This window comes from Hoplias malabaricus, chromosome 1 (genome assembly GCF_029633855.1).
Source record: "Hoplias malabaricus isolate fHopMal1 chromosome 1, fHopMal1.hap1, whole genome shotgun sequence".
Classification (NCBI taxonomy): domain Eukaryota; kingdom Metazoa; phylum Chordata; class Actinopteri; order Characiformes; family Erythrinidae; genus Hoplias; species Hoplias malabaricus.
In genome coordinates, this window is record NC_089800.1 from 85,325,495 (window position 1) to 85,469,673 (window position 144,179).

Sequence of the window (144,179 nt, forward strand, 5' to 3'; positions counted from 1 at the left end):
CTGGATGACGGTCTGTGAGGAGTGTGGTGTGTTCTCCCTGTGTCTGTGTGGGTTTCCTCCGGGTGACTGTCTGTGAGGAGTGTGGTGTGTTCTCCCTGTGTCTTTGTGGGTTTCCTCCGGGTGCTCCAGTTTCCTCCCACAGTCCAAAAACACATATTGGTAGGTGGATTGGTGACTCAGAAAAAGCGTCCCTTGGTGTGAGTGTGAGTAAATGTGTGTGTGTGTGTCGCCCTGTGAAGGACGTCATGCTCCTTAAAGAAAACTGAGAAGAAACAAGACTTAAAAACAAAAAAATTTCAGGGAAAGCCAATGAAAGTATCCAAAAACATGAGGAAGGAGGAAGAGCCATTAAGCGGAGACAAGTCAGAGGAGTATAACCTGCCCACAACTGGACTGTGGGATACAGATACAGTGAAAATTATGGCACTGGATCTTAGCAAAAGTTCCTTTTGAGCTTATTGAAGAGATAGACCAATAACTGGTTCAATACTGTGAGAAGTTTATCAAACATCTGAAGAAATTGTTGCGTTGGCTATATTAAGGATATTAGCTATGAGAACACAGTTGGTAAGAAGCCGAATGTGAATGTAAAGCTGTACTACAACTTCAAGAAAAATGAGGAGTTCACGCAGAGGTTCCCAGCATACCAACATAACAGTGATAGGCTGCACTTGGCATTTTGATGATCTCGGATAGGGCTCTACATCATTTTTATACTCATAAACCATCCCGTGACCCCACAGGTGCCCTGTGGATGGGGATGGGAGCTCTTTCTGGCAGTGACTGCTTCTAAGAACTAAAATCTGTGGTTGACTATAGCTCCCATTTATAGTGAGTGATGTGTGTATCTGGGATGTCAGGAAAGCCTAGTGTGATTACTCGACTTGCAAATATTTTATGGGTGTCACAGGATTAAAATGTGATTGTTTGGTTGCCATGTTACTTCTTAAATATATTGATTAATCTGATGCGTTAGACCTTTGCTCTTGATCCTGAAGACGTAACCAGTGGCAGCCTTTATTTGGCCGTACATAGGGAGCATGGGGGACAGATTTTATCAGTTTCTCAAGAATGTAACCCTTCGATTCCCAACCTGTGAATAAAAATACAAGCTATACTACAACATTCATTCATTCATTGTCTGTAACCCTTATCCAGTTCAGGGTCAGGGTGGGTCCAGAGCCTACCTGGAATCACTAGGCGCAAGGGGGGAACACACCCTGGAGGGGGCGCCAGTTCTTCACAGGGCGATACACACTCACCTACAGACACTTTTGAGTCGCCAATCCACCTACTACAACATTCCCAAAATGTAAATGTTTTGTGCATGTTAAACATATAAAAAAAGGGAATCCTGAGTGACACAGCAGCCAAAGTGTTGATACGGTCATTGAGATGTTGCCAGTTTGAGCCCTGGTGGAGATTTGGATATCCAAGACAACACATTTGGCTTTGCGTTCTCTGGGTGAGTAAAACAACCCTCTCTCCTCTCATTCAGCACAATTCCAATGAGGAAATGTGAATGGTTAGTTTTTTCCCCTCAAGCATGTTTAACTGTCCAGTTGTGTATTAACAGCAACTAAAAAAAGAAGAGATGGCTTGTTTCACATGTCACAGAGAGAAGCACGTGCTTGTCTCAAGGACAAAAATATAGGTCAAAGAACTAAAAATGGCAAAAATATATTTGATCTAATAGGAATATGCAGGCCTCCTACAGTGTTCCCTACAACTAATCATATTAACCTATTTCTTATTATGTATATACTCTCAGATCATATCGAATAAAGCATTAATAGTGGGGGGGGGGGGGGTGTGGCGAGTTGGTAAATGAGGAATAAAATCACAATAAATGGTGTCCACTGTACTCCCGTCATTTGTTCAGAATAGAGCAGTGCGACACTGCCCTCTGCTGGTGGGAGACTGTTCCTCCAACCCCAGTGACGATGAAGACCATTACCACTTCTACACCAGTAGATGTCTTCATAACTTCACTCTTAAAACACGACTAAGCATTAAATAACAATAAAAATGCATACAATACAATCAAATAAAATACAATAAAAATATTTCAAATTTCATATTAATATATTTCTGTAGCGGGTTTAATAGTTAAAAACTAATATTTCAAAACATAGCCATTTCATAACTTTTTGTAATTAACTGAGTGTGAGGCAGTAATAAACTGGTGTGAGAACTCATAAGATTTGCACTACATCCCATGGCTGGAGTTTAAATTATTTTATTAAAATTGTCAAGTGATGTGCTTTGATTAAAAAAAATGGGAATTTAATAAAATTATTTTTTTTTCTTGGTGTATTGCTGTTTTCTCTAGGGGTACGAGTCTGTATTGTTGTGCAGCCTGTCAAAGACAAATTTTTTGAATCTGAATCTGTTTTCTTCAGTCTTCAAAACTTGAGGAACTGTATAACACTAAACCTAAACCAAGAAAACCTCTACAACATACAAAGAGAGTCAGTAAGGAACTGCAGGGGCCAGACTTTTGAGAGGACTCTGGCCCAAACAGTCTGGCATTACCTACGTGATCAAATGCTCAGCATATCAATGACCCTGTTCAAAGAGGAGATGGAGCTCACAGCACAAAGACATCCTTATTCAAATTAGGAGCCATCTGGTTAAATGTGGAAAGTCTCATTTTGCAAAACAGGCACATATATATATATTTACAGAAGGTAGCCACAGGCTCATTTGCAGCTGTTTCAGACACTACATGTCATGCTTTTCTAACTGTGCGTACACAGTTGAAAGTCGATGTCCATAAATTGCTGAATTAAAAGGCAGTTACACTATGGTTTTGTCATACGGTGTATCTGAATGTGCTTCTAGATTACAATTAAGTCATAGACGATGAAAAATTAAGCCAAGGCCCCAGCGAGGATCGAACTCGCGACCCCTGGTTTACAAGACCAGTGCTCTAACCACTGAGCTATGGAGCCATATCCCAGCGCTGAAAACGGCAGTATAGGAGCTGTAGAATGCGGAAACAGCATATTTTAATATGGTATCGATCGATATTTATATGTTTTTATGTTATAATATTTATGCGTGTATCGGATTCATCGAGTTGCCAACCTATGCTAATTGTTGATGCTAATCATTTCACCCAGTGAAACGCTGCCTAATAAATCGTAAATAAATACTTTTCTCTCAGGTTTAATAGTATTTTGAAACTACCTTTGGATATTACAATAATTTTTAAATTATTTTATAAAAATGAGTGCAAATTAAATCAAGGCTACTTCAAGTTGACTTCCGGGGTCAAATGCTAAGGCTGACTTGGAGACAAGAACGATGGGTGACACTTAAACTTTCGCCAAAAAGGGCAAGGCTGGGTTTCCAAAATGCATCTTAGAACAAAGAATATTCTTAAGTGATAGAGTGAGCATCACACTGAACACTCTCACTCCTTCTTAACATGATCATAACATCGGATAAGATGTTTATGGGAAACTGGGTTCAGATGGTTTGATCAAAGGAGACGATTAGAAACATTAGAATGGTTTTAGTACCTTGAACACTAGTTTCCTGTAAGACACCTATAGGTCATATTAGAAAACCACAAAATGCTTCAATACTCAGTCAGATGAACAGTTAACTCATTAGGATTAAGTGTTAATTCTTGCTTTTTCATAAACTATAATTAAAATTTAGTCTTTTTCTTCCTGTAAAATGCTTTACAATGTGCGATTGCATATGGAACAGACTAGCATTGGAACTTGTCAAAGAAGGCAAGGTGGACATGGCTCTTTTAGCTAAACACTCTTTATTCACGGTTACAACTGAACGCTCACCTTCCTAAAACATCACCATAGCCCCTGGTTCACATTTATAATGGTGTCACCCTCCGCTCCTTCAGTGACACACTCAGGCCGTGTACAGGCACACTTCCTACCACAGGCTCCAGCATGTGGCATTTTCAGGCCTTGAGTCCTAACTTCTTAAAACACCAGCCCATGTTGACTGTTATGCAGTCATGTAACCTGGACCTGCTTTGTGTTCAGGGTGAGCTGCTCCCTCTGACTCATGCAATGCTGGTTGACCACAAGGTGTTGAAGATTCCCTCCAAAACCAGCATACCTTGGCACTGGTTTCTGAGCCAGGACAAATTTACTTCATTATTCTGAACTCAACACTTAGTGCTATTAGCAGCTCTTAAAGAGGGAACTGGGAACTTCACAGTACATTCACTAGTCTGCTACCACTGTGTGGGCGCTGCTGAGCTCCCACATATACTTTAGATTGCTGCTGCCTTCAGCTAGCCGCAAACATTGTGGCCTCTGTCATGTATCATAGCAAAGTAATCTTCACATACACGTGTTGGCTAAAGGGTTCAGAAAATACACACCAAATCAGGTCAAGACAGTTATTGGATAGATCCATGCCAAATTAACTCTCTTAAATTTTTCATAGATTGTGTGACAACAAATATAAAGTTACTATTCTGATTTATTATTATTATTATTATTATTATTATTTGGAAAAAAGAATGAATACTTTGTTGTTATTCACATAATTATTTATTCCGAAATACAAAATAAGATCCAAGTATTCACATAGTTCATGAAATTTTATACAAAGGAAACTTCATAAATGAACTTTTTGATTGGCCACAATTAGCACATCAATTAAAGGTTAGAAACGTTTTTGTTTATCAATCGAATGGATGAGGTAGACCTATGTGCTACTCATGGTTAATGTCTTTCCCCTCTCTCCATATTCATTTTGCACAGAGGCCATTCTGATTTTCCTAATGCTCCACAGCGTCTGAGTTAACACAAACCACACCTGCATCTTCGTAATGGGCACAGTTGTGAATGCCCACGCCTGCATGCTGACAGTCCAAGAGAGTCTGCTCTGTGCCATCACACTGTACATCATCTAGAAGGATCCTCAAATCTTTGCCTTCTCCAAACTCAGCATGTTTGGAGGCCTTGAGTGCATCTTTGAAACCTAGCTGTTTGCAGACAACCACTGCGTTCTTGATGTTCCAGAGGTCATCACAAACTGTCCCCCATTCACCTTTGGCATATATCTCCACTCTTCCACGGTCCAGTCGACCATATTCATCTCCAGTCAGTCTCACAGCGCCACTGTATATGCCACCCTCAGATTTCTGCTTGCCTTTTCTGCGTCTCCCTTTGCGCTGGCGAGCCTGCCTCGGGGCCTTGGTGGTTGTAGTAGTTGGAAATGGTGTGGTCATCACTTTTTCTTCCTCCCTCAGGATATCGAGTAGCTCCTGGAGCCAGTCTCTGGTCGTGACTTGAGGAGGATTTGTTGCATGGACTTTGACAGGGTCCACTTTTGGTCTGCTTGTTGGTGCATCCACACCAATTAATGCTGTGGAAGAGATTGCTGAGTCAGTTAAAATGGCTGAGTCGTTTACAGGTCATAGTATTACCTGTTTCCTGAAATTACCTGTTATGTTAATATTAAAGTAAAATTGACATCAAGACAATTACGATTAAAAAAGTAAGTACAATATTCATTCATTCATTATCTGTAACCCTTATCCAGTTCAGGGTCGCGGTGGGTCCAGAGCCTACCTGGAATCATTGGGCGCAAGGTGGGAATACACCCTGGAGGGGGCGCCAGTCCTTCACAGGGCAACACACACACACTCACACATTCACAGACATTTTTGAGTCGCCAATCCACCTACCAACGTGTGTTTTTGGACCCGGAGGAAACCCACGCAGACACAGGGAGAACACACTACACTCCTCACAGACAGTCACCCGGAGCGGGACTTGAACCCACAACCTCCAGGTCCCTGGAGCTGTGTGACTGTGACACTACCTGCTGCACCACAGTGCCACCCAGATACAATATTTATCATTATTATTATCATCCATGTAATTATCACTATTAATATCAGTGTCATAGAACAGTGCAAGGTATACGTTAAAATAATTTAGTAAAGTGAGATAACTAGCACTACATTTATTAGCCTTCTAACATCTGAAACACAGTCTTAACACATGCTGTTGGTAAATAAAATACAACTTTAAAGTTAGTGGCTTGATGTGAAATGCTCTGTTCTAGAGAAACAAACTGAAATGTCGCCTGATGTCAGAGATATTGTTTTACGACTGTTTTAAGATGAGCTTTTAGCCTAAAGAACAGTTTTCAATGCCTTCCATAATAAAGTGGAATATGCGTGGTATTGTAAGAAAAAACAGTACCAGAAGAAAGTGTATTTGTTTCAATCAGTTATTTAACTTCATGAGAATTTTATTTAAAATATTCCACTTTAAAGTAAAACTAATCTTTTAAAGTACAACATTCTTGCTTTTTAATAAACTATAACTAAAATGTAGTGTCTTTTTCGTCCTGTAAAATGCTTTACGACGTGCGATTACATACGGAACAGACTTCCAATTAATCAATAATACCACAATTTTGAAATGATTTCTTTTCAAAATTCAGTCAAATCACAGTTAATATAATCATGTCCCTCTCAAATGTCCTGTTTCACTTGGATATAAACCATGTTAAGGAAGTAAAATATGATCTTATTTTCTATGCATGATGATATTAAGATTAAATGTAAATAAATAAATAAAAATTAACAAAATCTACAGGCTGCAGTGCATTTTATAAGAACAATGACTTTGCAATGAAGCCTTTGTTAGGCCCAAAAACTTACTTTCCTTTGGCTCAAATCTGATGAGTTTGCTTTTAACTCGAACTGGAATGGGGCTGTAATGACACTTTCTCGGTGCAGCGCGTCTGTAATAAATTGCACAATGGTCTTTATTATGTACCTCTGCAAAACAAGACCTTAAGCAATTATTGATCTCAGCTTCAAAACAAGACAAACAGAAAGAAACCGCAGAATAAAGAAAAAGGATAAAGGAAATTCTTGACTAAATATTTGTGCTGAAGTGAAAAATGAGAACAGAAATCACATTACAGCTGTGTGGAACTTGGCTAGTCCATGTAATCCATGGCAGGGAGGGGGAGATTTAGATGACAGGAGTAAAATCTGCTGCCAAGAGGGGCTTTTCACTTAGCACAGAGTAATATATGCTGCTATTGTTTAATGCAATATTAAGACTCACCTCCAAAGTACATTGAAAATAGCATTAAAAAACTATTATGTTTTCAATTGACTGATTATGCAACTTAATAATAAGCAGATGTACATTCACTTGCGATGCTACTTCTGGAGAAGAGAAAGTGCTGACACTGCACATTCTGAACTGTAGTTGTGGTCTGCATTCAGAGTAAATGCAAAGTCCTTACCGAGAGGGATCCACAATCTTATAAACAACACCAGTTTCTGACGTTGCACTCGGAATTCCAGTGGACATGAAATACAGTTCACCTTAACAGAACAAACAGAACAACAGCCTCGATTACAACATTACCTTTGTGTCATTACAAAACCTCCTATCTCACGAACGCTAGATTTATAGAAGTAGAAAAAACTTTACTTATGTATTGCTTATGTATATTTTTTAAAATAGTTTTTAGTGGAAAATCAACATTAATTTGACAATTAAACTGCTCAGTCCATATATGAACACTAAGCTGCAAAAACAGCTACATTGGAATTGTTCATTCATTATCTGTAACTCTTATCCAGTTCAGGATTGCAGTTGGCCCAGAGCCTACCTGGAATCATTGGGGGCAAGGCGGGAATACACTCTGGAGGGGGCGCCAGTCCTTCACAGGGCAACGCACACTCACACATACGGACACTTTTGAGTCACCAATCCACCTACCAACGTGTGTTTTTGGACTGTGGGAGGAAACCGGAGCACCCGGAGGAAACCCACGCGGACACAGGGAGAACACACCACACTCCTCACAGACAGTCACCCAGAGGAAACCCACGCAGACACGGGGAGAACACACCACACTCCTCACAGACAGTCACCCGGAGGAAACCCACGCAGACACAATGAGAACACACCACACTCCTCACAGACAGTCACCCGGAGGAAACCCACACGAACACGGGGAGAACACAGCAAATCCTCACAGACAGTTACCCGGAGGAAACCCACGCAGACACAGGGAGAACACACCACACTCCTCACAGACAGTCACTCGGAGCAGGACTCGAACCCACAACCTCCAGGTCTCTGGAGCTGTGTGACTGCAACACTAACCTGCTGCGCCACCGTGCCGCCCCTATATTGGAATTAGCTGTTTTTAATTAGCTGTAATAATAAAGTACTATAACATATACACCTTAAGTTATGTCTAAAGCAGTCCATCCCCACCTACTCATGCTATTGTTTTATCTGACAGATTATTTAGCCTCAAAGGGCAGCCGGTGGTTAGGGACCTTGGCTTGTAACTGGAAGGTTGCTGATTCGATCCCCAGAGCTGCCAGGTCATGACTGAAGCCCCTTTGAGCAAGGCACATAACCCCCAACTGCTTCCCGGGCGCCATGGCTAGAGGCATGGGTGCTCACTGGTTGAATGGGGAGAACAATTTCCCAATAAAGTGATTCTAATTCTAAAGGCCCAACCCAGTAAGCACAGGCAGACCAGAGATGTCTAAAAGCATTCATTATGGGATCAACCTGGACTGATTTAAATTATTCCTCAGACTGACGTTGATCCACTTTCCTTATAAACCTTTTTTTCAGGCATCTTTCCAACCTCCATTAAAGGTGTATTTTCAGAAACCATAAACGGAGGATACCACATTCAAAAGAAGTATCTTCTATAAGCCACCAATTCATCTTAAAAAACACATTACAAATTTAACGTTGCCTGCAGTTTATAGAAATGAATGAGGAAATGAAATACCATTATTTTAAATGTAAAAATTAGCTTAGCATAGCAATATTAGGTTCCATACAGTTTTAAACCATTTATATCGTTCCACTATTCATAACCCAAGTGGTTTAAATCAGTGTTAATAAAACAGCTTTTAACCAGACATCTGTTAACTATAAACGAGCTATGGCAAAGTGTCAACAGCCTGTGAGAGAACTGCATGTGCTTTGGCTTCATACCTGCCTCGTCCTCTGCAAAAGAAATTATATACTGGTAGTAGTTATTGATGAGGCCTGGAAATGCACAGGTCTGGCCCATGCCCATGCAGATCTCACTGTAGTCCCATTGCCGCGTGTTCCTGTTCTCCTTTAGGCTCATCAAACGACTGCAGGAGATAAATGTTTAAGTTATTTTACTCAAATAATTTAACCTTCCTCATGTGTTAGCGTTCTGTTATGTTATGTATCTCTTATGTTAATGGTTAGGTTTTGACCCGTGTCTTAAATCAGCCGTAAGACCCCCTAAAAACAATTAAATATCAACCAATTTGTTTCTTTCCTCTTGTTGACCTTGTTATTCTTCTTTATCCATGAAAGGATTGGTTTTAATTGTTCATTGTTGCAGACTGTAAACTGGAGATGTACACGCTACAAAACACCAACTCTAAACTGACTGGGCCTTACGTGTCTGGACATGTCTGTCTTTCCTTGTTTTGTGAAACAGACAAAGATAGAAGCCCCTAACTGAAGCTCGAGTGGTTGTAGGAGGAGCCAGCTGTAAGCTGTTGGTGTAGAGTGTGTTTATGAGTCCAGATTTGGCACTTGCTATTGTTTTCTGATTTAAAATGATACCTGGGTTGAAATTGACCCCAACAACAGAAAAGCCATTTTAATAAAAGCATTTTATAATTTAGTAAAAAAATATATATTATTTTGTTGAAATCGAAGTTCCTGACAAAGTCAAAAAGTCTTGATGCAATTAACACATTTATGGAGCACTTGTGCGCATTTAAAACCTAAAAACGGGTCGCTCAGGACCCTAACACAAGAGGAAGGTTAAACTGGATGAAAGTTCAAATATGGACATGGAGGTAGGATCAACATTTTCAAGACTTTAAACTAGACCATAGAGTGTTGCTGTGAGGATTTGACTGAATTCAGAAATCAGGTACAGATTTTGGACGACTAGTTCAGGATCACAATCACCACGCCACTCCAGCACATGACAAATATACTGAATACAACTCCATCAGTGCTCCTTTCCAAAATGGCGCCGACGACAGTGGCAGCATCTCGAGGTCTTTCTCTTGCTCTTTCTATCTATCTATCTATCTATCTATCTATCTATCTATCTATCTATCTATCTATCTATCTATCTATCTCTCAGACTGGTTCTACCCATCTAACACGTTTAGCATGGTGATATTAAAGTTGTGTGCACTTACCCACTCATAAAGTCTCCAAATATGTACATTCCATTCAGATTGGGATATTCACAGCCTCTGTAGACATATCCTCCCGTTACTGATTTACCCTTTTTATGTGGATATGCATAAATTGGTAGAACATCATCTAAATAGAACAGGCATAATTTATATTGGTAAATCTGGAAATATTTATGAAAGTTCAGAAGCAGGAAAGAGTCCGTCTCTAAAACAGAAAACTAACATTTATTATTATGTATTAGTTATTTATTTGACTGTTTCTCAGTTCTTTTTTGTAACACAGGGTGCCCACCTAGGGAGCTGTTGGAACAGAGTTTCTTGTCATAACAAGAGAAGCCTTCTTTTGCTCTCCAGCCATAGTTCCTTCCTTTCTCCACTATGTCTACCTCTTCAAATTTATTCTGGCCCACATCTCCACAGAAGATGCGTCCCTTGCCCTGCTTTGTGAAAGGGTCTCCTCTGTCTACGGAGCATCTCCACATGTTTCTCACTCCATAGGCGTACACTTCCGGCCGAGCATCATGCTCATTAACAAATGGGTTATCGGGAGGGATTTTGTACAGAGGACCCTTTTCATTGTTGTCAACATCAATCCGAAGGACTTTACCCAAAAGAGCAGACCTAGAGATAAAAAAAACCCAGAAATATTACATTAGTGTAGTCTGAATGAGTATTTGTGGGACGCTGTGGGAAAACAAGACCTGCCTATCCATGGAGACCCCACCTCTGATTGTATAGGACTTAAAGGGTCTGATGCTAACATCTTGGTGCCAGATACCACTGTACAGCTTCAGAGGTCTTGGGGAGTATGTGCCTCAAAAGTCAGTCATCTGTACAATGTTGTGATGATATTAATTAAATAGAAATAATAATGGGCGGCACGGTGGCGCAGCAGGTATTGTCACACAGCTCCAGGGGCCTGGAGGTTGTGGGTTCGATTCCCACTCCGGGTGACTGTCTGTGAGGAGTGTGGTGTGTTCTCCCTGTGTCTCCGTGGGTTTCCTCCGGGTGACTGTCTGTGAGGAGTGTGGTGTGTTCTCCCTGTGTCTCCGTGGGTTTCGTCCGGGTGCTCCAGTTTCCTCTCATGGTCCAAAAACAAACGTTGGTAGGTGGACTGGCGACCCAAAAGTGTCCGTAGGTGTGAGTGAATGTGTGTGTCTGTGAAGGACTGGCGCCCACTCCAGAGTGTATTCCCACCTTGCGCCCAATGATTCCAGGTAGGCTCTGGACCCACCCTGAATTGGATAAGGGTTACAGATAATGGATGGATGAATGAATGTTCAAAGTGGTGGGTACAGGAACCAGATGGAAGCATTCTGTGCTTCTAAACATTCTTTTACACAAAGTTTAAGCAGAAACAGTTATTATTTCAAGTGACATTTGTTGTTTTTAAAGTTTCAAATGCATTTTTAAAGCCATTATGGCATTGTTGTGAGAAATAGTACTGACAGAGAATCAGACTCTTTGGATGTACATTTCTTACCATAAACATGTAGGCAACACTGAGCTTTATTCATTCATTCATTCATTATCTGTAACCCTTATCCAATTCAGGGTCGTGGTGGGTCCAGAGCCTACCTGGAATCATTGGTCGCAAGGCAGGAATACACCCTGGAGGGGGAGCCAGTCCTTCACAGGGCAACACACACACACACACACATATTCATTCACACCTATGGACACTTTGGAGTCACCAATCCACCTACCAACATGTGTTTTTGGACTGTGGGAGGAAACCGGAGCACCCGGAGGAAACCCACGCAGACACAGGGAGAACACACCACACTCCTCACAGACAGTCACCCGGAGGAAACCCACGCGGACACAGAGAGAACACACCACACTCCTCACAGACAGTCACCCAGAGCAGGAATTGAACCCACAACCTCTATTTTTGAAACACTGGTGGAGTTCTCTTTAAGTTGGTGATTGTTTAACGAGACTTACTTGTTCTGCGCATTTCCAAATTTCCCAAAAGGGTCTCCAGCCATGCCACCATCCCCAGTGAAGATGTACAAGTACCCGTCATCAGCAAAGAGAATCTGCCCTCCGTTATGGTTAGAGGCAGGTTCATCAATCTCTAAAATTACTCTGAGAAAGCAGCAAAACATTGTGAGTCATTGGTCAGTAAATAGCAGCTAGGAATAAACATCACAACATGTAACACAAATTATCCTAGAATTAGAAAAATGATATATCATACACAGGAGGTCCTCGGGTTACGTCAGTCCTGAGATACGATGTTTCGTGGTTACGACACATCTCCCATTTACTGTATAAAGCCTTGTTTCAACTTAAGTGGTTTTGCGTCGTAAACGTCGTAACGTGAACTTCGTGTTTGGTGTGCGCGGCGGAAGAATACACGGTTACGCGGCTCGGGACCGAGGAGGATAGGTGTTAGGATAGGATAAGTGCTCACAGTATGTTATTTACATACAGTATGTACGTATGTTCCGACTTACACCGAAAATCGGTTTACGACGCGACGTAGGAACGGATCAACGTCGTAAGTCGAGGACCCCCAGTATTAGTTTACTATATCATTGGAAAACAGCAGCTGTGTGAATATGTAATGATGCATGGAAAAATAGAAATGGTCCAAAACTACTTGGAATAAATAAAAGGCTTTAACATTGACTTCCATTAAAAGTTTAAAGACCTGAAGCTTATCCATAAATGTAAACAGAAGAAAGTGCTCATCAGAAAATCGCACCTTTCAGAACTATGGTCCACCACATTCATATCAGAAGTGGAGATCCGGAACTCAGAGATGCGGATTCTCTCATCAAAGCCCACCTCCACCGAGTAGTAGACATACAGTTTGCCATTGTACTTGAACTTGGGATGGAAGGTGAGTCCCAGGAAGCCTCGTTCATCCCCCTCCCATGGAGATGTCAGCACAGCCTTGGTGATGTTGAGGAACGGCGTCTCCAGCTTGGACCTGTCTGGAAGATACACCCAGACCAAACCGATTTGTTCTGCAACAAAAAACCTGTGGGTGCCATCGTTGGCATGGACCATGGCTAGAGGATTCCTGAGGCCGTTAGCCACTTCCTCCAAACACAGCTGGAGGCAGCCTGTTGAGTCTGCAGTCACTCTGCCCAGATTCTTGTTGAGCTGCTCATTGGTCAGAAGGTGAGGGTAGCAGTAGTCTGGATCATCCAGCTCTACATACCGACAGAACCTGCTACGGTCGTGCTGACGTTCCGACAGGTGAGGGTCGTCTGACAGTAGAGAAACAGTGGACCTGCATTTGGAGTAGAACTGAGAGCAGTAATCCGGGCAGAGTCCAGGAATGGTCCTCAGCGGGGTGCTGGGGTCTTCAGCATCAAAAAGGTGGGCCGCATACGGAGAACATTCCTGATGAGAAGAAACAGGAAGAGCGGGGAGGGGGGCTGAGTTTTGGCTGGGTTCAGTTCACTTCACTGCTCATGTTCTGCACGTCCACAGACTAGTGCACGGCTTAAGCTTTACACTCAGTCGTTTAAAAAGGAAGAACCATCCTGCTATTCGTCTTTAAAGTACTTAGTACTTATGATTTTATTTGTAAATTTGTATTTTACACTTTATATAGTACTTTCATATTGAAAGCAGTTTGTATTTTATTCAGTTGACTTGTAAAAACATTGGAGACGTAACTGAGAGAGGGTTGGATTTATTGGAAAATGGCTTACAGAGACTGAGTAGGAGCATAAACAGGTTACAGAGAATGTTTTCTCCCAAAAACAATCTTCCCCCTAAATCTTCAAGGTTATAAACCAGAGATAAACAGGCAGAGAAAAGACAAACAGCTCTGAGATGAGTCAGAGTGACCTTAGACGAAGTATAACACGGAATAAGTGTGAAATGAAAACATTAATATAACTTCTGCACGTCCACAGAGAAGCGCACCTTTGGACTCAAGCTTTTAAACAAAGTGAAGGTGTTCTGTCTGCTGTTTTACACTTAAGTACTTAGCATTTATGAAAAAAAAAACATGTATATATATTAAAATGACATAGTGATGTTTATATAATACTTTAATTTTTAAATGATTTAGTATTTATATTCTTAACAAACATAGCCTGCATATTATTGCCATATGAAACACCCGGGCTGTTGAAGTGCGCTCAGAAACAACAATAACAGACCAGCCATGAACCAGACACAAAGAGACTTCAGAGATGACGTTAATTACAACACACACTACTACTTTAATAATCATTCATTCATTCATTATCTGTAGCACTTATCCAGTTCAGGGTCGCGGTGGGTCCAGAGCCTACCTGGAATCATTGGGCGCAAGGCGGGAACACACCCTGGAGGGGGCGCCAGTCCTTCACAGGGCAACACACATAGTCACACATTCACTCACACACTCACACCTACGCACACTTTTGAGTCGCCAATCCATCTACCAACGTGTGTTTTTGGACTGTGGGAGGAAACCGGAGCACCTGGAGGAAACCCACGCAGACACAGGGAGAACACACCACACTCCTCACAGACAGTCATCCGGAGGAAACCCACGCAGACACAGGGAGAACACACCACACTCCTCACAGACAGTCACCTGGAGGAAACCCACGCAGACACAGGGAGAACACACCACACTCCTCACAGACAGTCATCCGGAGGAAACCCACGCGGACACAGGGAGAACACACCACACTCCTCACAGACAGTCATCCGGAGGAAACCCACGCGGACACAGGGAGAACACACCACACTCCTCACAGACAGTCACCCGGAGGAAACCCACGCGGACACAGGGAGAACACACCACACTCCTCCCAGACAGTCACCCGGAGGAAACCCACGCGGACACAGGGAGAACACACCACACTCCTCACAGACAGTCACCCGGAGGAAACCCACGCGGACACAGGGAGAACACACCACACTCCTCGCAGACAGTCACCCGGCGGAAACCCACGCGGACACAGGGAGAACACACCACACTCCTCGCAGACAGTCACCCGGAGGAAACCCACACAGACACAGAGAGAACACACCACACTCTTCACAGACAGTCACCCGGAGGAAACCCACGTGGACACAGGGCGAACACACCACACTCCTCACAGTCACCCGGAGGAAACCCACACAGACACAGGGAGAACACACCACACTCCTCACAGACAGTCACGCAGACACAGGGAGAACACACCACACTCCTCACAGACAATCACCCGGAGGAAACCCACGCAGACACAGGGAGAACACACCACACTCCTCACAGACAGTCACCTGGAGGAAACCCACACAGATACAGGAAGAACACACCACACTCCTCACAGACAGTCACGCGGACACAGGGAGAACACACCACACTCCTCAGAGACAGTCACCCGGAGGAAACCCACGCAGACACAGGGAGAACACACCACACTACTCACAGACAGTCACCCGGAGGAAACCCACGCAGACACAGGGAGAACACACCACACTTCTCACAGACAGTCACCCGGAGGAAACCCACGCGGACACAGAGAGAACACACCACACTCCTCACAGACAGTCACGCGGACACAGGGAGAACACACCAAACTCCTCACAGACAGTCACCCGGAGGAAACCCACGCAGACACAGGGAGAACACACCACACTCCTCACAGACAGTCACCCGGAGGAAACCCACGCAGACACAGGGAGAACACACCACACTCCTCACAGACAGTCACCCAGAGGAAACCCACACAGACACAGGAAGAACACACCACACTCCTCACAGACAGTCACGCGGACACAGGGAGAACACACCACACTCCTCACAGTCACCCGGAGGAAACCCACGCAGACACAGGGAGAACACACCACACTACTCACAGACAATCACCCGGAGGAAACCCACGCAGACACAGGGAGAACACACCACACTTCTCACAGACAGTCACCCGGAGGAAACCCACGCGGACACAGAGAGAACACACCACACTCCTCACAGACAGTCACGCGGACACAGGGAGAACACACCAAACTCCTCACAGACAGTCACTGGGAGGAAACCCACGCAGACACAGGGAGAACACACCACACTCCTCACAGACAGTCACCCGGAGGAAACCCACGCAGACACAGGGAGAACACACCACACTCCTCACAGACAGTCACCCGGAGGAAACCCACGCAGACACAGGGAGAACACACCACACTCCTCACAGACAGTCACCCGGAGGAAACCCACGCAGACAAAGGGAGAACACACCAAACTCCTCACAGACAGTCACCCGGACGAAACCCACGCAGACACAGGGAGAACACACCACACTCCTCACAGACAGTCACCCGGAGGAAACCCACACAGACACAGGAAGAACACACCACACTCCTCACAGACAGTCACGCGGACACAGGGAGAACACACCACACTCCTCACAGTCACCCGGAGGAAACCCACGCAGACACAGGGAGAACACACCACACTACTCACAGACAATCACCCGGAGGAAACCCACGCAGACACAGGGAGAACACACCACACTTCTCACAGACAGTCACCCGGAGGAAACCCACGCGGACACAGAGAGAACACACCACACTCCTCACAGACAGTCACGCGGACACAGGGAGAACACACCAAACTCCTCACAGACAGTCACTGGGAGGAAACCCACGCAGACACAGGGAGAACACACCACACTCCTCACAGACAGTCACCCGGAGGAAACCCACGCAGACACAGGGAGAACACACCACACTCCTCACAGACAGTCACCCGGAGGAAACCCACGCAGACAAAGGGAGAACACACCAAACTCCTCACAGACAGTCACCCGGAGGAAACCCACGCAGACACAGGGAGAACACACCACACTCCTCACAGACAGTCACCCGGAGGAAACCCACGCAGACAAAGGGAGAACACACCAAACTCCTCACAGACAGTCACCCGGAGGAAACCCACGCAGACACAGGGAGAACACACCACACTCCTCACAGACAGTCACCCGGACGAAACCCACGCAGACACAGGGAGAACACACCAAACTCCTCACAGATTTTAATAATCAATACTTTCAAATCTGTTCCTTTAAAGAGCTCGTATTCTGTATTTTAACATTTTCTAAAGAGCCCATAATCCACGTTTTTTTTATTTCATTTTGTTGCTGAGGTTGACATAGTCATGATTCACTTTCACATGACCATGTTCTAACCCTTCTTCAGACATTTGAAATAAATGGTTCCTGTTCCTGATTTTTGTTACTCTGCCCATAAGACTGAACTATATATGACCCGAGGGCTGTTCCACAAAACAGGATTTCTCTGTTTAACAGATGGCTTCAAGCTTCAAGTCAAAAGTGTCGAGTGTAGAAGGAGTTGAGGGACAAAACTCCTGGACAGTCCTCAACTCTGGGCTTAAGTTTTCTGGATAAATCCTGCTTTGTGGAACAACCCTTGGACATTGATTCCTTAAAAGATAAAAAAAGGCCAGGCTGTAACCTCTGTATGAATGGGCGGGGCTATGTTGCTGTCCATTCAATAGATGGAAGTATCCCATGTAAATACGCTGTTATTTGTGACGTCACAAAAACAGGGGATTCAAAACAAGCTGGTTTCGCGACTTCTTATCTACTGAAAATGAATGACACTGCTTTGGAATAATCTACGGCAGTCGGGATTTGACAGAGGTCCTTTAATTTGAGCTGTTACTGTCAGAAAAGACAAAAGAGCGCTAATAAGCACTCAGTCACGTCAACACTTTCACTGCAAGCAGGGCACTACTGACCTGGCAGATGAGGTCTTGGACGTACCCTGCACAATTGGCGTAGCCGTAGTAGTCGAAGTTGTCCATGATCTTGTAAAACTTGGTCATCAGCTCCTGATCTCTGGCGTAGTCGCAGCAGCCGAAGTGTTTGTACATGACACAGAACTGGAGCTCCTTCTGCGGCTGGAAAGGAGGCTTAAAGTCCAGGCACTGAGGATGCAGGAGCACCGGTGCTGCCCAAAACCCAAGGAAACCCAGCAGGACCAAAGGCAGGCGCACCGGAGCGCACAGGAATCCGCCACAGCAGCACATACCGCCTCGTTTAGTTCGAGCGCAGCTGCACATCCATGAACAAGAGCGCGCGTTACGCAACTGGGCACCAACCTCGGCGCGTCCTCGCTGCACTTTTGCACTTTGGCCGGATCAGTCAGCGGCCACAGAGCGAGACCCAGGCAAAGGTCACTGCGCTTTGTTTGCGTGTTGACGCGCAGCTCTGCTTTATCTCCCGCGCCATCTGTCTGTTTTCCTCCCTCTGACTCATCCCCCAATTTCTTTATTTGGTCTGCAACACATTTCTGACATCACGCTGGAACAGACCTCCCGCACGTGCCTCGTCTTCTGCACTCAGTTCCAGCGTCTCACTTTCTACGCTCTGCTTTCCTTGCGAAGGCTCCGTTTCCTCATGAACTCACCGTAGCTTCCTCGGCAGAATCTCGGGAGACTTATGTAACTACAGTTACACTTTCCCGACATCCACGCTTTCGCTTTCAGAGTCTCGCCTTGACGGTCACCTCCTCTTTTTCCCCGTCCTTCATTCCGCTGTGTGCTGCTCTGGAAAATCTTCAGCTCTGTCTGCTAAACTCAACACGACGAGACCGAACAGCTGCTTCTGCTTTAACACAAAACTCTCAGCAGACTCCATGGATAAAGTACCCACCCACCACTGATCCCAGTCATTTTACAATCTTTTTACCAGAATGACAGTTTTTTTTTTCCCAAGAAAAACAAATTCCCAAAATGCCTTGACAGGATTGGTCCCTTAGGTTTGTGATGTAAGAAGCCCTGGCTTTCTGAACCTATGTTTTTGTGACTGTGGTTGGACACTGCACGTTCAAAGTAGAAATGCCCAGCCATGGCATTGACTGCTGATTTTGAATATGTCTTATAAACACTACAGAGGCAACGATAACAGGGTTAAACCCTTGGTTTTCATTGGAGGGGGTTTTAAAAAAAAGTATCACTCTGTTCTACTTTAAACCAAGTTTAGTCTGTGGTGAAATGGAGTGTTCTTTTGAGGTAAACAGTAAAAAAACTGGCTCCCTAATTCAACTTTTGTTAAGCTCAGTGCACCCAAACATAACCAATAACATCCTTTTATATTATGTGTTCCTATAGATGAAAAATGATTTAATTCTCACTCATAATCTTGAGGATCCTTCTCTCCCACTGCTGGTGCTGTACAGGACTGATCTGCACTGTGGAGCTATTTTGATTTGCTTTGGATATAATCATTAAAGGCTAAGCACCACTTAATGGACCTCGATGAATATTTCACATTATTGTAGTTACTGACAGATATAAGTATGAATACAAATAAAAATAGCTGCTTAATTTGCTTTAAAACTGACAATTTTATTAAATTGACGGAAAAACCCGAGCTCGCTACGGAAATTCTTGAACGCAACCGTGACGTCACTGGTGGACAACAGCTGAACAACGCCGCGGTAAAAAACCGTTATGACTGACTGTTAAGACAGTATCTAGCTAAATAACCAACATTATGGACCAACGGTCTTTTAAACTTTATTCCTTGAATTAGTAAGAAATAACATGTTTTCTCACTATCAATAAACACAAGTTAGGAACTCAAATTCCACTGTATTTATTTCCCAGTAAACAAGGAACGTCCCTGGACGTTCAAAATAGGTCTAAAAGTAGTCTGTCCGTCAAGGACATATTTTAAACGTCAATGGAAAATTCATAAGTCCAAAATCCATCTTAATAAGTTAGTTAAGTGGTGACCAATCGATAACGTCAGTGGACGTCCAAAACGCGTTTAATACAAGTAATTTATTTCGGGACCAATTAATAACGTCAATGGACGTCCAAAATACGTCTAATAGTCGTCTTTTCAATGTCTGTGTTTGGACGTCTTTTTAACTTTCATTTTCAACCTTAAGAGAACGTTGAATAGACGGCAGTCATTACGTTATTTCAACGTTGAATCAACAGCTAAATGTTTGCTGGGTATGTTTGACACTTACATATAGTTTGTGCTTAGCCTTTAAATAATAATTAAGGTTGTTAATTATTGTTAGATTCAAATGCAGCTCAAAATGCTTCACAATGTAACAAAATTAAATGAGAGCACAGACAGAAAATTCAAGTTTGTTTTTAAAATATATTTTTGATAAGTTAAAAATGATCATAAATGGATTTAGGAACTTGACGTAGCATTTCCATTTTGAAACAGCGGTGTTCCTAACACTTTCTAAAACAGGGATACTGACGGCCATTTTTTATGACATCATAAACAGAACAAATCCTTTCAAATCTTTAATGCGGTTTAATGCAGTTGCATTAAAGACACTTTATATCCTTGTAAGCAATTTTTAAATCTGTCATTCCGATGATTAGTTTTAGTTTTATCCACAGCCAAAAATGTTCTCAACAGTTCTAAATTGATGTATACATTTTGCCCACTAGGTGGAGATATATTACCACATTACACTTAAAACAAACCGATCAAAATCTACAAATCAGACGCTGCAGAAATAAATACCAATTTTCTTATTGAAAATCTAAATATTTGACGTAATACATCCATTAATTTGTCACCGCTATTTATAAACGTCATATTTATTCACATCTGCATGGATTAAACCTGTCAAAAAAAGCACAAATTAATAACTAAATAAATGTTAATGACATCGTGTACGTCACTAAAATAATAATAAGAGGAGGTGTAGGCTCTTATGTTACTGACTGAATAATATTGATCCCATTCAGTTATAGCTGTTTCCCACTTGCTGCTAAATTGTGGCCACTGTCTCTTTAAGGGAGCTCAATCTGGCAGCTTCAGTGAACTGCATGGCTAAAGCCTGCCCACCTCTCGCCATCAGATCAGATCCTACCTGCTGCCTGAGCTCCGTGGAGCTGAGAGCCTCCTCTTGAACGTCCACAGCTCCAGGCACATGCTCGGATAAGAGAGAAAAAAGAGAAAACAGCCCAGAAAACAGGGAGGAATCTGGTTTTGGGCAGTGTTTATGAGTAGATGATTTTACAGTGTGTGAAGGTAACCGGGGCTGGTTGTTGTCAATTCCTGCGCGATGCTTGGAAAAAGTTTCTCAGCAATATTCCCCTTTTGGAGCCAAATTGTGGATTGTAGTTGAGTGTGTAAGTAACTGGTGTTTATTTGGGGGTCTGGGTGAATTCCCTGGGTTGTGAGGACGGTTTAACGCTGAGGATATTGAATGGTTTCGATGCGAACGCTGCTTGTACCTTCCCAATACCATCTGCTGATCCAGGGTCAGTCTACTGCACAGGAGCAGGGCTCATCTCCTCCCTGTTCCTCGTCTAAGCTCTGATCTGAAGTGGAACCAAACGAGAAGACGCTTGAAAGCTTATCATTTGCATCCAATTTTTCTTTATAACTGTATTTTTTGGGGACACAGTCATTATACCTTGAGATACAGCAAGCAGATTCTCTTTTTGAGGTTGTCTAGAGTTCTCTTTGCCTTCCCTAACTTGCTTTCTGGACCTGGATTCTCAACATCATGGATTTGTTTGTAGGTCTAGCTAGGCACCATTAGGTCTTTTATATTCATTGCCTAGATCACTATCAAAGGAGGTGAGAATATGGCAAAAAATGTCCAAGATGACCTGAGGGACGATTTAGGAAAGATAACCGACGAGGAGCTCTTTAGACTCAGCAAAGATGAGCTGGTCAGGAGGCTCCGAAAACTGGACGCCGAGAAGATGAACCTGATGGTGGAGCACGGGAACATGATCAAGGATGTCAACAGGAGGCTGCAGGTGCATCTCCACGAGATCCGCAGCTTGAAGGAAGTGAACCAGAAGCTGCAAGACGACAACCAAGAGCTCAGGGAGCTGTGCTGTTTCCTGGACGATGACCGGCAGAAAGGTAAAAAACTGTCTAGGGAATGGCAGAGGTTCGGCAGGTACACGGCCAGCGTCATGTGGAAGGAGGTTGGTGTCTACCAGCAGAAGCTGAAGGAGCTGGAGGCCAACCAGGACTCTATCATGCGTGAGAACTTGGAGCTGAAGGAGATCATCCTGATGCTGGAGGAGGAGAGGAATGGCGCCGGTTCCAGGAGCTCCATAGACAGTCAGTCCAGTTTGACCAACTTGAACGGAGGCTCTAGTAACGTGAGGGACGTGGGAGATGGAAGCAGCACTTCCAGTACAGGCAGCGCCGGCAGCCCAGATCACCATCACAGTCATGGTCATAAACCTGCTGAGAACAAGGTAGCGTCCATCAGGAGATCTATGGATGACCTCTCCACCAACCATCTTCACAGGAGCATCCCCAATGGACTGAACGGTGAGTAAACAGCTGTTTTCAGAAAGCTTTTAGTGAGAGTGCTGCTCTTCAATGATTTATTCCAAATAGACTTGCACTTCCATCCATTTTGTCTTTGTGGATGTTTTCTTCTACACTTTACGCAGTACATAACACAATGCAACTCAGATCTCCAGGGTCCTGGGGTTGTGGGTCTTCCCCTGTGTGTTCTCCCTGTGTCTGGGTGGGCTTCCTCCAGGTGTTCTGCTTTCCACCCACAGTTCCAAAACACATGTTATGTAAACTGGCTGTGCAATAGTGTACAAATTGTGTGTGTGTGTGTGTGTGTGAGTGAGAGAGAGACTGAGTAAGTGCCTGATGCCCTGTGACGTACTGACAGCCTATTCCGTGTGTTTATCTCAGTGTTTCTGTGTAGGCTCTGGACCCACCGCGACTCTAGACAAGATGAAGCAGTTACAGAAAATGAATGAATGACTTTATTGTGCATTTTATTCTATTTACATCTTCCAAAAAATGCCCAAATTTATTATAATTTTATACGTTAATGTCTCATTCAATAAACATCAGGAAAAGGGGTAAGATGTTGGGGTTTTCTGTGTGGCTAAAAAGCCCTAAACATATATATATCTTCAACAGTTTGTGGAGGCACTTGGCTAAAGAGGTGATGTGAGATGCCTTCAGTAATCTCCCTGGAGTAACCAAGGAAACGCGGCATCACCCATGGACTTGTGCCTTTGGGTTTACTTTGTATACAAGGCTGCATTTGCACATGGCCCTATGAGACGGCTTTTAAACTGAGCAGGCTGGCTGTACAGATGGCACCGCACTAATTACCTTGGCCTCTGAAGTCAGACCTAATGGGGATTTAACACTCTTGGTCGCTTTGGACCCATTTGTAAACTCAGTCAACAGGTCATCAGATACCTCACTGAGAAATGAGGGATGCCATTCTGAAAGTCTGAGGTGTGAAGATGATTGTTTGTGTAGTAAGTTTTTCAACCAAAGAAAAATCCCACTCCCTTGACCAGTGTTCTGCCCCTGAAGGAGACCCCGGGCATGTTTAGAGAGGCTGAATCAACAGCTCCATTTTTCATTTTGCCCAGAGTGTGGGTCAATGCATGAAGAGGAAATGTGGTCGCAAATGACCTCAATGCTATTGGAACACTTCAATAGATATTGCAGGAAAGTTTAATTCTGTGGCTACTGTGTTTCGAATGCGATTACAAACTGACCCTGTTTGCATGCGTTTTGTTTGCTGACCCGTCCCTGCGTGTGGGATTAGTTACTGATACGGTGCAGAGCAAACTGTTCCTGTGTGCTCAGTGATCAGGGAGGGTTATGTGATGCACCTGATGTGTTGTGTTTACCATCTTTATGGTCATTACCCACCAAAGCAGGCTATAAAACGTTAGATGTGGTTTGGGTTATTTGCTTTACTGCTGGGTGTTAGGCAAAACCGTTCTGTTAGAGTCTCGATGTGTCTTGTCACGTCACATTCGCCCTTTTAACCTTTAAAACCGGTGTGTACATTTTTTCAGAGCACATTCCTATAAATTAACCCTATGGCGGGGCTTTAAGTGACTCTTCGTCAACCGACTGCGCGGCAGACACACATCAAAAGAATATTTTTTCATTGATGTTATTGTTCTGTTCATATTTATAGACTTTGCTACGATCCAATGCAATCGGCTTCAGTCAGATTACAAGTATCTGTTAAGAGCAACATACCCAAGGACACTTATTTGTGAAGTGTGATGGACCCCTTATGTTATCCATGATGTTCTGGATTGGTTAAGTGCTTTAGTCAAAATACCACAAGGACCAAACACCCCGTCTAACCAGCCCTGTTCAGAGTGACGGCTCACCACCCCCTGCCCTGTCATTTATCTTCAACTTGTTTTTTACATTTTGATGTGATGTTGGACAAATAAATTATTTTTTAAAATATAATAAGAGAAAATATATGTTGTCTTTTTTTCAGATAATAGCCCATCACAGTGGATTGCATAACTACACTAACTGGCAGCTAACAGCATCCAAACTGCGCTCATTTTTTTGGATGATATACTTATGCTTTACAGAGCGCAGTGCTGAAAGGAACAGAGATGTCAACTGTTTCTCAATGTACCTCTAGTGTAACTCCATGTAGGTGTAAAGTGCTGTATCAGTATTTCAGCACAGTATAATGCCAGAATTTATTATTTTGTCAAAACTCATTGTATCCTGTGTTTTCTGGGTGGTCTTTTTAATGCGTGGGTGGTGTAGGCTCCAAATCCTCAAATTAATGTCCATTCCAAGAGGAATAGAAAATGAATGTACCTTTTAATCTGGGCACTTAGTGGATGATTCATCATGGATTCACACGAAATGCTGTGTTACTCCTGTAACAGGGAAATGGCCTTATCCTTTATCACTGCACCTGAAGGAGACAGTCTGTCTCTGAAGTCAAAACCAGAACATATCTTGCTTAAATGGAACTGCTGGTAGTCATGAAATTGATTGTGGAGTGCCAGGTATTGGCACAAATTATATTTATTATTTATTATTATTAGAAATCAAGTCACAAATCTTTGCTGTTACATGTGTCTTCCGCTTTCAGAAAATTTGAATTTGAATTCCCAGTAACACCTTTCACACTAGCGTTTAAAGTCCAGTCAGTTGTTGCAACAACAGCTGCCACACCCTCCAGGACTAAGTGTAGTAAACGTGGTTTAGTGGGTGGTGTTATTGCTCTTTGAAAAGCTATGTTATAATAAAAGTTGCCACACGTTTCCTGATCATAAGATTAAAGCCTGAGAATCAAGTTCACAGCTGAACTGAGGCTAAACATTCAAAGAATTCAAGGCTTGTCTCTTTTCTTTTGATTGTGAACAAAGATAACGTTGCACAGTTGTGCCATTGTTGTATAAAGCGTAGTGTTCGGCTGGTCTGAGTCCAGGGGACGACCTAGAGGCATTTATATTTTGCTGGGCATTGTAAATAGCGGTATAGGCCGGTGTGTGTTATATTTAGGTCTTCCTATAGGCAGACACTCAGATTAGGCTGGCTCGTGTGCGCCTGCATGTTCCTGACCCCCTGTTGAGTTAATTTGAGGGTCAGGTTGCTTTAATTCACGTCTACAAAACCCAGTAGGACATTAGCAGTGAAATAGGTCGTAAACATGGTGGTAATACCTTCTGGCTTTTGGAGGAGAGAACCTACCTCTACCTTCTGCTTCTCCCATTCAGGTTATTAACCCCTGTCCAGTGTCTGCTTTTCCCTTTGAATAATGTGAAGTGTCATTGGTTATTGTGTGTTTATCTGGTGTGTTACACAAGCAGTTGAACAAAGAAGTCAGAAAGTGTTAGGCACGTGAATAGGAATGTAATTAACATGTCGATAGAGTTCCTCTGATTAAACGTAACAGGGAGATGCTCTTACTGATCCAAAGCAAGCTCAGAATAAGGTCTTGCTCTCACTCTAGGAAAAGAAAACCAGTGCGTCCTGTAATAACACATTCATTCCTCTGTTGGCGGATTTAAACCTGAAAAAACTAATTGTGCCAGTTAATTTCCATCGTATCGGCGGGATGGACTCTAGGGAACCTGTGGAAAGAGGCAACTTCAGTCTGTATCAGTTCTGTAATCAGTTAAGCCAGTTAAACTGCAGGAATAGTACATTCTTACATCACAGTTTTCAACTTTCTGTGTCCAATCAGATGAAAGCAGATACATAAACATTGTCTTTGTGAATAGTTCATTCAAAGAAAGGTCTTGTATTAAACACTTGATATCTTCAGCGTGAATGGGTGGTGCTAAACTGCTCTAGGCTGTACGGGTGGAAGCAAGTGTGTGTTAGTTTTCATCAGATGACGGTGAATTCAAAATGGACCACTTACGTTATGCATTTTTTGTATTTACTTATTTATTGCTCCAGTGTGTTTGCTTAATAGAACTTTATTTATGTGTTGAAGGGTCTGGTATTTGTCCTTTTGAGATGCTAAAAGGCCTTCTCATTACGTTTGAGAAGATCCAGACCCCATGCTGGCCACCTATTTGGCCAAGTGAGTGACCAGGGTCATGGTGGGGTCCTATTACACAGTTCAGATAACTTTTGGGACTCTTCCCATGGCTCTGGTTGCCCTTTTAGGACCCTTCATCAGGTCTTAAGAGCCCCCTGCATCAGTCAAAGGTACAGATGCCTGACCTGTCCTTCAGTTTATTCCAATTTACGAGTGTGGGATGGGGGTCGTTCTCTTGAAATAGATGCTCCAGCAAAATCCTTTTAAAAGCCATTTAGAAGAGCCTGTTTTCTGCAACTTTACCTAAAGTGACTGCAGTCGGAGTTGAAGGTATGAGTAATGAGCTATAATTGGGACCTGGATAAATGTCTCATTGGTCTTTGCCCATGATTATGAGTATCCACAGCCATTCATCAAGTTTGACTGGGTAATCTCTCAGCCTTAAACGAGATAATGGTAATTGAAAATGTACCCTTGGGAACACTCTTAGTCGGGCAAGTGCAGGATAAGATAGCTCTGCACTTTTTAATTCCCCATGTCATTGCTTGTTTAGTCATGCTTTCTGTTCTTAACATGAAACAGCAAGAAACATCAAAGAGTTCATTTTGTGCCACTGTAAGAACATTCACTCAGACAATCTAAAGTCAACCGGAAAGAATAAGTGTGGTTGATATTTGCATAATATTTGCATCAGTATATTAATATTGCCCAAGGTTAACAGTGTGCCAAAACCGTTGCTGAATGATCTTTTAGTTGTGTTTACAAAAACATATAATTTAAGAAGGAACAACAGGAAAGATGATGGTACCAATTGGAGGTGTTGAAGTTAATAATCAGTGGGAACAAATATATACTGGACACACTGCTGTGTTATGGGTGAGGATCACAGTATAGCTAAGTCACTGCCCTTTTATTTATCTTCAACTTGTTTTTTTATGTTTTGATGTGATGTGTCTAATTTGGACAAATAAATGATTTTTTTAAAAATATAATAAGAGAAAATATACGTTGTCTTTTTTCAGATAATAGCCCATCACAGTGGATTGCATAACTACACTAACTGGCAGCTAACAGCATCCAAACTGCGCTCATTTTTTTTGGATACACTTACGCTTTACTGAGCGCAGTGCTGAAAGGAACAGAGATAGCAGCTGTTTCTCAATGTACCTCTAGTGTAACTCCATGTAGGTGTAAAGTGCTGTACCTTGTGCTTTCGCTAATTTAGTGACAGTATTAAATGCATTCTGATTAAGCTCTTTTTCATTAGTATGTCTGTAACTACATGCATATATTTTAAATAAGATATTCTATACTTTAATGTTTGTAAACAAATAAGCCAGAGGTCATTAATCAGTATTAATTACAAAAAGCATGTGATGCGATTGGGTATTTTTACGCAACATGCCACCCATAATTTAAATAAATTTTAAAAAATTACACAATATAAATCATAGGCTGATACCAGTAACAAAGGACATCTGAAAAACTGCAAATATCTGCCACTTCTGATATCATTATATGTTTCTGTAATTTTTGCAGTTGTTCAATGTCCCGTACGTAATCAGACAGTGGGCTATGTTTTCAAAATGATCACTTTGTGATTTATGATTCCCTCATTTTTTTTTCTTCTAATGGGCCACATGTGATCTGTGATGGGGGGTGGGCTCATTGTTCTCTAAAACTAACAGCAGTGGTGAAAACCTCCACCGAAAGCAAGGCTTTTAATTTTGCTGAATGTGTAGTTTAACAGAGTTATTGCTTGCACCCTGCTGCCAGCCCTGCCTTATAAAGAAAGTAATAATCTTACAAAGCAGTTCACTCCCTCAGAGGTAGTCTCGCCAGAGCTGTTTTTAAATGGGTCTGTAATTGGGCTGTCCCACTTCAGGCCTCTGGCCGTTACAAACAGCACTCCTGGGACATCCAGCCTAGAAACACTTGAGCCCAGGAATTAGAGGAGGATGTACTTTACAGATCCTTTTGGATAAGGAGTTGGATAACGGTTTTGGGCGAAATGGCTCATTATTCAGGCAATTAATTCATGTTACACAGAACTGCCTCTTCATATGTGCGCCCTGTGTGGACTGTATTTAATTAAAGCTTATACTGTTCTAAAAGCTGGAGCAAATCTCAGGTACTCAGTTTTGTAAAGATGCAAATGGGGTTCCGTTTAAGGAGGTTGTTTGTTTGTTGACAAGGGACTGGGGAATGAAATGTCCCATAGACCTCTGTAGCATTCCTTGTTTTGATCAAGATGCTCTTTGACAATCTTTGTGATTTACATCTGGCCAATGGAGACAGAACTGTGGAGCTACTTCCTTGTGGGAATCTTGTGGATATAAGATAGTGTGGTTTAGAACTGGAGATCTGGCCAGGATCCAGTTTACCAGCACCGTATCTAGATGTTGCTTGTTTACTTCCAGAGTACTCGTTTCATGATATATCTAATCAGACGTGTGCATTCCGAGCCTTTTCAGCGTTTAAAGGCTAAGCACCACTTAATGGACCTCCATGGATATTTCACATTATTGTAGTTACTGACAGATATAAGTATGAATTAAAATGAAAATAGCTGCTTAATTTGCTTTAAAACTGACAATTTTATTAAATTGACGGAAAAACCCGAGCTCGCTACGGAAATTCTTGAATGCGACCGTGACGTCACTGGTGGACAACAGCTGAACAACGCCGCGGTAAAACACCGTTATGACTGACTGTTATGACAGTATCTAGCTAAATAACCAACATTATTCATGACAATAGCCTAGCAATAAGCTAAACTCAAATGTAGAGGTACCGTTATTCTTGTAAATGTGATCGAAGTCGAAGTCGAATTCATCCGACACTATAAACCTCTGTAATGCAGCTACGTAGCCGAGTATAATCTGAGCCACCGAGTTTAGCGAGTCAAGCTAACGTTAACTAACACCGACTAAAACAGGCGAAGTGAGTGTCCTCACCCTGTTTACCTCCATGTTACAGAGGCTCTTGAACACCTTTCGTTGGTGTCCTTACATGCCCATATTGTTGGAAAAGCGCCAGTGAAATGAGCTACAGATAACGGAGTGAGCGGATGGTCCTTTCCAAAGTGTCCGTTTAAAGTTGACAAATTTAGTCCATTTTCTGGATATTTTGGGATCTTTGGGCCATTTGTGCACAGATGTCCCACTGTACATTGAATGATTGCAGCCAAAAACAACACACCTTTTCGTCATAGTGCAGCTTCTAGAGTTGTTGTCCACCATCTACGTCACAGGCAAGACGCCTATTAGAGTTTCCCAACACCGTTGGGGGGGGGACCAACGGTCTTTTAAACCTTATTCCTTGAATTAATAAGAAATAACATGTTTTCTGACTATCAATAAACACAAGTTAGGAACTCAAATTCCACTGTATTTATTTGTTTGACACTTTCATATCGCTGGTGCTTAGCCTTTAATGTTGTAGAAGTGTCACAATAGACATTTTTGTTATTGATATATTATACCACAAATAATTGTGATAAACATTATTATTTTATAATGGTCATTTTAGGACCATTTTATGCCACATATATAAATATATTAAATCATAATAATGAAATTGCACACCTTCGCAAATAGATTTAGCTAAACTTTATTTATAGATAGCGTTCAGACATTGGAACTGGAATAAAGACAATGTTTTTAAAAATATTAAAAAAATAAAACATAAATAAAATAAAAATGCTGTTTTTAAACAAATCAACATAATGGCCCAAGGATAAAGAGACCAGAGAATGTAGCTGAAATATTGGTGTTCATTCTTATATAAACACAATGGGCAACTTTGAGGTCTCCAAAAATGATTGAGGTTATTATCCATATATTGTATAACAAGTCAATAATGTATTTATTTTTACAGGCCTAGTTTTATGTTGGCCAGACTTTAAAGCCTGGATCAGGCGTGCTACACCTGGGCCGGACATCTGGTCTGTATAAACAAGGTTGGAGATTACTGGAAAGGTTTTTGCTGGTGTAGGCATACTCTGTACACATAGAACTTAATGGTCAGGCATTAAGGAGCAGCGATGCTAACAGGGTTTGTCAGCGTTTTTGTAATAGGGATGTGCATGAGCACTCACTTTTGGTTTACTTGGAGTACATGGCTTATTGTTCCAGGTGCCTGTAATCAAATAATGAAAACACTATTTGAGGTTTATTAGGTTCCAATAAGGAAAGACAGGCCAAAGTATACAGGCTAGCAGTTCATGAAATGGCAATGTCATGTTTTAATACAGCTACATAATGTGAGGATGCATTTTTAAAGATGTGACTGAGAAATCACAGAGAAACCTATGACCTATGAAGCTATTTACGCTAAGGCTTTTCATCGTCCACTCAGCAGAAAAGAACTGTGTAGAGGACTGTGTGTCTCCATCAGCATTCTACATTGTACTGGGTAGCACTAGTGAAAATCTGGGAAATCACCCCTATGTGCGTAATGTTGCTTTGTACCCTGTGTGATTCATTTGATATAACTATAAAAATAAATAATAATAAAATACATGTATGAATTTTGGGGCGGCACGGTGGCGCAGCAGGTAGGTGTCGCAGTTACATAGCTCCAGGGACCTTGAGGTTGTGGGTTCGATTCCCGCTCCGGGTGACTGTCTGTGAGGAGTGTGGTGTTTTCTCCCTGTGTCTGCGTGGGTTTCCTCCGGGTGACTGTCTGTGAGGAGTGTGGTGTGTTCTCTCTGTGTCTGCATGGGTTTCCTTCGGGTGACTGTCTGTGAGGAGTGTGGTGTGTTCTCCCTGTGTCTGCGTGGGTTTCCTCCGGGTGACTGTCTGTGAGGAGTGTGGTGTGTTCTCACTGTGTCTGCATGGGTTTCCTCCGGGTGACTGTCTGTGAGGAGTGTGGTGTGTTCTCCCTGTGTCTGCGTGGGTTTCCTCCGGGTGACTGTGTGTGAGGAGTGTGGTGTGTTCTCCCTGTGTCTGCTTGGGTTTCCTTCGGGTGACTGTCTGTGAGGAGTGTGGTGTGTTCTCCCTGTGTCTGCTTGGGTTTCCTCCGGGTGCTCCGGTTTCCTCCCACAGTCCAAAAACACACGTTGGTAGGTGGATTGGAGACTCAAAAAGTGTCCGTAGGTGTAAGTGTGTGTGTGTGTGTGTTGCCCTGTGAAGGACTGGCGCCCCCTCCAGGGTGTATTCCCACCTTGCGCACAATGATTCCAGGTAGGCTCTGGACCCACCGCGACCCTGAACTGGATAAGCGCTTACAGATAAGGAATGAATGAATGAATGAATGAATATATGAATTTTCCCCTGACGTGTTAATGCGATAACTACTTCTTCCATCTGTATTTGCTGATGGTGTAATATGATTTTCGAACAATCTGTTAATTTTTAAAAAGCAGTCTTGCCTGGACTTTCTGAATTCCAAGACAACAATAGAGGAAGTTTCACTATGTTTCTTTGTGGGCTTTCACATTGTTTCGTTGTGAATATGCTCTGAATGTGTATATAGTGTTAACACTGAATTCCTTTGCTTTCGACAGAAACTCTAGCTGTCGGATCTGGTCAGGAACTGGTTAAGCCTGATATACATTGTGCAGGATTTACAAAACCACTGAGTAAATAAATCTGCACATGCCTCCACATGGGCCTGAACTTTCCGTTTCTACAAACTGGGGCTCAAATGTGTCTGCCCAGGTTGAATTAATTAGTTGTATGAGGCTAGGGTGGATTTCTCTTTGTTTCTTTATATCCCTCTCTCTCTCTCTCTCTCTCTCTCTCTCTCTCTCTCTCTCTCTCTCTCTCTCTCTCTCTACACCACACACACTCTACTGCAGTTAACTCTGTGGAAAGTATGAACTCAGTGGAGGGAAAAGGGGGTCAGAGGGGAGGGGTGCTGGGCTCTGTTCAGAGCTAACAGTGGGTGTGGAGTGAGTGCGGAGCCATTATCAGCTGGTTGATTGATCCTGGAGGATTTAGCTTTGGTCTGGGACTGTTGTGTGGGACAAGAGGCATAAAGATGGAGGAGAAAGACTAGGGCAATGTGCTAGTTGGGTGCTGTGGGATGATTTAGCATCATGCTAATCTGCAACGTATAAACAAGCTCTACTCGTTAGATACATTTAGTCTTTTAGGTTCAGATTTCTGACCAACTGTGTTTTGCTGAAAATGGAGAACAGAACTGTTGATTGTTTATGTTTTGTAATATACTTTAGTTTGAGTTTCACGTATTACAACCCAAATCATATTGTAAATATCACTATAGCTCTTTATAGTGCCTTTGCACAGAGCCTAAGAACCCACCAACTTTGAAATAAATCAAACCAGTGAATATTATGTGGCTGAAAACATGGACAAAAATGAGTCTTTCTGATTTTGCTCCAGTTCCTAAATCAAGTTCAGAAACTTTTAAATGTTTACAGCAATACATATTACCTGCCAGTACATAGAGATCATTTGCATGGATAATAAAATAGAACCATTAGATATATCGCCTTTTTGATTTACAGTATCGCGCTTGGTCTTGGAAGCCTCTGACTGATAGCTTTGTTTTAAAATGTGCTTCTGTGCATCTTTCAAAGCCCCCATCTTTGTTGGGGCAGGTGGAACCGCTGGTCCTAGAGCACACAGACCTGTCAGCCACAAGGTCAGTTTCAGCTCCACTGCACTCATCCTCCTGACTCAGAAGACGCTGGTTAAGCATAACTGTCAGAGGAGTCCTTGTCTGGTCTGAATGTATAAATTTCCTTTATGGTCAAATGAGGAACTTATCAGATGTTTTGAAGCTCTGCGTTAAAGAGTGGGCATCATTTTGATTAGTGCTGGGCGATATGAGCACAAATCAATATCATGATTAGTTGTATATTTTAGCACAATTACCATTTATGTCTGATTATTTTGTTTTTGTATTTTTTACCCTCATAGTTCAGGGACTCCAGTATAAAAGCTGGAATATTTTTTTATGTTGCTGGGAGCTTTTTTTTGTCAGTGTTTACATTTGACTTCTTAAAGTCAAAACACAATCACAGATGCTGTGATTTTTCTTAGGTACGAGATGCTTGTGTCGCTCGGTCGGCATCAGTGTTTAGGTTCTCCTCCATGTTGCTTCCACGTGGCAGAATCACGTGACTACAGTGTGGTAGTGTGGTTTTAAAGAGACAATACATGAACACACAGTGGGGACATAACAGAATAAAATAAAAAATGAATTAAATTAAAAAAAGTTCTGTGAGGAGTGTGGTGTGTTCTCCCTGTGTCAGCGCGGGTTTCCTCCGGGTGCTCCGGTTTCCTCCTACAGTCCAAAAACACACGTTGGTAGGTGGATTGGTGACTCAAAAGTGTCCGTAGGTGTGAGTGTGTGTGTTGCCCTGTGAAGGACTGGCGCCCCCTCCAGAGTGTATTCCCACCTTGCGCCCAATGATTCCAGGTAGGCTCTGGACCCACCGCGACACTGAACTGGATAAGGGTTACAGAAAATGGATGAATGAATGAATAAAAAACAGTTTGATAAGATAATGTCAATTCTGAATATCGATATCGATTAATTTTTGATTAATTGCCCAGCCCTTATTTTGATGTAGCCAAACTAAGACGATTGAATGATAGGTTTGTTCTTAAATTCAGCCGCATCAGCTATAAACCATGTTTATTTTTCAGATTGCTGGAAACAGGACAATTCCTATGACTCTAATAATGCATTCCTAAATGTAGCGCATTTATCTCCTGGTACAGCTTCACATTTTCTGAGTTATGAGATTTTATTAGAGATATTAAGAATCACGTTATGTCTGATTGTAGGGTTGTGACTTACCTCTGAATCTAGTCAGACAGCCCTTGTTTGTATGAAAAATGAGGCCAATAACCAGGCAATGGGCTTTTCCTAGGCCAATATTTAGCTTCTTGTTTTAATCTGCAAATCCTTTAATCTGTTACTGCATCTGTTCTGAATGTTCGTAGGTGTGTCTTCATGTCCTGCTTATGTCTAAGCTAGTTCACAACAGGTCTTTAAAACTGTGACATAACATAAAAAAACACACATTTACAAATATAATGTGAGACATTTGGTGTGTGTGTGTGTGTGTGTGTGTGTATACATCATATATGTACTACATGGCCTAGAAAATAAATAGTATGTTATTTACTAAAATTTGCATAAAGCTGGTTCCGTTTACAAAATGGCTCTTTAAACTATCTTGATTGATTGAGTTTGCTCTTCCTCATCCCCCTCTGTGATATCCCACACTTCAGAAAGCCCCTACAAACTCAGGAGAGCGGGCTGCCGGACCCCTGCCGCTGTCTGGAGGGGGGAGAGAGGTTGGAGACCGTGGGTTTGGCGCTCAGGCCATCTGTCCGACTGCATTGTTCAAAGCACAAAGGGGAAAGAGCCATTCAAAAGCATCACCATGAATGGAGGAATAACGTCATACTGTTTAAGCTTGAGAGCATCCTTCGTCAGCACGGTTACTGAGCCTCGGTTTCTCTCTCTCTCTTCACTTTTTCTCTTTCCTGTCTCTCTATCCATTCCTTCCTCTTTCTCTCCTCTTTCTCCATCTCTTTCTTTATATGCCCCTCCCCCCCTTCCTCCTCTACCCTCCTTTTAGACCTTCGCTTAAAGATATTTTACTTTTTGAGGCTGTTGACATGCTGAAGTGGCACTATCCCAAACGGTTTCAAACAGTCACCTCTGTTTTCTGCGCTCCGATAAAGAAGTCTCTCTAAACCTTTTAGGGCTCCTTTTAGTCTCTCCCCTCTCTCCATTAGCCCGCGGAGTCTCGGAAGAGAGCTGCTCCACTTTTCTGGACACCGACTTCCATTTTCCTCATTTGTAAAGAGTTTTATCGGAGGGAGTTATATAACGGCCGGGCCTCGCACAGCCCTCGGTAATGAGGAAAGAAGGATCTTCAGGCCGTTTGTGCCGCTCGGCTGGAGTCTGCTCCAGGCGGCGATTCTGTGGGGCAAATTATGTAAAGGGACACGAGGAAAAATCTCACTGAAATCAGTCTGTTTTGCTCTAATAGCTCTGACAGACTTTAATGAAATGTTTTAGCCTCAGTGGACATGGGCAGATCTGAGCCTCAGTGGTATTCACTACATGCCCATTTGGTTTTTTTTTACAAGCTCACAGACCTTTTAGATCACCAACACGAATCAATCAAAGCTATTTTTAGTGACTTCTTTTAAGAGTATCAGTAATGCAATGGTAATGTTCATCGTTTGTCGTTATTACATTTAGAGCCTAGTTATTCAGAAGCTGCCTGGAAAACAGTGGCATTTTGGAGATTATTCTTAAAGTGTAAGAATGCAGATTGGATGTCTAGATCCAGCAGTATCCAATTATAGGGTTAAATGTTGTTAACTAATGGATATATTGGCTACTTTTTCTGGTATGTGCTCAGAGTTAAATCTGCCTGTGGAAATGCTCATTATTGATATATTTACTTATTAATAATATTAAAGTCTAAACACCACTTAATGGACCTCCATGAATATTCCACATTATTGTAGTTACTGACAGATATAAGTATGAATTAAAATGAAAATAGCAGCTTAATTTGCTTTAAAACTGACAATTTTATTAAATTGACGGAAAAACCCGAGCTCTCTACGGAAATTCTTGAACGCGACCGTGACGTCACTGGTGGACAACAGCTGAACAACGCCGCGGTAAAACACCGTTATGACTGACTGTTATGACAGTATCTAGCTAAATAACCAACATTATTCATGACAATAGCCTAGCAATAAGCTAAACTCAAATGTAGAGGTACCGTTATTCTTGTAAATGTGATCGAAGTCGAACTCGAATTCATCCGACACTATAAACCTCCGTAATGCAGCTACGTAGCCGAGTATAATCTGAGCCACCGAGTTTAGCAAGTCAAGCTAACGCTAACTAACACCAGCTAAAACAGGCGAAGTGAGTGTCCTTATCCTGTTTACCTCCATGTTACAGAGGCTCTTGAACACCTTTCGTTGGTGTCCTTACATGCCCATATTGTTGGAAAAGCGCCAGTGAAATGAGCTACAGATAACGGAGTGAGCTGATGGTCCTTTCCAAAGTGCCCTTTTAAAGTTGACAAATTTAGTCCATTTTCTGGATATTTTGGGATCTTTGGGCCATTTGTGCACAGATGTCCCACTGTACATTGAATTATTGCAGCCAAAAACAACACACCTTTTCATCATTTTTCATTAAATTAAGTGCAGCTTCTAGAGTTGTTGTCCACCATCTACGTCACAGGCAAGACGCCTATTAGAGTTTCCCAACACAGTTGGGTGGGGGGGGGACCAACGGTCTTTTAAACCTTATTCCTTGAATTAGTAAGAAATAACATGTTTTCTGACTATCAATAAACACAAGTTAGGAACTCAAATTCCACTGTATTTATTTGTTTGACACTTTCATATCGCTGCTGCTTAGCCTTTAATAAAAACACAGGAGTGTGAGGAATATTTCTGCTCATATTCAAATGCATTGTTAAAGTAAGGATTTCCAGTGTCTCACAATCCGTGTTTCTGATACATGTCTGTGGGGTTCGGTGTGTTCTCCCTGTGACCTGGAGGGTTTCCTCTAGGTGCTCTGGCTTTTTCCACAGGTTTGAGTGGGTGAGTGAATTGGTGAGTGTGTGGGTGACTGGGTGAGTGTGTGATGCCCTGTGATGGGCTTGATATTATTCTTAAATATCAAGTATCTGTAACAAAACCCAGAAAAGGCCTGTTGTTGAATGTGAAAAGCAGAATGAATATAAACTTAGGTTGAAAGGATTTATTGAATGGAATGGAGGGCCGTACGCATACCCAGTGCTTGTCTTAAAGGTCTAGCAGTGTAAATACACCACTTCCTAAAGCGTCACCCTTATGGAAGCATGCCCTGACTGGTTTATTGATGTACCATTCACTCATGCGTACATGTTCCAATCAATGTGCAGCACTTGGCGGGAGCTTCAGAGGGAATGGAGCTGTGCTGTGTGTGAGCTGTAGGGTATGCTGTGATTGCTTCGTGTCTGTCTGTACCCTAGGACTGGCAGGTAGACCTTGTGCTGAGGCATTTCAGGAATTTACTCCAGCAGTAATTGGGCATCACTGTCATCAGCACAGCCTTCAGCTAGAATCCTTCACCATCATCCCTTTCCCTGACTGAACTCAGTCCAACTCGCCGGACAGATTGAGTGCATGGCAAAATATTCCTCTCTGAGGGAAAAAAAAAAGAAATGCAGCAGTTCTCCAGAGGTAGAAATGCTTCACGTACAGAGACGCTGTTCAGTAGGGCTGTGCCATATCGTGTTGTTCGCCATAGTTCTTAAAACGATATAAAAAACCAATATTGTGATAATCGTGATATTCTGACTTGTTTACGTAATGACGCAGCAACTGTCCTGTGTTTGTTTGGTGATTTACTGTGAAGTTTTAAGGTTACTTTCTGTATAATTGAATATACAACGTTTGCTGTTTATATGTACACACATTTGCACTTTTGTTGTGTGATAGATTTATATGCTACATTTTTGTTTTATACAAAATCAGAATCTTGGTGAGTTACAGTTTACAAAATAAGGGGAATGTTTACTGTTGTTTTTTTAATGTTTGTTACATTTGTAGTAAAATCAAACTTTTTAATAAATATAACCATGTAATACTGTGTGTGTGTGTGTGTGTGTGTGTGTATATATACAAAGCATAACATTAGCACATTAGCATAACATTGATTTTGTTTCAATAGTGTGTTGCATATCGCCAAAATACTGTGAAAACACCTACTGTTCAGTCTTATAAACAACATATCTGACTTACATATCGGAACAAAAATTTGTATCTGTATCTTATTTGTCTTTTTTACCCTTGTTTGAAAATACCTGCAGATCTTTACATTGTGCTAAAATTTCAGAAAGTACAAACCACAAGATGTGACTTTAAAGAAACACTAGGTAACATTTGGGTAATTCATTTTTAGTGCGGTTTCTATACTGTGTCTGCGTGGGTTTCCTCTGGGTGACTGTCTGTGAGGAGTGTGGTGTGTTCTCCCTGTGTCTGCGTGGGTTTCCTCCGAGTGACTGTCTGTGAGGAGTGTGGTGTGTTCTCCCTGTGTCTGCGTGGGTTTCCTCCGGGTGACTGTCTGTGAGGAGTGTGGTGTGTTCTCCCTGTGTCTGCATGGGTTTCCTCCGGGTGACTGTCTGTGAGGAGTGTGGTGTGTTCTCCCTGTGTCTGCGTGGGTTTCCTCCGGGTGACTGTCTGTGAGGAGTGTGGTGTGTTCTCCCTGTGTCTGCGTGGGTTTCCTCCGGGTGACTGTCTGTGAGGAGTGTGGTGTGTTCTCCCTGTGTCTGCGTGGGTTTCCTCCGGGTGACTGTCTGTGAGGAGTGTGGTGTGTTCTCCCTGTGTCTGCGTGGGTTTCCTTTGGGTGCTACGGTTTCCTCCCACAGTCTAAAAGCACACGTTGGTAGGTGGATTGGCGACTCAAAAGTGTCTGTAGGTGTGAGTGTGTAGTGAATGTGTGTGTGTCTGTGTTGCCCTGTGAAGGACTGGCGCCCCCTCCAGGGTGTATTCCCGCCTTGCTCCCAATGATTCCAGTTAGGCACTGGACCCTGACCTGGATAAGCGCTTACAGATAATGAATGAATGAAAAATTTTTACTCTTACATTTTGGAGATCAGAATTTTTTTCCAGTGTTGACAAATAATTGATATCAGAGTCCAATGAATAAACATCCACAGGTAGGAGGAACTAGGCAAAAGTGGACGTGGCAAGATTTGAAATTACGACCACACCCAGGAGACTGATGCTGTGCCAATGAAAACATGCTGAACCACAAGCACGTGGTGATTACACACAGCTCTTACATGTAATTGATTCCTCTGTCTCAGCATGACACATTCTTGTTTCCTTTTTACCTGATGTTCTACTGATGTGAAGCTCGTCTACCACAGCCTTTACATAATGTGGAGATTCTTTTGAACTCATCTTTCAGAATCATTCACTGAAAAAATAATAATATTTGTTAAAAATACTTCATTCAAGTGTAGGCACTTATCTTCCATCTGTGGAAGTGTTGTACACATTTGTGATTACCTGCATATTAATATTTTATAATAATAATAATAATAAACTGCAGTGTTTTAAGTTATAAATCTGTATTGTTAGTAATAAGAGTCAAGTTCGGTATGTGTTATGATTCTGCAGATAAATCTAATTCACTTAGAGAAATTTGAGAATGTGTTTACGAGTTATTCCCCACAAATTTTCTTGTGTTCTTGTTGTAAAAGAGCCCACAACAGACATTTAGACAAAGACAGGTTACCACCCACAAAGTGGATGTCATCAAGCCGCAGCCGATCAATACTCCTAACCTCGAGAGACTCAGTGGCACCACACAACACCACACACGTTACATCCCGCAGGTCTTGAGTTGTGCATACGTTAAAGGCAGAGTGTGGATGAAGATTAGTTTCGGGAAACATTCAGGAAACATTCGAGAAACCAGTTGTGGTGTGTTAGTCAGTCCAGCTTTGGTGATTCTTATATGATGCTTAGTCAAGACCGTTATTGAGTAGAAGCTCCTCTCTCTTTGTGGTCCAGGGGGTGCACCCTCTGTACATCTCTTTGTGTTATTTAATCTCTTAGCCTTCCCTCTCAGTCCTCCATTTCCATCGCTGACCGTTTCACACCACACGATGTTTTGAGTCGGAAAAACCGAACATGATTGAAAATATCGGAGGGCCTCCAGCCACATTGGAGAAGATCTTCAGAATTGGAACTGGAGCACGGTGAAGACATTTTAATGTATAACCCTGTGGTTATGGATTTACAAAAGCTTCAGTTCTGTTGACTGCCTGGAGATCAAAGCTAATACCACAGCTTCTAGGGTTCTTTAAATATGAGGATTTTCAGTGCTGTGGACACCATGGGGTGCTAATGAATGTTTAAGAGCAAGGCAGGTTTGTGGAGGACAAAACGACCTACTGCTTTCATGACCTTGTAACTCCATGAGTTTATGACACGTTAATGGAGGCCGAGTACTTTGTACAAGTTGAGAAACAACTACAGAAAAGGTAAAGAGTGTAGCTGTTGCCGTGTTTATGCTGTTATTATATATATATATATATATATATATATATATATGTGTGTGTGTGTTTGTAAGAAAAGAGAGAGAGAGAGAGAGAAGGATAGACAGAGAGAGAGAGCGCAGGAGCATGTACATTTGGCAGAAGCTAGAGGTGTAAGAACTAAAGAACAGACAAACCCTTTAGTCAAACACTGAGGCTTGTTGCTAGGAGACATTCTTATCAATACCTCGGTATGCCGCCTCTCTTCTTCGCGCGTTCCTCGGCCCTGTGCTCTGCCACAGTTTTATTCATGGGTTTATTTCTGAATCAACTCCAGTCTGGCCTGCAGCAAGCCAGGAGACCCCAAATATCCCCTACTGTTGACTCTTAATGATTGGAAAGTGGGTCTTACATACCAAAGAGATTTATGTCTTACATACTAAACAGATTCCCTCTTACTGGGGATGAAGACTGCAGAACATATCTGTGATTTGGATGAGAATAGAAGTACATACGGGCCATTTCTCGGTAGAGGTTGTGATGTTAGAATGTGTGGTTGCCTCTGATTGGTCCAGCTGATCTCAACAGGTGGTTTTTAATATGTGTGTTAATATGTCATTAAACATAGCCTTCTGCAAGTTTTCATTCTGATATTTATATGATGAACATTTCAGCCCCACACCTTCTATACCAAATATACCCAGCAGCCCTTGTTTCAGTCGTATCATCTTACATTGAAAACACTCTTTCCAAACCCTACAAGCACTATTTCTAAACCCTTCTTTGCTCTAGACCTAGGTAAGTGTTCTGCTGCCTGATGGCTGTAATTAGCCCATTAAACTGCAGCCGTATTATTCTGTACTCTTAAAGGGCCCACATCCTATCTTTCTCTAAATCCGACCACCACAACTCAAGTCTAACGTTTCTCCAAATTCATCCTTTAACCTTTGAATTAATGAGGCAGCTTTTGGTGGCTGTGCTTTTTTAAAGCAATACAAATACTGCTTTAGAACTGTTCTAATGCTTCACTGACTTGTAACAGGGAGAATAGAGTTTCTGTTGTTGCTACTGTGGGCTCAGCGCTGCAGAAACTGCACTATGTAACTTTTAGAGGCAGACAGGAAACATCCCCCTCCCGTTGATTTCAGGACAGTGCTGTAAAGGTGAAAAACACTCTGCAAGTGTGGGGCCGCACTGGGGCAAAAATACAAATCTTACATATTGTTTATGTAAGACTGAACTCTGCTGTGTCATGTGCCCAGTCAGAATCTGCCAGGGCTGAAATAGTTAATGTAGGTGAGACGTTTCTGTAGCTCACTGTAACACTGTATGAACTGGGGAGGGACTTGTTGTGTTTTAATTTTAATTTGGAACAGGGGGCGGCACGGTGGCGCAGAAGGTTAGTGTCACAGTCACACAGCTCCAGGGACCAGGAGGTTGTGGGTTCGATTTCTGCTCCGGGTGACTGTCTGTGAGGAGTGTGGTGTGTTCTCTCTGTGTCTGCGTGGGTTTCCTCCGGGTGACTGTCTGTGAGGATTGTGGTGTGTTCTCTCTGTGTCTGCATGGGTTTCCTCCGGGTGACTGTCTGTGAGGAGTGTGGTGTGTTCTCTCTGTGTCTGCGTGGGTTTCCTCTGGGTGACTGTCTGTGAGGAGTGTGGTGTGTTCTCTCTGTGTCTGCGTGGGTTTCCTCCGGGTGACTGTCTGTGAGGATTGTGGTGTGTTCTCTCTGTGTCTGCATGGGTTTCCTCCGGGTGACTGTCTGTGAGGAGTGTGGTGTGTTCTCTCTGTGTCTGCGTGGGTTTCCTCCGGGTGACTGTCTGTGAGGAGTGTGGTGTGTTCTCCCTGTGTCTGCGTGGGTTTCCTCCGGTTGACTGTCTGTGAGGAGTGTGGTGTGTTCTCCCTGTGTCTGTGTGGGTTTCCTCCGGGTGACTGTCTGTGAGGAGTGTGGTGTGTTCGCCCTGTGTCTGCGTGGGTTTCCTCCGGGTGACTGTCTGTGAGGAGTGTGACGTGTTCTCTCTGTGTCCGCGTGGGTTTCCTCCGGGTGCTCCAGTTTCCTCCCACAGTCCAAAAACACACGTTGGTAGGTGGATTGGCGACTCAAAAGTGTCCTTAGGTGTGAGTGTGTCTGTGTTGCCCTGTGAAGGACTGGCGCCCCCTCCAGGGTGTGTTCCCGCCTTGCGCCCAATGATTCCAGGTAGGCTCTGGACCCACCGCGACCCTGAACTGGATAAGGGTTACAGATAATGAATGAATGAATGAATTTGGAACAAGTTTTTATGCACTGAACCCAACCTTGTGATCTTTCTTTTTTTCTAAGCTCTTTAATGATTATAAGTACCTACTGCAAGTCACTAAGTAACTACTTGGAAGAACTAGTTTGTAGATATGTTGTGAGCGTGAGCTTAAGTGCTGGATATTCAAAGCACCCATATCCACGTTGACTCCTACAGGTTAAATAGTTTTAAATGAGCGTTTGAAGGATAAGGACATTAGAGCAAGTTACATTGTTACTGTTCTATTGTAATCACAAAATGATCAATTTCGCTCTCTCCTTCCCGCACCAGCAAGTGATTTTTGTTGCCGGTGTTTTGTGTTTTGATTTTCTTTCATCTGGCACAGCTGGAGCTGGAAGGAGGTTTCCCAGACACAGCCCTGTGTTTGATCTGAACTTTGCTCATGCTGGGATGTTTTCTGAGGGTGTGGGCTATTTAAGTCTTTAATATTGAGCATTTCTCCACACTCTGTGGAGTAGGAGCTCAGTCTGTAATACGTTTCTTTCTACAAGGACATAATACGAACAGTTTTATGGAAATAAATATGACTTACACAGTTTGTTACCATCTTATTTAAGCAGTAGTTTGGCTAAAACTATATACTTTGTCCCCCGCTACTCAGCCAATACCTGTTTGGTGTCTTTACTTTTGGTTTTCGTCCCTGTACTAATAGCATTCAGGCAGTTATCTGACTTTTCTTTTATGTTCTGAGTTCTTAGATTATTTGATTTCTGAGGTATACGAGTTCAGTGGTGCTTAAACACTCTGCTCTTCCAAATTAAGTAAAAGTATGATCACACATCAGATAATTGTGTGGAATTCACTCTTCCAGTGAGCGTATGACATCAACAAAACGTGAAGACATGGTAGTGCCACACTGGATAGTCTGTAAAAAGAGGTAGTAAACGAGAGGGGGTGTGATTGTGTTGGGGTATTTTTATGTAAATAGTTGTATGTTATCAAAGCTTGAATTCAGATTTAAAAATGGTATCTAACCTGAAAAAAGGTATAGGTAGAGGTATATCCCCTTTGATGGGAAGAGAGTTGTCAGCACATTTTCTAAAGGCCTTTTCTCCCACTTGTGTCTGGAGACGTGCTCTGGTTTTCCTCCGCCTGCAGCATGCCCATTATGGCCTGTGGCACTTTCAGATAAAGTCTGTAGATAACAGGCTCATTCGATATGGTATCTGGTTTGTGTTTTCCAAAGACGCTTTCAGAATCGAAGGAGTCTGGTCATGGTAAGGTCATTTTGACCACAGATTTTAAAAAAGGCAATGTGCCCGGAACACAGGGACACCGGAGGAAAAACAGAAGGAAGGACAGACCGACAGAGAATTGCAGTGGGAGGGGGAACATATGCCTCTCGATTAATCTACAGCTTTTCCCTGTAAGATGATTACAGCTTTCAAAGACTGCATGAAAAAAAGCATGGTGGATAAAATGGCTAACGTCCGTCTGAAGCCAGTTAATGGCCGTGTTTAAACTGACCCTCGATCTCCCAGTGCAGAGAAAGTCATTAGCCAGACACTGAGCCTCAGAGAGTTGTGTTACGGTCCGGGGTCAAGCTTCTATAAAGTGGACATATCAACTTGCGCGCTAATTGTATTTCCTACTGTTGCCCAGTTGTCTCTTTAAGTAAAGATGGTGGTGCACTCTGGGTGGTGCACTTCTCCTCTGACCCCTGAGAGTAGTGAGGCCAATAGACAGAGCGTAGATACGTGTAAATAACACAATATTTTACATAAATATCTCAGTTAATCAGTGGGATATTACATTCAGTAGAAAAGTATTTGTTGTTGTTGTTGCCACTCATGGGTTTGTGGAGGTTGTGGTCATTGCTGACTCACAAAGTCTCTCTCTCTCGTTCTTGCTTTTCTTGATCCCTCCCTTCTCCGTTGCTGTTAACAGAGATTAATCGTGACGGCAGCTTCTCTACATGACTGCATGCACACAAAGACACTACACCTCTCTCTCTCTCTTTTGTTTCTCACCCCTCCTGTTTGCCCCCCTCTTTTCCCGAGTTGTTGAGGATGCAGGAAGGGCGTTTGTCGTTATTCTGACAGTGTGTGTAATATAAGCAGACTCTTGACAGTGTACAGGTTTTATTCATAAGGCAGGTTTTCTGGTATTCCACACACTAACGTGATATATATTTGGCCTGAGGATAAACCGATGAGTTCGGCTCCTGACCACGGAGTGTAACCCTGTCTCTGTGGATTATTCTCAGAGGAGTTTAAAGTGCTGTGGATTGAGGAAGAAGAGATTGAACAATGCAGCTCGAAGAGATATGACGGTTATAAAATGGTACTATTCATCATGTTTTGTATTGAAGTAATTGTGGGAAAAAGAGTCTAAAAGTACATGGGCACACACTTTGATGAATTATCTGTTGACTGACTATCAACACTGCTTCCGTATTTGAATAAGAGTTCACAGAGAATTATTTAGAATCCTCAAAATAATATATATAAAGTGTCCCAATTTTTTTTATTAGAGCTTGAAATCATTTCAAGTGACTTAGATTTAGCTTTTACATGAGCGATCAAAAGAGATATTTTTCCAGTACTAACTTCCAGATATGTCCTTGATATGCCATTGATTTCAATCATTCATTTATTCATTATCTGAAAGCGCTTGAGTTGCCAATCCACCTACCAACGTGTGTTTTTGGACTGTGGGAGGAAACGGGAGCACCCAGAGAAAACCCATGCAGACACAGGGAGAACACACCACACTCCTCACAGACAGTCACCCGGAGGAAACCCACGCAGACACAGGGAGAACACACCACACTCCTCACAGACAGTCACCCGGAGGAAACCCACGCAGACACAGGGAGAACACACCACATTCCTCGCAGACAGTCACCTGGAGGAAACCCACGCAGACACAGGGAGAACACACCACATTCCTCGCAGACAGTCACCCGGAGGAAACCCACGCAGACACAGGGAGAACACACCACACTCCTCACAGACAGTCACCCGGAGGAAACCCACGCGGACACAGGGAGAACACACCACACTCCTCACAGACAGTCACCCGGAGAAAACCCACGCGGACACAGGTAGAACACACCACACTCCTCACAGACAGTCACCCGGAGGAAACCCACGCAGACACAGGGAGAACACACCACACTCCTCACAGACAGTCACTCTGAGGAAACCCACGCAGACACAGGGAGAACACACCACACTCCTCACAGACAGTCACCCGGAGAAACCCACGCGGACACAGGGAGAACACACCACACTCCTCACAGACAGTCACCCGGAGGAAACCCACGCAGACACAGGGAGAACACACCACACTCCTCACAGACAGTCACCCGGAGAAACCCACGCAGACACAGGGAGAACACACCACACTCCTCACAGACAGTCACTCGGAGGAAACCCACGCAGACACAGGGAGAACACACCACACTCCTCACAGACAGTCACCCGGAGAAACCCACGCAGACACAGGGAGAACACACCACACTCCTCACAGACAGTCACCCGGAGAAACCCACGCGGACACAGGGAGAACACACCACACTCCTCACAGACAGTCACCCGGAGCGGGAATTGAACCCACAACCTCCAAGTCCCTGGAGCTGTGTGACTGCGACACTACCTGCTGCACCACCATGTCGCCTTGATTTCAATCAATCAGTCGATTTCACAACCAGCTTTTTTTCAATGAGTGCATCAGCAAGTGTTTATTTTTGACTGCATTTTTGTACACAACCAGGTTTTGCACAGTTCTTAAGTGTCCAGTTTTCTTAGGTGTTTTTGGTGTCTGAGTTGGAGGAAAATGCAAACTGTTATGTTCTACCCACCCACAAAGAGTCATTTCAGACTAATTTTCTGGGCACTACTCTGCTGAGCTGTGTGTGTGTGTGTGTGTGAGAATGCAAATGCCATAATTATTTGCACCGGACATTACCCTGACTTTTTCCTGCAAGCCCTTTGATACAGAGTCTGAGCAGTGTCTGAGTGAGCCCCTGTATGAATAGAGCAGGAAATGTTCTGGAGAATTAACAGTGAGTTCATCCTCTGTCTCCTGCACATGCTGCACAGGTGCTGCCTCCATAGCCTAAGCACATTAAACATTTCCTTTAGTGAAAACCCATTCGACACAGAAAATCTCACCTGTATGCTACAAGTGTAGCAGTGCAACTCCAGATATGAGTCTTTGGTCAGAGTTTCACATGTGGTGTGTTTATCGTTCCATGCTGTTTTTTGCATGGTGTCGTGACCGGATGCTCTCGTATTTGATGTTAAAATTCTCTCTCTTTTTTGTCCTTACTCAAAAAAACCATGTGAGAAGATTGTGTGTGTAAGCTGGATCCCATAGACGTCTGTCAGTGTTGTGTATGAGTAATGAAGAAGGCTTTGACACGAGGCTCTGCCTGGACATGCCTCCACTGTGCACTTTATGGCCTGCAGTTTCCCTGCTGTCAGTGCTTTTCTCGTCAGCGGTGTTTCTGTAGAACAGGCTCACGGCAATTCTGCAGAAAGACGGGACAGTCTTACACTGCATTTGCACACATCTGGCTCGGCAACAGACATAGACACATCCTCTGTCTTCAGTTTGTCGCATGTGGGTGATAAAGAAGGCATTGGCCCGATGTTCAATTAGAGTTTGTTTACGTTGAAATAATATTTTATTAAGCTATGTTTTATTCTGCAGCATGTTGTAAGTTAACTACTCCTTTTTCTTGTATTTCCCCCTTACAAATGTAGTCATACATTTAGTCAATTCCAGCTGACGGTTACATTGACCTAAATCACACAATGCTACCAAGCTGGAAGAGTGAGACATGCACTAGAGCATATAACCTGTGAAGCCAACCATATCTTCTTTTTGAACCGCTGCTAACACAAGATCACTGGAGCTCAAAATACTTGGAGGAGAATGCTGACTGCCCAGATCTGTCATAGCGGTTAACACCCCAGTAAACTTCCCAGTACGATTCTAGCCAATGAGGGTAATGGTCATTTTACTTAGTCAGCGAGTGAGAGCAGTTCTCTCTTGGACTCCCAGGCCTTAAATGATAGAGGTATAAACAAAATCCCTTTAGCAATCGCTAAAGTAAAGCTTAGGACCCTCTCTGCTTCTCTCCTCTGAGCATTGTTTTGTGGCATAGATGGATGAGAGACTTTTCTCCATTCATGATGTCTGGGTTAATTTTTGTAAAGTCCAGCTTGGCTCAGCCCATCATGCACTGCTCAGTTACACTGGGTAGATCTGACACTAACTATTCAGAATGAATGGGATACACTGCAGTGAGTTGCCACACCAGGCCAGAGTGTATGCTGTGTTAAAGTCACAGCCAGCGACTGAAATCACTGCAGGCCTGAGGCTGTCTGAGCTGCACCTTCACCTGCTGATCTGGTGCAATCTGAACCAACACTGCTCCTGGACTTCCTGCCGCTCTTACTTTCTACTCAGAGTCGTTTTACAGGAAGCAGACGAGCTAATGCCTCTCACTGTCTTTGTAACAGGGATAATGAGGGAGGCATGGCTACAGTGTACTGATCTGTTCTTTCATTAATACAGCTATATTATTTATAGTTGTACTTGGGGTTATTACATATCGTATCATTTCGCAAAACTACCGTCATAATTTTTAAAACTAAAATCAATATTGTGATATTAGCGATATTCTTATTTAGTGATATGACTTGTTTACGTAATAACGTCATGCAGTTACCCATAATATGGCATACATCCTTTACATGAGTCATTTAGGCAGAGTGAAGTACAGTGGAAAGTGGCTCTGAGGTGGAGGAATTTGCTCCAAAACAGGGGAGTGTCTTCAGCCGTGTGGAGGTGGCTTGGTTACAAAATATCAGATGTAAAATAAACAAAGGTACTATGCTAGAAATGAATGAAGCCTTTAGTATTCATTCATTCATTCATTCATTCATTACCTGTAACCCTTATCCAGTTCAGTGCTGTGATGGGTCCAGAGCCTACCTGGAATCATTGGGGGCAAGGCGGGAATACACCCTGGAGGGGGCGCCAGTCCTTCACAGGGCAACACACACACACTCCCATCTACGGACACTTTTGAGTCACCAATCCACCTACCAATGTGTGTTATTTGTTTTGGACTGTGGGAGGAAACGGGAGCACCCGGAGGAAACCCATGCAGACACAGGGAGAACACACCACACTCCTCACAGACAGTCACCCGGAGGAAACCCACGCAGACACAGGGAGAACACACCACACTCCTCACAGACAGTCACCCGGAGGAAACCCACACAGACACAGGGAGAACACACCACACTCCTCAAAGACAGTCACTCGGAGGAAACCCACACAGACACAGGGAGAACACACCACACTCCTCACAGACAGTCACCCAGAGGAAACCCACGCAGACACAGGGAGAACACACCACACTCCTATTTGGATGATAAAGACATTTGCGTCTGGAATCTCTTATTTGCTTCTGCTTAATTTCTTTGCTTCTGAGCTTTGGCACACATCTCATGGGTGTGAGGGTCTTAGATGATGTTGTTCACGGTGAATCTCCATTGCTCATCTGAGTTTGGACTGACAGGTGCTCTGAAATCTGATAATGTTAACTTGTCAACTGGATATATAATCTAATATAATCTGTATCAAATTATCACTGTTCTGCCATGCTGATCATATATTGTTGTATTGTTGTTTGCTCGGTTTCAGATAAGGTTCATTGAATATGTCAGTCCAAACTAAGTTGGTCGAAGGAGATTTAAGGTGAAAGCCTTCTTCTTAGACCCTTCCATCACTTAAAGGGAGCAATTACGATTGTGGGGAACTGCAGTTCTGTCTGCTTTGTTTACATTCGGAAGCTGTGTTTTTTTTAAGATGGAATGGTATGTCTGAGGAGATAAACAATTGTTGTTTGTGTGTGGCTAAAGTTACACTTTTCTGTAAGCATTTATTTACTGTTTGAATTACCACAGAATCTTGTTTGTAAATCAAGATGTTTTGGTTTGTAGCTTGCAATTTTCAGTCTCCCGAATCTACAGGGTGGGCCATTTATATGGAAACACCTTAATAAAATGGGAATGGTTGGTGATATTAACTTCCTGTTTGTGGGAGGGGGGAAACTTTTCAAGATGGGTGGTGACCATGGCGGCCATTTTGATGTCAGCCATTTTTGATCCAACATTTGCTTTTTAAATGGGAAGAGGGTCATGTGACACATCAAACTTACGGGGAATTTCACAAGAAAAACAATGGTGTGCTTGGTTTTAACGTAACTTTATTCCATTGTGTTGGATTGCCAATGCAACCCTCTTCTCTCACTCTTCACACACTGATAGCGCTAGCACAGGCTTCCAGTATCCGTAGTTTCATTCCCATTTTATTAAGGTGTATCCATATAAATGGCCCACCCTGTAGAGTGGGTTCCTACTTAAATAATCTGAAACAGAAAAAAAAATTATTAGAAGCACATACAATTATATTTTAAATATATATTTGATTCTTATCCCTATTTACCCTAGTAATACACCTCACCTCTAGTGTGGTATTATGTTTTTTACAGTATCACCTGAAGGTTGGTATATTATTCAGGTTTGGCCATGAAGAAGATTGTCCATAACTTGATTATTTTAAGAAATCACTGACTGTTTTGAGTTAAATTGCAGTTCATTTACAGTTTTCTTTCTTTTTTTTTCTGTGCTGTTCCTTCAGAGTTTAAATACAGCACAAGGACCCTACCCTGCATCATTCAAAAAGCAATCTAGACGCATCTTACAACCTCAGTGTGAATGGGTGGGACTAACCGGCTCTAGGCGCTGTAGGTAGACATTCCTGTATCTAGATAGATCAGTTGTTGTGACATCAGAGTTTTTCAACTTAATCTTCACACATAGACAGTATGGACTGAGTATTTTTTTCAAGCTAAAGTAAGGTGTATTTCCTTTTCCAAGATGTGGGCTGCTTAAATCAATATCTATGTTATATATTGCTCATAGATAAAACGTCCAAATATATGATGTAAATAAATAATATGTTGTGAAACTGTCCCATTCACTGACATGTGAAACCTGAGCTTGAAGGAAATGTCTTCTAGATGTACAGGCGACCCTTTCATAGCTGAGTGGTCAGAGGAGTGAGTAAGCGTTGAGGAAATGGAAATGAAGTTTCACTTTTTGACAGAGGGTAAAAAAAAAAAAAAAGTGATTTAGATTTTGTGTGGCGTCAGATAGCATCGATTCACAGCACTTTATCTGGGTGAAGACAGGCCAGGAACAACAGCGTCTACACCAACTTTGACAATCATAAATTACTCCCAGAACCACAGAGCAGCTCTTATTGCAATATGTTTGACAAGTAAGCAGCATATTTAAATATATGGGTTTGCTGTTTTTTTGGTAAAGTAGTATAAAATACGTTTTTTGGCCAATTTAAAATGAAATACGACAGTCTCCTCTCCTTCTCTTACAGTATTTGATCATTACGTACCACAGTCGTGAGTTGCTACAGAGGGTCAGTGCCATAGTGCTGTGTCCACTGTATGTAACCCACCCACAACCGAAAGTCCTGTAGCTTCAGGTTTCATGGGGAAATGCTTAACACCGGAGAAAGGACCCACAGGGCTCTGCAACAATACAGCACTGTTTGGCCAGGCCCTCTTTCACATCTTGGAGTAATTTAAATCGTTCCTGGGCCTCTGTCATACCAAAGCTTATTTCCCCGTGCTGGTCGGAGAAGAGTCGATGGCTGGGGTGCGCTTTTGTTTTTGTTAGAATATAACTTTACATATGATCTCAGTGGTGGGTTGGCTGGCGGCACTAACGAGAGTTTTATTGATTCCATAACTGAGCCTTTCAGTGCAAAGGTCATGATTTTATTTTAAATTCTTAAAAGTTGGGGATTGTTTTGATGTTTCTATTATAACATCAAAGTGTTCAAGTTCATAACTAGTTGCATATGAGAGATGCGTTTAGCAGGTTTGAATATGCGTATCTTTTCTGATTGCCAGGATGAGACATGACATCACAATAAACATTCATTCATTCATTATCTGTAAGCGCTTATCAAGTTCAGGGTCGCGGTGGGTCCAGAGCCTACCTGGAATCATTGGGCGCAAGGCAGGAACACACCCTGGAGGGGGCGCCAGTCCTTCTCAGGGCAACACTCACACTCACACATTTACTCACACACTCACACCTACGGACACTTTCGAGTCACCAATCCACCTACCAACGTGTGTTTTTGGACTGTGGGAGGAAACCGGAGCACCCGGAGGAAACCCACACAGACACAGGGAGAACACACCACACTCCTCACAGACAGTCACCCGGAGGAAACCCACGCGGACACAGGGAGAACACACCACACTCCTCACAGACAGTCACCCGGAGGAAACCCACGCGGACACAGGGAGAACACACCACACTCCTCACAGACAGTCACCCGGAGCGGGAATCGAACCCACAACCTCCAGGTCCTTGGAGCTGTGTGACTGCGACACCTACTTGCTGCGCCACCCTGCTGCTCCACAATAAACATAGTAAAATAATTTTTAATAGAGGGGTTTCGATACGATACGAGCTGTGAATCGAATACATTAAGATTTTATACAAAAAAAAAAAAAAACATTCGTTTGTCAGCCCGCGTTAATGAGTTGCAGAGCAGGATATAGTTCTGAGGCATGCTGTAGTTTCATGCAGCATATAGTGGCACGTGTGTAATAGGAATGCTGTTACTATGACGACGTGGGAGAAGAGTTTAGAGCTACTGGGGAATCAACACCATGCTATTGTTATGGTTAGCCTGTTGGACGATTAGCTGGATGTGAAATGGCTAGCGGAGAGAGCAAGACTGGGCTGGAACTAGTGTATCGTATCGTGGAGCAAAAACACTAATGTGTATTGTATTATGATATTGTATAATTTGTGTATCGTTGTACCCCTACTTTCTATGTAAATCCATGTAGCATAAGACAGTCTGGTCTGACCACAGCTTACGAGTTCATAGAAAATAGAATTCATTATAATCCTTCTGTTTATCCCCTGAGATGTAATATCTGCTGTATTACGTTACACAGAGGTGACATAACCATAGTATGTCCAGTGGTCAAAGTCAGTAGTACAGTAATCTTGCAGCTCAGCCATTTCAATACCTTGCAATGATTCTGAGAACAGTGGCTTTCTCCTGATTGTTCTAGCCTCTGGCTCGATCTGAGTCCCGCCTGATTACAAGTACCACTCTCAGCCAGCTACTATTTTAATTCGCTCACTCGCGGCTTCTTGGAGAGGCCCTTTGCTCTCAGCCTAGACCCAACAAATGATCAGCGGAAAGCAATACAAACAGAGAGCTGTAAGTGGGTCACAGCTCTGATACAATGAGATGAGACAGAGAGACACATCCTCCAAGGCCAACCCACGTCCCCCTGTCGCTCCAATTAAGTCAAGCCCACTCAGCCGCAAGAGCAGCAGCGCTTGACTTAGTATAAGTGATGCCATGGCCGTGAATGCTTTACGGTGTTTTATTTAAGTATTGAAGTTTTTTTTACACAAGCCTCCACATAAACACAACTCTCATCCAAGATACGGCTGGTGTCTGAATTTTGCTTCTTTAATATTTCACTGGAGTTGTGAGGCAAACTCAGCTAAGACATAGTGGAAACTGTTGATATTATGTAACCTGCATGCCTAGAAACAATAATCAGTCACCAACAATGAGCAAACACGTTATTTATTATTGTTATTTTATTTCTATAAAATGCAGTCAATGAGAAAAAGAGTCAAATGTCTTTGTTGTCCCTTAAAGAACCAGCTCCTGCTCCATAGAGTGGGCCCCCCCACATGAGAGCGGCCATATTTCGGATAGGTTTGGTAAACAAATCTCTGATACAGCCAGGCTGCTAGGTGTCAGTATAGTGAGTGTTTCAGAACATGAACAAGTATTATTGGAGAAAACTGTCCACACTGTAAAAACTTTCTTGTAAAGTTTACAGTAAAATACTGGCAGCAGAGTTCCCAGCCATTTACCGTGTTTTTACAGGAACACTACTGTATTTCAAATTTACAGCATATTACTGTAATTGAATAATACAATAATTTACTGTAAATACTGCGATTTACAATAAAATACTGGCAGCAGAGTTCCCAGCCATTTACTGTATTTTTACAGGAACACGACTGTATTTCAAATTTACAGCATATTACTGTAATTGAATAATACAATAATTTACTGTAAATACTGCGATTTACATTAAAATACTGGCAGCAGAGTTCCCAGCCATTTACTGTATTTTTACAGGAACACTACTGTATTTCAAATTTACAGTATATTACTGTAATTGAATAATACAATAATTTACTGTAAATACTGCGATTTACAGTAAAATACTGGCAGCAGAGTTCCCAGCCATTTACCGTATTTTTACAGGAACACTACTGTATTTCAAATTTACAGCATATTACTGTAATTGAGTAATACAATAATTTACTGTAAATACTGTGATTTACAATAAAACTGTAGCAGACTTGCTGTAAATGTACAGCAATTTTTACAGTGCACACTTCTAAAACTCTGTAACAATTTGTTGTCTATAAAAATGGACACATATTGCCTTCAAAATGGCTGCCGCCGATTGTAGCTATGCGAATGCAACAGTATGAAACAGTGTGTCGGAAATAACAAAAATCTGTTGGAGATTAGTTAATAACGTGATATGATTTGAGTCAAGCCTGTTGTGGTGTTTGTCATGCATCTATTTATTTATTTATTTATTTATTTATGGGCTGGTCAGTCACTTTAAGCTAGATTAGTGGGGTTTTCCAGTCTCATGATTTCAGATACGTAAGAAATAGTGCAGCACGTTTTGTATGGAATGTTGCAAACTGTTAAAGCTAGAACAAGGGGTGTGTAGGTTGATGTTTTTTTGTTTGAAGTAAATGCCACTGTCACTAAAGCAGTGTGTTTATAAAAGAAGGGAATGCATTCTTATCATTTAATGAGGCCTAAGAGAGGGCTTTGAACTGAAAGGTTGTTGGTTCGATTCCCACGACCAGCAGGAAAATTAGGGGCGGTGGGAGTGAAGGAACAGTGCTCTTGAGCTAGGCACCGAACCCACAACTGCTCCCCGGGTGCCTGGGATGAATGCCCACGGCTCTGGGTGTGTGCCCCTAGTGCAGTAGTGGAGAGGTGTGTGTGGGTGTGTGTGTGTTCACTGCCACAGATGGAATACAATGAGAAATAATTGCGCATAAAATAAAGTGTTGTCGATTGTGATTGTGACCAACCCTGACAGTGTAAATGCCAGCTACTTTTCAAACGATGAAGGTGAGGATGAAGATGGAGGTAACTGAGTAGAGCTTAGCACTGCAGAGTTTCATTGAGAGAGGGTGGGGCTCAGGACTCCCTCCCCTCCCTCCCTTCTGTATATGTGAGGTGTTTGTCTGTGTATACTGATACTCTGGGCTTAAAGGAAGTGGTTCCTCAGGTAATCCTCTCAGTTTCCCATTGCTAACAATAGATCAACTCACTTTGAAGTCAGTGTTCTGTGACTTAGTCTGAGGAATCAAGCCAGATATTCGGTGCATGTCCAAAAGTTTGTAGATGAAGGAGAGTAAAGACGTACCTGTTGGTGACACAGATGTTCAAGTGCACACTGGCTGGTATAATTTCCAACCAGAAGAAAAGACACATAAAATTACCTTGACTGAGCCACCTTTTACTAAGCCACAGGGTCTAATACCGGTTCTGGACTAGACAGATTTAAAGCAATGGACTGTGGAGCAGTGAAACTGTGCCCAGACGTGCATTAAACATAGTTTTGAGCTAAATTGCAGTGTGATACATCACCAGTCTTAGGTTTGAGCTAAGTCTGGGTCTGGGAAACTAGTCCATAGTCAGCTTCCTGGACAGGGATTAAACCTAGCCCTGGACCACATTTATATTCCATTGAGATTGGAGTGTTGTTCAGGACAAATCTTAATCTCATATCATACATCTGGGGGATTCCACTCTTCTTTCTGAAGGGACACCCAACACAACCCCCACAAAACTGGATTAAAATATATAAATAAAAGAACGGCTTCTGCAGCTTCTACTGCATTGCAGCTCTGCAGAGATGGAAGACTCCAGTGATAAATGTAGGAAGGGTAGGCGTTCCCATCTCTCTCTCTCTCTCTCTCTCTCGCTCTTTCTTTCTCTCTCTCTCTCGCTCTCTCTCTCTCTTGCGCTCTCTCTCTCGCTATCCCTCTCTCTCTCTTTCTTGCTCTTTCTCTCTCTCTTTCTCGCTTTCTTGCTCTTTCTCTTGTTCTATCTCTCGCTTTCTCTCTCATTCTCATTCTCTCTCTCTCTCTCTTGTGCTCTCTCTCTCTCTATCTCTCTCACTCTCGCTCTCTCTCTCTCTCTCGCTCTCTCTCTCTCTCTCTCTCTTGCTCTCTCTCTCTCTCTTGCTCTCTCTCTCTCTCTCTCTCTCTCTCTCTCTCACTCTCTCTGAATTCTCAGTCTTATCTCCATTGACTTTATGAATGTTAATTGTAACTAACTGTTGCAAATATAATCACATTCTTAATGATCTATGAGAGCATCATCTGAAATATCTGTTTAGAGCCGTGATTCCTCAGGAAGTCCTATTTATTTTTTTGTTATTTTATGTTTGCCTCATCACATCGGATTGGGGTACATTTTAAAACTAACTGAAAGAAGTCCTGCTCCTGCGTTTTGAAACTATGAGCAGTGAAAATACTCCCAGTTCCCATTTTGGATGCCAGTGATTAGAGAAAAGGCAACTAGCTCACACACCGTGGAAAAATCAGCTTTTGCTTTACAGATGTTACAGACATTACAAGCTTTTATTTTCAGCTCTAAAATATTTTCATGCATGGACTTGAACATTCAAACTACTTCTGAAAACTGTCCTCACTGGGACAGGTCTTGGCTTGGCTTAACCCAAAAAAAAAAAAAAAAAAATAATAATAATTGATTTGTTCTCATTCAGCCATGAGAACATTTGTGAGGTCCTGTACTAAGCAGAGCTCCATCAGTCCAGAGACTACAGTTCCAATGCTCCACAGCACACTTTATCCCATGCTTGTCTGATGTGCAGCTGCTCCAGTGTGTCCTGTAATTATGCGTAGGCTTTTCTCTTGAGGCAGGGAGTATGTGCACGTTGCTAGTACATCCTCAGTGGGAACAGGTTAAAGGAGATGAATTCAAAAATTATAAGAGGTTTGAGTGACACTCAGTACAAAAAATTTGGCAGAGGACTTATTTACATATTTTAGCCTTTATTTCATTAAATTATTAAATACTAATGATATGATAACAGTTAACAAATGATACATTCCTCTCTCTCTCTCTCTCTCTCTCTCTCTGTCTATAAGTTAGATTTTCATTTTATTCTCTAATTGACCAATTAAAGTACTAGTTGGTTTCTAGTCTACATTGTTACACCTACATCTCTCTCTCTCTTTCTTTCTCTCTTTTTCTCTCCTCTCTCTTTCTCTCTTCTCTCTCTCTCTTTCTCATTCTCTATTTCTCTCTCTCTTTCTATCTTTTTCTCATTCTCTATTTCTCTCTCTCTTTCTATCTTTTTCTCATTCTCTATTTCTCTCTCTCTCTCTTTTTCTTTCTTTCTCTCTTTCTCATTCTCTATTTCTCTCTCTCTTTTTCTTTCTCTCTCTCTCTCTCTCTCTTTCTCATTCTCTATTTCTCTCTTTCTATCTCTCTTTCTCTCTCTCCTCTATTTCTCTCTTTCTATCTCTCTTTCTCTCTCTCTCTCTTTCTTTCTCTCTCTCTCTCTCTCCTTCTCTCTCTCTCTCTTTCTTTTTCTCTCTCTATTTCTTTCTCTCTCTCCCTCTCTTTATCTCTCTCTCTTTCTCATTCTCTATTTCTCTCTCTCCTCTCTGTCTCTCTCTCTTTCTTTTTCTCTCTCTCCCTCTCTTTCTTCTCTCTCTCTTTCTTTTTCTCTCTCTATTTCTCTCTCTCTCTCTCTCTCTGTCTATAAGTTAGATTTTCATTTTATTCTCTAATTGACCAATTAAAGTACTAGTTGGTTTCTAGTCTACATTGTTACACCTACATCTCTCTCTCTCTTTCTTTCTCTCTTTTTCTCTCCTCTCTCTCTTTCTCTCTTCTCTCTCTCTTTCTCATTCTCTATTTCTCTCTCTCTTTCTATATCTCTCTCCTCTCTCTCATTCTCTATTTCTCTCTCTCTTTCTATCTTTTTCTCATTCTCTATTTCTCTCTCTCTCTCTTTTTCTTTCTTTCTCTCTCTCTTTCTTATTCTCTATTTCTCTCTCTCTTTTTCTTTCTCTCTCTCTCTTTCTCATTCTCTATTTCTCTCTTTCTCTCTCTCCTCTATTTCTCTCTCTCTCTCTCTTTCTTTTTCTCTCTCTATTTCTTTCTCTCTCTCCCTCTTTCTCATTCTCTATTTCTCTCTCTCCTCTCTGTCTCTCTCTTTCTTTTTCTCTCTCTCCCTCTCTTTCTTCTCTCTCTCTTTCTTTTTCTCTCTCTATTTCTCTCTCTCTCTCTCTCTCTTTGATTTGTGGCCTGTCTGCTCGGCCCTCTCTAATCGGCTTGAGTGCTGGCTGTGGGTCAGGTGATCAGATGTACTGTAGTTAGATTAGAGGGTCACAAGGAAGGCAAAGAGGATTAACCAAGAGAAGCCTCTGCCTCCCCTTCCACCCCGCTGCAGTCTTACTACTCAAACATCCCGGCTGTGCGTCTGAAGCACTTCATTTTTAGTCATCGTCCCCCGTCCGTCAAACACCCATGTGCTTTTATACCCACTGAGAAATGTAAAGTGCAGCTTTGTTAGTTATTTCCTGTAACGATGTCGTCCATAAGCTTGTTAGGGACATACACTAGGCAGTACTGACACCTGGTGGTAGGTGAGGATATTGATAATCAATTCAACCCCTGTGACGAGACAATACAAAATGGCGTCAGGGGCCTTGTGTGGTTCTCCGTGGAGAGAATAAAAAGCATGTGACATGCTCGTGTTTTATTGGTGGCAAAGTCAAAAGGGCAAAACTCTTCAAAGTGCAGCGTAGCTCTCCACACCACGGAGTGACTTTAATGGGTTTGTTCCGCTCTGTAAGAATGAGTGAGTGCAGAAACAGGTGTGAAACCCTGCAGGATTCACTCTGTTTTACAGCAGATACAGAGTGAGAGGCACAACTTACTAATCACTGTAATTAGGAATGGAGAGAAAGAGAGAGAGTGTGTGTGAATGAAAGAAATGCTGTGTGTGTGTGTGTGTAATAGAGGGAGAGAGACAGGGAGTGAAAAAAGTGTGTGTAAGAGAGGATCTGAATGAAAGAAAAGTGTGTGTGAGAGAGAATGAATGAAATAAATGGAATGTGTGAGAGATGGAGTGTGAAAAAGATACAGTGAGTGTGAGAGAAGAAGGGATGGAGTGTGAAGGCAAGGCTGACAAAGAGAGGAAGACAGAGTGTGAATACAACACAGAGTTAGAGGGGTGGGGTGGTGAAGTGTAGATGACCTGGATGAGCCATGAGTCACGCTGCTGTCTCCCGCATCATTCTTTATTATTTAAATTAAAAATATATGTGCTTTCATTACAGTATCCAGGTAGGTACTCATTCTAGTTTCTGAGGAGGCTGGTCTTTATGCTGTGAGTGGGTTAAGAGGGGGCTTTATAAAGGGAGTGAGCGTGTAATGTGGTGTGAAAAGCTCTGTCTCTGTCTGTTGTTGTTGCCTGTGGATTCTTCATTACTTCCAGAGCGCAAGGTCAGGGCATCTATGCAGAGAATGCAGCTCAGAACACATGGCTAGACTCATCCACACCCATCACGCACCACTCCTCCACACAGTCGCTTCACCGTTTTGTAGGCTAGGGCTTTACAGTGGTGGTCTACATTTTGTTTAAAAGGCCTGCTGCTCTTTATTATGTGTGAAAATTGCTTTTTGTGAAATTACACAAAATAGCTTTGAATAAATTGTTTTCTCTGTGGATTTTTTTTTTATTAAATATGATTTTCATCATTTTATTATTGTCATGTTATTAGCACGGTGGCACAGCAGGTTAGTGTCGCAGTCACACAGCTCCAGGGGCCTGGAGGTTGTGGGTTCGATTCCCGCTCCGGGTGACTGTCTGTGAGGAGTGTGGTGTGTTCTCTCTGTGTCTGCGTGGGTTTCCTCCGGGTGACTGTCTGTGAGGAGTGTGGTGTGTTCTCCCTGTGTCTGCGTGGGTTTCCTCCGGGTGACTGTCTGTGAGGAGTGTGGTGTGTTCTCCCTGTGTCTGCGTGGGTTTCCACCGGGTGACTGTCTGTGAGGAGTGTGGTGTGTTCTCTCTGTGTCTGCGTGGGTGTCCTCCGGGTGACTGTCTGTGAGGAGTGTGGTGTGTTCTCTCTGTGTCTGCGTGGGTTTCCTCCGGGTGACTGTCTGTGAGGAGTGTAGTGTGTTCTCCCTGTGTCTGCGTGGGTTTCCTCCGGGTGCTCCGGTTTCCTCCCACAGTCCAAAAACACACGTTGGTAGGTGGATTGGCGACTCAAAAGTGTCCGTAGGTGTGAATGTGTGTGTCTGTGTTGCCCTGTGAAGGACTGGCGCCCCCTCCAGGGTGTATTCCCGCCTTGCGCCCAATGATTCCAGGTAGGCTCTGGACCCACCGCGACCCTGAACTGGATAAGGGTTACAGATAATGAATGAATGAATATTTTTGCCATTTTAGTCTCAGTTTAGACTCAATCCACATCCAGGAAACTGACAGGAAATAGTTGTTAAATCTATGTGAATAAAATTAGATTTATTTAATAAACTCAAAATATCAGCAACTGCCAAGATAAGAAGTATTTTAAAGAAAGTAAAACTATTCTAAAATGCTGATAAATGTGCCAATTGTTGGTAAAAAATCTAATAATTTTATGTATAATAATATTAATAAATCTACATTTTAAGACAAACAGGTTTGAGACCTTTTATTTTTTGCACAGTTTCCATAGTTTCTTTTGAACCACCGCATTCCAAACGTATAAAAACCTGGTATTGTTCAGTTCTGACGTCCATGGCTGTAATCAGAGAGCACTAGAATGGTTATAAAAGCTCTTTCCACAAAAGAGATTGAGTTTATTGTTTTATTATCTGTATTAGTGCAAGCTTTTCTGCCATTGTCTGCATTTGGGCTTTAGCTGAACATATCTTGTGCTCAGGAATTCTTGCGCTTTGACAGGTGCAGTGCATTCTGGGACATGGTATTGTGCATCAGTGCCTAAACAGAAAACGGTGCAATTTCAGGATTACTGAGATATACAGACCACCAAATAAGCAGCAGCACAATACAACTGTTTATTAACAGCGGGGATTATGTTGGGAAAGAGATGCTAATCTTTGAAATATGTTCCTCTTGAGAAGGCTGTAGGGTGTTATTTAGAGACTCTAAGAGCCGTGTTTGTTGTACAAACAGTTGCATGCTGTTCCAACATCTCCAGCCAATGGGAAGAGGGCAGGAGTATGTTTTAAAGGCCCGCATCCTCCATTGTTCCTGTATTTTCCTGAATTCCACTTGCCGTGTTTATGTTGTTACGTCATGGGCCAAAAATGTCATCATTCAATTTCCACGAATATGTTCCGACTCCTCTTTTAGCCTGTTGTTCTATGTTCTGTTTGGTTTCTCGGGCCATGAATCAGCTCGGGCCGAAACTCAGGGGACATTGATGTAGAAGCTTTAATTGCGGCTCGTCTTATTGAATGATCATTTGCTTTGTTTCTATGTTCACAGACTCGTCAAATTATGTCCGTCAGCTGGAGGCAAAAGTCCGGATTTTTGAGGACGACAACAAGCAGGTGTTATCACAGGTGAGAGACATGGATCTATATATATATATATATATATATTATATACACACAGTAAGTCCACACCTCTGTCCACACACCTGCCACTTCTTACAGTTTGAACTTACCTGGAAAGCCACGTCGTTTGGTTTGTGACATCAGAAACGCTGTCTGTCTGAATCCACTCATTTAAGTCTTTGAAAGACTACAGTTTCAAAGTGTGGAAAACAAGCCCAGCCATGGCATTGACTGCTTATTTAGCTTGTGATACATCCTCTAGCATATAAACAACACCACACACACATTTTAACAAGGTTAAACACTTGTTTTTCACTGGAGGGTTTTTAAAAAATGTTGGTAATGACTCAGTGACAACATGAATCACTACCACACAACTCAGCATTAAACTAACACACTAACTAATGTTGAAAATGGACTTAACAGTGCTCAGTCCAGTCACAGAGACCTTTACTGGAAAATGGAGTATCGTTTCTCTTTAAAGCTCTCTGTATTAAAGGCTAAGCACTTAATGGACCTCTATGAATATTCCACATTATTGTAGTGACTGACAGATATAAGTATGAATTAAAATGAAAATAGCTGCTTAATTTGCTTTAAAACTGACAATTTTATTAAATTGACGGAAATTCTTGAACGCGACCGTGACGTCACTGGTGGACAACAGCTGAACAACGCCGCGGTAAAACACCGTTATGACTGACTGTTATGACAGTATCTAGCTAAATAACCAACATTATTCATGACAATAGCCTAGCAATAAGCTAAACTCAAATGTAGAGGTACCGTTATTCTTGTAAATGTGATCGAAGTCGAACTCGAATTCCTCCGACACTATAAACCTCCGTAATGCAGCTACGTAGCCGAGTATAATCTGAGCACCGAGTTTAGCGAGTCAAGCTAACGTTAACTAACACCAACTAAAACAGGCGAAGTGAGTGTCCTTACCCTGTTTACCTCCATGCTACAGAGGCTCTTGAACACCTTTCGTTGGTGTCCTTACATGCCCATATTGTTGGAAAAGCGCCAGTGAAATGAGCTACAGATAACGGAGTGAGCGGATGGTCCTTTCCAAAGTGCCCGTTTAAAGTGGACAAATTTAGTCCATTTTCTGGATATTTTGGGATCTTTGGGCCGTTTGTTCACAGATGTTCACACTGTACATTGAATGATTGCAGCCAAAAACAACACACCTTTTCGTCATTTTACATTAAATTAAGTGCAGCTTCTAGAGTTGTTGTCCACCGTCTACGTCACAGGCAAGACGCCTATTAGAGTTTCCCAACACCGTTGGGGGGGGGGGGGGGGGGGGGACAAATGGTCTTTTAAACCTTATTCCTTCAATTAGTAAGAAATAACATGTTTTCTGACTATCAATAAACACAAGTTAGGAACTCAAATTCCACTGTATTTATTTGTTTGACACTTTCATATCGCTGCTGCTTAGCCTTTAAGTTGTGAACAAAAAATATTTGAATTAGTTGAAAGTGTCTTGGTTTCTGACTTAAATTATGTTTGTTTTTCATCTAAATCATAATGTTAATAAAAATCCAAATATCTAATCGTACAGGGGAAAAAAATGCAAGCTCAACTCTTTATTAATGAGTGAAGCCTTGGTCATAACCTTCTCCAGATGCTCCCTGTGTCTGTGGTCTTTTCTGTTCACTGAGGAGGAGGTGTTTTGGCCCAGTGTTTTATACAAAACTGTTTCAGTTTGTGTATCCTTGTCTGAGTTTTTGTTTGAACGGATTCCTCCTGATCACAGCACAGCTTTCAATAGAATCGAGGTCAGCACTGACTTGGCTCTTATTAAATATGTGTTTTCTTCTGTTTGATTTACTCCAGTGTTTTGGATCATTGTTGCATTGTTTGACACTGCCATTCTAAATGTGGACCTAGTTTATTTTTTCCTTCTTCTCTAACCCTTCCCAGCCTTATGACGGTCTACAATATTAATTATGGTGTCTTCTAAAATGTCTTTAGATTTGTAGAAAAACGTCACAACACATCTCAAGTGCGTTACGCATATTTTATACGTTCCAGCAGTTTTCCAGCATTATTCTTTGCATTTGGTGGAAACTAACGTCAAGTAAATTAAAAAGAGCAGCGTAAAATAAGCAGTGTATTTGTACAAGTCAGTATTTTATGTGGATAATACGTGAAGATAACATTAACCTCGTCTATAATAACACTGCGTATTACACTATAATGAAAGCCTATGAGAGATGGCCTTGTTGAAACCACATAAACAACAGAATCTGCCAAAGAACACACTCTCTAAGGCAGATCCTGGTTAAGATATTCATGCTCTATAAAATAAATTAAGCAGAAAGATTTAATATGTTTTGTAACATTTATCAGTGGCATGAGGAGAGAGAGACTTAAAAACGTTACTCCTTCTTTATTTTTATGCAAAGAGGAGAACACCAGCTGAGAGCCGGAGCGTCTGAGTCACGTCTGTTCGGTAAAGCCTTCATCAGTTCCAGGAAAAGGTTAGGAGTGTTCCTGGAGATTGGACGGCGTGGTGTTTGACTAAGACCTAATGAAGAGCAGCCAGTAATAATAATAGGAACCAGAGTGAAATCACAAAGCTGAGGTTCAGCTGTAGCGGTTTTTCCGTTTATGATACAGAGACAGCCATTGCATAATGCATACACACACACACACACACACACACACACACACACGTTTACTTATTACTGCTGCAGCTCTTTCCATGAAGAAGGGTCTAGATGTCTGGATCATGTCGTCTCCCAGACTCAGAGAACTCTATTAAAGAGATAACATCAAGATCAGAGTGTGTGTAGTCTTAGACCAGTGTGTACTCACATCTTCAGCACATGCCACACACACACACACACACACACACACCAACAGACATATAGAGTTTTTTAGCCAGGTGCAGTCTCAGGGTACATCTCACATTCTCAGAGAGTTTTCATGAAGTATGACCCCATACTGTTCCTTAGTCTATGACTATAACTATACAACTATAACTAAGGGCTGGATGCGATGATAGAAAACAGTTTACTTAATGTACTGTGCCCCTTTTTGAGTTAAATTAACCAAGGTATACTTTATAGTTTTTTGCCCCTGAAGGGTTAAAGTCAAGGGAAAGAACAATGGAACTGTTTGGAAAGTCTCGCTCTGCGGTTCCTTGTCTTATGTTTAGGAGCTCGTCTGAGTTAGTGCCGGAGCCCCGTGCTGATGGTCAGATTTCCGGATGTCTAAACACCGGGGATGTGTTTGCTCCGTGTTAGTCCCTCTGCAGTGCTTCAGTCCAGTTCTGTTTCCCGATAGCTGGATTAAACAAGTGGACGTGTCCCGCTGGCTCTCGCTCAATTCATCAACAATCATTCCAGGTCCATTAACAACCAGAATTCATCAATAACAATAGTTCAGATTGCGGATGGAGGAGACTGTTCTTAATGACTGCCGTCTGAAGAGATGTGGAGGGTAATTTATCGACTCGAGTGGCTTCTTCCTGCGCTAATCAAATAGGCAATGAGGCAATAATGAGCCAGACGAGCTGTGACCCTCCCTCAACTTTATCTAAAATGACAGGAGAGTTCATCCAGACGTGAGTTTTCTTTCCATGAACATTTCCTGGGCGTAAAGAGGAGATGACAAAACATTCGACACAAAACATCATTGGATATGTATATTAATGAATATAACTCATTATAAACATCGGTGACACCACCTTGTGGAGAGTTCTAGGCTAAAGATGTGTGAGGAAGTTACAAGCTAGTTGCATGAGGTGTGTCACATATAAAAGAAAAAAAAAATACATTTTCAAAATATCCATTCATTCATTATCTGTAACCCTTATCCAGTTCAGGGTCACGGTGGGTCCAGAGCCTACCTGGAATCATTGGGGATACACACTGGAGGGGGCGCCAGTCCTTCACAGGGCAACATACACACTCACACATTCACTCACACACTCACACCTATGGTCACTTTGGAGTCGCCAATCCACCTACCAACGTGTGTTTTTGGACTGTGGGAGGAAACCGGAGCACAGAAAACCCACGCAGACACAGAGAGAACACACCACACTCCTCACAGACAGTCACCCGGAGGAAACCCACGCAGACACAGAGAGAACACACCACACTCCTCACAGACAGTCACCCGGAGGAAACCCACGCGGACACAGAGAGAACACACCACACTCCTCACAGACAGTCACCCGGAGGAAACCCACGCAGACACAGAGAGAACACACCACACTCCTCACAGACAGTCACCCGGAGGAAACCCACGCAGACACAGAGAGAACACACCACACTCCTCACAGACAGTCACCCGGAGGAAAACCACGTGGACACAGAGAGAACACACCACACTCCTCACAGACAGTCACCCGGAGGAAACCCACGCAGACACAGAGAGAACACACCACACTCCTCACAGACAGTCACCCGGAGGAAACCCACGCAGACACAGAGAGAACACACCACACTCCTCACAGACAGTCACCCAGAGGAAACACACGCAGACACAGAGAGAACACACTACACTCCTCACAGACAGTCACCTGGAGTGGGAATCAAACCCACAACCTCCAGGCTCCTGGAAAAACATATATTTTGCTATTTTTATAATCTATATTATGTGTGAATCCCTTGGAGATCTAAAGTATTATTAAAAAACATTCTTTTCCTTCTCTGTGACCTCTTGTTCTGTGCATAAATTGCCAGTAGATGAAAATGGAAGCATGTTTAAAACATCACAGCAGCGACAAAATATCAATGATGAATTTCATGCTGGTGGTCTATTAGAGAATGGTGCATATTTAGCATGTTCAATGTGGATATGTCCCTCTAGATTCTCTGACATTTGCAAAAAATGCCAGAGGGAAACTGCATAGCCATTTCAGTAGCGTTATGTTGAGGGGTTTCCTTGCTATCAGAGCAGGGCTTACTCTTTTAGCCCATGAGCAGATGCGATGTTCTCTCTTTATGTTCAGAAGGTTTCTTCAGCCATGCAGTGTTAGATAGATGTGATATTAGACGCTGTTATAGTGTCAACAAATCGCTGCCTGAATTTATTTATTTTTTTAACCATGCCTTTTAAGGCTGATGTATGGAAAACAACACTTAGCGGTTTTAGCTGAAGTGTTTAGAATAAACTAACAGAACCAACAAGTAAAAACACATGCTAAAAGCAACTGTTCATTGTGTGGACCACTGCGTTGATTTTTTTTATTTACTGGCAACTAGGAACAATAAAATGTTTATTCACATTTATCAACATTTTCCACTTCATTTGCTGAACTATATGGGCCACAGTAACTTCAACATCACTTTACGGGAGGGGCTAAACTATGGAATCAAATTTGTGCCAAAAAGAATCGCACATTAAAATCATCTCAAACATAAAACTTGCAAAAAAAAATCCTGTTCTGACGTTTGCGCGTGAGCTCTGAGTTCTGCGTGTGCTCTCTCAGTTTTGTGCGCGAGCACTCCGAGTTATGTGCGTCTGATCCCTGAGTTTTGCGAGCAATTTTGGCACAAACCTCTCGCGTGGGCGGGTTTTCTCAGGGGTGCCTTCCCATTGGCTACAACATCCCTGATGTTGTTCACGACTCAACTGCAGCAAGCGTGTGTTATTCGGCTTTGGGACTCCGCGTGTGCCGAGTATCACGCAAATGAACGTTGCTGAATAGCTCTCATAGAATTTCCCCTTTCCTAATATTTAAACATATAGCCATTTTTTGCTTAAACTGCGTACTATTAGAACATTTTACATTTTTTGTCACTTCACCTGTTCTTGTTTATTAACATTAATAATACTTATTATTATAATTATTGCTGATAACGATTTCCTCACAAAATACAAAAATGACAATGGACTTTGCAGAAGTTAAATACAACTTTATTAAATTTGCATTCATTAGGATGGAACAAGGAACATCTCTCACACTCCTACTGCCATTTTTCTCTTTTCTCCGACCTCATGTAACACAAAATGGACACATGAAATTTGTTAAAAACAGAGTAACTCTGATCATCAAATTAAAATTAGAGCATTTAAATCATAACAGCCGTTATGAAATAGGTTCATTACATTAACACACTGGATTCTGAACAGAAACTCAAGCACTCATAAAAATATTGTACATATAAACAGAAATAAATGCTCATTAATTCAGTTATATCCCGAGTAAACACAGACATCACTGTGCATTTACCTCAGATCTGTACGAGAGACAAACAGGTTTGTTTTCACAGTAAACTTTGTTTTTTTTAGACGAAACTACCAATCTACATTGATATCGTCGGACTTTGCAGGTATTTCAGCGTTTTAAAACAGTAAATCACAGAGAGTGTTCGTGTTTATGTAAAATCCCCACTGTCTCTCCACTGCTGAGCTGCAACGTGGAGGACGCATGCGCAGTCCAAAATACCTTGGACACTGAGTTGTCACTTAAAAATTCATTAGCCAATGGGAAGGCACCCCTGAGAAAACCCGCCCACACGAGAGGTTTGTGCCATCACTAGAGTGACCAGCCGTCCTCTTTTACCCGGACATGTCCTCTTTTTTAGACTTAAAAAATGTCCGGGCGGAATTTCACAAACGTCCGGGATTTTGTTTTTCTAGAGCTTACATAGAACTTCGAGAAGTTTCGTTCACAAACTAGTCCCGCCCTCCCCTACTCCGATTGGTTCGCTTGAGTGAGAAGGGGGCGTGGTGAAGTAGCCTAAAATCTTCTGATTGGACGGTCTGACTGTAGAGCTACTGTTATTGGTCGATAACCTTCTCTGTAAACATTTCATTGGTCAGTCTGCACGTCAGTAGTCCTTGTTTACGTCAGACAAAGCTCATGTACCCACCCTCATCTCGAGCAGCTATACCGAAATGTAAATGTAAGTTCTCGGATGAATTAAAAAAGAAATTCCCATGTTTTGTGCAGCAAATAAAGGTGTAAAGGACCTAAAAGCAGCGAGGGGCAAGAGCTCATCAACAACCCCCCCCCCAAAAAAAACCTGCTCGCAAAACTCAGGGATCAGGCACGCAAAATTGAGAGAGCACGCGCACAGAACTCGTGCAGCTCACGCACAGATCTCAAAGCACTCGCGCACAAAACTGAGAGAGCACGCGCAGAACTCAGAGCTCACGCGCCAAAGTCATGGGGCACAAACGTCAGAGCTGGATATTTTGTTTGTAAGTTATAAGTTTATTGTTTGAGATGATTTTTTTTTGTGCGATTCTTTTTGGCACAAATCTGATTCCATACTAAACTGCCTTAGCCTGAATGACATATAAAGATTATCTGCATTGTGGACTCTCTTGTCCTTGTAATGCCTGAGCTATGTTTACATACAATATACAAAGCTTATTAAAATCAGCTCTTTTTCTTTGCTCTGCCAATGCAGCTTCAACTGAAGGCCCAAAAACAGGGAGGTTTTGAATTGGCTTCTCTGAACTGTCCTGGAGTGAGTATGTATGTGTGTATGCCCAGATATGGATTAGCACTCTGTCCTGAGTGAACCCCTCAATGTTCCTGGTTGAGAGCACAGTGTGTTTGTTTGGTTGCCACTTCTCGCCAGTCTGTGTGTGGATTGAATGTTAAATGGCATTCAGTGTTTTGGTGTCTATAAAGGTGCATTTGAAGTGTAGCTATAAACAAAATAAATGAGACTTGTTTTTTATTTATTTATTTATTTATAGTTTTCCCTGTATTTTTTTCCCAGCTGTAATATATTTTAATTTACATAAAAACATACTTCTTTCTGTCCTCCACAGGGAAATGTTGGAGATCTGAAGACACTGAGGAAAGGACTGTCTCTTTATCACTCTGAGTCCCAGCTCTCTTCTCTGGCTAAGTACCAGGATGCATTGCAGAATGTATGTACCCCTGACCTGAGCTTGTTTTCATTTCTATTTAAACCTCAAATTTAAATGGCTCTGTGTAAATGATCAGTTTCAGCTGATGAATGAAAACAAGTGGAATTTGGCTGCCATTATGAGGAAATGTGTGCTGATCCCTCTTCTTCCTGTAGCATTCAAAGCTGTCATTAACCCTCCTGTTATAGACTATATTCTTCTTCCTTAGTGTCAGTTTGACTCCAACAATTAAAATGTCCAGAAACAGAATTTGAATCAAAATAAATCCCAGAATTGATGTAAATTTAAATAAATCAGGTTTGAGCTCTAAACAGAGGGAAGTTTTATGAAAGTCGTGAAATTACATTATAGTGACCTCAATATAGTCCACAGCATCCAAAATAAATATGTGTACAAGGTTGGTATTTACTTTTAGAAAGCTAAAACAGCCTGGAGACTGACCCAAAAAAACACAAAAAAGCACTGCTTCATACAGGCTGTTGAGTAAATATGTATAGGACACTGAAAACATATCACGTTAACCATGTTTAGATTGGTGTTAGATTGACCTCAAGGATGATAGGAGGTCTATCCTGATGGACCAGTAATATAAGGCTGACTCTTGTGGTGGGTTCCCTCAGTAGCAAGAACCTGCAGAATGGGCTTGTTCTAAGGAAGAATGTTCTTCAGAAAATTGCATGGGCGAATTTTTGTCACCTCTGAGAATGTTGGGACTTTCAGGTTGTTCTTGTCGGCAAGTTACCAACTGATGCGTTGTTGAAAATTGGGGTGGGTCAGCAACAACATCCAGCTACTTTATCTGTTGTTGGTGTTTGTGTGGTCTTAAGTATTGGAATGTAGCTTGGGCAGTGGAAGACGAGGTCAAGCGAGAACATGGGGAAGAAAGAACACAGAAGAATGCATGGTTTAAGCGTAGTCCTGAACTATGTAACTTTATGAATTATTGTATATTTTTTCCCACTCAAGATTTATTCATTCATTCATTCATTATCTGTAAGCACTTATCCAGTTCAGGGTCGCGGTGTGTCCAGAGCCTACCTGGAATCATTGGGCACAAGGCGGGAATACACCCTGGAGGGGGCGCCAGTCCTTCACAGTGCAACAAACACACTCACACACTCACACCTATGGACAATTTTGAGTCACCAATCCATCTACCAACGTGTGTTTTTAGAGCGTGGGAGGAAACCGGAGCACCTGGAGGAAACCCACGCAGACACAGGGAGAACACACCACACTCCTCACAGACAGTCACCCAGAGGAAACCCACACAGACACAGAGAGAACACACCACACTCCTCACAGACAGTCACCCGGAGGAAACCCACGCAGACACAGGGAGAACACACCACACTCCTCACAGACAGTCACCCAGAGGAAACCCACACAGACACAGGGAGAACACACCACACTCCTCACAGACAGTCACCCAGAGGAAACCCACACAGACACAGGGAGAACACACCACACTCCTCACAGACAGTCACCCGGAGGAAACCCACACAGACACAGAGAGAACACACCACACTCCTCACAGACAGTCACCCGGAGGAAACCCACACAGACACAGAGAGAACACCCCACACTCCTCACAGACAGTCACCCGGAGGAAACCCACACAGACACAGGGAGAACACACCACACTCCTCACAGACAGTCACCCGGAGCGGGAATCGAACCCACAACCTCCAGACCCCTGGAGCTGTGTGACTGCGACACTAACCTGCTGCACCACCTTAACAGAGAAACACTCCCTTAGTGTTTGGGGAAAACAAGTTGCAGAAGTTCTGAAACAGCCATGAGATCATTAGTGAAGCCAGGTATTAATTGTGGGTGATTAGTTTGCCACTTAATGTGATCCAAAGATTGTTGTATAAACCTCCACATCTCCAGGGAACACCGTTCCACTACTCCACAATATTGAGAGAGCTTTATACCTCAATAATCAACCCTTGGCTTTGGGTGTGATGTCATTGAGCTCATGTGTCGCTTCTCAAGAGTGACATAGGTGCGTCTAGTGGAAGTCAATAATAATAACAATTGTATAGCGTACAGTCCGCAGTGAAACCAATTTAAAGTATTTAAGAATGTAATTAAACCCAAACAAAAAGTTGTTGCTAAATTTTAAAGACTGTATAACGATTAATGAGATCCAGTTTTCTTCTTCCCACTGAAGCCTTCTCTCTCATCAGCCATCAGAGCTGTTTATTTATTTTAACTATCTCTTTAAAAAGGAGAGAATACAACAGAGAGCCGCATGGCTTTGAGATAATTTCCTGTGTGCTTGTGGGGGGTTATGTATCCCTGTGATCCCTGCAGGAGACATTCAGTCTCACCACAGAGCTTAAAGGATACCTGCTACCCCAGAAATGACCTGAGGAGAATGTGTCTTAGATTAATTCAAACCGTGAACGCCTGTCGTCCACGTCTGAAAGTTCGCGTGAACACTTTTATATTCACAGCAGCAGCTTCTCATTTCTCACCTTGCTTGAGCTTAGAGGCGAGCTGTTTTAAAGGGCTCATACTGAATGCTTTTGAAGTCACGCTCTTTTATTGTAGCGTGAATTCCAGTTCTCTTTCGACTCAGCGATTTTGACAGTCCAAACCCAACACATACTTGCTTGCCCTCTGGAGGCGAGAGACAATAACCTCAACCACTGTGTAAACATTGCTCAGACTTGAGCAATAACACAGGGCAATAAAACAGGCCAGCGACTGTGGTTTGGATGAGATTTTTTATTAGACTGTGTTTACTTTGCTTAACTTGCTTAGCTGAGCCAGCAGAGCAGCCTTTCTCTGCTTATTCTCAGTGTTGCCTCTACACACAGATCTAAACGTATTCATGTTATGAATGAATTAACCGACCACCAGTGTCTCAATGGCCACTGCGAAATTCTGTGGCTTCGGGGTACTGTATTCACAGGTTGATCCCATTTCTTATTTTGACCCCTACTCCTTGTCTCAGAGTGTCATCTTGCCGCTTGTAATTGAATTACAAGGTGTAGTGGTTAAAATCTTCAAGAGCTGGATACGTCATCAGAGCTCAAGTCATAAAGAGCAGTGCTTCATTCCCAGGCTACTACCCAGTAAACAATTAGCCGTTGATTCAACGTTGAAGTAATGTAATGACTGACGTCTAATCAACGTTCTCTTAAGGTTGAAAATGAAAGTTGAAAAGACGTCCAAACACAGACATTGAAAAGACGACTATTAGACGTATTTTGGACGTCCATTGACGTTATTAATTGGTCCCGAAATAAATTACGTGTATAAAACGTGTTTTGGACGTCCACTGGCGTTATCGGTTGGTCACTGCTTAACTAACTTACTTATTAAGATGGATTTTGGACGTCCATTGATGTTATTAATTGGTCCCGAAATAAATTACTTGTATAAAACGTGTTTTGGACGTCCACTGACGTTATCGATTGGTCACCACTTAACTAACTTATTAAGATGGATTTTGGACGTCCATTGACGTTTAAAATATGTCCTTGACGCACAGACTACTTTTAGACCTATTTTGAACGTCCAGAGACGTTCCTTGTTTACTGGGTAGCGAAGCTCCGTGACAGTCTGCAGTGATGTCAGAGGAGCGCTGCTGGTCTTTAGTTAAATCTAGAGCACACTGTACCTTCAGAATAGTTCCATAATCAAATTTTATCACCCACTCATATCTCTTCTACGATAAAAAGCTGACTTCAGAACTTTAATTTCCACCTTAAATGTTGCAGTAGCCTCAGATACAGGAATGTAATCGTTTCACAGTTAAAGGTGGAACTGGAAAGTTAGCCGCTAACTACAGAGATATCAGAGACATTCTCTCTGTCCGTCTACAAACTGTTAGACTATAATAGCTGTAGATTCACATCACCGTTACATAAGTGTATTTACGTTACTAATTGACTGGTTTATGACTTGGGCTTCACACGCACTCCAAACCGTGGTTTCTACACTTTTCAGAGTATCGGCACATGTCTGTATCTGGTAACTGAGGCTATGATACAAACAAAGATTAGTTTGAGAAGTACTGGAGCATGCCTTTATATTAACACGTCTATATATAGAGACTACGCTCCTTCCCCTCTTCCTCATCACCGCCCACGTTATCCCTGTCTCTTTCTCTTTCTTGCTGTTTTGCTGTTTCTCTCCCTGAGGTAGTGATCTTTCTTCTCCGCTTCCTTTCCTCTGAAAAGGTCACGAGCAGCCGTGAGGACGGTGGAGCCTCGCTTTAGCCGATCGTGCTGCGCTCATGGGCCATGACAGGCCAAAGCTACAAGCCCCACCCACTTTCTCTATGGCTTTCACAAGAAGAGGAATCAATTAGATTGTGCAGTGGGTTTAATCCCCAGAGACGACGGGGTTTATTTTAAACACTTGTCTCTGAAAAAGAAGGGGCGGTGAGGGAATGAGAGCTGGAGAAAATAGGGAGGTGAACACAAGAGGTAGAGAAAGTGGGGGCGGGGGGGTGACATGGAAAATGTAAGAGAGGAGAGAGATGAAGGGAGAGAGAAGGTAAGGAGGATGGAAGATAGAAAATATAATAGAAGATATGGGTTGGAGACCTGGAGAGAGGAAGGGAGAGTGAGAAACAAGCTAAAGAAAAGGAGAGAAATGGCAAGTGCTAGGGAAAGGGAGATGGGGGAGAGATGAAGGAGAAGGGTAAGAGAAAACGAAAGATACAGAAAATGTTAGGGAGGAAGTAAGGAAGAGAGAATGTTAGCAGGAGAGAAACTCTGTGTGTGTGTGTGTGTCAGAGAGAGCGAGAGAGAGGAGACCCTGTCTCTGGGCTCAGAGCTTCATTAGCATGGCTTTGAACTTTCACTTCAAACACAGAGGGAGGACGATGGCTCTAAATAATGCAGGAACGTGCTGCTGAAGCAGCGATCGGGGCTGGTGGGGGTGGGACGGTTGTTAGGGGTCACCTGAGGAACAGGAGCATCAGAGAAGAACAAACACATCCTCTCTGACCTCATGCTGACTGGAGCTCACTCGAGAAAGTTTGAAACTCTTTCCCGTTCCTCTAAAAAAGAGCTGGATCTGGATTGGTTTTAACAGAGGAGCGTGTGTAATGTAGCAGGGTGACTGTCTGTGAGGAGTGTAGTGTGTTCTCTCTGTGTCTGCGTGGGTTTCCTCCGGGTGACTGTCTGTGAGGAGGGTGGTGTGTTCTCTCTGTGTCTGCGTGGGTTTCCTCTGGGTGACTGTCTGTGAGGAGTGTAGTGTGTTCTCTCTGTGTCTGCGTGGGTTTCCTCCGGGTGACTGTCTGTGAGGAGTGTAGTGTGTTCTCTCTGTGTCTGCGTGGGTTTCCTCCGGGTGACTGTCTGTGAGGAGTGTGGTGTGTTCTCTCTGTGTCTGCGTGGGTTTCCTCTGGGTGATTGTCTGTGAGGAGTGTGGTGTGTTGTCCCTGTGTCCGCATGGGTTTCCTTCGGGTGACTGTCTGTGAGGAGTGTGGTGTGTTCTCCCTGTGTCTGTGTGGGTTTCCTCCGGGTGACTGTCTGTGAGGAGTGTGGTGTGTTCTTCCTATGTCTGCGTGGGTTTCCTCCGGGTGACTGTCTGTGAGGAGTGTGGTGTGTTCTCTCTGTGTCTGCGTGGGTTTCCTCCGGGTGACTGTCTGTGAGGAGTGTGGTGTGTTCTCTCTGTGTCTGCGTGGGTTTCCTCCGGGTGACTGTCTGTGAGGAGTGTGGTGTGTTCTCTCTGTGTCTGCGTGGGTTTCCTCCGGGTGACTGTCTGTGAGGAGTGTGGTGTGTTCTCCCTGTGTCTGCATGGGTTTCCTCCGGTTGACTGTCTGTGAGGAGTGTGATGTGTTCTCTCTGTGTCTGCGTGGGTTTCCTCCGAGTGACTGTCTGTGAGGAGTGTGGTGTGTTCTCTCTGTGTCTGCGTGGGTTTCCTCCGGGTGACTGTCTGTGAGGAGTGTGGTGTGTTCTCCCTGTGTCTGCGTGGGTTTCCTCCGGGTGACTGTCTGTGAGGAGTGTGGTGTGTTCTCTCTGTGTCTGCGTGGGTTTCCTCCGGGTGACTGTCTGTGAGGAGTGTGGTGTGTTCTCTCTGTGTCTGCGTGGGTTTCCTCCGGGTGACTGTCTGTGAGGAGTGTGGTGTGTTCTCTGTGTGTGTGCGTGGTGTTTCCTCCGGGTGACTGTCTGTGAGGAGTGTGGTGTGTTCTCCCTGTGTCTGCGTGGGTTTCCTCCCACCGTCCAAAAACACACGTTGGTAGGTGGATTGGTGACTCAAAAAGTGTCCGTAGATGTGAGTGTGTGAGTGAATGTGCGAGTGTATGTGTTGCCCTGTGAAGGACTGGCGCCCCCTCCAGGGTGTGTTCCTGCCTTGCGCCCAATGACTCCAGGTAGGCTCTGGACCCACCGCTAAGGGTTACAGATAATGAATGAATGAAAAGCAGCATAAATAAAATGTAATCTACCTTCTGAACTCAGTAGTAGTGTTGGTTACATCGCTAAATAAAACTTAATTTGTCACTAGACTCTAATATTAGGTTTAAGAGCATCATTGGTATATGTCAATAACATTTTATGTTTTGTGGCTCTATGAAAGGCCTATGTTTACATCATTAGACCTGGCTGTTTTTCCTCTGATCTCAGAGTGTTAGAGGTTCATCCTGATCAGTTTTATTTAATCTTTTTTATTCATTATTACACCATTTCCTATCAAGCTGTCAGATCTGCTCTCAAGGGATCTCAGGGATGACGTGGAGTATTTCTGATCCCAGCTCATGAACACTGTGACATGGGATGACTCACACTCAAGTCGCTGGGCTCGATTCCTCAGTTCGGCAGCGCGCTTTTCATGATAACAGCCTGTAGACAGAAGTCAACACTGCTGAGGATTAAGTCTGACTGAATTACACTCAGTCAAATACGACACTGCTGGACTTTATTCACCTGTCTGCACAAATATACGTCTGAAACCCTAGTTTCTTTTCTTTTGTGCAGTTCAATCCTCTCCTCAGATGTTAACATGATGATGATGGGCGTGACTCTGCTCTGTGCCCATGACTAATGGCCCTGTAGATTAAATAGATGACAGATTTGTAATTAGAGTTTAGACAGGGATTTGGAAGCTTCGTTTTTTTAATCCCTTGTTGATTGTATGAACTTGGTAATCTGAACTGACCTAAGGCCCAACTGATATGAAACTGATATTAGTGGGCCACCAGTTTCACGTCCAGTATAATTTCATGTCTATAATTTAGATTTGCATTGTATTCTCTAATTGACCAATTAAAGTACTAGTTGGCTTCTAGTCTGAATTTACACCTACATCTCTCTCTCTCTCTCTTTCCTTTTTTCTTTCTTTCTCTCTCCCTTTCTTTTTTCTCTCTCTTTATCTCTTTTTTCTCTCTTTCTTTCTTTCTTTCTTTCTTTCTTTCTTTCTCTTTCTCTCTCTCTCTCTCTTTCTTTCTCTCTCTCTCTTTCTTTCTCTTCTCTCTCTCTCGCTTTCTTTCTTTCTTTCTCTTTCTTTCTCTCTTTCTTTCTTTCTTTCTTTCTCTCTTTTTTCTTTCTCTCTTTCTTTCTTTCTCTCTCTCTCTTTCTCTCTCTCTCTTTCTCTCTCTCTCTTGCTTTCTTTCTTTCTCTTTCTTTCTCTCTCTCTTTCTTTCTCTTTTTTCTTTCTTTTTTCTTTCTCTTTCTTTCTTTCTCTCTCTTTTCTTTCTCTCTCTCTCTCTTTCTCTCTTTCTTTCTCTCTCTTTTTTCTTTCTCTTCCTTTCTTTTCTCTCTCTCTCACACACACATGTTCACTTCTCTCTTCATTCACCTTACTCTTTATTCTGTCTTCTTTTTTCCCTCTCATTCTTGCTTTCTTCTTCATGCTTTTTCTTCTTACACTTTCTTCCATCTGCCTCTGCCCAGTCTTTTCTAATTATTCTCTTTCTCTCTCTTACTGCCTCTCTTGGTTTTTCTTCTTTTCTTTTTTTATTCTCTCTCCCCCATCTCTTCCTCCCTTTCTTCCTTTCTTCGAATAATTCATTCACTAAAAATGTTTTTAAAAAAATACAAAAAACCCGATATAAATCTTTATTTTCCAGTTTTTGTTACAATCTTTGGTCAGTGATTGGTCAGTGTTCCTGTTTTTTAAAAGGAGCAGGTTACTGAGAGATTAATCCTGTAATCTTGTGTCTGCCATTTTACCTTTTGTTTCCCTGTAGCCATCGCCTCCTCCTTCGTCCTCCAGAGGCAGAGGAAAGTTGTATTTATTTCCTATGAAGTATACTCAGTCTTAATGGATTTACTGTGCTGGGCCCTTTTGTCTTTCTTGACTGCGAATGATAGTCTCAGCGGGCTTTTTTTACGGCTCTATAAGCCTGTGAAAAGCAGAGGGTGACCTGAGGTCAAGCTCTTCTAAGTTGGTCTGGCTCTCTAAGAAACGCCCAGTCGTCCTCGCTCTGTTTGTTTTTGTGAAGATTTACCCGCGCCCAGCCATAAGCTTGTGTTCTCAGCTGTTTGGGCTAGCATCTCGCTAGCTGGAGTTCCAGCAGATTTGGGCCGCTTAGCGCATCATCAGGGGCTTCACGCCTCTAAAGTCAAGCCTGGCTGGGAGGCTGTCCAAAGTAAATGGAGGCTTTCAAATGCTCCTCAAATGAATGATTAGGATGCAGTCCAGGCAGAATGTTGGTAATCCTCTGTTACAGTAGTGTAGGGGGAAGATGGTAATGTCCTGCTGCGTACTAGGTTCCAGGTAGCCCATTGGACTGGGGGGGATGCTGTTCCCAGAGGATTTTTGCTGGCCAACAGCTCATAGAAGACTAATGCTGTGTAATTAGGAGCCCCCTCTGAGCCGATCACACAGATGTTCTCTATGGCGCGGCTCCAGATTTGGGCATAGCTACATGGGTTTGATTGCTTCGTTGTCAGTGTGTATTTGTGTAATGTCACTGGAACACGCCCTGACACTCATTCCATAGGGATTTTAGTGGGATTATTATAATGATAATAGCATACTAACATACTTTGCATGGATTGTGTATTGATCTTAAGCATGATGTGGGTAATTCTTGTTTTGATGTGGCCCTTATGCTCTGAATTTTACTGGGGTTTTTGTGCTGTGGATGTACGTGTGGCACCTATTACATTTTGTACGATTTAAGAGTGTCAACATTTGAACCCATGGGCGAGGATAAACCCAGATCAGTTTGGCACGTACTTTCTCCAAGCGGAGTGCTGCAGCTTATATCCAAACTGCTGCTGTTACAACATCATTGTACAGCTCTAAATGCCTGAAGGAGAAGACTAACTGCCATTTCTGTTACATCAGCTAACAGATGCCTGCACGCCCAAACAGCCTTTGGATGTGGCGTCACCCATTGGATGAATGTGCAGTGTTCAGCTGATGCAGCTCATGTTTAGATGGTTGCACCATTCAGCTGTTCTTTAACGCACCCCGGAGAGGCTCTGCACACATTCACACCGTCACTTACAACTATGGACAATTACATATGGCCAATCCACCTACCAACGTGGGTTTGTGGACTGTGGGAGGAAACCGGAGCAGCCAAAGAAAACCCACATATACAAGGTTCGAACCCATTGAGCTGTGTGACCACGACGCTAGCTGCTGCAAAACCGTGCCGCCCTGGTGCCTAATTCATTCATTCGTTCATTCATTATCTGTAACCCTTATCCAGTTCCGGGTCACGGTGGGTCCAGAGCCTACCTGGAATCATTGGGCGCAAGGCGGGAATACACCCTGGAGGGGGCGCCAGTCCTTCACAGGGCCCTGGTGCCTAATATCTTGTGCTTAATTCTTCACACTGCTTGTGTTGCTTTTGCTCCGTTTAACCTCATTTTTGCACAGTCACATAAACATGGGTCCATCGCCGTGATTGGAGAGACTCAGACGAGGAGGTGGGACTCTACGTAGGATGCAGCCCAAAATCCGAAACTCACTTGATTGCAGACGTAGACTGGGATGTTTTATTACACAGTGTGTTGCTATTGTGTAGATACAGGGTTTTAAAATCAAATCCTTTTAGAATTGATTCATTGATCAGAACCGATGAATCGTCTCACCCCTAGTCCGTACTGGATGTGATGCGGCTTAGAGTGGTCCTGCTGGTGACTGTAAAAGAGCAGCGTGGGCCGTGTGTAAGCGGCTGTTACTCTCGCTCTCTCTCACTCGCTCTCCTCCCGGCCCCACTGCTGGAATGCCGGCTCGATTGTTGTGGATTTAACGCTAGACTGGAACTCAAAAGGCTGTGTCTAAACAGGGCTGCGCGAGGCCTTCGCCTGTTCAAAGAAGTCTTTGTTGATGCACTCTGCTCTCCGTACTCATGAGGGGGGAGCTGGCAGGGATGAGTCCTAATGAGATGATTTAACCCATGTTGTGCCTGAGTTAACTCCAGGAAACGGGCACAACCTGTTCCAGCAAATCACAGATAGCATGCACTGGAACGTCGGCCGTCGCCTCTGTCGCTGATGAATGTGTTTCTTTGTTTGTTTGTTTTATGAAATAAGCCAGAGGTCTCACGTAATGTTTTATTCTTCCACAGGGTACTGCGCGGCTGGTTGGAGATTTGCCATCCCCCATCAGCGGTTACCTGCCACCGGCACAGAAACCTGAGGCTGTGGTTCATGCCATGAAGGTATGGCTTATCTGCTATAACCTCAGTAGTAATGGAGTCATCAACACTGCACAAAGGTTTATGTATGCACTGCCAGAACTTATACCACAATCCCAACGTTGAAATATGATTGGTTCAAAAGCATTTAGCCCCAAGATTACTATGAGGCCTATAATAATAATAATAATAATAGTAATATTGATCTAGAGTATTTTAGGACGTATTTAGGAGTTCTAGGATTTAAAGGAACACTACTTAATATTTTCACATTGTGATGCTTTATTGAGCTGTAATAGGGAGAACAGAGACTCTCTCATTGATACTCCAGGCACAGCACTGCAGAAACTGCACTATGTAACTTCTAGAGGAGGAGGAGGAGGGTAGGAAACGTTCTCCCCATTGCGCTGGTTAATTAGGTTTGACAAAAATTGTCATGGGCGACACGTAATATCGGTGTCACACAGCTTCAGGGTCTTGGAGGTTGTGGGTTTCGAGCCCCGCTCCGGGTGACTGTCTGTGAAGTGTTGGGTGTGTTCTCCCTGTGTCCGTGTGGGTTTCCTCCGGGTGACTGTCTGTGAGGAGTGTGGTGTGTTCTCCCTGTGTCTGCGTGGGTTTCCTCCGGGTGACTGTCTGTGAGGAGTGTGGTGTGTTCTCCCTGTGTCTGCGTGGGTTTCCTCCGGGTGACTGTCTGTGAGGAGTGTGGTGTGTTCTCCCTGTGTCCGCGTGGGTTTCCTCCGGGTGACTGTCTGTGAGGAGTGTGGTGTGTTCTCCCTGTGTCTACGTGGGTTTCCTCCGGGTGACTGTCTGTGAGGAGTGTGGTGTGTTCTCCCTGTGTCTACGTGGGTTTCCTCCGGGTGACTGTCTGTGAGGAGTGTGGTGTGTTCTCCCTGTGTCCGCGTGGGTTTCCTCCGGGTGACTGTCTGTGAGGAGTGTGGTGTGTTCTCTCTGTGTCTGTGTGGGTTTCCTCCGGGTGACTGTCTGTGAGGAGTGTGGTGTGTTCTCCCTGTGCGTGGGTTTCCTCCGGGTGACTGTCTGTGAGGAGTGTGGTGTGTTCTCCCTGTGTCTGCGTGGGTTTCCTCCGGGTGACTGTCTGTGAGGAGTGTGGTGTGTTCTCCCTGTGTCTGCGTGGGTTTCCTCCGGGTGCTCGGTTTCTTCCCACGGTGCAAAAACACTGACTCAAGTGTCCCTAGGTTTAAGTGTGTGAGTGAATGTGTGAGTGTGTGTCGCCCTGTGAAGGAATTCTCACCACTGCGTACACCCACCGCAATTCTGAGCTGGATAAACGGTTACAGACAATGAATGAATGAATAAAAAGGTGTCATTTTACAAAATATTATCATGTGTTTGGTGTGTTAAAATAATATTAATCATGCACTCCCACAGGGGGACACTGTCTGCTGCAAGTTTATATTTTTATTTTTATTTAATTTATAATTTAATAATGGAAGCTCATGGAATAAAAGAGGAATCAGTAACAAATGTTCCTGCTGAAGTATGGTTAGTCCTCACTGGCTGTGATGAGAACGGTGGGACTCCCATGACCCTCCTGATTTTATCCTGTGTTGTAGGTGTTGGAGGTCCATGAGAATTTGGACAGACAGATCCCTGAAGACTACGAGGAGGATCTCAGTGAAAAAGAGAAAGCTATTGTCAGGGAGATGTGTAATGTAAGTACCAATGGGGGAAATGGAGTTTTAATTTTGACACAGGTAAATCAGAAAAGCTTGATCAGTGTGTAATATTTATAAGTTTTTAATCTGACTGAAATACACTGCTGTAGGCACTGGATTGAAATGTCTTTTTTTCTTTTTAACTGCAGCATAGAAGAAGAAATCATCTGTTGTTCAGATGCCCATGCCTAATTTTTTAATGTCATTAATACACTATCCTGGTTTTACCTTTTAAATCGGCTGTAGTACTGCAGCATTTACTCACTATGGTAAAATACAAAGTCGTAGCCCACTTGTAATATACAGAAAGTGTACAGCGATGTGCAAATCAGTGAAGAGATGCCACTGACTGTGAATTTCAAGGATATTCCGTTTAAATCAAATGGTCCAGTTGCATAAAGACTAAGCACCACTTAATGGACCTCCATGAATATTTCACATTATTGTAGTTACTGACATATAAAAGTATGAATTAAAATGAAAATAGCAGCTTAATTTGCTTTAAAACTGACAATTTTATTAAATTGACGGAAAAACCCGAGCTCTCTACGGAAATTCTTGAACGCGACCGTGACGTCACTGGTGGACAACAGCTGAACAACGCCGCGGTAAAACACCGTTATGACTGACTGTTATGACAGTATCTAGCTAAATAACCAACATTATTCATGACAATAGCCTAGCAATAAGCTAAACTCAAATGTAGAGGTACCGTTATTCTTGTAAATGTGATCGAAGTCGAACTCGAATTCATCCGACACTATAAACCTCCGTAATGCAGCTACGTAGCCGAGTATAATCTGAGCACCGAGTTTAGCGAGTCAAGCTAACGTTAACTAACACCAACTAAAACAGGCGAAGTGAGTGTCCTTACCCTGTTTACCTCCATGTTACAGAGGCTCTTGAACACCTTTCGTTGGTGTCCTTACATGCCCATATTGTTGGAAAAGCGCCAGTGAAATGAGCTACAGATAACGGAGTGAGCGGATGGTCCTTTCCAAAGTGCCCGTTTAAAGTGGACAATTTTTACTCCATTTTCTGGATATTTTGGGATCTTTGGGCCATTTGTTCACAGATGTCCCACTGTACATTGAATGATTGCAGCCAAAAACAACACACCTTTTCCTCATTTTGCATTAAATTAAGTGCAGCTTCTAGAGTTGTTGTCCACCATCTACGTCACAGGCAAGACGCCTATTAGAGTTTCCCAACACCGTTGGGGGGGGGGGGGGGGGTAACGGTCTTTTAAACCTTATTCCTTCAATTAGTAAGAAATAACATGTTTGCTGACTCTCAATAAACACAAGTTAGGAACTCATTCCACTGTATTTATTTGTTTGACACTTTCATATCGCTGCTGCTTAGCCTTTAAATTTCCTCAGAGCAAAAGTTCCAATTTTTATAAAGCCCTAATTCTGAGTAAGTACTAAGTACTGTGACTTTTTATAAATAATGTGTATGTGGTTTTGATGAGAGCAGGACGCATTGATCACCTGTGTGTGTCTTGGTTGTTTTTAAAGTTTCTTCCTCCATCTTTAAGTTATTTCTGGCCGTTGTCACGCTACACAAATACATTTGATTCGATTTTTCTTTTAAATGGCACCTCATTAAAATCATGAACATAAACTCTGTATATTCTGTGAATGGGGCCGGCCTCTGGATTATCTCCTTGTGTTTGTTTGGCTCCAAGAATTGCAGGATTGCCATGGCTTTGATGGAGGACAATGTTGACAAATGCCCTCGCAAAAGAAGCCCACTTTTTCATGCGGCTTTAATTAGAGGCCTCAGTAAAGGGGCTGTGTGGTGTTTATGGCGCAGTTGTCAGAGCAATTAAAATAACTTCAGGGCTGAGAACAGTGTGAGTCTATTGGGTGTCTGCACTGATCTACAGAAAGAGCAAAGCTGAAGAAAGGAGTCCTCCAATACACACACACACACACACAGAGGACAGGCAGTGCATTCTGGGACCCGAGCACTGACACTGTTCCCGCACGGATGACTCCGCGCTCAGAATGCTCTCTCCATCAAACACATGATCACAGAGATGAAATACAGCCACAGTAGAGCCTTTCTTCTCTGCACATACACCGAGCCCTGAGTGGAATTAGGCTTTCATGTCTCAGTGTGTCATCGGCCCCCTGCGACCCCGCCCATTTACTCTGTGACCTCACTATGTAAACCATTGTATAACATATCTCTGCCTGTCTCTCTGTGTGTGTGTGCTCAGGTGGTGTGGCGTAAGCTCGGCGATGCGGCGGGCTCCAAGCCGTCCATCCGGCAACATCTCTCCGGGAATCAGTTCAAAGGCCCTTTGTAGCTCTCCGGTCTCCAGTGGATGACCACAGGGCCTCGGACCAACAGAGCAATCCACCTACAAGCAGAAGAACAGCACCTCTCTGCATCACGCAACCATCAGAAAGGCATCAGCCTCTAGAACTTTGTACACACTGCGTCACACTGTCGGTTCAGAGCACTCTGCTTCAGCTCACCTGTGCATGCCCTGCCCACAGATGTGTTCTTTCATAGCGACAGTTGCTAGGTCTTTATCATATATTTATGACCTTCCACACATTCATAACCTAAATGAGTTTTTCCTCAGGTTGGGCGAGGTTCCGTTTCCTGCCGAGGTCACCACACCAAGCTACACAAGTCTGAAACCCTGGGCAAGACGTCTAACCTTGCATTTAAATATAATATATATATATTTCAATGGGATTATTGCCAATGTCCTGTAAAGCTTTTCTAACTTAGCAACCGTTGCTATGAATGAGAACACATCCATAAACATTCACAGGTCGTTTTGACTGAACTTCTATAAACTGTTTGATCGTCAGTTAAGTTAGTATCTCGTTATCAAAAGCTAACATTTAAGATATTTATCTGGATTCCCTCCATTGGTTCAGGGCAGCTAGTGTGTCCAGTGCTCAGTGGAAGTCTCAGATCTGAGCACAGTCCCATCGTTTTTAGCCGGGGGTCCTGTGTTCATGTAGCGAGTTCACTAAGTAAAAACCATTATGGCTTCAAGGAAAGGCTCTTGATGATGTAGCAGAATTAGAGTCTGTTGTTTCTGTTTCCTATTGATGCCATTTGGTTTTTTTTGGGGTAAACATGAGCATTGCTTCATGCCTTTTTTTTTTTTTTTTTTTTTTTGTAAAAGCTGATCTGCCTACGGGATTTGCACATACTGCCCCAGATACAGGCTCCGTGCTTGAGGCAAAACCCAAATAGAACCCAAACTGAAGGACCTCAAAAAACCAAAACAAAACAATAGCAGCCCTCTTTGTCTATAATGATCTCTGCATATATTTTATGGGACATAGTCAGACATGATGTACATCTACATTGACATTAATCCCCAGTGTGAATCTTCCTTTTTAGTTCCATTCAGATGAATATGCAAGCTCAGATTTCAACATTTTCATTTATCCACGCAGTCCTGGACCTCCTGCGAAATCCCCAGGGTGTTTTTACCCACTCGTGTTAGGGCTCTTTATGGAAGGGGCCTAAAAGTACTAAAAGGTGCAAACATATTTTGAGGCTTTTTTTTATTAGATCAAAGTTGACAATCATTTTAAATAGAATTTCTTATTCTATGTGTCTGTAGCAACTAAAATAAAGATACCTTTGTGTTTGAATCCTGAGGATACTAAATGCTGTATGAGCTCTAGTAGTCTGGCATTTCCAGAACTGAGCAAGCTGATCACGTCAATAAGCTCTATACCAAGTGGTAATATAGTTCTAGTACAGTTTCCAGTTGATCTTGCCATGCTCTGCTCACAAATGTGCTGGATATGCTTAAAATAATATGAATTCAGTCTAGTAAGAGAGTGTTGTGTAATCATAATAAGGTTTGGTAGCTTAGCATTTTTGTGTGTGCACTCTGTATTAAATATAGAGACTCTACCTAAACATTGTAACCGTCCGACATAAAGAATTTGTATATTTTGACCAAATTATATTGCAACATGATGATGTTAGCGTAGTGGGAAATGTGTTGTTTCCATTTCCAACATTTGTTCATTCGTTCATTGTCTGTAAGCTGCGCTAATCCAGTTCAGGGTCGTGGTGGGTTCGGAGGCTACCCGGAATCACTGGGCGCAAGGCAGGAACACATCCTGAAGGGGGCGCCAGTCCTTCACACACACGTTTTCATCAACATATTTCATGTTATGCAGTTACACTAAACAACAATGCAACATAACTGTGCAACTTAGCATAATAGCAGACATTTTGCTAACTTTGATTAGCTGTAACTTAGCTGTTCTACATTTCATTTGTTTGAATAGGATTCTCCCCTGAACCAGCAGAACTAGCTACAAGTGCATTTGCGAGCAGAGAATGGACAGGTTGATTAAAGGCACTGTGTAAGGACTCCAGACTCTTTATGGGTTCTTTAATGGATCTGTGAGCATGACCACTTTGGTTTTAGGTCCTGCAGAGACGAATGAACCTTGCTACTAAACTCTGCTTGTGTAGAGTAACTGTAATAAGTCAAAGCTGTATGAAATATTGCTTGTGAAGGCATATAGCTTAGGGTCTTGTCAGAGTTCAGTTTGAGATTAAACACGGCTTCTTAGGCTACGTTTGAAAATGGGAGAGTGTTTTTTATGTACATGAAATTTAGCAGTCACGTATGAAGAGGCTCTGCGTGTGTAAAGTCTCTAGATGAGGAAATAAGCAGCAAGTCGTGTGTGTTTGCTAAACTCTGCGTGTGCTGTGTAAGATCCGTTAGACGCATATCATAGTTGTCGTAACAAAACCTTGCAATGTGTAAATCTGTGTTTTTTTTTCCCAGTTAATGAACTAAAATTAAAGTCCAAAATCCTGCGACTTTAATGTACACCCAGTAAACAAGGAACGTCCCTGGACGTTCAAAATAGGTCTAAAAGTAGTCTGTCCGTCAAGGACATGTTTTAAACGTCAATGGACGTCCAAAATCCATCTTAATAAGTTAGTTATCAAGTGGGGACCAATTAATAACGTCAATGGACGTCCAAAATACGTCTAATAGTCGTCTTTTCAATGTCTGTGTTTGGACGTCTTTTCAACTTTCATTTTCAACCTTAAGAGAACGTTGATTAGACGGCAGTCATTACGTTCCCAGTAAACATTTAGCCGTTGATTCAACGTTGAAAAAACTTAATGACTGCCGTCTAATCAACGTTCTCTTAAGGTTAAAAATGAAAGTTGAAAAGACCTCCAAACACAGACACTGAAAAGACGACTATTAGACGTATTTTGGACGTCCATTGACGTTATTAATTGGTCCCCACTTGATAACTAACTTATTAAGATTTTGGACGTCCATTGACGTTTAAAACATGTCCTTGACGGACAGACTACTTTTAGACCTATTTTGAACGTCCAGGGACGCTCCTTGTTTACTGGGTTATTTCAAAGTTGAATCAACGGCTAAATGTTTACTGGGCATTAAGTTACCGTTTCGAAGAAACAAGGTTTTATTATGTCAAAGATGATATGCAAGACTTGGTACTGCCACAAAAGATATTTGCTGCATTCATGCAAAGCGCTTGTGAACACACTGGTCACAAGCTAGCATTGTTTAGTAAGTCTCTCCAATCGCCAGCGGTATTTGTCCATGCTTTGACTGGTTCGTGAGCAGGTTAGTGCTGGGGTCATTAGTAGCTTAGGAGTGCTGTGTATCCGCAACAGCGTCTTTAATGCAGATGTGAGTGCAGTGAGATTCAGCTGAGAGCTGCAGTAGAGTCATTCTGAGGAAAAAAGAAGCCACAAGACAGAAATCTTTGGCTCAGTTGCATTATTTATGGCACCAGTCAAGAGTCTGTAGATCTGTTCCAAGAAAGGATTTTCTTATTTTGACAATTTTGAAGTGTATAGTGAAGCAACCACATATGGAAAGATGCAGGCTGCAGAAAAAAGTAGTGAGATGCGCAGTTCTTCAGCGGTTTCTGAATTCCCACATTTACATTTTTTGTGCTTGCGTTACAATTCCTGCTAAGCATTTTGCAAAAGCTTTGCGCTTTGAAAACCACTGGTTTTGAATTACACTTCTTGAGAAAGCAGTTCCACTGCTCCACAGCCCGGTCCTGGGGCTGTGTATCCCTCCAACGGGCACTTGGAATCGGGCACGGTGACGTATTGGTCCATGCTTTTCTATGAAGATTATAGGATCAAACTTTTGACTGGTGCTATAACGACTGGTGATAGCAGGTCATTCCTAAAACACCTGTTAATTGTTTGGAAACGCTGTACAAAGAGCACGCATTAGAAACGTTTATATTAATGACCACTGTCTTAGAAAGTGTTTAGTCGAAGGAGCATGCACAAAGTTCTTCTTTGAAATTCAGCAATACAATAAGCCATAATTTTGTATGTTATTACGTCAAAAGCAAAGCGTTTTGGCAGCTTTGGAAACCTTTAACTGAACTGGTCAGTTAGTGTGAGACTCATTGAAATTGTATGTATTTGAAAGGCACGTTATCGGTGCTGGACTAAAGTCGCATTCTTATCGGATGGATTTAGTTGGTTGTTATTGAGCTGGGATGCAGCAGGTGGCTTTTGGCAGTCTGTGTGAATTTCATCCTGTTTTTATTGGTTTGTTGTTGTTTTTTAATGTCTGACATGTGAATAAACAAAATGAGCAGCAATCATTTGAAAACAGAAAGATGAGAATCGTATATATTTGATACTTCTATGAAAAAGGATACTGTTTGAATTGAGGTCAGCAAAAGCGCACGCTGTTATTAAAGCAGTGTGTTCAGTCTTTGTCCTGGAGGATCTAAAGGTGGTAATTGAGATCCGTGTGCCAGTATAAGCACGCTCATTCGTTCTTAAAACTATTTTTGGGAAAAAAGTGACCTTTGTAAACACGTAGTCTAAACTACTGACTTTTTATATTTGTTAATCCGAAAGCACAAGGTAAATCACTAACTGATATTTTTTTCCTAATGTTTCTTTCAAATGCACTGCTTCTTTTGTGAATGAGGATTTGCTGTGGACTCTGTAATTAAACTCAGTGTTCTGTTGTAGTGTCTATATGTGATACATGAGAAAACTGTTGTATTTCTAGGACATATGCTATGTAAATATACATATTCCTGTAGAATATCTGTAACTAGCATGCATTTATATATTTTTTTTTCATAAAATGTACGTAGTTGAGGAACGAACAGTGTTTTAGAAGAAGACTCTTAATTTGAAACTTAATGAAGCGCCTGTAGATGATTTAAAATAAAAAATATGAACACACTTTGTATTACTGTATCTGGGCTGTTTATTGAAATAATGAGCGAAGGACAACAGTGCCACCTAATGCACATTTTATGCCAGTGCATGTGGCTGCATACACTAATAAAAGTCCCCCCTTAAATCTGTTTGCGGCTATTCTGGAATGTACTGAATGGAATGCAGTGTGGGTGCTCCTTTGCCCAATAAGTGGTCTCCGTTGTTTCTCTACACAGGGCTTGGGCAACTAGATATCAGCCGTTCATAACTCCCTCCACGGGAGCGTCCGACCATCCACGCCGTTCATTACAATACATTGAGGCAACGTTCAGTCATGTATAAAAATATTGTAAAAAATAGTCCTATAATAGAAATTAATTACATATTTCATTTTATTAGAAAATATTATATTTTATAAGTATTTTATTAATTTGTAACTTAAAATCACGACATGATATTTAAATATTCAAGTCACCCAAGTAAACATTTAGCCGTTGATTCAACGTTGAAATAACGTAATGACAGCCGTCTAAACACCGTTCTCTTAAGGTTGAAAATGAAAGTTGAAAAGACGTCCAAACACAGACGTTGAAAAGACGACTATTAGACGTATTTTGGACGTCCATTGACGTTATTAATTGGTCCCGAAATAAATTACTTGTATAAAACGCATTTTGAACGTCCACTGACGTTATCGATTGGTCACCACTTAAGTAACTTATTAAGATGGATTTTGGACGTCCATTGACGTTTAAAATATGTCCTTGACGGACAGACTACTTTTAGACCTATTTTGAACGTCCAGGGACGTTCCTTGTTTACTGGGCCAGCGTTACATTTAAGGTATGATTTCAAACAAAACGTTTCATATTGTCTCTTTTTTATAGATTTTTCCATATAATACTTTAAAAGTCTTAATAATAATAATAATAAATTAATTAATTATTTCTGTTAACTCTCCTTGATACAGATTCCTGTGTTAAATCATCAAGCCACCCAAGATTCAAAGACTTCTGTCGTTTGAAAATGATCTGTGTTGATTTAATGAGGCCATATCCAGCAAAACGGGACCAGATCAGATCAGTGGGTAAAATAAAGCTTCACCTAAACCTTCTCGTGTTAGATTCATTCAGGCGGATTCTCCTCCTGGACTTTTATTCTAGAAACTGCTGCGGTTCGGACTGCAGCCTTTTATGGTAACTTCTTCCACACAAGTAAACTTCCAGAGCTCCTTCTGTGAAACCAAGCTTTATTAAGCCTAGGAAAATACATGATTGAAGGCGGTTCTGACCAATAGGATACGTGGAAAGTGAACCTACCTTAATTTTATCCAATCAGTGGTGAATATTGCAATAAGGGCGGGAAATGAGAGGTTAAACCAATAGAGGAAGTTCGCAGCTCAAATACACGCCTTGTATATATCCAATAAAGAACGTATGTGAGTTTATATGGGCGGGGAAAATCTTGTGTCCTCCAATCATGATTCTTACAATGATTGTAGAGGCGTGGTTTAGTCAGCAAGAGGTAAAACATTAGGCTGCAGCAGTTCAGCTCCTGAGTGGAAGAGGATTGACAGAAAGATCCTTTTCGCCTTTGCAAGGTACTTTTAGCTGCTTTAATGATTTGTGTGCGGCTTTTCTGGGCAGGTTAACAGCGTGCATTAGCGGAAAGACCCTCGGATAGTTTGAGCACTGACGTACAGCCTCTCCACGACTTTTGTTTGGGTGCTGAACTGCGAAACCCCGAGAGTGCTGCAGTAGTGTCTGGTCATCGCTTGTTGAAGTGTATTACAGTGTTTTTCATTCGTGTTTCATCCGTATTTCCAATTTGTCTGCGTGTGTACCAACATTACACATATAAACACACTCAGAACGTTGTGGTTCGTTAAATGATTAATTTCCAGAGAATCCCAGCCACCACACATTAGTTGGGCCCACATGGGTTGAACATTGAAAACAGATTCTGTAACTAAATCTGTTTAAATATGGCTGCCCCCATGTGAGGGACCCGCTCTATGGAGCTTAAACTGGTTCATTCAAGGAACAGACGACAATAATTTACATTTACAGTAAAAGTAATATTCTTTGCTTTTCTTTTGGTGGAATTACACGCTGCTAACTGGGTCCAAAATGGTTGTTGACTCTTGGTGGTTGTTGACTCTTACCTATACGGGATAAATGTGGACATTAAAGTAACATTAACACTCTAATTTGGCTCTCACATGGGCTCATACTGGTTTGTGTACATCCCAGATGCGCCCTATACTTAACCCATCCTGGTCCCATCACAGAGCCTCTGTGAAATCAACATGAAAGGCCTGCATTTAACCCATGGACAAAAGGTGCTGGTGTCCAGCTGGGCTGACCATATGGGCCTCATATGAGTGTGCTGGTGCTGGGAACCCGAGTTTGAAATTGTAACCTATAATATGCTGCATGGGATATTGTTTTACAGTTGTTTGGAAGTTAAATTGCATCCATTCTATATTATGACATTGACATAGCAAAATAAAATATTTATATATATATATTTTTTTAGATTTATCCCAGAAGTTATCAACAAAACATACACACTTTCTGTGACTGTGCAGATAGTAAATAAATATCTGTATTTGGGTTGTAGACATCATTGAGGATCCAAGGTCCTGTCACTACCACTGTAGGTTGCTCTACATTTAACCATTTCATATCAAACCCCCATATGAACCAATATTTATATCTCAGTGAGTGACTTACAGAGAAATTAAGGAAGTGGTGAATTTCCCTTTAACTGTCTGTCCTCGGCAGCACAGGTAGGTGTCGCAGTCACAAAGCTCCAGGGTCCTGGAGGTTGTGGGTTCAAGTCCCGCTCCGGGTGACTGTCTGGGAGGAGTGTGGTGTGTTCTCCCCGTGTCTGGTTGGGTTTCCTCCAAGTGACTGTCTGTGAGGAGTGTGGTGTGTTTTCTTTGTGTCTGGTTGGGTTTCCTCCAAGTGACTGTCTGTGAGGAGTGTGGTGTGTTCTCACTGTGTCTGCGTGGGTTTCCTCCGGGTGACTGTCTGTGAGGAGTGTGGTGTGTTCTCTCTGTGTCTGCGTGGGTTTCTTCCGGGTGACTGTCTGTGAGGAGTGTGGTGTGTTCTCTCTGTGTCTGTGTGGGTTTCCTCCGGGTGACTGTCTGTGAGGAGTGTGGTGTGTTCTCTCTGTGTCTGCGTGGGTTTCCTCCGGGTGACTGTCTGTGAGGAGTGTGGTGTGTTCTCTCTGTGTCTGCGTGGGTTTCCTCCGGGTGACTGTCTGTGAGGAGTGTGGTGTGTTCTCCCTGTGACTGCGTGGGTTTCCTCCGGGTGACTGTCTGTGAGGAGTGTGGTGTGTTCTCTCTGTGTCTATGTGGGTTTCCTCCGGGTGACTGCCTGTGAGGACTTTGTTGTGTTCTCCCTATGTCTGCGTGGGTTTCCTCCGGGTGACTGTCTGTGAGGAGTGTGGTGTGTTCTCTCTGTGTCTGTGTGGGTTTCCTCCGGGTGACTGCCTGTGAGGACTTTGTTGTGTTCTCCCTATGTCTGCGTGGGTTTCCTCCGGGTGACTGTCTGTGAGGAGTGTGGTGTGTTCTCTCTGTGTCTGTGTGGGTTTCCTCCGGGTGACTGCCTGTGAGGACTTTGTTGTGTTCTCCCTATGTCTGCGTGGGTTTCCTCCGGGTGACTGTCTGTGAGGAGTGTGGCGTGTTCTCTCTGTGTCTGTGTGGGTTTCCTCCGGGTGACTGTCTGTGAGGAGTGTGGTGTGTTCTCCCTGTGTCCGCGTGGGTTTCCTCCGGGTGCTCCTGTTTCCTCCCACGGTCCAAAAACACATGTTGGTAGGTGGATTGGCGACTCAAAAGTGTCCGTAGGTGTGAGTGTGTGTGTTGCCCTCTAGGGTGTATTCCAATGATTCCAGGTAGGCTCTGGACCCACTGTGACTCTGAATTGGACAAGGGTTACAGATAATGAATGAATGGATAGAATACCAGACGACATAGGTGTAAGTCAGCCGATTAATGCTGTTATAAACCTATGTCTTCTACATAACTCCAGGTATATATTTTCTATTTGTGCTGTGTGGCTGGTTGACCTTCAAGTTTAATGAGACCAACATTACTAAGGAATGTAAGAATTCAGTCAGTAGAGCAGCAGTTCTTTTATCTGCATTACCACACGCCTTAGTATTTTTAACTGACACAGTAAACTCTGACACTGACAGTGGGCCTATTCCTGCAGTGTATTAATCCTGCTGAGTTAATGTTGTTTTGGCTCCTGGGGTTTTGAAATAGTGGTGCAACAATACACACAGTGTGACAAAACAGGGGGTGTTTGCTATAATGGGTCTTTCACACACACGTCGAGCAGTTTCTTACACTCACAGGAAATAATGAGACAACTACTATCGCCTGAAAGTTTTTATTTGATTGTGGCCAAAGCAGAGGTTTTGTGACTGTGTTATACAGTCTCTCCATTCAGCGAGTCCATCTATTTTGAGAAACATTGAGAGTGTCTCAGTGTGTGCATCTTTGCAGTGGTAGTGATAGCAACCTAAGAGTCCAGTGTCTGCTGTACATATAGAGCCTGTGTGTTTATCATCTCTGAACGCACCTCTGAAGTTCATGTCCTTTTTACACTCCACACTCACACTGTTTTATTGAACTGGAACATTTTAGTGTTCTCTCAGTGAGTGCGGTGCCCAAATGTTTCATTAACGTTGCCCTCTAGTGGACAATTAAAGGAAGTGTCATTACTGTGTGTTGCCAGTCTTGCAGGTGTGTTATGACTGAGAAATCATCAAACAGTTCTAAACTCCACACCCTCAACACTGAGGTTTGGCTCTCTTCTCTTTAAAGGTGCCCCCCCCCCCCACCCCAACCCTCTAATTTTTTATTATTTTTATTTCTGACTCAGAATTCCTCAGTCTTACCAGAGCCAGACGATGGGCAAGAAAAGTCGAGTGAAGACTCAGAAATCTGGGACAGGAGCCACAGCAGTGGTATCCCCCAAAGAGATGATGAACCTGATCTCAGAACTCTTACAGAGTGAGTAAAATCCTCCACTATCGGGACCCCATCAATGATATTACGATGGGATTGAAGGCATGTGTAAATACGAGTGCAGAGGTCTGACCACATAATAATGTATTTATTTAATTCATTCATTCAATGTCTGCAAACACTTATCCAGTTAAGGGTCGCGGTGGCTCCGGAGCCCACTCGGAATCACTGGGCGCAAGGCCCTCACAGGGCGACACACATTCACTCACACACTCACACCTAGGGACACTCTCGAGTAGCAAATCTGTACTGATCAGTTCATTATGATGTGTGTGTATATGTGTGTGTGTTTGTGATCCAGAGTGCAGCAGTGCGGCTCCGTCTGCAGGTAAAGAGTGGGAGGAGTATGTGCAGATCCGTGCCCTGGTCGAGAAGATCCGCAAGAAACAGAAAGGTGCTCGGTTTAGTTTTAACAGACGATTAAGACGCATCCTCGTGGTGATTAATGAGATGACTCCTAACCTCCGAGCACTGCCTTGAAAGCACTGTCTTGGTCTTGTTGCAGGGATCTCTGTGACATTTGAGGGCAGCAGAGAGGATTATTTCTCTGAGCTCATGGCTTGGGCTGCAGAATGTGGAGCATCCTGTGAGGGCTTTGAGATCGCTAACTTTGCAGATGAAGGCTATGGCCTCAAAGCAACCAGAGACATCAAGGTTTGTGTTATGTTGTGTGCAATAATGACAGAATCATATCACGTGGCATATTTTTAAACCTTTATTGCTGCATTTTCCTAGTTATCTGATGCTATGATAGAATCTGTGATTGTAAAACATGACACTTCAGTAGCTGTTGCAGTCTGCATCGAACAGTGTTTGTGAGAGACGTATGGGTAAAGAGCAGCAAACTGACAAATGAATTACACTGTGTAAAGCTTGACTTATAGTAATAATGAAAAAAAACAAACATTTTTGTTATGACGAAAATGGGTTAAAAAAGTGGCAATACATAATTCTGATTAAATTTAGGGCTGGCCCCGAATTCAGATATTCGTTCATTGGGTAGATTTATAATTTTGAGGTTCTTGTGTTCGTTTATTTGGATAAATGTGGCAATAAAGTTGGGTGACCAGATCTGAGATGGTGAAAAAAAGGACACGTCTCCGGGGGGGTGGACGAATACTCACGTGCAGACTGACCAATTAAATGTTTACAGAGAAGGTTATCGACCAATAACGGTAGCTCTACAGTCAGACCGTCCAATCAGAAGATTTTAGGCTACTTCACCACGCCCCCTTCTCACTCAAGAAAACCAATCGGAGTAGGGGAGGGCGGGACTAGTTTGTGAACGAAACTTCTCAAAGTTCTATGTAAGCTCTAGAAAAACAAAATGGCGGACGTTTGTGAAATTCCGCCCGGACATCTTTTTAAGTCTAAAAAAGAGGACGTCTGGTCACCCTACAACCTTGTCAACATAAAACTCTTGAACGAAGCCTAAAACAGCCCAACACTCTACAGCAACCTACATACTATGAAGCATGATAAAGCAACCGTTCATTTTGTCAGCTTTACACTTCAAATTAGAACACCTCCACGGAACTCAGGTTTATTCGTGTACACTCTGGGCCCTTAGTGGCACCGTGTATGTACGAGTTAGCAAACGATTCAGCGAGTGGAGCCATGATGGGAGACACAGAGCAGCTTAGCCGGCGCTGAACGCTGATTCTCAGTAGGGCTGGCCCCAAGTATTCGAGTATTCAGATATTTGTTTGTTGGGTATGTATTCGGTTTCTAATTTGGATATTTCTGGATAAATGTGGCTATCGATAAAGGCAACGCTCCACCACATTCAGGCTCCAGCAGGAAAAACAATACTCTTCCCATTCCACCCATATTCAGCCTCATCAACATAAAAGTCTTTGTGCAAATGAAGCCTAAAACTCTCATTTACAATGAAGCGAGGTGACGCCACAGTTTATTTTGTCAGCTTTGTGCCTGAAATTAGAGCACCTCCGCTCAAATTGGTTAAGTTGTGTATACTCTTTGCCCTTAGTTAGCGAGCTAGTTATTAGTATTTCCCCTACCTCCAGCCGTCCCCTAATTCCGTCCACTGCCGTAAATGTTGCAATTCCGATCTCTCTCTTCGCCAATCGCACTGGGTAAAACAATAAAACATAAGATCAAGCCTTAGTAGGGCATTTAAACATCAGTCTTGCATGAAATCAAATATCTAAACAATATTTAAGTGTCTCTAACAGTGTTGTAATTCTTTGTGTGTGAAACTGCATGTGGAACACAACACTTTTCCTTTTCGCGACAGATATTTACCTCAGTCTAAAAGTTAGCTTAGCGGTTAGCTTCTTTTCTCTGAGGGGAAAATCTACCGCCATTGTAATCCTTACATGTAGAGTACGGATACCAACACAGGACAAATGTAATCTCATTGTGAACCTCTCAAAACCACTGAATGTAGTGGATTCACAAGCAGGGGAGGTGGTCGAAGTTAGGGGGCACTAGTAATCTTAACAGTATTGGCGCCTACTTAAACAAAAATGTTTTTATCTAAAAACATATTTTCTTTCAAAGTCAAGCAAGTCATTAATCTACACATATTTGAGTACTGAAAAAACGTTGATTTGAGAGAGTAAAGTACTTCTATTTATTTACAGTTAGTTAAGATTTCCAATATTGTAATTAAAGTGGCCGGAAGTTCGGGTAATTATGCTAGCAAGCTAGGTAGCAGGTTAGCGAGCCACAGCGGAGCCTGGAGAGGGTGGTATCAAAACAAGGGTTGAAAGCGGATTTTGTAAATGACAACAATATACAACACCCCACTCCCCGAATATTCGAATATTAGTCCTAAAATGCAGAAGCCCTAAAATGCTACTCAGATCAGCGCTAATTAAATTCTGATTAAATCCACCTCTAGTGCAACATTTTATCCACTGAATTTCCAGGGAGAGTGACAATTGTTGAATTACAATAACATCAGTCAGTAAAGTCCTGATTAACGGTTATGCACATTATTATCTTCATTAAATCAACATCTGCCATAAAATATTCCTATAGAGTTCAGGTCTGACCCTAATCTGTTTGAACCTGACCAAATAAATCAAGGCCTTGAGGAACATCTGAGTGTTAAAGCCAGCTGTGGCTTCCAAGAAAAAAAAAATTATTTCTACTGAGTGTTGAAGGATTGATCTGGGCAACCGAACCGGCATTTTGGTAGACAGGTTGTTACTGGAGAAATCAATTTTGTCCACTTCCATTCTAAAGCAATGTGATTGCTGTTACATATAGATGTGATAATCATTGTCATTTTCTCAGCGCAACTCGTTAGCTTATTAGAAACAGCCTGAATTGCAGCGTAACCTGAGCTTTGAAGGTTGTGGAAAAAATAGAAGCTATTGATTGGTCATCTTTTGCTTTCAGACCAAACTGAGTTCAGTGGTCAATATGCTTCCATACGACTGCAGCGCAAGTCCTTATTGACGTTTTCAATTGCCCTCATTCGTGCTGGTCGAAGCCCTAAAGCTACGATGTACTCAGCCATTAAATGACCCAGGACAACAGAGTGCACAATTATAGCCCCGTTTAGATTATCCTCATTACTGCAGATTGTGTTTAAATTTGTTGATGAGGGGCTGGCATTTTCCCCCCACTGTTTGACCGCTGGCTGGTTCAAGTTTGAAACAAGTTTTAGATGAAGCTGTCATGTTTTTCATCTATTGCTTACTGACCGTCTCTCCCACCTCTCGTCTAAAGGCAGAGGAGCTATTTCTGTGGATTCCCAGGAAAATGCTGATGACCGTGGAATCAGCTAAAAACTCTGTACTTGGTGAGATCCAACGCATGCACAAAGAAATGGGACCTTCTTGGACCTTAACTCATTAAAAAACCTATAACTCATTGTTTATCATTTTAGTTTTTAATTTTTTGAAAGTTTAACACATGATAAAGCTGATGTTTAATGTCAACTGTAAATCCACAGGCCCTTTATACAGTCAGGATCGTATCCTGCAGGCCATGGGTAATGTAACTCTGGCCCTCCACCTTCTCTGTGAACGAGCAAATCCGGCTTCTCCCTGGCTTCCCTACATCAAGACCCTGCCCACTGACTACGACACTCCTTTATACTTCGAGGAGGAGGAGGTGCACCACCTCCTAGCCACGCAGGCCATTCAGGACGTCCTGAGCCAGTACAAGAACACTGCGCGACAGTACGCTTACTTCTTCAAAGTCGTCCATGTGAGTCCATTACATCCTTAAGATTTGTTTTACTAAATGATTTAAGGTTCAGCATTAGCTTCATAGTTTGTAGGTTTACTTTTTGAAATCCTTCCTTAGGATGCTTTTATAACGATCACACTGGATCACACTTAGTCAGATCTGTGAGATGATTTCATAATCAGAAACATGTTAATCCAGGACAGGAATTGAGCATGTGATCTCATGGAAATATATTCTTGAAACCGTGCTCATTTACATATACATACTTATAATTACCATTTATCTGTATGAAACAAGCTTTAGTGATCATTGCACATCAGTAAATTTGTGGCAGTACACACACACACACACACACACACACACACACACACTAAGGGCAGCAAACATACATGCACCTGGAGTTCCAGGCAACCACTTTGGCACCTGGGGAGCATTTGAAGGTTAGGTTTCTTGCTCAAGGGCACTTCAGCTGTTGAGGCTGAGGGCAGAGCATGCGCTGTTTCTTCGTGCCCCCATTTTTCCTCCCAGTGTTCAGATCAAACCAGCAACCTTTCAGTCCCTAGCCTTTGTTCTATAGCCTTTAGGCCATGGCTGTCCCCCATATTTGGCTGTTATGTGGGCATGAGCTTGGTACAGGGACATTATAACAAAGTAAAAATGCTGCTGATTTTAAGACCTTATTGCAGCCAGTGCAGAGTGGGGCATTAATGACAAAATCTTTAAGCCTTAACATTAGCTACCGGAAAGAAATGAGTAGAAACTTTTATCTTAATGTCTTTTATATAAGAAGATGTTTTGCATGAGCAGGTGCACACACACTTCTCCCTTGTGGTATATTTGAAGAGAAAATGGCGGCACGGTGGTGCAGCAGGGAGTGTCGCAGTCACACAGCTCCAGGGGCCTGGAGGTTGTGGGTTCGATTCCCGCTCTGGGTGACTGTCTGTGAGGAGTGTGGTGTGTTCTCCCTGTGTCTGCATGGGTTTCCTCCGGGTGCTCGGGTTTCCTCCCACAGTCCAAAAACACACGTTAGTAGGTGGATTAGCGACTCAAGCGTCCATAGGTGTGAGTGTGTGAGGGAATGTGTGTGTGTGTCTGTGTTGCCCTGTGAAGGGATGGCGCCCCCTCCAGGGTGTATTCCCACCTTGCGCCCAATGATTCCAGGTAGGCTCTGGACCCACCACGACCCTGAACTGGATAAGGGTTACAGATAATGAATGAATGAATGGAGTTAAAAAATTAATGTTTTTTGTGCTAGTAAGGCTAGGTCTTGCTAATGTTGTCATAGATGCATACGTCCATAAGCTTAAAAAAAAACTCTACTCGTATTGTGTTATTTTAGCCAAACCACTCAAAATATGAATGCTTGTTTATTAGTTTATTACGCCTGATTATACATATGTCTTATGTGACTCGAAATAACTGCCCAGGGGCATTGCTAATACATTCACTAAGTGGGCACATTTTCTATAAGGACTCTGTATTATACTCACTAGTTAAGATTAAACTACACTAAGTTTTATCCTTTAATAACCATTGGCTCCTTTAAGCAGTCAATGCCCCAACTTATTCAGACTTAGTAGCCATATACAGCTGTCCTTTACTCTGTTCAGTGATCAGGTGTGGAAATCGGGTTTTAAAAGGTTTCTAGCTGTTGGCAGCACATTGGAGATGGGTAAAAGGAGCTTTATAATGCCCTCTTGCACTCAATTTCAGGGGCTCTGATAAGCTGCCATTGACATGGCTCTGAGTCTGTGATGCAGTGGCACACTGAAGCCAGTAGGGGGAGCTGTTATCCCTTTAAAAATTGCCCTCCAACCAGAAGTCACCTTTTACAGGTCTTATATTTCAGATTTATGTGACAAGGCTTAAGATCAGTTGTTAAGGTCTGACATTAACATTTTAATAAAGATAGTTTTAACCAAAATTATAAATGGCATTTTTTAAAGTCTTTAAATCCTCTGTCTGTGTCTTGTCAAATGTTCAGTGAGTGATTTCTGTGATGGCTTTTCACAGTTCTGACAGGTGTTCTCATAGTCCCCCTAGTGGACATGTCCCAAAGACAGTGCCACAGTTAAATAGGTGAAGAGTGGTTACCTGTCTTACACTTGTTGGTATAAATTAATGTGACATAATGTGGTCTGAGTGTATTTGAGACAAGTTTAAGGCTGGTGGCATTTTCAGATTATGTAAAAATCTAAATACCCCCCTCCACTCAGCAGTGACAGTATTTGTTCCCATAGTTGCAACATCATGTAAAACACACATTACACCTACTGTAGTGTTTATGACAACTCATTCTAAATTCATAGCCATGAAATGGAATTGGTCCCACCTTTGCTGCTTTAATAGCTTTCACTCTTCTGGGATAGATTTCTATGAGATTTTGAAGCATGAATTTTTGTCCATTCATTCAGAAGAGCATTTGTAAGATCAGACAATGATGTTGGATGAGAGGGTCTAGATCACAATCTCTGTTTCAGTTCATCACAAAGGTGTTTAATGCTGTTGAGATCAGGACTCTGTGCAGGGCATTGAAGTTTTTCCAATGAAAACTCACCCCACCATGCTTTCATGGCCCTTGCTTTGTGCACAGGGGCACAGTCATGCTGGAACAGAAAAGGGCCTTCTGCAGTGTTGTCCAAAATGTCTCGGTATGCTGAAACATTAAAGGCTAAGCACCACTTAATGGACCTCCATGAATATTCACATTATTTTAGTTACTGACATATAGAAGTATGAATTAAAATGAAAATAGCAGCTTAATTTGCTTTAAAACTGACAATTTTATTAAATTGACGGAAAAACCCGAGCTCGCTACGGAAATTCTTGAACGCGACCGTGACGTCACTGGTGGACAACAGCTGAACAACGCCGCGGTAAAACACCGTTATGACTGACTGTTATGACAGTATCTAGCTAAATAACCAACATTATTCATGACAATAGCCTAGCAATAAGCTAAACTCAAATGTAGAGGTACCGTTATTCTTGTAAATGTGATCGAAGTCGAACTCGAATTCATCCGACACTATAAACCTCCGTAATGCAGCTATGTAGCCGAGTATAATCTGAGCACCGAGTTTAGCGAGTCAAGCTAACGTTAACTTACACCAACTAAAACAGGCGAAGTGAGTGTCCTTACCCTGTTTACCTCCATGTTACAGAGGCTCTTGAACACCTTTCATTGGTGTCCTTACATGCCCATATTGTTGGAAAAGCGCCAGTGAAATGAGCTACAGATAACGGAGTGAGCGGATGGTCCTTTCCAAAGTGCCCGTTTAAAGTGGACAAATTTAGTCCATTTTCTGGATATTTTGGGATCTTTGGGCCATTTGTTCACAGATGTCCCACTGTACATTGAATGATTGCAGCCACAAACAACACACCTTTTCGTCATTTTTGCATTAAATTAAGTGCAGCTTCTAGAGTTGTTGTCCACCATCTACGTCACAGGCAAGACGCCTATTAGAGTTTCCCAACACCGTTGGAGTGGGGACCAACGGTCTTTTAAACCTTATTCCTTGAATTAGTAAGAAATAACATGTTTTCTGACGATCAATAAACACAAGTTAGGAACTCAAATTCCACTGTATTTATTTGTTTGACACTTTCATATCGCTGCTGCTTAGCCTTTAAGATTTTTCTTCACTAAAACTAAGGCACACAGCCCAATCTATGACAACCCCATAGCATTTTTGTATCAATTTGGTGATAAAAGTGGTGTTCTGACTTGGTCATGTAATGGTGTCATACCGTGGCCCAATATATGGTGTACATTCATTAAGCGAGTCATTTCAGTCGTGTGGAGGTGGTAAAACCATGGTAATTGTTAGATATGAAAGAAGCTTGTAACAACAAAACAGGGAAACACAACTAATTTGTTTCACCACCTCAAGCAGAAGCACCCTGTTGAGTACAAGGAATGTCAAAAACGCTATGAGGGGAGTTCAACAGATATTGTGAGCGCTAACCCAAGCAGACAGACCACACTGACTCAGCAACTTAGCAACTATTCTGTTTTTGTTTTGTTATTTAGAGTGAGGCTTTTAAGGGTGTTGTTTTATACTGTTGTTTACGTTTGCTGTGCACAAACTAAATTCTCTGCACTTTAGTTGTGTGGTGGATTTATATGCTATATTTATTTATTTTATACAGTGTCAGAATTTGGTAATTTACTGTTGTTTACAAAATAAGCTAATGTTTACACATTTTTTGGTGTTTCTCCTGAATATTTGAAAATGTTACATTTGTACTAAAATAAAACGTTATTTAATATAATTAATATATATTATTATTGGAAAATAATTCATATTCATATAACACTTATTTGCGGCACGGTGGTGCAGCAGGTAGTGTCTCATGGACTGAAGTTCTCATGGACTACTAACAATCATCACCAGTAGATTGACCAGAGGAGGATGGGTCACCCCTTGTGAGCCTTGGTTCCTCCCAAGGTTTCTTCCTCAGCTGGGGGAGTTTTTCCTTGCCACTGTCGTCCCTGGTTTGCTCACTTGAGGGTTTTACATTTGTCTTTACATTTCATGTCAAATCTTTGTCTTACTGGAATTCTGTGAAGCTGCTTTGTGACAACATCAGTTGTGAAAAGCGCTATATAAATAAATTTGATTTGATTTGATTTAGTGTCGCAGTCACACAGCTCCAGGGGCCTGGAGGTTGTGGGTTCGAGTCCCGCTCCGGGTGACTGTCTGTGAGGAGTGCGGTGTGTTCTCTCTGTGTCTGCGTGGGTTTCCTCCGGGTGACTGTCTGTGAGGAGTGTGGTGTGTTCTCCCTGTGTCTGTGTGGGTTTCCTCCGGGTGACTGTCTGTGAGGAGTGTGGTGTGTTCTCCCTGTGTCCGCGTGGGTTTCCTCCAGGTTGACTGTCTGTGAGGAGTGTGGTGTGTTCTCCCTGTGTCCGCAGGGGTTTCCTCCAGGTTGACTGTCTGTGAGGAGTGTGGTGTGTTCTCCCTGTGTCTGCGTGGGTTTCCTCCGGGTGACTGTCTGTGAGGAGAGGGGTGTGTTCTCCCTGTGTCTGTGTGGGTTTCCTCCGGGTGACTGTCTGTGAGGAGTGTGGTGTGTTCTCCCTGTGTCCGCGTGGGTTTCCTCCAGGTTGACTGTCTGTGAGGAGTGGGGTGTGTTCTCCCTGTGTCAGTGTGGCTTTCCTCCGGGTGACTGTCTGTGAGGAGTGGGGTGTGTTCTCCCTGTGTCAGTGTGGGTTTCCTCCGGGTGACTGTCTGTGAGGAGTGGGGTGTGTTCTCCCTGTGTCTGCGTGGGTTTCCTCCGGGAGACTGTCTGTGAGGAGTGGGGTGTGTTCTCCCTGTGTCAGCGTGGGTTTCCTCCGGGTGACTGTCTGTGAGGAGTGTGGTGTGTTCTCCCTGTGTCTGCGTGGGTTTCCTCCGGGTGACTGTCTGTGAGGAGTGGGGTGTGTTCTCCCTGTGTCAGTGTGGGTTTCCTCCGGGTGACTGTCTGTGAGGAGTGGGGTGTGTTCTCCCTGTGTCTGTGTGGGTTTCCTCCGGGTGACTGTCTGTGAGGAGTGGGGTGTGTTCTCCCTGTGTCAGCGTGGGTTTCCTCCGGGTGACTGTCTGTGAGGAGTGTGGTGTGTTCTCCCTGTGTCTGCGTGGGTTTCCTCCGGGTGACTGTCTGTGAGGAGTGGGGTGTGTTCTCCCTGTGTCAGTGTGGGTTTCCTCCGGGTGACTGTCTGTGAGGAGTGTGTTGTGATCTCCCTGTGTCTGCGTGGGTTTCCTCCGGGTGCTCCGGTTTCCTCCCACAGTCCAAAAACACACGTTGGTAGGTGGATTGGCGACTCAAAAGTGTTCGTATGTATGTGTGTGTGTCTGTGTTGTCCTGTGAAGGACTGGCGCCCCCTCCAGGGTTCCACCGCGACCCTGAACTGGATAAGCGCTTACAGATAATGAATGAATGAATAATAAAAGTATTTTTCAGTGTTTTGTCATATCGCCAAGGATATCGTTATCGCTAAATTACCCTTAAATATTGTGATGTGATTTTATAATATATTTCTTTTTATAATGTCCCCCACCACTAATCCAAAGGCATAAAGTCTGTGAGGTCTTGGGGTCTGAGAGAGGAGAACATTGGTCATTAATGTATTGTGAAATCTGACGGTGTTTTACTCCAGGTATATCTTTCATTACAGCTGTGATAACGGAAGGTGAATAATTATCGTGAGTTTTGCTGTTTTGTGCTGTCTTTTTATGTTTTCTACATCAGTTAACATTTTAAGTTCTGCACTCATGTTCATCTGACATTTTGTAAGGTAGCGTAGGATAATATTTATCATACAATTACTGTGACACTCTGGAAGCATCTGATATAATTTCACCACTTCATCCCTTAGTAAAATATATTAATCATGGGATATTGCTCCCAAATTTAATTCAAATTTCTCATAATATACGTTCATATTGGACATTTTTTTTTTCCTCTTCAAGTGAAACGCTGATATGACTGTTCATTTAAAGGCGTCTGTGATCAGACCAATAAATATTACCCTTGTTTGTGTTCCTCTTCTTGGCTATTAAAGAAGCAATAATCTGCTCTGCTCCTAAGAATTTCACTCAAAACGTCTGCCGGTGTTTTTTTTGTCTCTTTCATTAGATGACTGTCAATTAGGCAAAAGGTAATATTTCACATTATTGTCAAGATAAGCCATCAAATATTCATGGGAATAGTTAATGTATTTGTCATTGTGTCACCCAGTCTATTGACATTTTTCTTTATTAAACGTTTCCCAGTCCTCAGCTGAAGGGGGTTGAGTAATTAGGCGGAGCTTTATTGTTTTCCCTACCTCAGCCTTGTCTTAATCAGCTGAATTTGTGCCAATTTGAATACAGTAATATGTCCGTGACAAATAATTAACAGAGGAAATCTTGTATCCTTTGGCTCCTTTCATCAGAGAGTTCATCAGTTTTGGAGGAATGTGTGTGTGTGTGTGGTTGGTGTACTCCCTTTGGTTGGAGCGTGTCCACTAGGTGGCAGTAGTGGGTTGATGTTGGAGATGTATGGAGTCTGAGACCTAGACTTTGAAAAATTCAGAAGCTCGAGATTGCCTTAACTTCTAGGAGAACCAGAAGTTCAGGGCACACACTCGGTCGTCTGTGTGAATTGACAGTAAACAGATCTTCAGTGATGAGGACTTATAAGCTGTTGTCTTTCTATCTGTTGGAGGTAGAATAAATAGTTCTTACAGAACACTTACAGTATGCTCTGCAGACAGCAGTGGACAAGACCATACAAACACTGTACAGCCATTAAGCACAGGAAATAAGCTGCAAATCCACAGCAGCAATAACATTTGTGTGTGTAGAATGACTGGTGTTCATTTACTAAAGGATAGTAAGCAAAGTCTCTCATGCTAATGGATAGTAAATGAAGTCTCGCATGCTAAAGACTAATAAGCAAAATGGCAGGTAAACAGTCTCTAATAGTAATAGCTGGTAAAATGTGTCCAGCACAAGTAGCTGGTAGGTTCCAGTGGCCAATGTGCTATTTATTTATTTAATTTTTTATTTTTTTCCCAGTCTTTTAGCTGAAGAGTCAGAAGTGATATGTGCATATAACACTCTTTCTTGCTTGGCTGGAGAATTCTCTTTTTTCTTCGGACATGGGTGGCGTGGTGGTGGTGGTGGAGGGTGTCGCCTTGGCCCCTTCGGATAGTGTCCTGTCCACACTCTCTCCTCTCCTCCCCTCTTCCCCTCCTCAGGTTGGAGCTGGTGTCACTGTAATGACTACTGTCAATGTCAGCCTCTCTTCTGAGGCGGCCGCAGATGACCGGGCTGGAAAATTAGCTTGTCGCATCGGCTTTGAATTGAATTGACCTGATTGTACCTTCCGCACATGTTGAGAAAGGAGACTGACAACCACCCCCCCCCCTACCCCACACCCTCCTCCTCCTTCTCACAATCACCACCAGTCCCCTTTATTCTGCCCCCACCCTCTCCCTCCTCCCCATCTGCATGGGCTGGAAAGGCTAGGCCCTCTGTCTGCTGGAATTGGGAAATCTGTTTTCTATATATTTTCTGGTGTGAAGAGGGATAGGTTGTTGTCAACGGCGACTGCCCTCTGAGGCGTATCTGAGTGCCTTTCCTGTCCGCAGGGGACCAATGATCGCTGTGCCGTCCTCATCGGGGCTGTATGTGTGTGTGCGGGGTGGGGGGGTGGACCTCATAAGGTGACCCCCAGTATGCAGCGAATGCAAAGTAACCTTGGTGTGCTGCATCTGCCGCCGTTGATGAGAAATGAATAGGGTCCCTGCGGTACACTCTCACCACCCCCCGCGCCGTATCTCACAAGATATTTGTCTGACCTTCCTGGTGTGGCGAGCAATATAAGGGTCCGTAACAGTGTGTGACTAAGTCACCTGCATTTTTTTATTGTTTTGTAGCTTTTTTAAAAATATTGGGTTAATATTTTCAGTGGGTTAACGTCTTTGATGTTATCAGTGATAACAACTGCATGTTGTAATTGTGTATTAGTCGTTTCTCACTCAGAGATTTTTGGAATAAACCATGTGACAGAGATTTTAACCTTTTAATCCACACAGCGTTGGTTTGTAGGGAGCAGAGGAGCCTTGTTTTGCAAGAAAAATAATTTTTGGTACATGTTTGAGCAGGATATTCTTAGTACAGTTCTTGGTGGCGTAAAGATTGAAAACCTGAAGAGAAGGATTGACCATTAGTGATGCAGTCTGTTTATGAAATAGGGGGAAAAAATCAATGCAGATTGAGCGGTAAGATGCAGACGGATGTTCCTCGTGGCAGCTCTCTGTAAAGCTGACCACTATTTCGAATGGGGCGAGAACCCAAGAAGTCCTCCGAGGACCTGAAGTCGTCCTCCTGCAGACCAGCGACCAATTAGACGCATCCCTTTGGCTCGTTAAAGAAATCTGGAGCTCCGCGTGAGAGCTTTTGTTTTTTAATTGATTTACAGAACACCCCCCCCCAATCCTGGCCACCGCACGTGGTGCCAGTGTGGGCTGCTGTAGCACATGATGAATTACCTCTCTCTGGTGATGCTAATGCATCAAGAGCTCTAGCCGCAGAAGACCCCCACTCTCACTTTCTCTCCAAAAAAGAAAAAGTCTCTCCTCATCAACTGCACCACCCACAACCTACCGAGGACCCCTCTTTTCGCATATCACATTCTTTCATGTCCTGTTTTTCTTTGTGTGCGTCTTTGGACGGCTCTGAGTCTCGGGCGTCTGTCCAGCTCAGACAGAACTGCCCCCCCGAAGAGGGCTGCGCCATCTCCCCGGAGCCTTACCACTCCATTCAACCAATTATTGCCCTAATTGAGTCTATTAACGTGTCCAGGTGCTCCAAGGTTGCTGATCTCAGCGGGCTGAAGGTGCTGCTAATTCCTCTTTAACCCCTTAAACCCTGAAGGCCAGGATGTGGGCCCACATCTCAGTTTCTCTCTCTGATTTAGAAGCATTGTAGTGTTTAAATGAATGTAACTGAATAATAACATTCACACTCCGCACCCTGAATAAAAAAACGTTTTCCTGCGATCGCTTCAGCACCTAAAGTTGTGATTGGAGATGATTTGCTGTCCAAAGGTTTGCTCCCTTTCTTCTGTCAGGTTTCTAATATGATTTATATAAAGTGTTTATTTATTTATTTATTGAACGCGAAGCTCTGTGCAGCTTTTTTTTTTTTTGCTCAAACTCAGACCTTAGCGTTCTCAGTTGCTGGCTTTAACCACCGCTTATCTTTTAATGGTTGTCTATCAGAGGTTTGTGAGCACCACTTCAAAGTTGGTCCATGGACGGACAAGTCCTTCAACAGACTTTGAAGGAGAAAAGGAGGAGTGAAGGGGTTAGGGCCACATTGTTGACTGGAGTGTCGCAAAGTGTTTAAATGATCCTCCAGTTTTTATGCATTTTTTTCATGTAGTGAGTGAAACACAAAAGTGAGAGGATGTGTCAGAAGGCGTAATGATAAGTAACGATAAGAACCGAAGGTGTAAATGATTGCTCAATAAATCGAACGGTAGTGAAAGGTTTTATTGATTATAGAAGTAACCCTCATTTGCAGCCTAAGTGGCATTTTGCTCTCGGTGGCGCCTCTGTGATGTCAGCGCTTTCCTTTGTATTTAGGCCTGGCCTGTCACCCCTCATCTGCACCTGGGTATGGTCTGTTGTATCTTGGCCAGGGACCCGGCGGAGTGACCGCAGGCGGGGTCAGGACTGGCGGGGATAGGGAGTAGCGAGGATCAGTGGGTAGACGCTGGCGCTCGCTCCACTGTAGACTTGAATCAGTGTCAAAACTGGACCTGCCTTCTACAGGAAACACTGCGCTGGGCCACAGGCAAAAACTGAGACCTGACCACACGCTTACCTTTAGCACAGAACTCTCAGTCTCAGAGCACGTGTGTGTGTGTGTGTGCGTGGGGCAGACCAGCGTGGGGTAGTACAGGGCTCAATTAGTGTCAGTGAAATTGATTAATGGGAAGAGACACGGAAGGTAAAAGTTAGCTACCACCTCTGAGTGGTTTCATTTCATGCTTATCCTACTCTGTTTGAGTGTATCTAATTACACTGTTTGATATGCGCATGTATCGTCCGAAAGAGAAAAGGGAAAAAAAAAGAGGCTTTCTGATGTCTGTATTAAACAGTATTGTTTTTCAAATCCTGATTACTTTTATATTAAACTGTTTACTAAAAATACTATTGTACTAATAATAAGCTTTAACTTTTCAATAGAATAATAAAAACATTTATAATCATTTAATGAAAAGGAAGGCTGGGCATTTAACCTAAAATCGACATTCAGAACTTCTAATCTACATAATCTTGTCTATATCGATTTTTATTCTATGTCCCCACTGTGTGTTCATGTACTGTCCCTTTAAAACCACGCTACCAAGCTGTTGTCACGTGATTCTGGCCCCTATCTGCCACATGGAGGAGAACCTAAACGCAGAGGCCGACCGAGCGACTCGAGCTCGTACCAAAGAAACCCACTGCATCTATGGTTTGGACGTGGTGTGTTTTGACTATAACTAAGAAAAACACTGAACAAAAAGAAGGCAAATGTAAACGCTGAGAACCAAACGCTTCAGCGAATAAGTCTCACAAATATAAACAGTGCTCAAAAAACAACAGAGGAACAAGCTCCCTGCAACATTAGAAAAAATATCTCAGCTTTAGTACGCGAGCATATTTACGGTACAAGCCTCGTCACTGAACTCTGAGAGTCAAAAATCCAAAAACAAAATAATCATTCATTAACCGTAATCGTGATAAAATGTACAGTTAATCGTGATATTGATTTGTGCTCATATCGCCCAGCACTACCATGCACGGTGGAACCTCTACCTACGAACTTGATCTGTTCCGTGACCCAGTTCCTAAGTGGAAAAGTTCGTTTCTCGAGTCAATTTTCCCCATTTAAAATAATGGAAAAGCATTTAATGGGTTCCAGCCCCCACCCCGAAAGTCACCCTTTTTGCACTGATATATGTTTACAACACTCTCAAATTAGTAAAAAAAAAATACATGTAGCGTTACTAAAAATAAAAAAGAAATACAGTGGAAACAGTAATAAAAAGAAATAAAGTTGTAAGTGGTTACACATCGCTACCTTGAAGATGTAACGACTGGCTGGAGGAGTAACACAGGCACTGGCTGTATGACAGGAGGTGGGGGGTGGGTGGAATAACGGCGAGTAGGCGGTGAATGTGGGGAGACGAAGCGTAGATACGGCTTAACTTAGCACGAATTTCGATGTCTGCTATTTACACTAATGCTAAATTGCTAAAGCTACAATGTGCTAATCTTAAAAGCTCACTCCAGTCTGGGCGCTGGGAGACTCACCTATTGGGGTCAGTGGCCATTTCCAGCCGCCGGCTCGGCGGAGGCTCGGGATCGTTTCTAGAGTCGTGGTTCGTTGGTGGAGGCAAAAAATATTAAAATGCCCGGTTCGTATCTTGGAAAGTTCGTTAGTGTAGGCGTTCGTTAGTTGAGGTTCCACTGTACTATGAAATATTATATAACATTATCAACAATACATCTTTTCCCAATGCCATGAGAGAAAATGTACCAAAGACAAAAAAAACCCCACACTAATAAAAGCTTTAATTTCTGGCTTAAAATTTATTTAGACGTCAGTAGTAAATACATTTGTTTATTTGTTCTTTGTAAGAAATCTTTACTCTGATTCAGCGTAGCAGTAATAAACACATTCACAAATACAAGCAGTGTTACTCCTCTTATTTAAAACTAGAATGTTATTATTAATAAAAACAAGCTAACAGCTAACGTCTTTAGCTTAGAGACCTTACGACAGCGGAAGGAAAAGCATCTTTAACATTGAGCGTCTATTAGTGTTAAATTCAGTTTTATTTGGAGATTTCTCTATGATGTGAAAGTCAGCTGATGCGCTGAGGTTATGTGAATAATAATAACAACAAAAATGACATAAATGTAGGTAGATGATTTTGTTCTTACGGTGGCGATAAGCCTGAACAAATTCCACATCTGTAGGTGAGTTATTATTTGTCCTGTGTGACGCAGTGATCATTTGATTAATGCAAATGATTTTTTTGTGCGCACACGTAAGGTGATGAATTGCTTTTTCACTCCCTGCTGAGGCAGTGGCGGTGTGTGGAGCTCCTCGGCGAGGATCGGGGGGCTTCATTTACTCGGACGAGGAGAGCCACACACACAGCCTTGGGAGCACCTGGGTGGGGAGGAGAGCTGCATGGTTCTCTTTCACATTCATACCTCTGTCTATTTTTATGACTCATTTTGCATGTTCAGGAGGGTGCTTCCGTCTGAGTTAGACCCCGGCATTCTTTGCTGCTCCTGCTCTTTTTTTTTTTCTCCACTGTGCCCCCCCTTCTCTGCAGGAATGGAGCTTTTTTACCCCCTCTATGACACCCGCTGCAAATGAGCCCTTGGAGGGAGTTGGTGTGTTCCTTTAAATGTAGATTTCTGTGGCACCAGTGGCTCTCTGTCACCCAAATTGATGAAGCAGATTTATGACGGCTGCTGGGCACAACAAATTAAGTTGACAGTGATGTATGGGGGGCTAATGCCACGATGATCCCTCAGTACCACCACTGGACGCTCCTACCTTCTCCACGCTCTTGTTAGGATGTGTTAGGCAGCCACATAATGAAATTCCACTGACTGATTTGTGTGTGTGTGTTTTTTTTTTCTCCCTGTTCTCTCTCTCTTTCTCTTCTCATTTTATTCTTCTTTTCTTTTGCCTCTCCTTTCTCTCCGCCCCTGTCCTTTCTCCTCGTCACCTTCGATCCCCAGACTCATCCCAACGCAAGCAAACTGCCCCTGAAGGATGCTTTCACCTTTGACGACTACAGGTTGGTTGGAACGTCCTAGCACTCGTCCCGAATTGGAACTTCTCCTCTTTGACTCTTTGAGGAAAAAAAGAGAGAGTGGGGGGGAAAGGGAAAGAAAGAAAAAAAAGAGAACAAGTGCGGGGTGGTTGTAAGGCTATGAAATGGCCTCTTAAAGTGAGGCGTTTGTTCTCATTGTTCTTTCATTAGCACCAAATTATCTGTGAGGGAATTATTTATCATTGGTCCCCTTTTATCTCCGGATTGTTAAGCATGATGCAAGCCTTTGCTCCCGCTGGGCAACGTGTGAAAGGAATGAAATAGCATCTTGTCATAGTTAATGCTTCAGTCTTCAGTAGCCTTAGAAATTTTAGATTTTTATTAATTACAACAGGATCATTTGTAGAGGTAAGACAAAATGTTCTGCTCTCCGTGGATGTCCAATAAACGTCCTAAAGCCAGGACTAAAAATGCCCAACTGAGATGATTTTAGTGGTGAAAGGTTACTATAGTTTCATACGAATACTTTATATTACTTAGTAACTTTTGGTAAAAGACGAGCTCTGTAGGGTTCTTACACTGCACAGCGTTACTGTTGAGTCCTGTGGATACTGAAAGTAATGCTCCCTGTGTGTTTTAGGTGGGCTGTGTCGTCTGTGATGACCCGTCAGAACCAGATCCCCACCGAGGACGGCAGTCGGCTCACCCTGGCTCTGATTCCACTGTGGGACATGTGTAACCACACCAATGGCCTGGTGAGTCCTCACACACACACACACACACACACACTCACACTCCAGGGCCTAATAGAGCATTGGAAGTTTGCTTTTCTTTCCTAAACTGGACATCAACACTGATATCTCCCAGATATTTGCTGTGGTGTGTGTTGTACCTCATGCAGCTGTGAGGTGCATATCATGGGGATTTGTGCGAACAAGCTGTTTCTAAGCAAACCTCTAAAGTAATGTTGTTTTCTGTTGATTGTAGCTGCGTCTCAAGGGATGTTTTATATTTATTTGAATAATTTGTCTTTGATTGCATTCAATGCCTCATGCCACAGAGCAATATATCGCCCTTTTTTTCCATTTGTGTGGGAAATGCATTTATATCTTACGATGAATTTTTTGTTTGGAGTTGTCATATGTTCTGAAAATGGGAGTCATTAAGATGCTTAATGAAATGCCTTCCTGCTATTCCCCTGGTTTAGGTTTAATAAAAATGCATCGTTTCTATAATAGTTTTGTTTATCGAGAAGTTGTGACAATTTAGCCAGGCTTTATTAAATTTGATTAATTTCTTTACATTTTCAGTGATTTGATTTTGGAGGTTCATATTTGTACACGCACTGACTGAGGTTACGTTTTGAAATGTATTCAAGCGTCTTAATCTGTCTTAGAACACCCTCCCCACCCCCCCTCCGTGAAATGTGCCCTAAACACAAAAAGCTTTTTGTATTTATTTATTTATTTAGGTTTGTGTACGAATATTTTATTAAATAATTAACCTATTTAGAGCTCTTCCTCAGAAAGACTGTGTCTAGGAGGAACACTCAGTCTCAGTTATTCATTTTGTTTAAGAAAGTACACCTGAGTCTTTTTTTTTTTTTTTTTTTTTTTTTCTTTCAGATTACAACTGGTTACAATCTGGAAGATGACAGATGTGAATGTGTTGCTCTTCAGGATTATAAAGAGAACGAGCAGGTGAGCACTACGCCGTGCTTCTGGAGGTCGTTCACACAGCTTCCAGGGTTCATTCTTGGCACATCAACACAGTCTTACGTTTAATTTTATAAAATGTCACCTCCAGCGTTAGAACATCAGAGCAAATGAAATCCGACCCAGTCGGTGAATCATGACGTACACAAAAACTCAAATTCTGAATCACGTGTCTTAATAATAGACACAGTGCAGGTTTAAATATCATTGGCATTAGAAGAGATTTTAAGATCTTTAATCAAACATTTGAATAAAAAATTATGTCACAACAAGTTATTTTATGATTAAATCATATACTGAAACGATATACAGGAGGTCCTTGGGTTACGTCAGTCCCGAGTTACGATGTTTCCTGGTTACGACACATCTCCCGTTTACTGTATAAAGCCTTGTTTCGACTTACGTGGTTTTGCGACGTAAACGTCGTAACGTAAACTTTGTGTGTGGTGTGCGCGGCGCGGCGGAAGAATACACGGTTACGCGGCTCGGGCCGAGGAGGATAGGTGTTAGGATAGGATAAGTGCTCACAGTATGTTATTTACGTACAGTATGTACGTATGTTCCGACTTACACCGAAAATCGGTTTACGACGCGACATAGGAACGGATCAACGTCGTAAGTTGAGGACCCCCTGTATTCTTAACTACATTTGTATAATAAATTCATTCACAGTGCTGTGCATCTTTCTCTGTCCAGTTCTGTCCGTATGTACTGTATGTGCCTATTTGAAAACTCCAATTAATAAATAATTGTAAACAAAAGTGCCATAAAAGGGGCAAAGAACCCCTTTTCAAAGTTGAAACCACATTTTTAAAAAGTCCTAAAGAGACCCTCGACATGTTGTTTCCTTGCATGTTAGGAGCTGAAATTCAGCCACAGTGTTGACTCTCTGCGAGACTTCCATTGCGCTTGTCTTGTCTCTCTCCAAAAATGGCTGCCTCTGTTGTTTTGGGTGTTTTTGGCATATTTTTAATGATATTTTAGAATCATTTTAAACATGTACCCCCAACCAAACGTATTATGTGATTTCCGAAATTGGATCAGGGCCTCTCTGTCCACTTTCCTTGTACATTTTCAGGTTTCCATTCACGTGTTCCGCGGCGTTTCTCTCTGCTCGTGGCCATGTGATGCATTTATCAGCCGTCGGCCATTACAGAGGCCCGTGGGTAATATCAGAGCGGAGGCATTCAGCTCCAGCCGCAGGGAGAGAGGGGATAGGGGGCACGGCTGACAGGCCAGGTAGACCCCCCCCCCCACCAGCCCCCCGCCCCCATCCTCCACGGCAGAATGTGAATTATTTGATAAGATTCGAGGAGACAGCCGGTAGAGGAAGAAAGGGACAGAGGAGGCTGCTGTGTGGGACGGGAGGAGCTTCCGCAACGTCTCTCAGTGCCAAGCCGCTTGATCCTTGATTCCGCCAAAGATTTCACATGGGACTCGAACTTGTAGCAGTGGCTGAAATCGGGGCTTCTCTGTGTCTCTCTCTCTCTCTCTCTCTCTCTCCTTCTCCCTCCCTATCTCTCTCTCTCTTTCTCTATCCCCTACTCTTTCTTTATCGGGCTCTCTCTGGCTCTCTCGTCGCTGCGAGTGTTATATGGAGGAGGGAGACGTGAGTGGGGTTTGGAAGGGGACACAACTGCAGCTGAGAAATTGGTGGGAGTTTTTCGGGAGTGGAATTCGAGTATCAATATTCAACATTTTGATGTTTTATTACAGTGTTATTTCATAATTCATTGGTTCCCAATGTTTTTGCACAGTGCCCCCCACAAATTGACAAATATATGGCACATGTAGAATCCTCGGAACAGACAAAACTACAAGAGTAAAGGGAGGAGAATAAAAAGCTATTGACGCAGTGGTTAAATACCCAGTCAGCCACCTGTAACTATAAACGTTATACATTTTTCCCCCCTTATAATTGATCTAAATCAACCAGGGTCAGAAATACCAAATGGAGACAGACTCCTCACAGGCAGTGTTTTGGTCCTCTCCTGTCTCCCAAGTTAACCTCTGATCTTACGGTCTTTCGTTTCAGATCTACATTTTCTATGGCACAAGATCCAACGCAGAGTTTGTGATCCACAATGGCTTCTTTTTTGAGGAAAATGCACACGACCGAGTGAAGATTAAACTGGGCGTCAGTAAGAGCGAGAGGCTGTATGCCATGAAGGCGGAAGTTTTGGCTCGTGCTGGAATCCCTGCGTAAGTGAGACTGCTTGAAGTTTAACGGTAGGAGTGTCCCGATGAAGAGTTCATGCTTCGGTCTGAGTCAGAGTCCTTTGAAATATTGACTCTCTGCTTTAACATATTAATGCTGTTCCAGTATTCTCCAATACAGTTAAGCTGCTAATTATTTTTGAGGGCTACAGTAAAATCTATTAATTTTTGATTACTTTTATATGACGTCACATACAAACGGTTGCATTTTACCTTTTTTTTAATACTCTTATAAAAAGCAATGTGTTTTTATCATCATTTCACACGCAGACAATGTTTGTGGCAGCGAATCTACCACACACACACACACACACACACACACACACACACACACTAGTGATTAAGTACACTGAAGATAAATGCACATCCCTGGAGTGGTGCTCCATGGCTCTTTGTGGGACAGGTGCCTTAATCAATGACACATCAGCTGTGGCTGTTGAGGGAGGAGAAAGTGCTTCTGCATTTCCCCAATCCCCATTTTCCCAATGCTCCATGGGAGCGATCTGGTGAACTTCTGGCCGTCGGTAGTCTCCCAACTAATCGTCGGGTCTCTCATCAGAACAAAGCAGTTAAAGATGAGTGAATGAATGAACGATAGCTGTAACACAATCTACAAATATTCCCACACCGCATTTAACGTTTTGCAGTGTGTCTAATTGCCAAAAATTATGCAACAACTTGATGCCATTTTTATGACACTATCTCACACTGGATTCAACCAGGACATTAACCTTGTCAACCAACGTCGGCGAAGATGAGCTTTATGGGTGAGCAGAGGTTTACAGAAAAACCCAGTTCTGTGTTTAATTTTTATCCAGTTTTATTGCATCTTCACTGACATTTTTGGGCCTGTACCTTTGATCTCTTGTTGATTAGTTTTTAATTCTGCTCTTTTTTTTTCAAAATGCCATTTCTCTCCACGAGTGCTGTGACATTAGCTGATCTTGAGGCGAAGTTGATGTTTATAGATTGGGTTTATAACTCGTTCTGCTCTCTGTGTTTTAAACTTTAGAGATGTTGACAGATCTGACAGCAATTTTTTTTTTGCTTTTTGCTTTTGATGTGAAGGGTTAATCTTCCCCTATTGGATCTATTCTATATGAAGCACAGGGCCATGGAGTAATTCAATTGTGCAGTGAAACCTGCAAAACGTATTTGTAGTGCAATATTGTCTACTCAATCGTCCGTTTATTGTCTCATTGATCAATAGCCCGAAATTCATGAAAACGCCGGCCGTCCAAAATTACCTTTTTTGATTTGGCTTGAGTGATCGCTCTCCTTTTCATCCAGTGTCGGAATCACACAGGAAGAGGCCATGGATAGGCTCCGGTAATTAAACGGTAAATTATAAATGATTGAACGTGTTTTTAAAAATGCATCGGGTTCGCTGGCCTCTCATTGCTTCAGATCAATCAGTTGTCATGTGAGGGGGAGCTGCTGTGCGCTCGGTTCTGGGCAGGAGGCTTCCATTAGCTCCTGTGTGCCCTACCTGCTGGAGTTAATTAGGGTTTAATTTGAGGGTGGGGTTGTGGGGGGTGGGGTAAAGGGCCCCTCACTGTAAAGCCTCACTTTGAACCATCTCCTGTCCTTTAAATCTGCAGGTCCAGTATCTTTGCCCTGCACTGCAGTGAGCCACCCATTTCCGCTCAGCTCCTGGCCTTTCTCCGGGTCTTCTGTATGACTGAGGGTAAGAGTCTGAGGTGTTATTTTTCAGAATTACCAGTGTATGTGTGTGTGTGTATATCAGAGGTGATTTCTCTAAGACTGCAAGGGAAGCTCAGCTTCCCCTAAAATGTCAAAAAATAAGTGATCAAATATATACTGTTGTGTGTACGTGTCAATGAATAAATTTGCACTACAATGCGATTAACTTTTGTTCAGAATCAGCTTCTTATCACTGGTAAAGATGCGGCTTTCCTCTCAATCATTCCCGCAGCTTCACAGTGCTTTAAACAGTGAGGACGCTGAGCGTCCACAGAGTTCAATAGCGAAGCAGTGAAACGAGACGAGTCATTGGATAAATGCTGGGCTTTGTCCCGCCCATCGGACGCTCAGCGTCTCTGGGGGTCTATGGGGCAGTGGGCTGGCCTCGGCTGGCCCGGACGCTCAGCTTCTGCATGATGATTGGATGATCTGTCTGAGGCTGAATCCCTTTTTGATTGACAGCGAAATGAGCGAATCAGCGATCTTTGGTGTAAAGATCCGTGGGAGCGCAGGCGGACACACTTCACATGGGCCAAGGCCATTTAAGCCTAGCTCTGCTGGACATTGAGAGGACACTAGTCAAGTCCCTGGAAAAGACGCCTTGTTGGTACGACAGGGTCACAGATCATTTTCTTAAAAAGGAACGTAGGGTAGAATTTACGTATAAATAAACCGACACATTTTATGATGTAGGCCGAAACTGAGCTTCCCCTCCTTGAACGACCAGCATCCGCCACTGATTGAGATATATATATAATGTTATATCACAACGTTGTCACCCATACAGTAGCACTTTTGGAGATTTTCACTGCATGGTCCCTACTACACGCTTTTTGAGACCTGGTAGCTCATTCCAGGTACCTGTAAATGTAGCCATTGATGTAGCACATTTTGGATTTTGGGACTAAACATGGCTTAGTCGTGCACCAGTTCACACAGATCAGTAGAGTTCTTCCAATCCTTGTTGCACCATGCAGCTTTTGCTGGAGTCTTTTGTTGGCCACCGATCCAAGAGGCATTTAAACCTCTTAAAAAGTTCACATCGTACTTTTACAGAGTTGAGTAGGATACGATGCAGTGGAGTAGCTCCACTGCAGTCCATTTATTGCACTACATACTTGTTTATACTGATACTCCCCAGCATCGGTAGGTACTATTAATATAATGTCCAGGTACATTTAATATGCATACTGGTGGATGGTTTCTTTGGCAGGGTTTCAGAACATGGCATCCATGTGGAATTAAGTAATTAAATGAGGATTGAGATGTCAGATGCTTTCTCAGCACTAAAATTATACCTGTGGTCAACACTTTGTTACTACAGCAGTAATATGGTCAAATCCCCTAAACCCCAGTCTGAGCCAAACCTCTCAGCCCTGGGCTTGAGCCTCCCTGTAGCTGCCTGCAGGCTTCCCAAACGAACGGCAGGAGATGCTTCTCCTCCTCCCATACCTACACAGAGAGAGAGAGAGAGAGAGAGAGAGAGAGAGAGAGGCTGAGCCAACGTCCCCCAGGTGTTTTAATTGATCAAGACACTTGCACAGCTGTATGGAAGGAGCCATCCACAGAGAGTGAAATATTCATCAACACGTATGCAGAGAGCGATTGTGTCAAAAATCCCATGAAGCAAGGCTGTGTCCTCTGGCAAAGACCTCTTATGGGTGAGGCCATATATTATTCAGGTTTTTGTGTGTTAATTTTTTAAAGGACGCACAGGCCCTGTAGTAGAGGCTCGCTCTTTACACATCTGACGAGATCAAGCACTTGTTCGCGCGGCTCTTTCATCTCGTTAGCAGCCCTGTTATCATACCTTACGTAATGTCTCATCGCTCGTCAGAACCGCCGCCTCGCTGCTAATGCACCGCCTCACACACTTGTGCTTGTTTTCATATCATATAAGGACAAATGTGTATGTGCATAACATCATTTAGCAAATCAACAAAACACGCAGTGCTAAATTTTATCTCCGATCCAGACCAGTTTGTTGATTACCGAGTGATTGCTCTAAACTTGTGACGTGCACATGTGTCTCTGCAGAGGAGCTGAAGGATTACCTGGTGGGAGATCACGCCATCAACAAGATCTTCACTCTGGGAAACACTGAGTTTCCTGTGAGCTGGGAGAATGAGATCAAGCTGTGGACTTTCCTCGAGACGAGAGCCACTTTGCTTCTCAAAACATATAAAACTACATCAGAGGTACAGGAGGCCACAGTCGACCTCCAGTCCTTCATATCCTTCATATATTTTATTTATGGCATTGGGAAGATGCTTTTTCATAGCAAATGCTTATGCTTAGCATTTAGCTCAACCCAATACAGCACATCAAGCAGATTTGCTAGTAACACTGTTTAAACACGGTTAAAAGTATTTACGCTTTTTAAATCTTGGTTTTGTGCTGCAGGAGGACTGCTCCATCCTGCAGAAGCCTGACCTGTCACTGCACTCCCGCATGGCTGTCAAACTGAGACTGGCCGAGAAGGAGATTCTAGAGCAAGCAGTGTCCAGCTGCCGAGCTAAACGCCTGCACTTCCAGAAGCAGTTGGAGGAGGGTGCTCCGTTGCCTCTGTACGAGGAGAGCGACATCGCGCTACTGGAGAACTCGGATGCCAAACTGCCCATAATCCTCCGCAAGCTCGACGAGGAAGACGAGGAACTGGAACCGAGAACGGAGAATCTGCTGGAGTCCACCGAGATGCCGCTTCTCAACGGCCAGAGCAAAGAGGTCAACGGTTCTCACGAAGACTCCCAGCGTGAGAAAGCCACGGCGACCGAAAAGGAAAAAGACGAGGCTTGTTCTCACCAAGAAGATCCAAACGCTCAGCGAACTGAAAACCAATCCAAAGATAAAGGCGAATAGTTAATTCATGAGCTCTGCTCAACCATGGCTCATGCTACTAATTTATTTTTTGTTTTTGTTTAAAGTGACTGGCAGAAATAGGAGTCAAAGCAGTTTAAGCAAAAACGGCAGGTTTCAGATTTTATTTATCGTTTATAACCGTGGTTTTCTTTGTTTTTGTTTTTTTTTTATGTACGCTGCAGCCTTTAGCATTGCCAGTAGGAGATGGGCTTTTCGAAGAGAACGTTCTGTGTTTTGTGTGTGTCCTGGGTTTTAACAGCAGTGCCACACTTGGTTAATGTTTTCTCGTTTCAAGCAGATGGCTCATCCTGCCACAGGTGAAGAAGAACGTGGAGAACCAGGAACCGTACGGTGAATCATGTTCAAGCTTTCGCTCACTGAAGTTTGGCTTCTGGATCTAAATTAGCAGACTTTATGGAACGGAAGCAAGTACAGTCAAATTCAAAGTTTTTGTTGGTGTTCAAGCTGAAAACAAGTTCACACATCCTCTGCAGACACCACACTTCAGTTTGGCAATGTTCTGATGATCATCTAATAAGTTATATATCAGGGAAATATAAAACGTGCCCTTTAAGAGCCACATTTTGTATTTTCAGGATGTCAAATCCCCAGCTAACCAGTCATGGTGCAGATGATGTGTACTTGCTCACTTGTGACTAGCTCAGGTTTGAGTGTATGTGCGTTCAAGGGTTAGCCCTTCCAGGGCTTACCTCAGTTGACCGGGTTGGTCAGGGTTGCTTTAGTTCCTTATGTTTAAAACACTGCCTACTTAAATTCGCTTTAACCGAGGCCAGCGTTTATTTTATTTACCGCAAGCGACGGCAGGAAAATGCACAGCGCGTCAATGTGTTGCTAGACAATCATTTTCGGTTTACTGTTTTTGCATCGATCTGTTTGGGATCGTCTCTTGCTCCTGCACTGCTCATTTTACTCCTGGAGTACTGACATTTCCAAAAGAGACATTAACACAAAACGAGATGGTATATTTTTGTGTTTTATTGTGATTCGCTTTTGTTTTTTTCCTCCCAGTTTCCTGTTCTGAACGTTTATCACACTGTAATTGAACCTGAAGGGGGCAGTGCGTTGTTGGTTGCTTTGTGGTGACTGAGAAATTAATGAATGTAGTTTTGTCGTTCATTAGATTTAATATGTATTCTTTGTGAGGACTCTCTCGGCTGTTGGAGATGCAGCGGGGGTTTCTATGTTTTTTTTTTCCATTACTTTCCTTCATCTTTATCAATACAATCTTCAGAATGTGTTTACATCCTGAGACAAATCTATTGCAGTTGCATCTCTAACCTCTGTGGTTATCTTTAAGCCTTAAACATCGTGATTCTTAGTCTGTTCCCTGAAAAGAAAAAGAAAAATCTGCACTCGCGGTGCACTCTTTCTCAAGGTGTTTTAGTACGTCGTAATTTCGAAAAATACGTCTCAATCTACAGCATGCTTCACATTGTAAAATAAGCTTTAGGGTACAGCAAAGAAACCTTGAGAAAATATATGTAAAATTGTGCTAATACTGTGAAAAACCAGCATGACGAATATTTACTAAAAGTGAACTGGAATTTGGAACTTTACAGGAAACAAGTCTTGACTTTTCAAATCCATAGAGGCATTAAAAGAAATCATTTTACTTTGGGCTCGAACTTAATCTTTCTCCACAGTTCCATCGTGGACGCATCTACAGTTGGTTTCACTCTTGATCAGAATGTGTTTGAGATATCGGTGAATTTCCCGTTTTATTTACGACAGTGTGCTGTATTTATGCGTGGGGAGTTCTTAACCTGTAGATTGTAGATGTATGGGCTTCTACTATGTACTGAGAAAGTAGTGCAAAGGACCTTTGCGTAATAAGCAATTAAGAGCTTTAAAGAAACAGTAGGGAGTATTTTTACCTTAAAATCGCAGCTTCAGAATCATCGCTCCACTGATTGTGACGGGGAGAATAGAGTGGCTTTGCTACTCCAAGCTCAGCATTGCAGAAGCTGCACTATGTAAACTTCCCCCACGGTCAGAGGATCACTCAAACATTAAGGTGAATAAGAGAGTTTATCATTTCATGGTTCATTTTCCTGTTATTTATTTGTGTTCAAGTCTGAATGTAACACTTGGTTGAATGTTTTGTTTAAACTTACAGACTGGAATAAGTGTGTGTGTGTGTGTGTGTGTGTGTGTGTGTGTGTTTGCTAATGCAACCCCACAGGTCTGAAAAGCATAGTTGTGCTTCACTCATCTTCTCTGGGAGACTGACCGGCGTTCTCAGTGTTCTTGCTGCTTTGTGTATAGTATTTGAAGCCTATAGCTTTAACTGTACTCTTTCTCAAAGCCTTCAACTTTTGTTATCTGACCACAAACATGTCCTTGGTGGATTTGACGCTGCCTGTGGTGGGGGTCCATCGAAGGGCAGCAGATTGTGCTGAAATCCTTGTCAGAAAAAAAAAATGTCCACAGTGAAGAGTCCAGGATTAAAGTCCCTCACGGTTTTCACCTGAACTGTGTAAGGTGCTGTTCTTTCTCCAATATGTGACCCGTCCTATCACTTGAGGTTGGCTTTTTCTTTCCCTTCCCTATCCCTGTGATGACATAAGGCCACCAGCCTATTGTCTCCTCGCCTCAGAGAGAGAGTGGAAAAAAAAAAGTTTTATCTAATGTATTTTTTTTCCTATTCTTTTGCCCCCTTAGCCCCATTACGAATTTATAAAAGAAACATTATCTTGAATCATTTAATTCGGGGCAATTAAATTTTGAAATTCCATATTCATTATTCATGTGCTTCGAGATAAAACCCCTTTAATCCTTGAATAGATTATTATAATGGGCAGCGGGGTGGGCAGTGGTAAACGGGGGCAGCGCTGCACTTGTCCGGTGTGGTTAGTATACGTCGTGTCAGGGCTGAGAGCAGGAGCGTGTGGAGCTTCCTTGGCCTGGGACCATTGCACCAAAGTAATCTCGCCCATGAATAATACACACTGCCTCTATTAATATACAATGGCCTGGAGTGCATCGGACTGGAAAGCCTATTGTCATGCAAGTATTTACCAATATGTCTCGTATCCTTTGTCCAAAGCCTCTCCAGAGGTCAAAAGGTCGGCGTGCTGGTTCTTTACCGACTGGAAACTGTGACCTCAAATGGTTGCCTGTGAAGCTTGACAGCTTAGAGAACCTGACAGCTGAGTAAAATGGGACTTTCCCTCTATTCTGATAGAAGTTCTGAAAAGTGTTTCAGCTCATGGTACATTTATGCTGGGAATGGTTCTCGCATGTTGCGTTTGTCAGATTTGCATGTACGCCAGATCTTCTTCAGTTTCCCTTGTCCGTCAGGACCAAGCTTATGCCTCAATTCAGGGCCTGTGCGCTTATATTTTTAGATTTTTACACAACTTTCAACCTGGATTTGGACCGAATATCATCTCAAACACATTGATTAACACTGAATGCGGAACCCTCAGGTCACTGTGCTTCACTTGAATTGCTTTGAATGATAGTTAAACTTGCACAGTGCTTTCTAGACCACAGCGCTGAACGTTCTTTGGGACGTTAGGGAGTCACCTCAACCACCAGCAATGTGTAACAGCCACTGGGATGATGCAACAGAAGCCAATCCGCACCAGTACACTCACCACACATCACTTACTAGGTAGAGAGAGGAGATGGGATTTTTAAGCCAAGTGGAGATAGAAAAGATTATTCAGTAGTGTCTTCATCACTGCACTCGGGCACAGCGCCCCCCGTTGGCCGCACTAACACCATTTCCAACAGCCACCAACCATTCTTTGGAGGTCTCCCATCCAAGTACTGGCCCAAGCCTGCTTAGCCTCAGGTGCTATGGCTTTATACTGACAGGGTCCAGTTTAACTTGGCACCTCCTCTTCTAAACCGTGTATGGCCACCACCACCATGTTCTCAGCAGAGCTAGTAGGTAAATTTACAACAGACCAATCAGAAACCAGTTTGAGACTTAATGTAAAATAGGTGAGTATCCTAGATATGGTTTATAAGAGAGGCATCGTGCATTGACACACAGAGCCTACCTGGAATCATTGGGCGCAAGGCAGGAATACACCCTGGAGGGGGCGCCAGTCCTTCACAGGGCAACACCCACACACACACACACACACTTACGGACACTTTTAAGTCGCTAATCCACCTACGATCGTGTGTTTTTGGACTGTGGGAGGAAACTCACGCAGACACAGAGAGAACACACCACACTCCTCACAGACAGTCACCCGGAGGAAACCCACGCAGACACAGAGAGAACACGCCACACTCCTCACAGACAGTCACCAGGAGGAAACCCACGCAGACACAGGGAGAACACATCACACTTCTCACAGACAATCACCCGGAGGAAACCCACACAGACACAGAGAGAACACGCCACACTCCTCACAGACAGTCACCCGGAGGAAACCCACGCAGACATAGGGAGAACACAACAAAGTCCTCACAGGCAGTCACCCGGAGGAAACCCACGCAGACACAGAGAGAACACAACAAAGTCCTCACAGACAGTCACCCGGAGGAAACCCACATAGAAACAGAGAGAACACACCACACTCCTCACAGACAGTCACCCGGAGCGGGAATCGAACCCACAACCTCCAGGTCCCTGGAGTAGTGTGACTGCGACACCTACCTGCCACCGTGCCGCCCCGAGGAAAAATCAGATACAATGAATTCTAATCAGACACAAAGATTTCCTACCATTTTTTACATGTTACAATGTGCCGTTTCTACAGTGTCGAGCTGAAAGTGCTGACGGCAGAGGCTGTATTCTTGCTATTACAGCTCAGTGTACAATTACAATGATTTTAAAGCTGTACTTTTAAGCTAAAAATGTAATGCTACCTAGTGTTGCTTTAAAGTACACAATTTCTGAGTACACACCCATGCCTGGTGCTTAAAAATCTAATTTTAAAATTCAGTTCAAATGGATGTATTTAGTGTTTTTGTTTGAATGTAATTTTACATGTTATATTTTAAATGTGATTTTTGGTATTCACAGGCTTCTACAACATGAGCTACACTTTTAAAAAAATGAAAGGAAAGTTCCTGAACGGTTATTGGCAACGTTCATATATTTAAAACCTTAAACTGTTATAAAATTAATGAACTTTAAGGAACCAAATGTGATTCTTCTACCGCAGCTTATTGTGTGTTAAGTGACGTGAAATAAATGCTATAGTGTTTCCAAAACCATGAAATATTAAAGATGAAAAACACCCATTAGGCCTTGGCCAGAGCCTATCGCACGTCTCCTCACTCGTCCTGTTGTGCTGCGAGTGTAAAGCTGTCGTCGTGACCAGCTTTGGTTTGTGAGAGAGCTGCCGGCGGTTGGAGCCTCCAGTTTGGGCCACTCTCTGAGTCTGAGGAGGTGAGATGGTTACAGGAGGTTACTGCTGCTGTTCAGTAGAGTTGTCTTAAGGCCTGTGGTTTTCTGCTCTAGTCTGGCCGTTTAAAATGGCGCAGACATGCTAACGGTTACATATAAAGAGCGCTCGAACATCATGGCTCCTGGTGACTGGTGTCTGTTTGAAGTGGTTGTTACTGAGCGTCTGTCCTTTTTCTTATTGTGGTCTTATATATCATTGATGTCATGAGAAAACCTCCAACAGTAACTTTTCACAGAGCAACAGCTAAGCCTTTACCTGCTGTTGGCCTAATTATCACTAAATATAAAACTGGGTTCTGCAGTTGGGCTACTTGCTTCACAGTCTGTTTGGTTTTATTAAAAATATCTACAACCCTCATGTAGTCTTTTTATCTGTGTGTTATACACCACCTCATAAAAAGAGATATACTATATAATGAAACATTTGGTCCTAAATCATCATGCTAGCTGACTAAGGCCTTCCGCTCTACTCACACCACTTGTACACACCTTGTATAATATTTTCATGCAATATTTTTAATCACTTGGAATCACAAGCTGTTAGAATGAGTTGATTCTGATTAAAGGGATCATCTACTGTTGTAAATCCAGTTGTTTTGTTGTGTAGCACTGTCGCTAACGCAGTTAGCCGTCTCTCGGGTTTGGAGACATTTCCACCTTAAGTGATTCAAAACAGCAAAAATAACTCAATATTTCCCACCTATGAAGCAGGAATAGAGCAATATCTTCATCTTGGTTTGTGCTTTTCAATGTTTGGAGTTTTCTCTGTTATCTAAAAAAAACATTAGATGTCTCTAGCATTAGCAGAGAGAGCCTAGCATACTGACAGAGACCATTTGTTTCTTACTCATTTAGCCCTGGTTTCAAGCGCAGATTGGAGAGCAGCAACGGTTGAGGAAACCTCTTTTGAATAAAAAGTGTTTTTTGTTTACAACTTTTTTTTATTATTATTTCAGATGACGCTGACATTTTAAACAGCCTTAGAAAACTACAGATGACCAAGAGGTAGAGTTACAGGTCACAGAGAAAGAAATATCAGCGCCATATATCTGAGCTCTAACTCTTTCTATCGTCTGGTTCTATCTATCTAGTCTGTTTTTAAGCCAGCTGTGGTGCTCATAATGGAAGTGTCCATGTATAATAAATGAGCAGGGATGGTAGGCCTGAGGAGGAGAGGATGGGACTGGCCTAGCGTGACCAGGCCAAACCTCCAGCAGCCTCAGCCTCATGGAAGCGACATGTGGAAGAAGTGAGTGGCAAGAGCTGAATTCTCAGAAATGAACGAGTGAATAGACCTCTTTCTCTCTCTCTCTCTCTCTCTCTCTGTCTCTAGCTTTCTCTGTACTCTCGCCAATCCTCTTTTTTCTGTCAATTTCGCTTTTTCTTATCCTCCCCTTTCACTCACTTTCTCTGCCTCTTTTCTCAAATTTTTCTTTTTGCTTCTCTCTCTCTCTCTCTCTCTCAGCGTGTGCTGTTAAAGATTTAAACAGCTGAACTGATACCTACAACAACATAAATTTCTCCTCCACTTGCTGAACATGAGCAGCACTGCAGTGTGTGTGTGTGTGTGTGTGTGTGTGTTCAAACACGAGTCAAGCTGGCTCTCTAGCAGCAGAACCAAGTGAATTATAAACTGCAGCCTAGGTCACTTTTCAGCTTCGGCCCTTTTAAGTGCACTTTTCGGCGGCGCTTGTTTGTGTTCTACAGACTTAAACTTGGGTAAATATTTGCTGGGTTTCTGCTCGGAGACCAGCCATCAAAGGTTTTGCGTTTTGGCACTGAGTGGCCCAGCATGAGCATCTCTCGCCCCAGAACAGCCGCTTCTCTCTCTCTCTCTCTCTCTCTCTCTCTCTCTCTCTCTCTCTCTCTCTCTCTCTCTCTCTTCCCCACCGGCCCCTGAAGTCCTGCTTGAAAGTAGCAGGAGTTCAAGCTGATTTGGTATTCCTTTTCAGCAAGCAATATTTAATTTTTAATCCTATTTAAGCCAACTGGAAATAGTATTTTGCAACAGTGAAACCACAGCATGTATAATTGATGCCTTGTCTTAGCTAATGCAGCGGGAGTGTTTAGAAGCAGGAGTGATGCATGGCAGACCCTGTGGGCACTGCGAGGCCGAGTGAGCCTCTATCCAGAGAGAGAGAGAGAGAGAATGGGCCTGAGCCACACAGCTCCACACACATGCAAATGGCATGCTGATAAGGAGCCATAAATCCATTGTGTGTGACGTCTCATATGCTAGCACACTCCCAGTGCACTCCCCCCAGCCTCACTCCAGCTACGGCAGGGAAATGGAAACTGTCCATCTGATTCTGTAACATGAAAGTAAATACGTGTGTGTATTTTATACGGCATCTTTAAAACAACCAGCACTGAGCCCAAGTACTTTAACCCAAGAAAGCTGCAGCTGTGTCCAGTTTACCTTGGTTATGGTTATTTGTTTTCACAGCAGGGGTACCCTCCCCCCCTCATTTCTCGCTAGCAGCTCAACACAGTGTCACAATGTTTCACATACAAACAGGCTAGTACCCTAATGAGTCTGTGCCTCTAATCAGAATGGAAATCAACTACTGACCAATCAGAAAACAGCTTGAGATCTCACCTGTTTTTATCAGAGCAGCATTGTGCTGATTAACCTACACAAATAAGGATTCGCCGTATATTTTTGTTTAACAACTAATGCTTATTCGGTAACCGTTAGCAGCGTGTGCAAGCTGGTATCAAGAAAGCTGTGCATTTTATCTTTCTATGGTCGTCTTTGTGGTGAGGTGTGAATTGTTTTCACAGAAGTGAGTTCTCACCCATTCATTTCTCGCCAGCTTCTCAATGCAATATCACAAGATTTCACACACAATAGAAGTAAGTGAAAACATATTTGATTTAATTATGGTCTGTGTAGTCTTTGTTTATTCTCATTTCAAAACAGAAGCTAATATTGATAAACACATTATTTAGTTTTCATTTCCTAATACAAAAATAAAACACAAGAACAAAACATGTCATTTTTTGTTTTCATTGCCAAAAATGTCTGTGAGGAGTGTGGTGTGTTCTCTCTGTGTCTGCGTGGGTTTCCTCTGGGTGACTGTCTGTGAGGAGTGTGGTGTGTTCTCTCTGTGTCTGCGTGGGTTTCCTCCGGGTGACTGTCTGTGAGGAGTGTGGTGTGTTCTCCCTGTGTCTGCGTGGGTTTCCTCCGGGTGACTGTCTGTGAGGAGTGTGGTGTGTTCTCCCTGTGTCTGCGTGGGTTTCCTCCGGGAGACTGTCTGTGAGGAGTGTGGTGTGTTCTCTCTGTGTCTGCGTGGGTTTCCTCCGGGTGACTGTCTGTGAGGAGTGTGGTGTGTTCTCTCTGTGTCTGCGTGGGTTTCCTCCGGGTGACTGTCTGTGAGGAGTTGGTGTGTTCTCCCTGTGTCTGCGTGGGTTTCCTCCGGGTGCTCCGGTTTCCTCCCACAGTCCAAAAACACACGTTGGTAGGTTGATTGGCGACTCAAAAGTGAGCAAACGTGTGCATATGTGAGTCTGTGTGTTGCCCTGTGAAGGACTGGCGCCCCCTCCAGGGTGTATTCCCGCCTTGCGCCCAATGATTCCAGGTAGGCTCTGGACCCACCATGACCCTAAATTGGATAAGTGGTTACAGACAATGGATGGATGGATGGAAAAAAGGAGCAAAAACAGAAAACGGAATTGAAAATTTGTACTTTTCAAAGAATTTTGTGATTTTATTTTTTGTTTTTTAAGGAAATATATTAAATATAACTCGTATAATAATGTCTATCATGAATATGAAAAAGGATGTATTTCTTAGTTTTTGTATATGGACTAAGAAATGAATATCAATTAATTAATTTAATATTTTTTTCTGTTTTTTGAAATTAAAAAAAGAATGACCAAAAAATGATATGGGCTTCAAGAAATTAAGAGTTTAGATTCCCACTCTACAGGTGGCATGGCCAGTACATGAGCTGCAGGTGGAGACTACAACCTTTAACCTTTTCACAGAACAGGAGGAAAAAAAAAATTCTTATTATTGTGTGTTTACCAAATGCTAATGAGTACAAATCTAACAACAGCTGCCAACTGCCACGATTTTTTGTTGATGCAGTCTGAACCAGTCTAGACATCAGAATATGGGCAAGCTCATTTTAGATCAGCGACATATATATGTTCATATGTTATATATGTAGTCACAATGTCCGGGTACAGAAAGTGTAATCACTTTATATACAGTTTTATAAAATATGGTCTAATGGACCAGGACATGGAAAGCTCCAGTGTTCTCCACTAGCCCCCTTTTCTATTAGACTGCAGTGATTTGCATTACTCTCTATCAGACTGAAAGTGAAATCAGTGGTCCATCCATCGTCTACAGTATCAGACTGGCCCTCTCTTCCCTCTGCCCCACGGATCCCTCCTCCCCCCCTCTCCTCCGTTTCTGGTTCTTTTGTGTGGCTGGTGAGTTGTGCAGTAATGGGGGGAGGACGGTGGCCCAGAAAGGCGTTCAGGGGGGAGAGGGGCGAGGCTGCCTGACCGCTGCGCCTCGGCCATCCCCACAGAGTTGTTAATTCTCCTCGCCCTGCTCCGGCGCGAGAGAGGAGGAACATCATTCTCTATTCTCTCAGGTCAGAGTGGGAACAATTAAGTGTGGAGGGCGCCGCGAGCCGGCCGACAGTTGATGAATGTGCGGGCAGGCTGCAAGTGACAATATGCAGACAAGCGAGATCATTTGCAAATGGATGCAGGGAGATGGAGAGAGAGAAAAAGAGGGAGCGAGTAAGAGAGGGGGAGAGAGCGAGGCAAAGTCAGGGGCAGGGGACAAGGCTGGGGGGGAGTGTTAACCCTTTCTGGGCACCTCTTTCAAGGAGAAAGAAAGGAGACCGTGAAGGAGCAGGAATATTGATGCCTACGGTGGCCAATTTATTGGAAACGTTGAAATCCAATACTGACCTGCTTATTTGCAAAAAAGCCTTGAATTGGAACGCAAGTGAAATAAATGACTCGGGCAAGGATTGGTCAAGAGATGGCCATTCATTTTTTCCATCACTTTCTCGATGTAATGGTTCGAGGATCCATTCTGAATCTTAAACACTCAGGTTTTTTTTTTTTTTCCAGTGAAGGCCCTGGTGATGGATGCTGATAAAGAGCCGTGGTGATGTGCAGAGGTTGTTATTCCTCATTTGTACTCTGTGGCTGTTGTTGTGGAAGGCGCAGTGGGAAAACCCTCTTCCTCTTAAGTGGGATGGTTACGTTGATGGGTAAAGGATGATCTGAATGAAATCAAAGCCCATTAGCCTGCTAGTGATGGAATAAGGAGCGGCGCTACCCAGTCAAATCTCCCATTAATCACGCTCTCCCTCTCGTGATATGTTAATCCGACAGCATCTATATTTAATGCTGAGAAGACGTTCTTTTCAATCCATCAGTGAAGAGCAGCGGTAAATAGACTGATGGAGGAGAGTCCGTTTATTCATTCTGTTAACTCTGTCAGGGGCTCCCCCCCCCCCCCCTCAAACTAATGATAATGAAACGCATGCTTTAAAGCACTTGGTCAAGTTTGGACATCCATGTTTGTGAGAATGTCCTTATTCTGTAGGAAAACAAAAACAGAACCAAATCATGATCAAAATGATCACGGTTATCAGTGAGGTATCGTTTAAATGCACTGAAAAGTTCTTTAATAATACAATAATTTCACCACGTTTTATATTTCTGATAGAGCTAACAAAAATAGACCTAAATGTACAATTTTATTTGTATTTATTTAGCCTTTAATTTAACCAGCCAAGTCATTAAAGGCTAAGCAGCAGCGATATGAAAGTGTCAAACAAATAAACACAGTGGAATTTGAGTTCCTAACTTGTGTTTATTGAGAGTCAGAAAACATGTTATTTCTTACTAATTCAAGGAATAAGGTTTAAAAGACCGTTGGTCCCCCCCCCCCAACGGTGTTGGGAAACTCTAATAGGCGTCTTGCCTGTGACGTAGATGGTGGACAACAACTCTAGAAGCTGCACTTAATTTAATGCAAAATGACGAAAAGGTGTGTTGTTTTTGGCTGCAATCATTCAATGTACAGTGGGACATCTGTGAACAAATGGCCCAAAGATCCCAAAATATCCAGAAAATGGACTAAATTTGTCCACTTTAAACGGGCACTTTGGAAAGGACCATCCGCTCACTCCGTTATCTGTAGCTCATTTCACTGGCGCTTTTCCAACAATATGGGCATGTAAGGACACCAACGAAAGGTGTTCAAGAGCCTCTGTAACATGGAGGTAAACAGGGTAAGGACACTCACTTCGCCGGTTTTAGTTGGTGTTAGTTAACGTTAGCTTGACTCGCTAAACTCGGTGCTCAGATTATACTCGGCTACGTAGCTGCATTACGGAGGTTTATAGTGTCGGATGAATTCGAGTTCGACTTCGATCACATTTACAAGAATAACGGTACCTCTACATTTGAGTTTAGCTTATTGCTAGGCTATTGTCATGAATAATGTTGGTTATTTAGCTAGATACTGTCATAACAGTCAGTCATAACGGTGTTTTACCGCGGCGTTGTTCAGCTGTTGTCCACCAGTGACGTCACGGTCGCGTTCAAGAATTTCCGTAGCGAGCTCGGGTTTTTCCGTCAATTTAAAAAAATTGTCAGTTTTAAAGCAAATTAAGCTGCTATTTTCATTTTAATTCATACTTATATATGTCAGTAACTACAATAATGTGGAATATTCATGGAGGTCCATTAAGTGGTGCTTAGCCTTTAAGAACAAGTTCTTATTTACAATGGCAGCCTAGCAAGCAGCAGGAGCTACTTGAATGCACACACACACACACATATATATATATATATATATATATATATATATATATATATATATATATATATATATATATATATATATATATATATATATATATGTGTGTGTGTGTGTGTGTGTGTGTGTGTGTATATATATATATATATATAAAATATACACACACATATACTGTACACACACACATACATATAGACCATGTAGAATGACTAAACAAACTTTCAATAAATTTTGCAGTGTTGTTTTTCTTTTTTCCTCAAATATAATGCCATTAAATGTAGAATGGATTGCAGCAACATTTAAGGTGGAATTTTTGTATTTTTTTTTTCTGTTAAAAGTGAGAGAAAATTATTAACCCGCACATTTCTACAACTACAACTGTATTTACAAGAGAATCTCATCAGTTACAGCCCATTACCTTAATCCCCAATTTTCACTTATTCTTGTGTGATTCCCAACCTCTCCTGCCCCTCCTGATTTAACTTCCCCTGGTTCCAAGGGCCCTTGAGGAGTAAACTAAGGACGGGAGGTGAGATTGGGCACCTTTAAAACCAGGAATGTTTACAGTGAAACCGATTAAACTCAACCGAAACTCCCATTTGTTTTTTTAAGTTGTTCTCCTCATTTCTTACATCATTTACATTTGAAGAACAATGTAGCTAGGCAAGGCTTTCGTGATAGCAAAGCGCTAACAGCTGATAGCTTTCCTCAGATGCTGTCTACGTAAACTTTATTCGATCATGTGATCAGTCACGCCACATGTTTATACAGATCTGACAGACATTTGTGATAAAGCTGTGAAGGTTTGTCTTTTGAGCTGCAAAATGACAGGGTACTTAGAGAAAGAGGAGTAAGGTTTTAGGCAACAATTCAAGCGCGTCGCAAGCTGCGGAGTGATTTAAAAGTGATCTGAGACTAAAACAGTCGCAAATACGACATAAAATAAACTGCTTAATCTAATCTGAGTATTTTTATTTTAATAAAAACTTAAATGAAAAACCAGAATCTTTATCATCAGAAAATACCAACAACACTGATGTAACACTTCACATATTCGTGGACACCATGACCGGCCAGAACCTATATGTAGAAATAATATGATTTATGTGGCCATGTCACACACACGCTCACCAACAGAAATGAGAGGGGGACACTGTCCTTCAGGGCTGGACCCTCCCCCATAAAATAAGAGTGAAAGGGGGCAGGCAAATGAGGTGTGTGTGTTTGTGTGTGTGTGGCAGTAAAGGTGGGTGGTAGGGCTGATCCTGGGCTCTATGGAGCAGATGAAGGCTCAAGCCCAGTTCCTCCTCCTCCTCCTCCTCTCGTCTCTCCAGATCCTAATTGACCTCTGGGTGTAAAATGAGCTGTAGACTGGCGCTTCCACGCCTTCACTTAAGGATCTGACATGTAGATCAATCACTGTGTTGATCCTAACACCCTTAACAAGGTATGTCTGGGACTCAAAGGACATCCCAACAGCCTCTACGTCCCTCCCTGTCCCAGTCAAACCTTTTATGTCCTCGGTTTTGCTCCGGTCTGCTCATCTACTGCTCACCTTCTGCTCATCTACTGCTCACCTTCTGCTGAGCTATTGTACGTCCATTGCTCCACTCATTTTCATCTTCTGCTAGTAGTCTATTAGTATGTTTCTGATCCACAACAATTCAAACCTGTCCCGAGCCTCTGAATGCTTCGTCCTTCTGATGACCTTCTGATGACCTTCTGACCTTCTGATGACCTTCTGACCTACTGTTCACCTTCGGATCATTTTTTGCTCATCTACTGCTCTTTCACTTCCCAGGTCTGCTCTGTAAATGCACTTCTCTGTGCTCTTCTCTGCTCCATCCAGCCATTACATTATGACCACCTCCAGTTCCACTCACCAGGAGCACTCTGTAGTGTAGTCCATCTGCTCTGCATACTTTGTTTTGCCACTTTTCAGCCGGTTCTTTATTAACCAGGACCACCACAGAGCAGGTATGATTTGGGTGGTGGGCCATTCCCAGGGCAGCTTCGGTGACACTGATCTGACCAGCAAAACACACACTACTGGTGCTTTTGCACCAAATTGGATCTGCTCAACTCACTTTTAGCTGGTCGCTTTTCCAGTAGCGCAGTTCCCCTGTAAAATGGAACCACTGACGTCCCAAAACCTAGTCTCAAATTGGAACCATGGGCTTTGAAAGCCACAACAGCACCGGCGTTGTGTTTTTTGTTTTTTTTTGGACCAGATTTGAACAGTGGAAATGCGAGAGAGCCGAGATGAATCGAGTCGTGTAGGTTCCCTGCAGTGGAAATGCCACTGAAGCAATGAGGGTGACCCACCACCCAAATCATACCAGCTCTGTGGTGGTCCCGTGAGGGCCCTGACTACTGAGGAACGGGATGGAAGTGGGCTAACAAAGTGTATGTGGAGCACAGATGGCCTGCATTCTCTAACTGTTAGACCTCAATGTGCACGTAGGAGGTGGTCTTAATGTTATGGTGAGATGGTGTTCATAGACTATTGATGACTTTTAAGCATTCTCTCTGGGTACATGTGGTTCCATACAAGGCCCTGCTCGGAGTAAATATAAAAGTAAATATAAAATCACGCTTCTCCTCAAATGAAAATACAGCCCTAAAACGAATAAAATTAAGAAAACATTAATAAGAGAATAAAAACATGGTTTTAATTACCCTATATAAACAGCTCATTATTCAAGAGCATGATGTAAAAGGAACATCACATTTGTCCGGGTGAACTGTGTCTGTGTCGTAAGGGGAAAAAAAAAACAACAAAAAACTCATCAAAGTGAAATCAAATTAGATTGTGACAAACTAATATGACATTTCATTTTTATGAATAATTACTGGCTCCAGAGTCCCCGGTGGCCTTGCCTGTAGGAGATCAAACTTCTAATGCTCTTAAAATTGTCTGCCATTTTTTATTTATGGCATTTTATATACTTTGTTGCCTCAAGATCCCTTGAAAATACTTTATTGTATCTGATGCCGGCGTTCTATAATAGGATTCTGGCTTTTGTAGTTTGTGCAGTGGTGGTCCTGCTCCGTGTGTTTTTCCGTAATAACCAAAGTGTAATCTCTTCACTTGTACAGAGAGAGAGAGAAAGAGGAAAAATGAATTTTGTGTCTATCTTGAGATCAATATATGAGAGCAGAAAATAGCATGTAGGAACAGTCAGAGACAATATGTGCAGTGCTTGGAAGTGTGCGTCTGCGCTGAGATTTCCTTGCTCTTGTTTTTCTCTGACTCGTCTGGGGAGATCTTACACGTGTTGAAGCTCAAACGGCTTTCTGCAGTCTCTTGGCGCAAATCTGACCTGGTCAAGAAGCTCCCAACGGCGCCCTGCTCTCAGCACACGGCACAAGAGATCTGCTGCAAGAGCCGTGTTACTCCCGCTTTTATTAAAGGAGCATGTCATGCCCGAAAATAGAAAGATATAATTACAGAAGTGATTAGCGATTTATTTTTGCTTTGTAATCCCAAGTTTATGGCGGCACGGTGGCGCAGCAGGTTAGTGTCGCAGTCACACAACTCCAGGGGCCTGGAGGTTGTGGGTTCGATTCCCGCTCCGGGTGACTGTCTGTGAGGAGTGTGGTGTGTTCTCCCTGTGTGTGCGTGGGTTTCCTCCGGGTGACTGTCTATGAGGAGTGTGGTGTGTTCTCCCTGTGTGTGCGTGGGTTTCCTCCGGGTGACTGTCTGTGAGGAGTGTGGTGTGTTCTCCCTGTGTGTGCGTGGGTTTCTTCTGGGTGACTGTCTGTGAGGAGTGTGGTGTGTTCTCCCTGTGTGTGCGTGGGTTTCCTCCGGGTGACTGTCTGTGAGGAGTGTGGTGTGTTCTCTCTGTGTCTGCGTGGGTTTCCTCCGGGTGACTGTCTGTGAGGAGTTGGTGTGTTCTCCCTGTGTCTGTGTGGGTTTCCTCCGGATGCTCCGGTTTCCTCCCACAGTCCAAAAACACACGTTGGTAGGTGGATTGGTGACTCCAAAGTGACCGTAGGTCTGAGTGTGTGAGTGAATGTGTGTGTGTGTGTCTGTGTTGCCCTGTGAAGGACTGGCGCCCCCTCCAGGGTGTATTCCCGCCTTGCGCCCAATGATTCCAGGTAGACTCTGGACCCACCGCGACCCTGAATTGGATAAGGGTTACAGATAATGAATGAATGAATGAATCCCAAGTTTATAATCCCTGGAGTGGGTCCCGAACATGGAGCGGTCATGTTTAAAATATGTTTGGTATAGAGCCTCTGATATATAAAGCCAGCAGGTGTCAGTATAACTGACTGATTGATCCTTTATGTAAAATGCTATACTATAATCATATAGTGTTAATACAGCTGTTCCCCAGCTGTTTTTCTGAATGTTTTGATCAAATGATTGAGTATTTGTGTTGAAACTAAATTACAAGAAATTTTAGACAAAGCTCTAACCCTTCAAAGAGGGACATCCTTAGGCCACTTTATTGGAAACGCCTATTAACAAGCCCTATAAGTATCTGACAACATGATTGGATATTATTTCGGGAGTGGCTGACTAGTGCTCCTCTTTTCTCATTCTCTCTGTCTCTCTTTCTCTCTATCTCTATCTCTCTCTCTCTGTCTTCTCATTCTCTCTCTCTCTTCTCATTCTCTATCTCTCTCTCTTCTCATTCTCTATCTCTCTGTCTCTCTCTCTCTCTCTCTCTCTCTCTCTCACTCTCTGTCTCTGTCTCTTCTCATTCTCTCTCTCTCTCTCTTCTCATTCTCTCTCTCTCTCTCTTCTCATTTTCTCTCTCTCTCTCTCTCTCTCTCTCTCTCTCTCTTCTCATTCTCTCTGTCTCTTCTCATTCTCTGTCTCTCTCTTCTCATTCTCTCTCTCTCTCTCTCTCTCTTTCTCTTCTCATTCTCTCTCTCTCTTCTCATTCTCTCTCTCTCTCTGTCTCTCTCTCTTCTCATTCTCTCTGTCTTTCTCCTCTCTCTCTTCTCATTCTCTCTCTCTCTACCTCTGTGTTGTTCAGACATTAGCTGTGACAGTGTGGCTAGTGGGCCGGTTGGAGCTCTGCTGTGCCAGATATGATCTCGTCTCTCCCACTTTTTCTCTCTACTCTCACTTTGCTGCGTGCGTCCACCTGAGCAGCCCTCCTTCGCTCTTGCAGCGGTCAGTCACCACACCACGCCTCGCCTCGCCTGGACTCGCCTGGCTGCCCGGTTTCTGGGTCAGGCTGCAGTAAGGAGGAGGGGGCAGATGACGGAGATGTGGTGGGACACTGGCGCTTCCACAGTTCACTGTGGTCCAACAGCGAAAAGTGCAGTCCACCGGCACAGAGTGAGGAATCAAACTTGATCCAAACTGATCCCGCTGTCCCTCTCGTTCTCTCTGTCCCTCTCTCCCTCACTTTCTCATATCTCAGGTAGAAGAGACGAGACAGGACTGGACGGACGATCTCCGGTCACGGCTGGAGCGTACAGGTCGGCCGTAGAAGTCACAACTTATCCTCATTCTTCTTTAGGCAGTGCTCATCTCCTCTGGGAAATGGCAAGTATGAACCTGGCCGTCTCAGCCGTCCCAAATTGGGAGTCAACACATGTGGCCTGGTCTGTATTCCTCCATATTACTTACCGTAAGGGGCAGTTACGAGTGTTCTCCTCCAACCACTCTTATAGCTGCAGTTTGAAAAGAAGCAGAGATTGATTCTCAATGGAGGCATGTGCTGCATTCATGCTTTGTGGCAACAGGTGACCGAGAGACCTCCAGCTAATGGGTGGAGTTAACTGGGTCAAGACCACCTTCATAAATGTACAGTACCCCGGTGACAGTCAAATATCCAAGAGAAGCCGACCGTTCAATTTCAAGATCTCAAGATCAACAGTTTTCCACTGAAGTAAATCTGGAAAGACGTTTCCCAGAAGTCTTTGGGTCGCTAACGTAGCTAACAATACTTGGTCCATAAGAAGGGAGACACACAACTCATTTCCTAGTCACTAACTCCACACAGAACCCGTATGTGCACGTCTGCTGTTTACTGAATCCATTTCACACAGTGCTTTTTTAAAAAAAGATAAAACCGAACTGTTAATAGTAAAGTCTAATTAAATTAGAAGTAGTCCAGGCCCTCCACAGCAAGGGGCTTCTGTGGCAATTCTCTCCATTCACTGCTGATCCGGCACAACGCATGTTGACACAGTAATGTTCATTACAGCTTGATTAAAGGCTTGTACTTTAACAGGAATTAGGCTGCTGAACTGTACACCGACACTGTTCATCTATTATTCAGTGCCCAATTAATATTTAATTGTGCTTTCATATTAGCGGAAAGCAGCCTTTTAAATGTGACGGTGCTACCTCTGCTGTTGTTAATTAAATTAAACTATAGGACCAAAAACCACTCCGCAGCAGGAGTTCTGAAGACAACAAACATCAGGCACTTCCTGTGGATCACACAGTGGGATTTTTCACTTTCAGAAGTCTACAGTGTGGAATATGTCAAACGCAGCCTGCTGTCTACAGCTTGGAATATAAATGTAGCCTGTGTTTATGAGAGAAAGCACAGGTGTGCAGGTTTACTGGAGGAGAGCGGGAGGAATAAGATAATGCTTTTTGATACTGCAAAATAAAATGTGAATTATTCCTGAAAATTAATATTTTATTGCTCCATCTGAAAATCTGACATCTCTTTCAGCAAGTGTTTAGCAGCAGTTCTGTCGAATATCGAATGAGTGCAAGTGTTTATTTAACTTGTGGATGGGGTTTGGATTTCTCTCCTTCTATCTGTTTCTCTATCTCCCTCTCTCTCTCTCTCTCTCTCTCGCTTATTCTCTATCTCTCTGTCTCTCGCTCTTTATCTCTCTTGCTTTCTCTCTCTCTCTTGCGCTTTCTCTCTATCTCTCTGTCTCTCGCTTTCTCTCTCTCTCTCTCTCTCTCAATTTCTGTCTCTCTCTCTCTCGCTTTCTCTCTCTGTCTCTCGCTTTCTCTCTCTCCCTCTCTCTCTCTGACTTTCTCTCTCTCTCTCACTTTCTGTCTCTCTCTCTCTCACACTCTCTCGCTTTCTCTCTCTCTCTCTCTCGCTTATTCTCTATCTCTCTCTGTCTCTCGCTTATTCTCTATCTCTCTGTCTCTCACTTTCTCTCTCTCTCTCTCTCTCTCTCTCTCTCACTTTCTCTATCTCTCTCTGTCTCTCGCTTATTCTCTATCTCTGTCTCGCTTTCTCTCTCTCTCTCTCACTTTCTCTCTCTCTCTCTCACTTTCTCTCTCTCGCTTTCTCTCTCTTTCTCTGGCTTTCTGAATTGTTTCTCACTCATATATGATTTAAAAAAAGTTTTCTTGGATATATATATATATATATATATGGTACTGTGCAAAAGTGTACCATAGTGTTAGCAGTACCTAGTTTTAGTGGTTAATAAATAGTGATTTTAAATAATTGATTTAACAATGTTAAATGTTGATTTAACAAATTCATGTAAATAAAGAAGAATCTGGACAATACATTGTTCTTCAAACTCACTCTCACCCACTACTTTATAGAAAAAAATGATCTGATATTTAGAATTTGTTTTATATATATATATTCTTTGTATTTACTGTGGTTATATATAACTTTATACAAGCACCACGCCACTGAGAAGGCATTAGGTTAAATATATTATTAATATAATATTAATATATTATTATAATTATTTTAGGTGCCTAAACACTGCACAGTACTCTCTCTCTCTCTCTCTCTATATATATATATATATATATATATATATATTTAACCTGTTCTATTGTGCAGTGGTCCAGTCCTGAACAGTCAGTTTGTGTTAAGTGTTCAGTTTTTGGTCACTGTGAAGTCCCTCAGGCTCAGGCAAAGTCACTTCCACATCGCCATTACACCCAGTAGGATGTTACCTAGAAAAAATATGTTGATGTGTCAGCTGCTATTTTTAGAATCATTCATTTGCACAGAGTTCACTAAGATAACAAGCTAAGCTAGGAAGATCAAGCTGACTCCATTAGCATTTATGCTAGCCTCCACAGAATGAGACATATCCTCTCAGGAGAATAAAGGAAGCTATCTTTGACTCAACTCATGACTCCGTGTAAATGTGGACCGTTAATATGAATTTAGACATTTACTATCAGCCCATAAATTACACAACAAGCAAATAATGCAGCTAATTAGACAAAGTTGACATTTTGCGTGTTCTGAAACGACCAAAAGTGCAGTTTAATATTTAATCCCTGTGATCAGGCAAGGTCCAGCTGTCTCAGTAAAGTGGAAAATGAACAAGAACTAGAACCAAATGTTCAATTTGTCCACTTTTGGGTCAGATTGGGACACGTTATTTGCACACCAGCACTTTTGCTGTAAAGTGGTCAGTGAGTACAGATTGCAACACAAAAACATATCCGGCCAGAAGAGGGCAGTGGCAGGCAGTTAATGAGTTTAAGGCATAATTAATAAAGGGGACGTGAATGACCTGTGATCCACAGCGAAGTGGACAAAGATGTCGGAGTGGAACATAGTCATTACACACAATGTCAGTCTCTGATTACAGCAGCAGGGAGATTTTAAAACTTTGGGACTTTTCTCAGCTTCCAAAGTTTAACAAATTGTAAACCCACACAAACACACACACACACTCCCATAGACTTCCATTCATTTAGTAAAGCCTTATATGAAGCTTAACCAAAACTATTATTAGTCTAAATCTAACCCTTCCTATAAACATTAACCATAACTACTACAAGCCTAACCTTCACCCTGTTCTGACTTTTATTATGAAGGCATGACTTTGTCCCCATTAGAAGTCCCCACAATGTGAATGTGAAATAGTTAAATAAATGTAAGGCAAGATTGTAACCCAGTAAACATTTAGCCATTGATTCAACGTTGAAATAACGTAATGACTGCCGTCTAATCAACGTATTAATAAGGTTGAAGATGAAAGTTGAAAAGACGTCCAAACACAGACATTGAAAAGACGACTATTAGACGTATTTTGGACGTCCGTTGAAGTTATTAATTGGTCCCGAAATAAATGACTTGTTTAAAGCGCATTTTGGACGTCCACTGACGTTATCAATTGGTCACCATTTTTAAGATGGATTTTGGACGTCCGTTGACGTTTAAAATATGTCCTTGACGGACAGACTACTTTTAGACCTATTTTGAACGTCAAGGGACGTTCCTTGTTTACTGGGAAAGGTGTTTAGAAGTACTGGGAGTCAGGTAAATGCAGCAACTCGGTCAATCAATCAAATTGTTATTTGTATATCGCTTTTTCCACAACAGAAAGTCATCACAAAGTTGGTGTCTTCTCCCTGTGTCCGCGTGGGTTTCCTCCGGGTGCTCCGGTTTCCTCCCACAGTCCAAAAACACACATTGGTAGGTGGATTGGCGACTCAAAAGTGTCCGTAGGTGTGAGTGTGTGAGTGAATGTGTGAGTGTGTGTTGCCCTGTCCAGGGTGTGAGGGTGTGTTCCCGCCTTGCGCCCAATGATTCCAGGTAGGCTCTGGACCCACCGCAACCCTGTGAATGTGAAATAGTTAAGTAAATGTAAGGCAAGATTGTAAAGGTGTTTAGAAGTACTGGGAGTCGGGTAAATGCAGCAACTTGGTCAATCAATCAAATTGTTATTTATACAGTGCTTTTTCCACAACAGAAAGTCATCACAAAGCAGCTTTACAGAGAACTGGGTCCAAGCCAAGGGTGACAGTGGCAAGAAAATACTCCCTCGGCTATTGAGGAAGAAACTTTGAGACAAACCAAGATGCACAACGAGAACCCATCCTCCTCTGGTCAACACCAGAGAGCACAAGCAATACAACTTCTAGAGATAATGAGTTATAGAGTAATGTGAAGGTAAAATATGAAAATATATGCGGGAGGAGGACAGGTGGTCAGTGAGAAAAGTAAAACAGAAAAGACTGTCACTGTGGTGGTACAGCACAGGTACATTATCATCAACTGAAAGTACAAACAGTGTAGATTTAAAGGTAACAGAGTTGGACTGGAATGTGATGATGACGGTACGTGATTACTTTGGGATAGTGATGATATGCTGATCAGTTTACCTCATATAAACAAAACCTGATTTCTAAACGTGAAGCAGCAGGAGGAGATAGGGTTGTTTGCTTGGAGCTGGCGCACACTGGATTGTGTGTGCTTCCACCTTTTTGGACTGTAGCGCATTGTGCGCTGATGAGCCATTGATTTTAATTCCAGATAAAAACGGGATTGAAACGATAATCACATTTCTGCCTCCACTCATTTATCAGTCACCTCTGCATAATTAAGGGCGAGTGAGGTATTGATAATGGATTAACACTTACTCTGATACTAGGCACTACATTTCCTCTAATGAACGCGTCACACAAGCTCCGTGCTCCACCGCTACAGTCAACATTATTACAGCAATAAAGGTCAACTGATATAAAACTCACTCTCTCTCTCTCTCTCTCTCTCTGTCTTTCTCTCTCTCTTTCTCTCTCTCTCCTGCACTCTCTATATGCCTCTCTTTCTCCATCTCTCTCTATTTGTCTCTCACCCCCTCACTATGCTCATATGTTTCTCTGCATTTCTCTCTCTCTCTCTCTCTCTCTCTCTCTCTCTCTTTCTCTTTCTCTCTCTCGCTCCCCCACCTTACCCTCCCTCATTCTCTCTGTTCTCATCCACTTTCTCTCTCTTTATCTCCTGTACTCTCTATATGCCTCTCTTTCTCCATCTCTCTCTTTTCAGTTTGTCTCTCACCCCCTCACTATGCTCATGTTTCTCTGCATTTTTTTTCTCTCTCTCTCTCTCTCTCTCTCTCTTACTCCCTCACCCTCCATCATTCTCTCTGTTTTCATCCTCTCTCTCTCTCTGCTTATCTCTCTCTATCTCATGCACGCTCTATATGCCTCTTTCTCTCTCTCTCTCTCTCTCTCTCTGTCTCTTACTCCCCCACCCTCCCTCATTCTCTCTGTTTTCATCCTCTCCCTCTCTCTGCTTATCTCTCTCTCTCTCCTGCACTCTCTATATGCCTCTCTTTCTCCATCTCTCTATTCAGTTTGTCTCTCACCCCCTCACTATGCTCATATGTTTCTCTGCGTTTCTCTCTCTCTCTCTCTCTCTCTCTCTCTCTCTGTTTTTTCGGTTCAGTGGTGCTTTATTGGCCTGAATGTAGTGAGATACACAGTTGCCAATGCAATAAACTATGAACAAAAAATGAACAGTGTATAGAAGTTAGGGGAAGTAATCAGAATAAAGTTATTTACCTGATTAAAGATTAGAGATTCTCTCTACCTCCTCTTATCTCTTATATCTCTTAAGCCCCTCCACTTCCTTCATCAGTTTTCAGCTTGTCTCTTGCCCCTCACTATGCTTATGTTTTCTATACGTTCCTCAGTCTCTGGGTTTGTTTTTGTGTATGTCTCTCTCTCTGGGTTCTAATGATTTACTTTCTTTCTTTCCCTACTTTACTCAGTCCTTCTCACTTTCTTTTCATCCCTCTCATTTTCTCTCACACTATGTTTGTTTTTTCCCCCCTCTTTTTGTTATAACAATCCAGTAACACGTGTATTATGTGGTTTTTGGTGTCCTTTGGCTAATAAAAGGCAAGCAAAGGTTACTCTCTCTCTCTCTCTCTCTTTCTCTCTCTGAATAGGACTGCTAGGGATGACATTGAGATGGTAGATAACGCTCGGTGACAGAGAGGGCCTTTTGCCACCGTTCCCGCGGTGATGAATCGAGCGGCCGAGGAGAGACGGGCGAGAGAGGAGAGAGGGAAATGTGAAACAAGCAGATAGCCTCTGGAAAGGTCCGAATTAAGGCCCTGTGGAGACGGAGGGGTGAGGAGGGACGTGGTCAGGCCTGCGAGAGCGAGGGGCCGAGGAACAGCCAGGAGCACGCCGCCGCCAGTGATAAGAGAAAGGTAGAACTTAATCTTCTAAAGTGCTGATGGAGCTGGATGGCCAGGAATAGGGCCAGAAGTGCCGCTTCCCAAGGAGGACACCATTATTCAACATCAGAGAGAGCGCGCCGGCTGGAAAATAGTGTGTGTGTGTGTGTGTGCCTGCATGTGTGTATATGTGTATGGAACATATGTTTGTATATGTATTATCTTTCCATAAAACACTAATCTCCAGATAGTGGCTCGTACTACAAGTAGCAACATGCCGAGGTCACGTTGGGGTCACTGAATGTGTCACTGCTGGACTGTTTGATACAGGACACTTTAACAGTGGAATATTA

The 144,179-nt window shown here is 42.8% G+C and overlaps 3 protein-coding genes and 1 non-coding gene across 5 annotated transcripts; 2 read left to right on the top strand and 2 right to left on the bottom strand.

Moving 5' to 3' along the window:
- Positions 1 to 2,881: 2,881 nt before the first annotated feature.
- trnat-ugu (transfer RNA threonine (anticodon UGU)) lies at positions 2,882 to 2,954 on the bottom strand. The gene has a single exon. It is a non-coding gene; the product is annotated as a tRNA-Thr (tRNA).
- A 1,574-nt stretch (positions 2,955 to 4,528) lies between these two features.
- hhipl1 (HHIP-like 1) lies at positions 4,529 to 18,692 on the bottom strand. 2 transcript variants are annotated; one of them, XM_066675817.1, is made up of 9 exons: positions 17,907 to 18,692; positions 12,912 to 13,558; positions 12,146 to 12,289; positions 10,491 to 10,819; positions 10,199 to 10,325; positions 8,994 to 9,139; positions 7,264 to 7,345; positions 6,665 to 6,747; positions 4,529 to 5,355 (listed from the first exon to the last, which is right to left on the bottom strand). In XM_066675817.1, exons 1-9 carry the CDS (start codon positions 18,228 to 18,230, stop codon positions 4,766 to 4,768), a joined length of 2,472 nt encoding a protein of 823 aa, XP_066531914.1. In that variant the 5' UTR covers positions 18,231 to 18,692; the 3' UTR covers positions 4,529 to 4,765. The 2 variants fall into 2 exon arrangements, with proteins under 2 accessions (XP_066531914.1, XP_066531922.1); XM_066675825.1 differs by having other exon boundaries at positions 17,932 to 18,072.
- Positions 18,693 to 20,969: 2,277 nt separating this feature from the next.
- On the top strand, positions 20,970 to 86,433 carry ccdc85ca (coiled-coil domain containing 85C, a). The gene is made up of 6 exons (XM_066675837.1): positions 20,970 to 22,449; positions 61,404 to 61,480; positions 69,230 to 69,331; positions 79,824 to 79,916; positions 81,464 to 81,562; positions 83,793 to 86,433. The coding sequence occupies exons 1-6, from the start codon at positions 21,744 to 21,746 to the stop codon at positions 83,880 to 83,882; spliced, it is 1,167 nt and encodes a 388-aa protein (XP_066531934.1). The 5' UTR covers positions 20,970 to 21,743; the 3' UTR covers positions 83,883 to 86,433.
- Positions 86,434 to 90,260: 3,827 nt separating this feature from the next.
- On the top strand, positions 90,261 to 121,071 carry setd3 (SET domain containing 3, actin histidine methyltransferase). The gene is made up of 13 exons (XM_066675849.1): positions 90,261 to 90,371; positions 93,667 to 93,797; positions 94,114 to 94,206; positions 94,318 to 94,466; positions 97,515 to 97,587; positions 97,741 to 97,997; positions 111,262 to 111,320; positions 111,937 to 112,051; positions 112,922 to 112,996; positions 115,047 to 115,213; positions 116,830 to 116,915; positions 118,970 to 119,130; positions 119,336 to 121,071. Exons 2-13 carry the CDS (start codon positions 93,695 to 93,697, stop codon positions 119,789 to 119,791), a joined length of 1,794 nt encoding a protein of 597 aa, XP_066531946.1. The 5' UTR covers positions 90,261 to 90,371; positions 93,667 to 93,694; the 3' UTR covers positions 119,792 to 121,071.
- The last annotated feature ends 23,108 nt before the right edge of the window (positions 121,072 to 144,179 follow it).

Bases quoted from the DNA above. Each gene is read 5' to 3' on its own strand.
- setd3 (XM_066675849.1), top strand. From the start codon at position 93,695: ATGGGCAAGAAAAGTCGAGTGAAGACTCAGAAATCTGGGACAGGAGCC. The intron at 97,588-97,740 runs GTGAGATCCAAC...GTAAATCCACAG, and splicing joins AGCTAAAAACTCTGTACTTG to GCCCTTTATACAGTCAGGAT. The intron at 97,998-111,261 runs GTGAGTCCATTA...TTCGATCCCCAG, and splicing joins ACTTCTTCAAAGTCGTCCAT to ACTCATCCCAACGCAAGCAA.
- hhipl1 (XM_066675817.1), bottom strand. From the start codon at position 18,230: ATGTGCAGCTGCGCTCGAACTAAACGAGGCGGTATGTGCTGCTGTGGC. The intron at 7,346-8,993 runs GTATGAAGCCAA...TGTTCTGTTAAG, and splicing joins TTTTGCAGAGGACGAGGCAG to GTGAACTGTATTTCATGTCC. The intron at 5,356-6,664 runs GTAAGTTTTTGG...TCTCTTCCACAG, and splicing joins CAGATTTGAGCCAAAGGAAA to CATTAATTGGTGTGGATGCA.
- ccdc85ca (XM_066675837.1), top strand. From the start codon at position 21,744: ATGGCAAAAAATGTCCAAGATGACCTGAGGGACGATTTAGGAAAGATA. The intron at 22,450-61,403 runs GTGAGTAAACAG...CTATGTTCACAG, and splicing joins CATCCCCAATGGACTGAACG to ACTCGTCAAATTATGTCCGT. The intron at 81,563-83,792 runs GTAAGTACCAAT...GTGTGTGCTCAG, and splicing joins TTGTCAGGGAGATGTGTAAT to GTGGTGTGGCGTAAGCTCGG.